General features: G+C 43.6%; 4 protein-coding genes and 1 long non-coding RNA gene across 6 annotated transcripts; 1 reads left to right on the plus strand and 4 right to left on the minus strand.

The window, feature by feature from the left end:
• Nucleotides 1–22,845: 22,845 nt before the first annotated feature.
• On the minus strand, nucleotides 22,846–36,391 carry KLF15 (Kruppel like factor 15). Of its 2 annotated transcripts, none has more exons than XM_027719498.2 (3): nucleotides 36,270–36,391; nucleotides 30,868–31,975; nucleotides 22,846–24,893 (listed from the first exon to the last, which is right to left on the minus strand). In XM_027719498.2, exons 2-3 carry the CDS (start codon nucleotides 31,908–31,910, stop codon nucleotides 24,725–24,727), a joined length of 1,212 nt encoding a protein of 403 aa, XP_027575299.1. In that variant the 5' UTR covers nucleotides 31,911–31,975; nucleotides 36,270–36,391; the 3' UTR covers nucleotides 22,846–24,724. The 2 variants fall into 2 exon arrangements, with proteins under 2 accessions (XP_027575299.1, XP_027576873.1); XM_027721072.2 differs by lacking the exon at nucleotides 36,270–36,391 and adding an exon at nucleotides 33,125–33,249.
• Nucleotides 36,392–50,432: 14,041 nt separating this feature from the next.
• Nucleotides 50,433–55,705, minus strand: LOC120324568. Its single transcript, XR_005565981.1, has 3 exons — nucleotides 55,514–55,705; nucleotides 54,979–55,182; nucleotides 50,433–50,515 (listed from the first exon to the last, which is right to left on the minus strand). It is a non-coding gene; the product is annotated as an uncharacterized LOC120324568 (long non-coding RNA).
• Nucleotides 55,706–58,169: 2,464 nt separating this feature from the next.
• CFAP100 (cilia and flagella associated protein 100) lies at nucleotides 58,170–71,790 on the plus strand. The gene is made up of 16 exons (XM_027720698.2): nucleotides 58,170–58,253; nucleotides 59,910–60,077; nucleotides 60,482–60,568; nucleotides 60,934–61,040; nucleotides 62,317–62,506; nucleotides 63,110–63,177; nucleotides 63,856–64,019; nucleotides 64,616–64,696; nucleotides 65,297–65,478; nucleotides 65,564–65,711; nucleotides 66,665–66,713; nucleotides 67,283–67,434; nucleotides 68,149–68,284; nucleotides 68,759–68,961; nucleotides 70,463–70,553; nucleotides 71,465–71,790. The coding sequence occupies exons 2-16, from the start codon at nucleotides 60,011–60,013 to the stop codon at nucleotides 71,573–71,575; spliced, it is 1,836 nt and encodes a 611-aa protein (XP_027576499.1). The 5' UTR covers nucleotides 58,170–58,253; nucleotides 59,910–60,010; the 3' UTR covers nucleotides 71,576–71,790.
• A 346-nt stretch (nucleotides 71,791–72,136) lies between these two features.
• On the minus strand, nucleotides 72,137–83,958 carry ZXDC (ZXD family zinc finger C). Its single transcript, XM_027723839.2, has 10 exons — nucleotides 82,908–83,958; nucleotides 82,302–82,454; nucleotides 81,294–81,372; nucleotides 81,040–81,170; nucleotides 80,250–80,420; nucleotides 78,987–79,669; nucleotides 78,223–78,307; nucleotides 76,237–76,409; nucleotides 75,190–75,291; nucleotides 72,137–74,358 (listed from the first exon to the last, which is right to left on the minus strand). The coding sequence occupies exons 1-10, from the start codon at nucleotides 83,956–83,958 to the stop codon at nucleotides 74,272–74,274; spliced, it is 2,715 nt and encodes a 904-aa protein (XP_027579640.1). The 3' UTR covers nucleotides 72,137–74,271.
• Nucleotides 83,959–88,354: 4,396 nt separating this feature from the next.
• On the minus strand, nucleotides 88,355–121,328 carry UROC1 (urocanate hydratase 1; the record flags this gene model as incomplete). Its single annotated transcript, XM_039387858.1, has 19 exons — nucleotides 88,355–88,595; nucleotides 89,827–89,926; nucleotides 94,909–94,990; nucleotides 97,880–97,979; nucleotides 99,773–99,871; nucleotides 100,822–100,892; nucleotides 105,475–105,596; nucleotides 106,668–106,740; nucleotides 106,989–107,086; nucleotides 107,945–108,124; nucleotides 109,170–109,232; nucleotides 109,690–109,778; nucleotides 112,455–112,598; nucleotides 113,178–113,244; nucleotides 114,197–114,258; nucleotides 114,958–115,086; nucleotides 118,137–118,196; nucleotides 118,564–118,657; nucleotides 121,198–121,328. Coding segments are annotated over 19 exons (1,905 nt in total), but the record flags the coding sequence as incomplete, so codon positions are not given.
• Nucleotides 121,329–122,488: the final 1,160 nt, after the last annotated feature.

The following is a 122,488-nucleotide window of genomic DNA, read 5'->3' on the forward strand; positions in this document are numbered from 1 at the left end:
CACCATGTACTTGCTCCCTGCTTAGAACAGTAGGTCAAACGCAATTTGTGAAGACACCAGGAGAGGAAGAACCTGTGATAAGGGGAAGGTTTTAAACAGCAATAAGAACTAAAATGAGACTGCTATGTTTTCATCATGGCAGAAGTAGAGAGAGCAGCCTAAGGTAAGTGTGGAGCTGGGGGTGCAGAACGAGACAAGACTAGAATTAGCAGGGCTGTTGAAACAGCATCAGCCATCTCTGGAAGGGAGGCCTGGGAAATCCCCACATCCCCTGCTTTATCACACAGGGAGGGATTTGGGGAGCTGAACTAAAGGGAATAGGAGAAGGAGGAGGAAAGAGAGACACTTGCAAGCCAGCTGTGGGCAGTATTGCCCCCTGGAGTGAGGTCCAACTGGGGGAAGGAGGGAACCTGGCCAACCTGGGGCACAGCTGTAATTTTAACAACCAGATGGGAGGCTCAATGCCCCGCCTGAGGAGCAGGAGCCTGTATATTTTCCTCCAGCAGCGAGGTCACCTTTTCATTTCTCACCCTGCACCGACAAGCTCCACTTCAGCATGATTTGCTCTCATGGAGGCACAGGGAAACCAAGCCAGACACTGCTGGATCAGAGAGCTTTGGGATGGGCACACTCAAGCTGGTGGAGCAGTAGTTTGAGTCAGTCTTTTATAAAGTGGCTTTAGAAGCCACAGGACAGTGGTTTATACTGTCTCTTCTCTCTAATAAAGGCTCACAGAGGGTCTTAGTTGGCTGTCGTGGCTGTCCCAAGGGAGGGAGGGGGAAGGACCTGACACGGTTTGTTTTGCACATGTTTTAATCAGTGGAGCAGTGCTTCATGAGTGCTCTTACATATGCCAGAAACAATCCTCCTACACGGAGTTGTCAGTGATATTAAACAGAGTGAGAAGGCAAGAAGGTCCAACCTCATATGGGCCAGAGCTGCTATTTTCAGGGTCAGATAGAGAGCCTGAAGTCTGGACTCTGACTTAGGAGAAGACTTTCCTCTCAATTCTGTTGGACAAAATGAACAGGCTCTGCCCTGGGGCAGAGGACATGGGGGTGGGGAGTGGTGACAGGAAACCCCTGCAGAAGCCATGGCTTTTTATGATAAGCAGTTAAAGGCTGGGGTTTCCCCACAATTCCTTGAGTGAACAAGTGCATGTCTTTCCTCTGCTGAGTTTGTGTTTGTCCTTCTCAGCAGTGCTGGATCATTGTTCCACTACAATTGTTCCAGTGACTGATACTAAGAAGATAAGGCTGAGTTTAGACTGCTGGGAGCTTATAATTACTTCTTTTGAAAGTCTGTACTATATATACATGTGTGTGTCCACACTCATATATATATGCACACACATATACATATATACGCACTCATATATGTGTGCATGTATATATGCAGGTGAAGTTGTTCCTCACCTATTGATACCCTGTACATCTTCTTTTACAAACAGGAAGAGGAAAATAATACTTCAAGACACTGAATAAAGAGTCACAGATCAAAGGGACAACTCTACTCATGTTGCTACTAACAACTGGAGTATTTTTGCTTTCAGTGTGGTGACAAGCCTGGGTTGTGCTTTTGGTACTGTGATGATCTGCACATAAACCAGTCACAGATTGATAGATCCTTATTCAAGTTTGGATTTTTTTATTTCTTTTGGGCAAGAAATTGTAGTTTCATTCTGCCTGTAGTAACACAACCCCCCTTTTGAGCATTGTAATAATTACTGCTGGTAATAATTACTGATCAGTAGCAAACTCCTCTGGCAACCCACAAGAAATACCTGCACTCTCCACTAAAATGGTGGCAGGGAATTTCCCAGAGATACACCTAGTAGTGTTCTCCCATCCTTTTCCCTATTGGAAGCAGGAAGAAATGACAGCAAAGCCAATGAATTGGTTGTTCCCCAGGGCCAGTACCCATCACCAAATCAGAAGGAGGTATGCTGTTGCACAAATGGAGTCTGCCACAGGAAAAAGTCTTACTCCCAGCAGCTTCCAAGGGCTGCTGTGTTGACTGCAAGATTTCTCATCTGCAGGTCTAATCCTGCCCAACACAAGCAGTTTAAGCACAGACTGCTAAAGATCCCCTCGCCTTGCATGGGCTCATGATCAAGTTGTAATTGCTCAGCTATTGCATCTGTTTGCCTAATTAAAACCAGCTGTCTCTGTGTGAGCTCCCATCCAAGAAATAGCTGTGCAAATGCATTTTTTACTGCTAATGTAAAGAACAATTTTGTGGCCCCTGCCCCAACTGGCCCTTCAAAAGCAGCACTGGTGTTTTAATTCCTTCCAAGTTCACACAAAAATGTTACCCCTCAAAACAATCAGTTCCTATCCTTTCCTACTATCCAGCACAAGACTTGAGATGTTTCCCATTTGCATGGATTTATTGCCTAGTAATTATAGTTCATGAAATCCATTCACAGTAAAGTGAGTCCTGGATACTTCAACTCATCCTGGCAAACCAAATGTTTAACATCATGAAGGGTATAAAAATATAAGCAATCGTGTTTGAGTCACTTTTAGTACAACAGATTAGTTTGCAGGGTCTGGCAGTGTTTATAGTATAAATCACATTTTAGAGATGGGAAAATACTCTGAGATTATCTAGTTCAACTGGTTTTTTTGTAAGTGTATATTTTTTGCTGCCTTCATCAAAACCTAATTTGAGAAATATCTCCATGTACGAGATTTCCACCACTTCCCTTTGGGATTAGCCAACAACTCGACAGAAATCACTGTTAAGAAATATACCCTGACATTTAAATCTACAGTTTCCATTGCTCAGTTTAAGCTTTTTACTCCATTTAGCATCCTATTCCCTTCCCTTTCTCACTTCCTTCAGCATTCTTAGCCTCCAAAAACTTGCAGCTGGTTCAGCTGTGTCCTGTCGTTTTTTGCTGTTTCTCCCAGCTAACCTGTGTACGAGCAGAAACAAGGACACTTCTCCAGCTCTGCTTCCCTCCAGGCCAGGAATCACCCTACAGTTCTTGAACATGGTTTTGCCAGCAGCAGAAAAAAGAAAGGATTGCTAAGGACAGGTCAGTGGCCAAGACAAACAGTCACTCTAACACGAGAGAGCCATTTGCAGTATTTTGAATTATTTCTCTTTTAATAGGTGTTTTCCCCCCCTCTGGTAATGGTTCAATCACCTTTCCCTTAGCTGAATCACTCCTCTGACAAGAAAACAGGAGCAACCAACCGAGACCAGTTTGGAGCTAAAGGCAGCTGCTGTTTACTTGCGTGTTTTGCTTTCTCACAAAACCGCTCAGTACGTTGTGGCCTTGACGCTGAGCAAGGAGAGACTGTGTGCATGGGGCATGTAAAGTACATATTCCTCTCCTTGGCAGGAGTCCCTTGGCAGCAGCAGCTTAATGCACAGTTCAGAGCCCTGACTTCCTCCTCCTGACCCCCCTGCTTTATTCTGCACTTGATACACGCGAGCGCTCGCCCCTCCGCTCGCTCAGTGCCCTTGTGGGGACGTGAGAGATGGAGCCATGGCCCCTGCCGAAGTCACTTCAGAATTCCCACCAACTCCTCTGAGGCCAGGATTTCACTTTAAATGACCCTTCTCCAGAAGCAATGAAGGATTAAAACTGTGCCACATGAGTGCACTGGTTAAAATGGAAGACTTGCTAAGCAGTTACAGGGTCCAAAATAAGTTACAGAGGGTCAAGTTTCCAGTTCAGTGAACCCCGTCAGCTGTCCCAGGGCACTGCCTCACTTGGGACCACAGACTTGCCATCCACACACACCAATGAGATTAGAGGCTGAGATTTCCAAAGTTCAGGGCATTGAAGGCACAAAATACGTTTGCTTTTATGCTGACTGGGAACCGGATTCCTACCAGATCCAAGCCCAGGAAAGCACATACTCTCCAAGTTCAGAGAAGTGAGGTTTTCTGGATTTGCCAATGCCCGGCATTGCCACAGCACCTGCAACAATTCCACTCAACACCACGACTCACATGGGTCCTGGAAGAGGTGCAAGGTCTGCTGGGAGCCACATGCTGCTCCCAGCAGAGAGCCATGTGTAGGTGCAGTCACTGCTTTGGTGGCCATCAGGCTGCTTTGTTCTCTCTGTATCACTGCTTTTTGGCACAAAGGAAGCTGGCAGCAAGGATAGCAGGAAGGGACTAAAATTACCGGAAAGGGAAGTGATGAAGGAAAGAATCCAAGGCAAAGAGAAAATCTTTCCCTTTCATACTCTGTGACCTTTTAGGAGAGTTGGGTACCTACATGCTCATATCACTTGAATATAAAAACTTAGGGTGCACAGAAAGTATCACGTTTAGCTACTTCTGTGTCCACTTTCCTGTGTGGAAATGTCACAGACTGGACGAGGTTTGTGCATAACCAAAGAAGCACCTCAGTCCTTCCTACAAACCCCTGCTCCTGAGGAAGTTCCCTTCTTAGTCCCCAAAACACATATCTCCAAGGAAGCAAAATGCTGCTTTCCCCACCCTAGCACCTTCAAAAGGGCCCAGGTGAGGCAGCATGTAAGAAGTAGCACAATCCAGAATTCCACAGAGCCAGTGTTCAGCTGAATTCCTGCATACGCCTCTCCCACTGAGGGCCTGCAGCAGAGCTGGTCCTACCAGCACAACACAAGCATGGGCAGTGCCAACATCCCCCTTCTGAGAAAAGGAGACCTATCTGTACAGAGCTCTACAGGGGCAAGAGATCTTCCATGGTGCCAGCAAACCAAATGCTCTGACATTACTTTCAATTCTATCATAGCTTTGACACACTGATCATTACTCTGATCATATACCACAAAATGCCTCTGGTGTCCTGGAATCCCAATTGTATTGGATAGAAAGCACCTAAAACAAAAAATTCTAGGGCTCAAATGAACAACTATTCTGGATGCAAACCAGAATTCAGTGCAAGGTCAGAGTTTTTCCTGTTCAAAACATCAGATCATGACATAATTTGTAGCATGAATGTGTCAGTCAAAAATTATGCAGCTTTCTGACAAACCCTGGCCCATTGCTACGTGCAGCTCTCCCCTGTGAGAACGTAGTGTGAAGATCTACACTGTGTGCTGTCATCTCTGCAAGGTATTTCATCAGTCACCAGGCTGTTCTGCAATGTGCTTAACAGCAGAATTGTGTAAGCTCAAGGAAAGTGAAGGCAAAGAGCAACTTTGGCAATCCCTGCCCAGGCCAGGGAAGGTGATGAAGGCTGAGAATGGTTCTGCCGTTCAGTTACGTTACAGGTGGTGATAGATATTTGCCAAAGGTTTTGCAGGTGCTTGCAGTGCTGAAGCAAGGAAGCAAAGGCTCTGAAAAGAGATATATGTAAGCTCTTTTATTGCATCAAGCTAGTTGACTAAATGCAGCAAACAATGTAAATTTTTGTGTCTGTGGTTCCTCTCTTTGCTGAAGCTGATGCCCCAAGATAAAATTGTGGTTTATAATACCTTTATCAATAAAACGGTAATCAGCACTAATTGTAATCAAAGCTCCTCTGCAAAAGAACAGCCAAGGAAGGGAGCTGAGTCTGAGAGAATGGATTTAATCAGCTTCATTGACATTTGGCCTGATTAATATAACTGGAACTGGTCTTCTATCTTGTTAAATGAAAGGAAGGCTTGTCAACGCACCACAAGTAAACCCCCAGACTGATCACAAGAACCAGTCTTTACATTAGATTAGGGACGGGGAAAAAAACCCCAACAACAAACAGCTGACACCAAATCACATTTGTCTTGCACTTCCATAAAGCTTTCTCCTGTCCTGAATGACACTGCAAGAGCTGACAATGGCTTCCTCCTGTCCACAGGAATTCAGTTAACAAACACCTCACTTTGCTCCCTGGAAATGGATACATTAAGTTAGTTCACACTAGACTGTGTGATGGGGTCTTTGCAACCTTGATCTTTCTTTCATTCCCCCATGCATGGTGGGGTGTTTTTTCATGCTGCTCTTCTAATTTGAGGGATATACACCAAAAGCCACAGTTTCCAGTAGCAGAGGCAGCGCATCCAGGCAGTTATCACTACATGCAAGCAACCTGGCAAAACATACCTGCTCCCCTGACTGGGAACCTGGGATGCACCTGGATTTTTTTCATGTGTTAAATGCATGTGAGGATTATTCCAATGAAAGGTGCTGAAGTGGCGGAGACTGAAGTCCCATATTGATCTCCCTAATGGGCAACAGCAACACAACGTGCCCTGGCCCTGACCCAGCTGCAGCGGCAGCCACTCTGGCGAGAGCACTGGGCCCCTCCATAAAGAAAACCAGCACAGGGAGCAGGTAAAGTCACCAGTCTGATGACCAGGCAGAGGGTGTTTATCTCCTGGCTATGAGAAATTATTCCCATCAGGAGATAGCTTTGTTTAACGTTGCTAAACATCTCCAAAGTACTTCTTATGGCTCATAACCTGGCATTGTAAACTGCGGAGGAAATCTGCATGGTGGGTGCTTTTTATGGAAAACATAAAAAGACATTTTATAGGGCCTGCCTCTGGCAATTCATGCAGCAGCATCTTGCCTGCTCCAGGGATGCTGGGGAGAGCAATACCTGTCTTCTGATCATAGACAAGGATGCAACTAGTCCACGAACAAACCTTATCTATAATGAAGGTTAAAGCAATTAAAAGCTGACTCAAAGGTTCAGTGATGAGATATAAAGTCTTTTTGCCTCTAGACAACTGGTGCTAATTATATCGATTTTATTTTATTATGGTATTGCAAAGTCATGATAGCTCAGGTAGTTAATGGGTGGAATAAGCCCAGTTCTCCTTAGACGGAGCTTCAGGCAAAGCAAGCCCAAAAGCAGTTGCCTTTAGGCAGGCCCCTGGCTTGTTATCTCAGTTTCAGGGCCAAGGCTTGGCAATCCTAGGACAAAGACTGCTTTCAAAGATGGCTCTTCCCTTTTCCAGAAACAGACCATGTTTCTGCTATCCTCTCAACAGCGCAGTGGTAAAAAGGTGTTTTACAGACAATCTTGGAGACAAGATTCCCGGCAATGAAGGATTGCAGTCAAAATAAAAAGCCAAAGAAATTAGAGACCAGAAACAGAGAGAAAGGAAAAAAATTATAAAGCAACTGGAGCACACTGATTGGGGTCCTTTGGGATACTCTGCTGGAGCTGTCCTGGGGGCTGGCAGATAATCTCAGGACTTTGACTCTGAAAACTTTTGCCAGCAGCATCCTTTGGCCCTAGTAACATAATAGTCAAACACCTCAAAAGGGGCTGCCGAAGGCATTTGGATTCACTTGTGGCTAATTATAGATTTAAAGTTGTGGATGGAGCGGGTGTTTCCTCCATTAAAAAAGAGCATAATTGTCTAACTCCACACCCCCTTCCTTTCTAGTGCAGCACATACAGGGAACCTCGTACATCAACTACAAAGTGCACATTGTTCTATGTCAGCAGATAAATAATTCGCCATCTGAAGACTTGGAAGCTGTTCTCTTAGTTCAGGATTATTGTTCCACTTGAAGCATGAAGTTGGCAGCTTTACTTTCTTCTTCTTCCCGAGAGAATTGGATTGCTCTAAGACTTGAGTAACTTCCAGGCTAATAGCTCACCAAGATATTTGTGTGTGTGCGCGCACACGTGCATTCCTATGGAAGAATTTAGGCAGAGAGGTGATTTCATTTGTCTTTTACTGTCATGCATTCTTAACTAGATACTCTTAATACCCGCTCCCCCCACCCCCCATGATGTTGCAACTGTTGCTTCTTGAATTTCTTTCAGTTATATTTAAAATCCCTGAAGCTATATCAGCCAAAAGTTTCAAGGGAGGAGGAAAGGACTGTGTTGCTGTTTGAGGGCTCGATTTTGGTTTGGTTTGTTTTTTTAAAAAAAGTATGGGAGTGAATTATTGTTAATGCACATCTGACCAGGGTATTGCAATGTGGTCATGGCTGCCCATTGTGACAGCCTGTCACTTGCTAGACTACTGCAGCAATCAAGAAACATGTTTTCTGGCAGGCATGGACCAGTCTCATACTTCATTTTTCAAACCAAGGGGAAGTCCAGATGGTTATTCATTAGCCCCATTCCTAATTTTCAGTAGTCCAGAAAAACAAAGACCAATAAAAACTTCCATCAAGAGAGCAAATTCCTAATGTGGTTAAGCTTTTATTCTGGTATTCTTAATAATAATTAAAATTCTCTTGAAGAAGAATGTTTTTCATTGACTTCAGCAGCCTTTGGATGAGAAACAGTCTGGAGGTTTTTGACAAAATGTTATTTTGACAGAAAATGCAAACTCACTGAAATTGAAACAGTTCCTGGGAATAGCTTTCACAGTGACAGCTCAGTAAAAATGCTGTTGTTATCTCAGGTCCACAACGTACTTTTCAGAATGAGAACAGGAAGAGAAAACATGAAGTAGTAAAGTGCTCTTGGGCAGGCCATTCACCCTGATACAGCAGACTCAGAGTTGAGTTCAGACTATGAATTCAAACACATCTCAGCTTCTCCAAGAGAATCCAAATTACTGGGGCTTTAACTAGTTTCAATGGGCTGCTCCTGCTCTCCAGTTTGGGAGCTGTCAGTCCATCTCAGCATGGAGCAGGACTATTTTTTGAAGGTTTCAAGTGCTCTTCAGGATAGGAAAAAACATTTCCTGCCAGCTGTACTTTAAATTGGGCCATAAAACTTTACATTTAAAAACAACTGTGAAACATGACTCAAACAAGACACCCTCGGGGCTGCACACTAAAGACAACAGCAGCTCTGCCATCAGCTTTGATGAGCACTCAGCTGTATATTTGTAGCCCCACATTTCATTAAAATATTTATACCTTTGTAAGAGACAGAGGAAGCATTCTACCTAGAAAGAAAAACGTGTGTAGTGCACACAATCTCATTCTGGACCTCTGCTCATATCAGAGATGCAATTGCCTAGACATAGAAAAAATTCTTGACCTTGAAAATTAGAGAGAACTCAAACAACAGTGCTAAGATTAACATTCAGAGAAGTAAACAGAACTAAGGAGGTTTCTACTGCTGCAAAAACAAGTGGCCAAAATCTCTTCTGACATTAAGTGGCACACTTGCTGTGAATTCAAGAAGATGATGTTGATTTACACCTCCTGAGAAGTCATCACAAAAAGAGTTTGTAAAATAGAACCAGCATTCAGGGGAAATTTTGAATGCTTTGAGTCTGGGGGAAGTCCAAGAAGAAAGAACCGTCTAGCCAGAAGTTGTGTTTGAAAGGGACAGAAAAGAAGCAGCTTAGATCTGGCACAGTGCTGTGTACAAACTCGTGCTGAAAGGGGGGCACAGATGAACATTGTCCTTCCAAAAGCCAGCTTATATCACACCTCAGACACTCTGCCGGTACACGGCACATTGAGGGCATGCACACTCATGGGCCAGAATTACGTCGTGTACAGTGATAACTCTGCAAGAAGAACAGACCAGTCTGCTTTCTTAAAACAACATCACTGAATGGCTTAGTGCATGTCAGAGGAGGGCACAGAATTTAGGGTTGGTTGGGCTTTTTATTTTATTAGCAGTGCGCAAGAGCAGATGGTTTGGAATGGGGTTGTGCAAGGATTGCATTAAACTCTACAGTACATTTCCAAGCCTTGTTTGTCTCAACAACTGACTCTGAGCACAGACACTTATCAATAGAAGCCTAAGCAAATTTCAGGACAAGCTTTATTTTATTTCCCCCTACCCCCCCAACTTGAACATCAAGGTCTTCCAGGGCTGCAGTTGCTGTAGCAACGGAAAGGAGCTCATTAAATGATCAACCTGAAGGCCAAAGCTATCAGAGCTGGAATGACCAAAAGTTAATATTTAACCTAAATCCTCTTATTTGTTTAAAAACATGTAGCTCGCTTGTATTAGCAGTTGCCTCATGGGACCTACTACAGAAATAGCTGTAGAACCGTGAGACAACCAAAATTTTCATACATGTCCCAAAAAAATGTCCAGTTCCTCAGTGGAGCTGGCTCTGACAGCTGCTTCCCACCAGAAATCATGCAACAACATGCTTAGGTAGAGACCTGTTTCCTCTCATCTTTTGTGTCTGACAATCACGATATGCAAGTGTCTAAGCATGGGTTTTAATTATTTCCACAGTCTAATGGCATTATACATTGTTTTATTTTAAGAGCTAAGGAGAATGAACACAATCCATTTTTAGCTTCATTAGATTCTGTCCTTTGGACAATCGTTCCATGGGCAAGTTACACTTTGCCTTGGGCCCCAAAAGGCAGAACCAAATGGAAATAGATTGCTGCAGCAAAATTATATGACCCGTCCCCTACTATTGCTTAAACTTGTCTAGCCACCCTCACTGCTGTTTCAAGTGTCTGGCAGGCCACTTTTTCCACTGCTTGCTGGTTTTCATCAATGAAATAGCATCTGTGGACAGCCAGGAGGGACTTATTAACTGGGATTGCTTCAGGCTTGTCCACCAGCAGAACAAGGACACACTAAGGATGGCCCTCACTTGGTCAGCTCCGACTTTAGTAACATAAAGCAACACATCTTCAGTACATGGATGCCAAAGGACCTTAGCAGATCATTGCTTTCAGTAATTTCTTGTGGCTATATGGCCAGACTAGGTCCCACAAATCTCTGACAACACCCATCCCAATTGAACATAGCTTTTAATGAAAACACCGGGAGGAAAAAATGCCTCTCTGATTCCTACTAGCAGTCCTGGCTCAAAGGAGGGTTCTGTCAGCCCTGGGAGTATTATTCTGCCTGCAGTTTCTTTTTTTGGGAGATCTCATTGCAGGTAGTAGCTGCTGACACAAAACATTTACATGCAATCAGAAACTAGTAGGACAGTAATGTTCAAGTTTGCCCTGTCCTAATGCACAGGCAGAGTTTCTCCAGGAGGGATAGGGCATGGTAAGTCTACTTAATAGGATTTCTCCAAGCTGTTTATTCAAGGCTTTTCATACACAGAAGAAATGACAGTTCATTGCCATTTGTGACTTAACTAAACATAATTTTGTGATTCTAATTAAACAAGAGCAGATCCCAGGCAAAAAAATGCAGGTCATGCAACCAAGTGCAGTGATATATGTGTTACTGAATCATAGCACTTTCTAATACTTCTGATCTTCTTTCCCCTAGATATCAAACCCAGAGTGAAGACCACACCAGTAATTCCAATATTCGGGTTTTGCACATTTATGGTCAGCAAAATCACCATGTAAAACAAAGCTGTGAAGCTGATTATGTTATTCAATAGCTTCACAGAAACAGTATTGCCAAGGCTGATGGAGTGGGAGGACCCAAAACTTTATAAATACATTAAAGGAGCCCAACCCAGATGCAACTGCCTGTCTTGGGCTCACATCATTTTTAGGATGAACCTGACATCTCCTTTGCACCACTACAGCTGGAGGCAGTTAGGTGGGAGGCTTTGTATTAATCCGGTGCAAGACTATTTGTTTAATTCTAAAGAGACATCATCCTTCACTAAACTGATGGGTCTCTTGCAGAGCTAGAAGGCAGTGTGGAAAGACCTGAGACACCCACCCACACATCTTGACGTGTCCCAGTTAGGCAGGACCGTGCTTCAGGATTTTTTGTTATCCTTTTGCCCCTTGCTCAGCATATTTCAGCTGACCCTGTGAGGGAGCAGAAATAGCAATGTGGCTGAGAGGGCGGTACATCACAGCTTGCAAACAGGAATAGGAAGGCAAGAAAAGGAGCCATTGTGATAGATGCATCCACTTGGGGTTTTTTTAGCTACCCTCACCTCACGGCACATGAGAGACACTCATCATAGTGAGACCCGATCTTCCCTTCCCAGAGATCCTATGCCAGGGCATGGATCTTTCATCCTTTACCCCCATATTCAGCTTTGCTTTAAATGACCATGAATTCAACCAGGAGAGGCTTGCTTGAATCACCTCTACACTGATGCTGTGAAAGGAGTGCTCTGCAAGTCAGCAGAGCTATTCTGCAAGGGTAAGGGTTAGAGCAGGATCTGAGCTATCCCAAGGAACAGCCCTCCAAGCAGGAAAACCCAGGAAAAAATGAAATAATAATAAAAAACCCTCCACAAAACAAACCACCACCAAAGCTCAGCTCTACTGTTGTGCTATCTCCTGGCTGTTTTCTCCAAGCTGCAAGCTCCAAGGAGGAAGTGCATTTGGACTTTACACATGTACGGTCAGCATGGAGAGAGGCTGGGAAGGATTCTTGTATATCCCTTCTCTCAAATACTCTCTTGTATGATCCAACTGCAACATGCACATCTGCAGCTGTCAGAGTCATCTCTCTGTGCTTGGTAATCTGAGGCTCTGCAAGCCAGCAGTAGCTGCTTGCCTCGCCTGCCTTCCTAAGGCAACACTTGCTCAGCAAACACAAATATGTTTACTGTGGAAACTTTGTACTTGCCTTACTGCCCTCGCTCTTTGCCAGGTGTTTTTCTTTTTATACCCACAGGAGATACAGAGCCATGTTCTAATATAGCAATATAGGTTCATGCGCATGTGTTTATTAATAAACGGGGGGGGGGGGGCAAATCTATTTACTTACTGCCTCATTTGAGTGATTTATTTAGTTATTTTTAGACTTGTTAGACATACAGACTCAAAGCAGCAACATCAAGGGCTGCTATTGTAATATACTGAAGCTACTTTCAGGGACTGATTTTTTCAGAGAGAGAAAAGAAAAAAATTTTAAAATTATATGTAACTATAAGGGCACCCAGCACCAGTCGACCTTTTTTTCCTTTCACCGATTCTGAGCTGGTGTCATTATTGTCTTTCCTGATGGTGTCCTGGGAGTAAGGTGGCAATAAATTCAGTGCCCAGGTAGACCAGGACCCCCTCTAAGGGTTGCAGAAAGGAATCATACCTAAGCATCCTGATAGCATTGCTTGGAGCTGCATCTTTTTGTACTATCTATGGGAATATATACACACACGTATAAAAAAAGGAGCTTGAGATACTGCGTTCATACCCCCAGTGTCAGGGGAGATCAGAAGCAGACTGTGTAGCTCATGAGTAAGGCACACTGTGCAGAGGGGAATGAGAAGTTGATGCCAATGTAAAACAGGAGGCTACAGCCTCTGGTATCTGGTGTCCACCCTTCTTACCCCACAAGAAATCTGAGAGATGCTGAGCATTCAACCCAAAGCAAGCTTAACCCACTGTGATCCAGCTGCTTAGGGATTCTCCCAGTCAAAAATCACCTTAAAAAACCACCAGTGTCATTTGCAAGCCGAAAAACATAAAATGCAAAAACCTCCTTCCCTGGGGGACTGCTTTTACTTCCTGAGGATGGAGTCCTACCCAGATCCACAAGGACCCACTGCAGGGAGGGGGCCTAACACAGCACGGTCAGACAAGGGGTGGCTGACAAGATGCACCACAAAGCAAGAGCTCCTAAATGGTTATGGGTCAGCCAAAACCCCAAAGGGGTTTGCTCTGGCAAGACCATTCTTGCTTGTCTCTGGGCCCTGCCTCCATCTGATATTTGCACAGCCCCCCCCCCCCCAAGGTGTCTGCCACGGGTTTGTATCCCTCTGGGGATGCACACACAGCTGAACAGGCACTTTCACTGTTCTAGCATCCTCCCGCTACCCTGTTGCAATAAGCAGAGTTGATTGTCAACTTCAGCCAAATAAGCAAGCATAAATGCCAGTAAAAGAAAACATTGCATACATCCCTCATCTGGAAATTAACTTTGTTTTTATTTATGTTCCCACATGTTGTCAGGGTGATGTCTGGGCTCAAGCCCACACGTGGAAAAATCTGGACTGTGCCCTGTACTAGCAAACTCACTAGCTCAGAGGCAAAACTGTTTGCTCCTCCTTGCCTCACACAAAACAGACTTGTGTGCTTGCCTTTATGGTTCAGAGCACAGTTTCTTTTATCCAGAGAAGAGGAAAATAAAGAATCAAAAATAGGTTTATTTTTACACTGGGACACTGGAGCAGGAGGAAGCCCTCTCTTCTGTGCCAAGAGAAAAAAAAGAACAGGTCCAGAAAGGAGCATGATCCCCTGAGTCGTGATTTGTGGCCAAATCTAGGCTCAGCCGCCTAGACTGAACCAGGAACCTATTCTACAACCCTCTGAGCAAAACCAAACAAAAACAGAACACTAAGCTCAAACACCTCAGCTGGGGAACACCCCGACTTCCTGCCAGCCTAGCACGATTCAACATTACCTGGGCTTAAACACCAGCAAATAGGTTTTAGCCTCAAGCCTCTTTCACCCCTGAATGGACCCCATTTCCCCCAAAAAACCCAAAAGGTTCAACTGTGTCAACCACAGCCTCCCCAGTACAGTACCTGCTGAAGGCTCATTCCTCAAAGCATCTCACTACACAGGCCAGCTGCTCCTTGCTGTAGTCTCCCTCCTTGATCACTCCCTAAAATCTCTGCATCCAAACTACCTTCCTGGCCTGCCATAAGCACCCCATCACCATCCCACCCACCCACCTGAATGCCTGGGAGCACTGGGAGCCTGGAGATGCCCTCAGCTGAGACCTGTGATTAGACCCAGACCTAGGTGAGACTCCCCAGTCCCCTCCCAGATCAGCCCAGCAAGCAAAGTCATTAGCCCTGAGAGGGAAGGCTGCAAAGTCTGGTAGAGAATCACTGAGAATATGACCTTGCAGATCTAAACATCTTCTGTCTGCCAGAGTTTTTTTCTTTTCCCTCATGATGGTCACTATCACATTGCACCAGAAATGTGATTCTGTTGTTGCTCCCTCCACTTGAAGGCCCTACAGACTTCTCTTCAGTGTTGCACTGAAGTATGAAAATGGCCTTGAGATGGCCTTCAGGGAGGGTATGTGCTGATGCCAGGCAAGGGGAACAGCAAAAGACTTTTATCAATGATTGTATTTAGAGGTGGCAGCCATGGGACTCTGAGATGGATATTTTCCTAAGACAAGCAGAAAACAGTGGACATTATCCCATGAAAATGTCTATGAACATGAAAGAAGTCTGTTCCAGTGAGTTGTTCATGCTTTGGTCATAAAAATCACATTTCTAGGGTTGCTGAAAAGGGAAGAAAAAGTTAACTTCAAAGAGGATTGCTGAGGTTTGAACAAAATCATGTAATTCTTGACATTCACATTTGACCAAAAAAAAAAACAGAATAAAAATATTTTATCAAAACTGAGAAAATCTGAAATCGATCTTACCGAAAAGTTTTGACTGGTGGATTACCTTGAACTAAAAGGAAAGAGGAGTTCCCAACAGCAGAGACAACTGGGGTATTAAGAGTCTTTCACTGGATTCGCATCCTGTTGTCCTAGGTCTCCTCTATTGACATAGTCTTAGATATGGCCTTATAAGGGGCCTTCAAAGACAGACTTAGAGAAGATTCCACTCCTTATTTTCTCTGCATAGCTGTGTGACCACAAGAAGTCCCCAAACAGCACTTCTTCACATAAATAAATCCCCCAGCTGGCTGCCATGGTTTGCACTAGAAACTTTCTTTGTCTTTAACATTAGCTCATCCACAGAGTCTTTCTGGTAAAATCATGACATCCTCAGTTCACAAGAGGAGCCTCAGAGGAAAGGAAATGAGGAAAAATGATCATCACTTCAAAATACCCACCACTGGCAGGTGCAGGTGTTGCACAGCCACAATGAGGGACCAATGAACCAGCACAGGCAGCATCCCCAGTGACTGACTGCCTGCCACCACAGCAGCAATTCTGCTGTCTCTCTTGCTCCTTTGCTCTCTCACATCTTCTGGTGAATGCTTTCAATTTTTTTTTTAATGAAAAGGATTCTTTATTTTTTCTCAGCAGCCCCAAATGTGCTTTACTAGTCCGATGCATCTTGTTAGATTGCCAGCTGACTCAGACTGTTAGCTCTGCAAATATACTGCAAAGAAACTCTACTTGCAAGGCTTCTCTGTGGCTTACACATACCTACTTAGTCATTATAAGGTAGGTTGAAACCTCTCTCTACACAGAACATCACTCTATCTAGTGACTAGTTATTTGTTGATCCAATAAACTCCCTTGAAAGTAATAATTAGAACTTATCACAACAAAGAGTAGAGTTTATTAATTACCACACAAATTATCTAGTTCCAGAAGGTTGAATAAAAGATCAGGATAAACAGCAGAGATTACATTGGACTAGTTCTTCTGTACTAACTTTCAAAACTGACAGTCTTACACAATCTAAAATGTTTGTGTTAATAGGTAACAGCTAATGCATCCGTAGCAGGTCATTTTCTTTAAAACAAATGTGTTTGAGAAGAGTAAGCAGAAAGTGTCAAAGTTAAAGAGGAAGGACTGTAGGTAGATGTGTAGGAAGGTACTGCAAGATGCAAGTTGGATTTTAGTGCAAAAAAACCTCTGAGGGTGCTCATCAGCCTCCTTTCTGTCACGCCAAGAAGGTGACATATTCAACAGCATGGAAGTGTTTTATGGGGTGAAAAAGGCAAGAGAAAACATTGATCTGAACTTCTTGCTGTGAGAGTCAACATGTCTCCCCAGATGATGATGAACACGAACCCATCTTGCAGAGGTAACCAAGGGCCAGTCACAAGCAGATGCAGCCAAGTTGTTCCCCTACTGCTTCCCAGGTCCTGCAGCAGCCTCAAGGGCCACAAAGCACCTGCACCAACATTAATCCTGCTACATCAACAAAATGAACACATTTGTCATTCCTTCCACTTGACCTCATGTAAGTCTTAAGCCTATCCAGAAGCTGAAAAGCACCCCCACTTCTTCCCCAGTGTGCATCTATACATCAGTGTGTACACATCTCAAAATCACACCAAACGATTAAGCTGTGATTATCGCCTGAGTCTGAGGAGGAACTGGCTTGCTCTACATCTTTGCCACAAGCTCCCTAAGTACTATTGGTCAAATAAATCCTTTTTCTGACTTTGCACAGTGAAGGTGACAACTACTTTTCAGGGGACTGGAAAGGCTTAACTCCCCACTGGGAATTATGTTCTGCTCCTCAGCTGGAAGATGCTAGAGAGCTGCCAAAAACTATTATTAATTTAGAACAGCTAATTTGTTTCAGTGAGATTACCATGAAAATGCAGGAGCAAAGCTAGGAAGGTGGCTCCAGCTCTCCCTGGATTCATGGTCCTCCACCCACCCACCAGGGATCAGTCACAGGGTATCAGGTAACTTGCACGAAGTCATCAGGACCAATTCTAATTTGCTAATTACTCCTTTAGGCATGACAGAGATTGATTCACATTAAACTTTCATGGGTGCCACTGATCTCATGCACAAGCCTGGATTATCTACCAGGCAGTGCCAGTGGTATTGAGTGAAGGTTGGGTGCTCAGGCAGCCAGGCAGTGCTTGAGAAGGGCTGTTGAGAGTTTTGGTGCCAAAGAAAATCCACACTCTCTTGAAGAAAAATGTCTTACTAATGTGTGTTTATTTATCAGTTGCTGGAATACCAATATCCTGTGAGGAGACTAAAGGTCCCAAGTGGCAGGTAAATGAACACCCTCCAGTTGTGCCATTAATTCCTAGGGAACAAGTGGGAGAGTTTTTCAAGCAAACTTGTCAGCTGTAACTAACTTGATTTTCTGAGTGAGGACAGATTGCTCATCACCCTGTGCTCCCCTCTCAGCCAAAGTGGACCTTCCTCAGCAGCATCTGCCACTTCCAGAAGTGGAGAGCCCATACCAGAGGTCATTGCCTCATCAGCCAAGGCAGAGAGGTCTCATTAGAACAAGAGTCTTCCCACATCAGCCCTGTCCCTGGACACCCACATAAGTTTCTCAGTTCCATGGTGTCACAGTGTCCCAGTCAGACCCAAGAACCAGCACAGGGGAGCCGAGGACCAGCACAGGCAGGGGTCCATGAGACCACTTGCTCCAGCACTGCCACTGTCAGCACAGCCCGGGTGTTTTTCCAGCTGTACTGGCAGCAGGATCACTGCTCTGACATGCCAGAATTTCCAAGCCCTTTGCCCTCCCTGAGGCATTATCTGCCACTAGAGACAGACGATCTGAATGAATCTAGCTCCAGCCAACTCTCTGAGGTCCAGAACATGTTGTCCATGGAAAAACAACACACACTAGAGAAACAAAAACTGAGAGACTACCTGGCTGCCGTTTATAGACTTCTCAGAAAAAGTCAGCAGTCAAGAGCCAAACTCGAACGTTCACGTCACTCCTTCGCTTATGGAAGGTGAGTTTGCTAAATGCCTGGATGCTTTTCAGCCTAACAGCCCAATTCCTGTATTTGCAACCATAATGTTGGAACAAGTAGCAGGGCTTAAACTGGTGCCCACTGGACTCAATAGGAAAGGCAGATGCCAGAAGCTTTTTTAGATACATAACAGTGATTCTTCATACCTCTCTTTCTGTGGGCTACTGGACTCCACCCTCAGTCACATGCAAAACAATTCATGGATAGATTTTTCCATTAAATACCTCAGACTGCCTATTGAAGTTCCTGGTACCTGGTTTATGAATAAATAAAATTTCTGCTTTGGGAAGTGCTAAGCATCCCCTGAGTCCAATCCAAGAATCAGCAACAGATTCAGGAGAAAAGCAGAATCATACAAGGAAGGGACCTGAGGGACTGACAGCAAACCCTCCCAAACCATTCTCTTTGTGACTGCCAGCTGTCCAAGACACAACTCTCTGACTATTATTCACTGAATCCCCTGATGTAAAGCTGCTGTTGCCCCAGAGCAGCACACACGAGCTGCTCTGATGCCGGATGCTGGCTCAGACCTTCCTCCTGCGCAACAAGCAGAGCCCTTCCTGCAAAAAGAGCCCATCACTCTCTTTTTACTGGAAAAGACAGAACAGTGCTTACCATGCCATAATTTGCTCCCGTTTCTGTTTTCCTTCCTCTGCTCCCTTACAGAAAACCACAGACCACATTCACTCCAATTTTCTCTCCTTTTCAGGTTGGTTATGAATCCAACACAAGCAGGGGATGGGTTACCAGGTGCACACCAGTGTGAGCAACAGGAGAGCTGGCTTTCCCAGGAATAAGTTGCCATTCATGTATTTCACTTCCATTTTACCTAACACCTTGGCATGCTGCACTGAGCAGATATGCAAACACTGTCCTCTTCTCATGATGGCTAGACCCTTGTCAGACCCTGCTCTAAACTATAGAATGTTTGAATAGAGATTTGGGGCTCAGTGAGATGCTGGCCAAGGCATACACACTTCCTAGGGCAGAATGGCTGAGCTGATGAAAGCTCTCTGCAATGGACGTCTCCAAGAGCTAAGAGATTCCTCTAGTCTTATCTCTTTAGGGGATCAAATACTTACATGGGCTTTGAGTCAGCCTAACCACAAAACCGTCATAAAAGTGATATTTGGGTAGAGAACATGGCAAGAGATGAAGGATGTGCTCCAGCTCCAGCTGGAGGAAGACCTGCACTAAGCTGGCAGAGCAAATCAAAGCTTAGACCTGTGAAACACTGAGCACTGCAGAGCTACAAACTTAGTGATATGGATCATTTCACCAGAAGAGTCATTATGTCCCATCCCTCAAGTTGTATGCAAGCAAACACGAGATGTTAAGGCTGGAACATTCTTCACAATATCTATTTTTCACGTACCACACACCTTTAAACATCTCCCTCCCTCACCCCTTTCCCCCCCGCCCCCAAAAGAAAGCAAGAACAAAACACAAATGTCCCAGAAGGAATGAGCAAGGAAAGCCAAGGACCTGTTGGGATTTGCAGTCCCTGCCTTAGCTGGGAATTTTTTCCCCCGGATAAGCCATGGCAGTCACTGCCTCTGGCTTGTGAGGAAGCCAGTGGGAGCTTAGCACAACTCATTCTTTAAGAGCAATGTCTCTGCATAACAAGCAAGCAAAGAGCGGCAGTCGCTGAACCGAGTGAATAACGGGTTTCATAGGTGCTGTCAAAAGGGGAGAAGGAAAATCCCAGCTGGCTCCAAACAGCTTTCTATGTGTGTTGGCAGGTCCTTGGTATTTCTCCCAGACTGGGAGGGCAAGTCCAAGCCAAGAGCCCAAGTACAGCACATCCAGACTTACATAACCCAAGGGGCCCAGGGTAATCATTAACACTGGATTATTGCCACTGGCTTTTGTGCTGGAGTCACCTGGTTGTTTGGATTAAATGTATAGTGGCCGTTTAGACAAGGAGAAGGCTCATGGCACAAGCAATTAAGTGAAAACAACCCCCAGGGAGGGTGGGAAGCAGGAGACTGTTGGAAACATTGCAGGGTCTAAACTCAAGCACTCCTCTGGGGAGCCAGATTTGCTACCTTTCATCACAGCACCCTGCTCAGTGGGCTAGTTTGCTTTCCATAGGGGTGCAGCTCCCTGCCCTCCCCAAAAAACTGCCAGGGAAAAAAGCCCCCACATAACACAGGTCAGGGGAGCAGGACTCTTCTTAGGGAGTTGTACCTTGATGACTGCCGTGTGCTGCACACCAGCAAGTGAGCTCTCATTCCTCTCTCCTTGGCATGCTTTCCAAAAGCAGACATTATCAGTGTCTGCTGATAATGCTGATAAAGCCTGACTTTATCTCTGCCCCATCTTTGCCTTTCTTTGCTTATCTGATGTCTCACGTGTCCTATTACTCTTTGCCCTCTGTAACCCCTCGTGTGTTATTGACATGTGGTTTGCGCCACTGTCTGGGGCAAAGGAGGTTTGGGACTTCTTGGTTCTGCTCCCATTTCCCCTCTGTGTTGGCCTGTGGTCTTGGACGCATCACTCCACTGCACTGTGTTTAGCCACGGGTCACAGAAGTCAGGTTACCTCACAGAACATCCCTTTACTTGTATTTCTGATGCTTAGTCCTTACCTCAAGTACAACCATCCCAACTGACAGCTCCTTACCTCTCATAACTACCACCTCACCACTAGCTCTGATGAAGGGACTATAAGCCTTTTAAAAACAGAGAGTTCTTGCAAGTGTTAGGAACCAGATCACAATCATTTTGCAAAGGCTGTAACACTGCACGTGTCCATTCACACCTCAGAAACGAAACTATAACAGCTTGAAGTCAATGAGACATAGGCTTATGTATAAATATGCCATGCTGTGCTTTGTCATGCAGAGTTGCTGAAGCAGGGACATAATAAACTTTTCTATAGTTGTGGTATCAAAGCACTTAAATATATATTTATCTTCAGGTGGATAAAGTCAGGCTTAAGGCAAGGCCACATTTTTCTCATGAATCGGCAAAGCCCAGGCAGGCCAGTAATTTCACATAAAACAAACACTGAAATCTCTTCCAGAAATTTCTACTTTTTCTGTGACAAATCTCTAAAAATGTTATTAATTTCATGCAGAATTAAGTCTCCTTTCACAGCAAACACAGCCCTACTCTTTTCAGCAAAACACTGACTTATACATAAGCTTACATTTCCTTACAGGTATTAACTAGAAAAATCCACACAATCTACACTCAAAAACCATACTTAGAAAAGAGAAAAAAAAACTAAAGAAAGAATAAGGATTTCATGGAAAATATTCCAGGCTAAAACATAACTTAGATCTTAGATTTCTGCCCTGCTGTGCTCCAACGGCAGGGATTTTGCATTACTCCACTTCAGCTTTGAGTATTGCCTCTTGCAGAAAAATAACAGCTTCTGCCCCGAGTGTCTTGCAGGGTGAATTGCCCAACTTTACAGCAATATCAGAACTCCAGGTGAGATGGGGAGGAGACTGAGACGCTGGTTAAAATAAAGCAGCTGGTTTACTGCATGAAGTGGGTAGGGTGAGAACAGAAGGGAATAGCAGATCCTCTTGGTGCAGGCTTGCTAATTAAAATGAGTACATGACTAGCCCTTAAAACAGCTGTGCTTAGCACTCTGGTCTTCAGGCTACACCTCAGAAGGTAACAACAACCTGGAGTGCACAGAACTTAGTCTACCTCATCCCTCAGTCCTCTTTGCCAGACTGATAGGGATTCTCTGGGAAAAATAATCAGGAGTCTGGAGAGCCCTGGCTCATCAGCTGGCATTTTTTGGTGTCTGTTCTTCAGGGAGACACTTAAATCCCTCAATGCCTGTTAGTCTCAGAGTGATTCATGCTGGGAGAAGATCTGGACCCACTGCACCATTGCTCCCATGGAGACTCAGAAGTGACTTTAACACCAGTAATGTGGCTGGTTTCTTCTTCCAGTGGAGGCCAAGCAACCAAAAGCACAGTGCAAGAGATGTCCCAGCTTGCAGATCACCAGAGCATCATGTTCATGCCCCTGTTGTTACAAATGGGAAGCAATGGCTGTTGCAGAACAGGGCGTCTTCTCCTCAGGCCTGAGGCAAGCTTCATACCACAGATCCTTCACATCACTCTTTTAGGCGTGGGTTTACAGAAGAGCCAACTGAAGCGCCTTGGCACCAAGACCTCCGTCATGCCAAGCCTTTCTTTACCAATCTAATCCTGTGACTACTGGTCTTATTCCTGCTTCTTCCATCCAAGGATCATACAAATGTAAATTAAGTCCCACAGTATCACCGTGATGCATTATTATCCCCATTTTACAAGAAAGGGAACTGCAGCACACGGCAATCGAGTCCTTTGTCTTGGTTCACACAGTGAATCACGGTCACAGTCTGAAGCAGGCTTTGAAGCCCTTCCTCCTTCACACTAACCACTAAAGCTTGAATTCCTTCAAAACCTGTTTGCTCTAATCCATTAACCACAGTTTTAGTGCATCTGCAGACCTGTTCCACAGCAGTCAGGAGCCAAGGAAGGCATTTGGGTTCCAGCGTGGCTGCCAGGCGAGGCGTGAGGGCTCCGGCGAAGAGAGAGCTGAAACATCTCGCGCCTCCCAAGAACTTTCTGAGATGAGAAAAACTGAAGAAAACTTCAGAGCTCTTCCATCATCTCCCTGTTAAAAAGCACCTGAAAAGTTACATCCAGGTGAATCGAAATTTGAGGTGCTATTGTCTTGATTACAGAGCTGGCTACAAAGGAAATTAACGAATAATAATTTCAAGGAGGGATTTAAAATTTCCATTTTCATTTTATTGTCAAAGTAAATATATTTTTATGAAGAACAAAAGAAAATATACAGAATTGTAACTTATGTACACTGGCTTTATAGGTATTTTTGTTTCCAATTTACACAAATTTGATACGTTATTAAAAGATATTTTATATAGATATGCATCTATGTACAGTTTTATTTACATACATTCATAGGATGTGATATAAACCAGTCAATAGATGATAGTTCATTTATATTAATTTCTAGAGGACAAAAGGAATGCATTCACTTCAGCTAGACCTGCTGTTCTCGCACAGGGCGGGCTCCTGCTCTGCCTAGCACTAGGATCGCACTTTCCTATTTCCCATTTTGCCAACAAAAAGGACAAACAGATGCTGTCTGCGAATGGAAAGGAAATGCAACATCCATTATAAAATCATTTCTAATTACTGAATTCTATTTTCTTCTAAAGCTTCTTACAATTGCCAGAGTTGAAAAGAAAAAAACAAAACAAGAAGAAACAAAAACAAAATCATTTGCCTGCTACCATCTGATTATTTGTTTAAATTCCCTTCTTAGCCAGCTATCACACAAATTTGTTTCTTTTGGCTACTGTTCTCACCCATTCGCCCACCCCAGCTGCATGGAGCTCTGACATGGCTGTCAGGAAGGAGAGGATTAGCACTGAAGATCACCCTTAGACCCTGATCTCGCAGTGCTGTCCCACCAGGCCATGATGCCTCCCATCCTCCCTGGGCACAGGCACATCCTACAGACCCTGCCTGCCAGCAGGCAAATGGAGACTTAGCTCCAGCCAGCGAGGCCTTGATTCATGGTGGTTGCGGGGATGCCTGGTGCCCATCAGGACCACCAGGCACCTCCGAGGCTGGGGCCCTGGTTTCTCCCCCACGATCACACAAGAGGACGGGAGCAGAGATAGGACCAGGGCTCAGATGCTCTCAGAAATGTCTTCCTGCTGCCTTACATGCAGACAACAGCTCTTCTGCTAAAGACAATGGATGCTGCAAACCAGACTCAAAGGAAAGCAGTGTGTCCTTCCACACCTGGGCATCCTTTCACCCCATGGCAGCACAGGACAGAAGCAAGCACAAAGTACTGAAAGGCTCCACTCCAAGCCATTTCATCCAGCCTGAGCTTCCCAGTTTGCCTGGGATGTGCTTTTGCTTAAATATATATATATATATGTATGTATGAATATATATACATAAATATTTATATATAGCCCTAGCCAAGGGAAAGGTAAATGTGAGCTGGGGAAATTAGAGCTGCATAGAGATGTGTATGAAGGCACATTCCAGTGCTCTCAAGCCTTCTCTCCCCCTGTCCCCAACTCCCACTATTCCTCCTCCTATGGCCAGCCCCTACAAATCCTTGGCTCAGGCGACCCAAAAACAAAGGAGTTGTTTTCATTTCAAAAGGAATTTGCTGTTTCCAAACTGGACAAATAGAGCAGCTTAATAAAAACTCACAATGAATGGCCTGTACATGAGCAAAGCCCTCAGGAATGCCAGGGCTATAATTAACTAGCAGCAAGCAACTTTTACATTTTCCTGTGCAGCAGAAAACAGCTAAAAATAAAACACTGTAATTTCCAAAAGAAGCAGCAGCAAAGGAGGGACAGATAGAAGGAAAGAAAAATAATATCCTTAAAAGAAAAAAAAAAAAAAGGAAGAAGCACCCCACTCCCCTGACCCAAAAGGAACTTCATTCTCAAATCATATTTGAGGAACATGAGGCACTCAAACATGGTGGTATAAAGTAACAGCATTGACTGTTCTGTGGAGACAAATAAATTATCACTAGAAATACAGTGAGAAAAGTGCTGTCATCGGCTGTTGTGAGATGGCTGGGTGGGAAGGGGAAAGCGGGAACAATCAGTTCACGGAACGGACGGAGCGGTTGCTTCGTGGGAATCGATGCACCTTGACATGCTTGGACAAGTGGTCACTTCTAGCAAACTTCTTCTCACAGACGGGACACTGATAGGGTTTCACCCCTGAGTGGGAGCGCCTGTGCCGGGACAGCTCATCTGACCTGGAGAACCTGCAAGAGAAGAGAAGCCTTTTCAGATAAATGGGGTTTTATTTTGCTAAGTCTCTCACAGCAGGTAAAAAAAGTCCTGTCGGGCCACTGGGAGACTCCACAGACTGAAAGGGACACAAAGCAGGGCTGATTTGGTCTCAACCATCAGTCAGCAGCAGAGATGGAAACACACAACTATCAACCTCATGCCATGTCAGCTCTGGACTCAGCAATACATGGAGGCAACGTTTGTATCAGCCTCGCCCTATACCCAATAACATGGGTACAGCTCCACAAAAACAGTGCTGCTCTTGATCCCTCTGCCAGTCTCCCTCAAAGCTTCTCCCACAACCTCTCTCCTGCAAATCCAAGCAAGGACTCCTCTTAAGCAGAGACAACAACCACCGTCTTTTAGGAGAAATCTGCTTTCAAGCTCCCACTGACACAAGCACAATGGATACCCACTAACTGCACCTAGTTTGAGAGGGACTCCAGATAACAGCCAGCCATAGCTACCCAAAGCAATATGACGACTTAGATTCAGCTGAAAAATTGGCTTCTGTACATGCTCCTGCAAACTAAATAAAGAGTCATTAACATCCCAGTAACAAAAACACTCAACATTGTAACAGCTGAAGTTCAGGTGGGCCCCAATGGCCATTAGCATAGTTACTATATGGGTAAATTGAAATCAAGGTTGAACCTTTAATTACCAAAACCGTCTTTCACAGTCTTTTGAATTTTAGATATTTCCCACCTTCCATCTCCATAGAAAAATCCCCAAATAGCCACTGTGAATCCACAGGCTTTACTGAACTCAAATCAACTAATCCTTTGGTCTTAACAGCAGGGCTGGCTATATTCTTAGCTTGGACATGACTGGGAGACAGAGGGTTAATTAACAATGTCACACTAAAACAACCCTGTCCAGATGGGTACAAAAAATTTTCTGCCTGACAAAGGGCAATTAAGTGTTTTGTTGCCAGAACAGTAACAAAGAGAGGCACAGAAAGAGAGCTTGCAAGAAATGGTATCAGCTGTTTATTTACAATAAATAAATGAAGTCATGGGCACTAGCTGAACAAATGGGGGAAAGAACATGTAAAAAAATGTGCCCTTCTGGCGCAAAATATCATATCACCAGCAGAGCGAATACACTACTTTTATAAAAGGGGAAAAACAGGACCATTGGGCTCCTATGAATAAGTCCTTCATGCAAGAAAAATAAGTTTCCACATAAAGGTTTTAATTAGCTCTGATCTCCTGCCACCAGTTGAGGAACAGGGCATAGGCAGTGGGAAAGCTGGTAATGGTTTCCTCAGTTCCTGCAGCTCTTTGGTCTGGTCATGCTCCTCAGAGAGCACTCACCCAGTACAAAGCAGATGCAGATACTCGCCATGGGTCAGATATGGTGTGGACACATCTCTCCCAGGGGCATTTCTACGGGAGAGTCTTTCATCCGTTCACTTGCATTTCTTCCTTTCCTTGCTTTGGTATCCCCAAGGTGAAAGATTCAAATTCTCCATTAAGGACAACGAGCAGATGCCCTTACGGAGCTGTCAACCTGCTCCTTGTCTGGGATGAATTTTCTTTGTAAAGGTTACGAGAGAGGTTTCTCTTCATCCCTTGTACTTGTACATTTCCTTTCTCTAGCTCCTCTGCTCCTTTCAGCCATAGCTTCCCAAAACCACAGTCTGGACCTGTGAGAAGCGGGGTCAGGGATTTCTCCCAAGTCCTTAGCAGGGAACTAGTCCAGTGCCACATCCTCTCAGGGGTGCTCCTGTAGAGCTACAGGTGAGTGGGTCTGGAGAGGGCAGGATGTTACCTGTGCAGACTGCCTCAGCAGGACTCAGTGCTGGACAAGGAACACTACTGTTGCCAGTGGTGGTTACCAAATCCAGGGAAAAGAGGGAGCAGAGAGGAAAAAGTGCCTCTGCAAAGAGCTGTCCTCTTAAACACAGACTCCAAAGGAGTAAAACCAAATGTGGCCAAGTTGCCTTGTCGCATGTCCTTGGCCATTAAGGTCACCACCTGCAACAGAAGTGCAGTAGCACCTGGCTCATCCTGCACAAGAGCTTCACAAGTGCGTTTTGAGGGGAATTGTATGGATGGTGTCAGAGAAAGAGGCGCATGTCAGGAACAAGCTTGGATGAGTTCATCTGATAAAAATACACTCTGCCTCATAACGATGTCCTTAGCTGAAGAGGCAGGAATGTTGCAACACTGTTCCCCAGCAGTGACGAAAAGATCAGCTTACAGAGCCCACAGAAATAAACCTCGAGCTGTCTGTGTGTTTACAAAAAAACAACGCAAAGGTTAGGACAAGGAAGCCGGGAGGATCTGGTGGCCGGGGTCTGCAGTGAAATATTTGCAGCACCTCCTGGCACTGAGATCAACCCAGGAAAAGCGCAAATAATCCCCCGTGGAATGCCAAATTCAACCAAAAAAGAGGAAGCTCCAAGGAACACCTCACCATTCTGTCACTTCAATTTCCAGACAGATTCCTCCTTCACAAGAAAGGTGGAGGGATCTGCACAATCCCACAGCAACTAAGAAGAGTCGTCTTCATCCTTCTATCTGGTGGGATCCCAAAGGACCTGTAACTACATCTCCCTTGAAGACAAATCCTAGAGCTCCCTGATGTGTAGGACATGTCCTGTGTCTCCTGACCATATGAGGACATTGCTATGTGGCTCACAGGGCAAGAAAATTCAACAGCTTCAGCCAGGTACTCCATGGTCCCTACCATGGCCACCAGCTGTTGAGGCCAACTGACACTGTGCCTCTCCCCTGTAGTGGAGGGGAAGCTCTGAATTTGTCCTGCCCATCCTGAAAGCTCTGCTAAAATAAGCACACCTCCTGCACACCTGGAAACCCCTTGCACAGCACCACCAGCAAGAAAAGCCAATGCATGACACATGCCCTACCCTACATGTTGTACTTCCCACGCTGGCCCAGTCCCATGCACACTCCTGACCACACGCATTACCAGCCTTTAAACCCTCCCTGCCAAACCAGGCAGAGCTTATATCCCACTCTGTCACCTGTGGAGCCTCCAGACAGAAGGTGCAGTGGGGCAATTGCCTAATCCTCCCGCCTTGCAACAACTGCAGCTTTGCACGTGCTGCGCCAGGGAGGAAAAGCTGTGCCATGACACAGCTGCTGGGCCTGGCCCACACTACAGCTCAGGTCTTTGGCTGGGCCTTTCTGAGGAGCAAGGCTAACCAGAGGTTGGTGTGCCAAAGGTATAAGCTGGCACGACACGGATCAGTGCATCGACCGGGACAGCGGGGCATTGAACGCCGCGGGTCACTGGACACTTACACACGAACGCCTCTCTGCAGCCTGCTGAAAACAGCTCTTGCCCTGTGCCAAGGAAGGGCATAAGCAAGCAGAGTTCAGCCTCCTCCAAGGAGGTGCTCTGGTTCTCCAGCTGTCCTAGGAGTGAGCAAAAGGGTTTGCTGTGTGCACACTCCTACCCTGGTGCATTTAAAGCATGCAACCCATCATAGCAGGGCTGCCCAGAGAGCTGGAGAACCTTTAACACCCCAGAGCTCAAGCACTTTGTGCTAGGCAACACTTTGTTTTGGTTTTGAAATTACTATCTCCAGTGAGGTCAGATCTTAAGTGTTTTCAGTGAAAAAATAAATACACAAGCACAAGAATGTAGGGAAAGGAGGGGGAAAGCAGAGCCCAGCAGTGTTTTAGTGCTTAAATTCATTTGAGATTACATAAAACTGTGAGCAAACAGAGAGTCCAGATACATTTGACTTAAGTCATGTGAGATCACAGCTCTCACTGAACTTCTGGAAAGGTAAACATGGTTTATTGATGAAAGGGGACTGAGTAATTCAATGCTCAATTGGGTCTGGCCTTTGATGTGGGAGCAGCGTGCAGGAGATGTGCAGCAATCTGAGGCTTGTGCTAGGTGAGCACAGGAGGCAGCTCCCTAAGCACAGCCTCTCCTGTTGGCTATAAACCTCCTCTTGGAGCAGAGCCCTTCCAAAATTTGGGGGTTTGTGGGTTTGTGGTCACATCCTGGGCTGTGAAATTCAACAAGACAAACAGCAACAGAGTTTGAAAAGCCTTTCCAGAAGCTGTTCCTTGTAACATGTTCCTCATAATGAAAGTAATTCCTTTCTCATTCCTGTTGGGGTCATCTTTAAAACGTTGTGGTGATTGGAAGTTCAGGGTGCTCCTGGTTGCAGGACCTGCACTTCTCTTGGCCCACCAGTATCCTACTTTTGATCCACATCATTCACTGTAACATTGGGAGAAGGGAGGCACCCGTTGTAAGTTCAATCATCCTTCACCGCTTAATATTTTTCCTAAATGTTCCCCTTGGTTTTGCAGCCTGGGGAACACCAGCTCTCTAATAACATGGAGCTGGAGAAGGTCATCCACAGACAACACTTCAGGCTCTGTATCCTGAGCCACAAAGTCACTGAGAGCGTTGGTACAAATTTCAGCATTCATCAGGCAAACCCTCACGTGCCACATGCAATTGTCACAAAAAGCAGAGTTTTGGTTACATCCCAGCACAAGGAAAGCAAACATGATCTGCTGCCTGTGCGCTTGTACTCTGGCACTCAAACCAAAAGGAGCGAGTGCCTCTCCCGCAGGTGAGGAGGAACCAGCCTGCAGCTTCTGGGACCAACCTGCTGAACATCACGACTTTGATGTCAGGGCATCCTGAGCAGCAAGGCACTGAGCTGGCTCACGAGAAGTGCCACCAGGACAAAAGGAAAGAAAATCACCCCCAGTGTGTAGAACCATCATAAACTGATCTCCTCAGTCCTTCCAAGAGGCAAACTTCAGACTGGCCCAGTCAGGGATCAGCAGGTTCAGCTCCATTCTGACCTTTTCCCTCAAACCAACCCAGCCATCTCTAACTGCTACATCTCACGTACTTGCATTTTTACAAAATGCTCTCCTGTTACTTTTTACCTGATCTGTTGCCCATGATCACAACCATTTCCTCGTTAGACATTGTTCACTGTAGCTCTGCAGCATATTCTTTGAAAGAAAATCAGTTTAATTTAATACAAGGTAGCTAAGACTATATTTTCTCCCATTGTCATTTGTGGTGCTGTATATTAATTAGACTTGCCTGCTGGCAAGTAATACAGCTAATTAGAAAGAGGGAGGAAGGCTCCCATCAAAGTTTCCTTAAAATAAAAAGTTGATATTTTTAACAAAGATTCAATTTTTCAGCTACTATTAAAAATAAAATAAAATGAAATGAAATGAAATAAATAAATAAAGAGATGCCCTCTTGCTCAATCAAACCTGTAATCTTTCATTCAAGCAATGCTTAACTCCAACTCAGCCTTCTGGTTATGTTGTTACATCTGACAGCTTTTTGCAACTTTGAGTGGCACCCACGCATTCTTCTGAATCAAGGCAGAGAATAAAACCCCGAGTATGCCAGAGTGTCACTGCCAGCATTTCCAGAAGGAGTGGGATGGAGTGCATTTTCTATGAAAGTGCACAGAATACTGCTTTTAACCACACTTGCTTATCACAGCCCTTCACTGACCATGTTTAGTCCCACACAGTTGGAGCCACACACGGCCACGCACAGCGATTCTGCCCTAAACCACCCAGTTCACTCACAGCCTCAGCTGGTACAGCACACACAGCAGACCTGTGGCTGGTGTGCTGCAACCAGGCTGATACAAACACAAGGTATTACCTGTGGTAACAAGCTTAATTTGACCCTCTAGAATGAAGTACAAATTACAATGCTACTCCTTCTATTTTTTTAAGACACTTAAACAGCTGCTGCCAGCAGGTGATGCTCTGCTATTTAATTTATCAAAGCCCTTGGATCACCTAACAGAAAGAAAAAGGTTTTCGTTCTCAAACCAACCAAACAAGTTTTGGGAACAGAAACAGTTTGTAAATCAGAGTACAAACCTACTTGCTCAGCAAGTTAGGTCAAGTGAGCAGAAAGGGGAAGGGGAATTGGACAGAGCTGCACCCCAATACTGACCTCCATCCACAGCCCGGCCACGTGCACGCAAAGGGCTTTTCTCCTGTATGTCTCCTCAGGTGGGCTTTCAAATGGCTGCTTTTCGTGTACATCTTGGTACAACCAGGAAAAGAACATTTGTGCATTTTAATGAGTTCAGCTGCAGGGTTCTTTTGAAATTTCTGACCCATGATGATTCCCGTCTGACCCTGGATCATGCCTCCTGGCCCAATTGGCTTGGCAGCAATGGGGACGGGAGCAATGCGGACAAATTTAGAGGACAAGTTCAAATTGGACGACTGAACTATCTGAGGCACAAGGGCAAATGTCTGTCCTTGGATGTTGACTAGGAGCTGTGCAATTTTAATATTTTCCTGTGCTGGTCCTTGGGAACTGGGGCTCGTGTTGGACTCCTGTTTGATCTGTACAGGCTGAATTTGGAGCATAACCGGTATCCCATTCTCGAGGGTCATTCCTCCATTTGAAGCTTGGCCACCTTCTGTTGTGCTGTTCAACTGTTCATTTTTACTCTCTTTTAAACTAGTGCTGGGTAACATATGGTCTTTTTGCTGTAGCGAAGCAACAGAAACTTGGCTGCAGGCTCTCAAGTCCTTGGTCTCACTTTTAGGTCTTTCTTTGAGCTCCAAGTCCATGTTCTCCTCCAAAAATTCCTCAATTTCCTCAAGTGTGGGCTGAAATGGTCCTGAGTCTTCCATATCCACAGCAAATTCAGGCAACCTAAAGTACTCCTCTTTCACTATTGGCTGAAGTCTCCTTTTGTCCCACCATGATGTATTGGTGTTCCCCAAAGATGCTTGGGACAATAAGTAGTCTAAGATACTGTCTTGACTTTCTGCACTGGATGTGCTTCCATAGCTGGAGCTGAGGACCTGGGAATCAGGGCTGGAACAAGAACAAAAGCTGGACGAGTCACTGTCATCTTCTGACAGGGGAGAGGGCAGCATTTGGTAGGACCTCACCCCTGCTGTCATGTCCCCAAAGTATCCAAGAGAAGATCTTGTAGATGAAAAGGATTCATCAGTAGGCAGCAAGTGATCCACCATTCCTGGGCGATCTCTCAAGGGTATCCCAACAGCATATACCAGGCAGCCAAAGTTCAGGTGAGAGCCTGAGTGTACAAAAACAAAACAGCAACAGTCAGAAGTTGGTTTAATTATTTATCTCCATGAACTAAAGCTTGGAAAGCCCTCTAGCCCACAGGAAAGTCCAGAGCATGCAGCCTCACTGAGTACACATGCTGCTACATGCTTTGATATGTCTGTACCACTCCAAGGACTGTCAGGGCCAAAGCGTTTTGCAGAATTGCACCACATATTTGCAAAAGAATTCTTTCAGAAATCATTTCCCCACTGTGTGTGCTCTAGATTTACATCTCCGTTCCAGAATAATACTGGCAAAAAAAAATAAATTATGAGCTTTTGCCTAACAGTGAACTCTAGAGCCAAAGAAAGGAATGGGGAGGAAAAAAATAAAGTGCTGAAATTTTTACCACCTAAAAAAAAACAAATAAAAAAGAAGTTTATTGCTGGTGACCATAAAATGCAAATCCTTTTCTTATCTTGTAGCTTTCCACCACCTTATTTTTAACTTCCTCAGTTCTACAAATATAGGCTGTTCAGCATAATGCAAGGATCAATCTGGCAGGAGCCAAAAATATTTACTGTGCTTCAGCATTTACTAGGCGGATTTTCCCCTCCAGATGTAATGAATCAGTGCGCCAACGTCATGATCACCTGCACTGTCCTTAATAAGGCTGGCACTGCGCTGAGCTAATTACCATGTCCTGCAAGGCAGCTGGTGGCCGGTTTCACCTCGCTGCTCCATGCTCCTTTCTCTCTGGGTACGGAGGTTCATGCGAGCTGAACCTCGTTCCAGTTGCTAAACTGGGAGGGCGGTACGGATTGTACGTACCCTCGGCATCTCAGCCTGCTGTGAGCCACGGTGGGCAGCTGCGATGCCAGTTTCCCCTTCCTCCGTGTCGAGGCGGCGAGCGGAGCATCCCGCAATCCCGACTCACGTGAGCCGTAATCCCGCTACAACCCCACGGAGCCACAACAGCAAACTCCCCCTCCCCAGAGCAGCCCACCACAATGCTTGCTTACGGCGGCGATTGTCCTGCGCTTTCCCGCTTAAGGCAAGCAAACTTCCTAGAAAGGTTTCTGGGGAGGGAGAGGCAGGAGGGACATCTGCGTATTTTTTTCTTTCCCCCCCTCCTCCTCCCCGAGGGAAAAAAAAAAAAAAAAAAAGAACTGCTTACGGATGGAGATTATGCCTCCTAGAAAGCAAAAGCAGAGACCTCCCGATGGAGCGAACAGTGGCCCTCAGTCATTCGCTCAAGGTGACTGATTGAAAACAGAGCTGTACATGTGCATAATAAAACAACTCTTTCTGTGGAAGGTATGTGGACTGCAGAGATAGAAGTCATTTGATCAGCCTATGAGGTTTTGCGTGTGTGTGAATTAGGAGGCATGTGACCCAGTGCGAAGGAAATGCCAGTCAATCTTGTTACACGCTGTCATTTTCCACAGGCTCTGCTGCTGCACTTTGGACGCTTTGCCATGAATAGTCAATAGCTCCCAGTTTTGTGCAGGGAAGGGGATGTTTGTTACTGCTGTTGCAGAGCATCCTTGCTGCCTCATCTCCAAAACTTGCCCTATCTTTCCTTCTCTGGAGAAAAAAAATCAAAAGGTGTCTGTGTGCTCGGGGCTGCAGCAAACGCAAGGTGAGGTATTTTACACAACACCCCTAAAGAGCTCTGTCCCATTGGCAGCATCTATTAATGTTTCACAGGAAACGGGGGGGGGGGGGGGGGGGGGGTGGAAAGCACCCATATTTCTTAAAGATACGGCTTCCTCATTCAAACACACATGGAGGAAACAGTGAAGAGTTGAAAGAAAGGCTTAAAAGTAAGATTGCACATTTTCCTGGTATGCGCGTCCTGTCACTCAGCTATGCCTGGAACAGATAATGAAATACCCACATGTGCCTGACACGAGGAAGTTCAAACAGAGGTTAGTGGCTCTGTTTTGTGACCTTAGCCTATAATCATTGCTTATAGTAAAAGTGAAGAGTCAGAAGAGCTGAACTATTTCTAACACACTTTTTTTTTTTTAAATCCCTGCATTGATGGAAAGTTTCCCCAGCAGAAGTCCCAGAGCTGAGCTATTCCAGTTTTGAAACAGAAAACACAATATGCTTCTGACAAGTTTGTATTGGCATCCAGTAAGAATTCACCCAAGCAGATTGTTTCTATCTTGCACCAAAAACTGGTGACTGTCTTGTGAAATTTGGGGCAGAAAGAAGGACTTGCCCTCAGATAGTTTCTGATTCTTCCTTCTATGTCTGCATTGTTTCAGCCTAAACTTCTGAAGAATGGGGCTGTGAGAGAAAACTGGACTGCAATGTGTGTTTTTCTAAGAAAAGCTGGTGTGCTCTGCGTGCACCAAAAGCAGCTGGTAAAGTTCTTTTTTAAAAACAGATAATAAAATGCCTGCAAAACTAGAAAGCAGCATATCAAAAGATCCATGTATTTCACTGGGAATAGAACTAAACTGTAACTTGAATAAGGGCTTAAACGAGGGGAAAATTAAAACCAACAAACCCCTAGCAACTGCTGTGGACCAGTTATCACAGCAGAAAACAGCCAGCACGCTTGTTTCTCATCTCCTTTGACAAGGAACATTGTTACTCAGTGTAACCGGAGTCTTTTTAAGAGGGGACTGTCAGAGGCAAATAGATTCAGGCGCATTAAGGGCCAGTTCTGCTTTCTGTGCACTCTCAAAGCTTGCAGAACAGCCAAGAAGATTTTGGGGAATGCCTGGAATGCAGAATCAGGCCCTGGCTATATTTTTCCCCTAAAGGCCAGGCTAACAACCAAAAGGCTTTCATCCCTACTTTGCCTGAAGACTCAGCCAAACCTAGAAGATTAGAAAACAAAACCAAAAAAAGCCAGGGCTGTGAAAGCTATGAAAACTAATGATGCTGTTTCCATAAAGCACTTTCATCTCTAGGAGCCCTGAAAACATGTTAGAAATGTAAGCACCTATAGTGAGACCGCAGTGCCTGAGCCACTGAAAACAGCCACTTCTAGAGTGAAATACAGCAGCTGTTCAGCAGCACAACCGTCTCCAATTTTTAAGAGTTCCTTGGGTTGTTATGATGTCCTTTCTGCCAGAAACATGTTGTTCTGTTTAAAACCTGTCCATCTAATCGCCGGCTAAAAAAAAATATTGACAAAACGAAACAAACCAGAAAAGGCATATTTTGATGCAGAGCAACAATAAAATGCTAAGTCCTAGGAACTTGTTGAAACATGGGGACATATATCCCAGTCTGTCATTTTTGGACAGTCAGACCAGCACAACTCATCACACAGCATATATGAGATGCTGACAGTCATTTCCTATGTATACTGCCACAGCTTTTTCTGGTTTAGGACTAATCTCTTTAGTGTTTTCTCTTGTTCCCTAGAAGGTTTTAAATCTGTTCAGGCTGACTCCTGCTCCACAGAGCATGCCATAAACCAGGCAGTAAACCGGGCCCAGCATTTCTAAGAAATTAAAATAGAAATGCATGGGGGGGGGGGGGGGGGGGGAAACTAATAAAAAGAAGCCACGAGCCAGGAGTAAACCCATTTGCTCTCCTCTCTTCTGCGAAGTGGCTGTGTTGCTCCATGGACACAGGGGGGTGTTTAGAGTCTCCCTGTTTGTTTTTTCCAAACCCACCACTTATGGAAAGCTGCAGAAACGTTCCCAAAGCTTTCTCTTCTGAAAACTGTCCCACTCCAGCCGCAAACTTTGGTTTCTGCAACAGGAAGCACTTCATCTGCAATGTCCTCCCCACGGAGTGCACCCTGCTGCCTCCTGCACCCCGGCAGGGAAGGGTGCCCCAAATACTGCGTGGCACAAGCTGCCTGGGCAGGGAAAGGGGGGCCGGGAGACACACACATTCCCATCCCAGCACAAGCACAGCCAGGTTTCCACGCCTGCAAAGCATCTGCTTATTTGGTTTTTTGATTGTGGTTTTCTGTTTTGTTTGGGGGGGGGTGTTAATTATTATTTATTTTATTGGTTTTCCCTCCATCCCTTTTCAGGAAGCTTTGGGGACCCGAGCTCCCCCTTTCTCCCCCACCCCCGGCGCGGTCCCCTGGTCGCGGTTACCGGGAGTAAACCCCCCTCTCCCCACCTGTCACTCCACCGGTGCAGCCCCGAAAGAGCCCCCCAGCCCTGGCCGCAGCCCGGCACCCTCCCGCTGCACCGCCGGGGGTGGAATTTAATCTCCCACCTGCCCCGTGAGCGGGCAGCAGCGGCACAAACACCCCGGCCGCCGGTGCGGTGCTGCGGCAGCGGGTGCGGGGGCACCGCCGGAGGGGTCGCGGCCCCGCGCCCCCCACTCGCCCTTACCTGAACTCCTCTGCGGGCCGGGACGGGGGGGAGAGGCCAGGAACGACCAGAAGACTATAAAAACAACAGCGAAAACGGGGGAAAGAAAAACAGAAACCAAACAACAAAGCCAAGCCACAAAAAAATAAAATAATTAAAAAAAAAAGCAAAGATAATTGTAGAAATAATAATGATTTAAAAAAAATTTTAAAAAATAAACATGGGGGGGAAATCCCACGCACGACGAAAACGCAGAATTAAAAAAAAAAAGCCAACGACAAAACAAAACAACAAAACAACACCAGAACAGGATCCCGCACAGGCAGGAGCGGCCCCGGCGGACGCGGAGCGGCGGGAGGCGGGCGCAGCTCCCCCGGGAGGCGGGTGCGCGGCTGCGGAGCGCGGCCCCGCTCCCGTAGTACTATATCCCCCTCACATGACGGGCGCCCGGCGGCGGCGGGGGAGGCCGGGGAGAGGCTCGACCGCGTCCGCCGCCACCATTGGCCCCGCGGCGGCGGGGGCCGGCCCGGCTCCGGCCTCAATGGGAGCCGCGGCACCGCCCGGCCCGGCCCCCGGGGCGGTGCTGGGCCGCCCAGAGGGACCCCGGGGACGTGCGAATCCCGCAGGGGATGCGCGGTCCTGGGAGCGTTTAGCGGGACCTGTAGCGATAGGACAAGGGGTAATGGTTTTTGAAGTAAAAGAGGGTCGATTTAGATTGGATATAATGAAGGATGCTTCACAATGAGGGCTATGGAATACTGGAACAGAGTGCTCGGAAATGTGGCAGATGCCCCATCCCTGGGAACATTACAGGTCAGGTTGAACAGGGCTCTGAGCAACTTGATCTGGTTGAAGATGTCACTACGTGCTGCACTAGCTGGACTTTAAAGATCCCTTCCAACCCAAACCATTCTATGATTCTGTAAGTGTACAAGTTTCTGGACATCTCCAGGAGATAAGCAAGCCCCTGGGGAGGTGCAAGTCCCTGGAGGAGTCTGAGGGATCCCAGACTCTTTCCCTGCTGCATGCCCTCACTCCTGCCCCACACCCTCACACCTGCCCCTTTCTGCCTGCCGGAGCTTGACAGGGGGACTTCCAGCATGATAGAAAGTATCGGGGTTTGGGATGTGTTCCCCTCCACACACCCCCACCATTGTTATTACAGTCATTACTAGTTTTTAATATAAATACATATATTAATTTAGAGATATATATATACACACACAGTATAGTTATGCAATACTTGGCATGGATCATGTTCAACCCCTGCAGAGGTGAAGCCCACCTGAGGAACTCAGAGTGGTGCCAGCTTGCTGCAGAAGTCAGTGGTTTTTCAAATTCAGTTTTTTCTTTTTTCAGATCCTTGGGAAGATAAAGTCCAGGATACCATAATGCAGTCTTGTGACAACAGGTCTGTGCACCCTTTTCTGAGGACACATGGGACAGCACGCCATTCCTACTCTCTCACTGTCCCACAAGGAAAATGTAGTATATTATTTTCATTTTATGGCAAAACTGAGGCACAGAGGGTCAAACCAAATGCCTGTGGCAAACCAAGGTACAGTCTCATCTCTCTTCAACTCCAGCTCAATTTAAACTGGCAAAAATATCCTCCATCTGCATTTCTTCCTAATTGCCAGTAACACATTCCACATCCTGGCAAATGTAAACCACTCACTTTCCACGAGGGCATTCAGCCTTAAGAAGTCACTGCAAGAGGGCCTGGCAACAACACAGGGGTGACCCCACAGGTGTGGCCTCACTCCAGGGGAACAGCCAAAGGACCCGGGAATGCTGAGGTCTCTGCTTTCATGCACATACCTCTCTCTTCCTCTCCACATTGTCTCAATGAATAATGCATGAATACACACTCATCACAATCCTAGATACTATATTTATACAAGTACATCAGGGCCAAATTCTGCATTAGTGTAACTCCACTGACGTAAAATGCATTACATTGGTAAAAATGTTGGCCTTAAACATTTTTACCCAAAATAGATGTTTGGCAAACCTTGCTTTACTGCTTTCTGTCAGTTAAAAACCCCTTGTTTCCTGAGTAGGTGAAGTTTAGCTTTGCAATGCCTAGAACATAAGATTTAGATACAGCTAAAATCCAAGCTCTCAAGATTGGGCTTAAATGGAATTTGAATTGTTGGCTGTACAGATATGAAATTCCCTAACCATGAAAATAACCAAAAGTTGCAATCTTGATTTTATCATTATTATAACCTACCTAGGCATTGGGACACATTATAGAGGCTTCTCTAACTTATGTTTTTCCACTTGCAAAAGACAATGTATTTTAGTTACAGTAGTTCCCAACTTCCTCTGAATTGCTGGAGAGGTACTGAAGTTCCATATTTACTTTATGTGGAAATAAAAGGGTATGTGTCCCAGTTCTGCTTTTTCAATTTCATCCATTTTACTGGGCCCACAACCCTTTTGCTTCTCTAAAAGCACCGCTCAGATCTGCGTCCATTGCCCACTGTGCAGCTGTAAGGCTGCACTGCTGGCTGTTGTTGAAGCTAGAGATACAAGGTGAGATGTTTTCTGTGGGATCAAGCAGATCCAAACACATGCTGCTGCTGGAGAACATTCTCAGCCAACTTCCCTTGTGCCAGCACCTGCCCTTGTGTGGCTGTGCGCTGAGATGGAGGAGGGATCTCACGCTTTTTCACGTCTGAAGAACCCTACAGAGTATCTTATCCTTTCAATATAAGGCAACAGTGACCACTGCGAGGTGAAACGCAATGGAAAATATCAGGAAAGTGTAACTAAGCAGTCTGTGTTTCTCCCTGAGATTTCCTTGGGGGAAAAATAAACAAAAAGTATTAACAATGCAGGCAGGCAGCACACAGCACCTGGGAAGTCAGTCCAGAGCATCCAGGATGAACCCCTGACCTGAGCTCACTCACATACTGTGTGACAAGTTCTGGATGTACTGAATTTTTTACGTGTGTCCAGGTCCCCTTTGCCATGCACACAAAATCCACGGGAAACTTCAGCACAGCCCTTGAGTGTAGTAGGTTCAGTGACTATGCCTTAGGCATTCCTGGGTGTCCAGCACTTCAAGAAAACTGCTGCCCTGACCAGGATATTGGGCATCAGTACACCCTGGACAAACATCCAAAGTCCTCTTTTTCTGCCCAGGCAAAATTTCTAGGCAGAGAAAAAGCACACATTAAAACCAAACAAACAGGATATACGACAGCACAAGTTCTGATGCCTCACTTCAGCACAAACCTGTCGCTGTACAACAGAGGATACACAAAAGTCACTGTCACCTTGTGCCCCAGTCTGGGGTTGTCCTTGGTGAAACCTGCCCACAGTTTCATCCTCTACAGCATCTTTCCTGAGCAGATTTCATCAGAGAAATTTCCTTTCCACATTGTTTTACCCATGAGTCTGCTGGGACGGTCCTGAACTGCAGCCCTGTTTTCGGGGTCTGCTGGTACAATTTGGGGCTTAAGCCTAAGAGAGAATTAGAGAGTACAGTGGTAGGTGCCAGCCTCTGGGCTGACTCAGCCACTTCTCCATCCCTCCATGATCTCTGAATGCACTTCTCAAGCTGTGGACTGATTTACTGGTTAATCCTTCGGAGCCCCATGACAGTGAAAGCAAATTGACACACATCTAAGTTTTGCTCAAAGTTTTGGAAACACTACAAGCCTTTATTAGCAGCAGGAGAAATGCACACATCTAGACAAATATAATTATTTCTGATCCCTTTTTTCTGCCAACTTTTCATGAGAACCAGGAATGACTGCTGGGCTGAGACAGGCTTTTGGAAACGAGTTTTTGTGCAGCTGTGACTGATGTCTCACATCAGCATCTTTCATTTTGTAATGCAGCACAACTGAGCCCCCACTACCTGCTACAAAATACATCTGTCTTTTCCCTTGTCCAATCCTTTTTGTGCATCACTAAGATTTCCTTCCCTCTGTTCATCTCTTCAACAAGTCCTTTGAAAATCTATTACTACTTCTGTCCCTTGATATTAGTTGGGGATTTTCCATTCTTTTTTTTTTGCCACCTTTCAGGAGAGAACTTCAGTCAAACTGGTTGCCCTGCTCAGACAAGCTTTCTAGCATTCCCATAGCCTAGTCAAACACTGGGGATAACATAAAGTTAAGGTCCTTTTAACTGGCTGTTGTCTGAGGCTAAAGATCTAGTCAGGAAAGGCAAATAAATCTCAGTATTCAAGCTTTTAAAAATTTCCCTGGAGATAATAATTACATTGCTTTATAAAGTTAAAAAGAAACCATAGGCTGAAGCTGTTCCCAGGTTGTTTTGTACCACATAGCAGAGACCCATTAAAGGTGGGAAAGGCAGCAAAGGGCTCATCCTTTCAAAGTTCAGCAGCTTGCACCTAAGAATTGGCTGGCTCTGCCCACGTGTTGCCTTTCCATACGTGCTGTACAGAGACTAGTTTTTCCTGCCTCAAGTTTTCCCATCTTTTGTACATTGCCTGCACAGTTCTGCGTTACAAATTACTTCTCATTTTTGACAACAGTGTTTGGGCTTCATGGATGGGCAAAAAGAGGGATTGTGTTGCATCGGGTGAGTGCTTTGCTGTCTTTAGAGGTCACCCGTGGTATTTCTGCCCCAGCCCTTGCTATTTCCCATTTACTGCAGCAGCAAACTATTAGTAATCCGATGAGCCAACCAGACACCTGGCAAAACAAGGGTTAGTCAGGCTGAATTGATTACTCACAAATTTCCATGTGATTTACAAATCAAGGTTGCTCTTTTCCAATGAAAGAAGCAAAAATAATCAAGCAGAGAAAAAATATTAAAAGGAAGTTCAAATTCTATTTGGGGATTTTTTTATTTTTTTTTTAAATTAGTCTCCTGCAGATGGATCCCTTCCATGTGCCACAAAGCTGACAGTCACATCCAGCTGAGCTCTACTGGGCTTCAGCTGTCAGCACCGGAACAGTTACGTAGGCACAGAGGAAATAAAAAGGCCTGTCAGACTCTCCAGTAATGTTATGATCACTTTAACTTAGCAGTCCTTGACACTCATAGATAAGGACTGTAAGTTCTCTCGGTACTACAGAAATATTGACACAAAGAATATGTTTATGCCTGGCTGTGGCTCTGCAGGACAAGATGGAAACAACAACAGCAGTCTCAGGACTTAATTTCTTTGGCTTTGCAAGGGCATCTCTGCTGCAGGGCCAACTGTTTATTGATTTTTCTTTTTTTTTTTTTCTTTCACAGGTTTGGAAATTATGTTGTCTTTTCAAGTCAGAATCATAGGCCTAGGGGGAGATAAGTTGGAAGAAACTCATTTTAGGACTTAAATGTTAATGCTCCTTTGACTATTAAAGACAGTGGGGATCTGGGGAGAATTTCTGATTTTCTCCCGAGCTTTCTCTTCATTAATATAGTGAGAGAGAAAATGTCAGCTGACTTTCTGGCTGCATTTCTCTAGGCCATCTTTAACCAGGTCCAGCTCCAACCTCGGGTTTCCATGCTCTGCATTTTAATCTACTGGCAAAGCACCCACAAGCAGAGCTGTCTGTGCCTGCTGACATCATGAACATCCAAGGGAATCAGACCACCTTCTGCAGGGATAGGGGTGTGCTGAGTGTGTGATAGACAAGTTGTCCCGTCACTGCCTCCTCTGGAGAGATGAAGCACAAGAGCTGGGGCTCAGCTGTTTAAACCCCTGTCCTGAAGATGCACAGAAGCCAATGCCTTCGATGAGGCACACAAGGCTCACTGCAAGAGATTCAAGAGCACAGGGAAGAGCCTAGTCCAAGCTATCTCTCATGAAGATGACTCAGGGACAGGAGGTCTGTAAATGTAACAAAACCCACTGGCTCGCCTTGAGGAGATTCAGCTCCTATTTCTGCTAACCCAAGTTTAGGAAAGCAAGATAGACTGGAAGATGTACAGGAAGAACTGGGCCAGGATGAATGTTGGCTCCAGTTCAGGAGTGGATCTGTAATAAACTGTATTCCCCTGCCCTCTCCTGGAAGGAATACGCCAGAGCTGGGTGCTTTTGTGCAGGATATTTGTGTTGAGCACTCCGGGGAAGTGACTCAAGGTGGTGAGAGGAGATGGTAATTTTGAAGACAGTGTTTACAGGAATAAACAACTATGACCATATTGTGTCCATCGTGCACTGCCAACACCACATCTGCCAGAGAAACTGGCACACCTCGAGCGAATTTCCATGTTTTCAAGGAAGAGCTGCCTGCCTGTCTGGCCATTTGCATTGAATTGGGAAACAGAGAGGGTGACCCAACCGATGGAATTCAGAGCCTCTCTCTCACCTTAAATAGGAAACACAAAGCCTACATGAAAACCCCAGTAACCTTTGCTCAGGGAGCAGCAGAGCATTGCCAGGTCAGAAATGCAGCACCAGGGCACCGACAGACAGTGCTCCTGTGGGCACCAGGGCGGAACAGGCAAGTGGGACCCCATTGCTTGGACAGTGAATTGGTGAGAGCCCAGCAAGGAGGTTGACTCAACCTCTTTGGAGGTTCTAGAGTAGAGACAACACCAAAGTCCTCAAAATCAGGAAGATCCAGGTCTGGTGTCAGGTCCTGAACCTTCTGCTGTGATGTTACTGTTAACCCTCCAGACAGAGTTCAGTGACTATGATCCATTTACCTAGATTCACACACAGATATGTTAGGAGCTTTTGCAAAGCTTCTTGCTTTTCCAGAGTCAGAGGAACTACATTTTTTTTTCTGAACACTGAACAGCCAAAGCAATACTAGTTCTGTCCTACAAAGGACTGATTAGCAAATCGCTGCTGTTGAGATAATAATGGGAGCAATGAACCACAAGACCCAAATGTAGAAACTATAAATAAGTCTCTGGTTCAACAGTTACCGCACAAAACTATGGATCAGGACCTCTGGAAGTGCAGGATCAACCACATGTCCACTATATAACCTCGCAAGTGTCTCACATACTTCCAGGTTATTTTGCAGTTGTGTTCCACCAAGTCTTTCTAAACCCAGCAAAGAGTTATGCAAAGAGGTATCCCTCAACATGTCTGGTAGGTAGATCACTTCTGTCCAGCTGGGGTGCTCCCAGCCCAGAGGAGAATGAGACCATGCATTGCAGACAGGCTGTGAGCAAATGCTGGTGGGGACATTATCTTTTAAACCTTGACTAACTGCTCTGCCTTCATGATGGGGGAGTCTCTGAGAGCAAAACAAGCACTACACAATATCTTAAGCAGTTCCATAACTGGTTTCTTTCCCTACTCCACCCAAACTTAAGTCCCATTTTCTGGGTTTGAGGTACTTTCAGCACATTTCTTTACCCTCTCCTTCACCCTCTTATCAAAGAGATGAACTTCAATAAAGTTCAGTTCCAGCTGCCTTAAAAAGCGAGAAGGTTTGTATTTCCTACTTCAGTACAGGGGTTAAGAACAATGTGTCTGTTCAACACAGAAAGAGATGTTAAATGAAAGTTGAGTTATATCCCTCCTGTGACTAATGTTCTAGCTTGTTTTCTAAAGTTAATTTTTCATACGCTTTTTTTCCCCTTCTTGTTCTTTCTTACATTTGTCCAGACTCCCGTGTTCCTGAGGGACTAATTACCCACTCAGCAGTTACTCTGAAGTCCAATTGTAATAGCTGGCAAAACTCTGTTCTTCTATGCAAGCTTTTAAAATAATTCCTCAATTTATTTCAAACAGCACCACTCTCCAGAGCTTCTTCCTAATTTGGGTTGCCCTGAACTGAGATTCATTTCACTGCTGTTGAGAGCTGACTGCTTTGCTTGTCACAGGGTAAATACTTTCAGCAGAATAATTAATAATAAATAAACACTCAAGGTCCCCTCCAAACAACTGGATTGCTCATATAAAAAATTATCCATTGTGATGCAAGCCTCTGTTTTCTCATCTAATGCATCCTTAGTAACAAACTAAAACCACTGATTCAGACCTGGATTTTTCTTCTTCAAAATACAGATGTGATCATAGTGTTTTCATTCACACTTGTCAAAAAATTGGGGGGAAAATTACTCATACATCCTGTGATCTAAAGATGCCCATTTTCTATTTCTGTAGGTGTCTGGCAGTAAAATATTCACCCTTGCTGATTTCACAAGCAATAACAGAGAGTTAAATTCAGATTACTGGCTTATATTTTTTTCTCCACAAACACTGCTTGAGAGGAAACCATGTCCTTTCCCAATCCTGCTACTATTTAAATGTCTATATGGCCAGAAGAGACTCACCTCATCTCCTTGCTCTGCAGTTTCTCCACCTGTTCCCTAAGGATAATAATCTTGACAATATATAATCCTGAACAAACTGATGTTCATAGAACAGACTTCAACTGTCTGGTGAAGAATATATAGAAAAAAGATTATGAGAAAACTTTTTTTTCAGGACAACAGAGTTGTGCAAGCAGCACAGGGAATATAGCAGCTCTTATGGGAAGAACCTGTAATCTCTGAATGGAAGAGAACATCACATCTTATTTAGAGATTTAATTCTCCCATAACCTCTTCTTAATGACATGCTAATGCATTTTTTCCTAGAGAAAAGATATCTCTAAACATCTGCACATCACCCAGTCTTTGTCCAAGTGGACCTGGGATCCGTCTGCTGCAGAGGCTGATGCAGCAACAGCCCTCAGCTCTAAAGCCAATTTACCCCAATGATTGGGCAACATTTAGATATTTTTGCTTAGGCTTGCATTTAACAGTGACCATCCTGTGCATCATCTCTCTTATTATAGTGAAGCACTGATCATGCAAACGTGTCAGAGTTAGCTGAAGTTCATTCTGGTGATTTCCTTTGGATTTCTTGTCTAAATATCACAGTCCCTGAGGTAAATACTGGCCAATTTCTGCCCTGCAAAGTGTGAAGCATTGCCATGCCAGCCCTTCTCCTCACAGCCTTCTTAAGACAACCAGTCAAGAAAACTACTTTTGCTTTTACACCTAGAAATAAACTACCAAAAGAAGACAGAAAGGATGTTGTTTCTGAGATGTCAAATTTTTCACTTCTAGCATGCAAAATCTAGTATAATCACAAGTATAAGTTATTTGCTGATGGGACCCACAGCAAACCAACACAGCAGCACCACTACTAACCTGAAGTTTCACTGGTGGGCTCAGCAGAGGCTAAAGAAATCAATTGCAAACTCTGAATCTTTTTGTCAAAATTGATCTGGTAATTAAATATTTACTTTCAAGACTTGTCTCAGTCCTATTTCCAGCTCAAAATTAGAGATTTTTGAGAAATACCTTACCTCTTCACCTACATGCTAAAAACCAATCTCTTCCATTTTTGTAAGGCTAGCAATTTTTTTAATACAATTTTCTACATCTTATATTTTTTCACTTCATGAGCCATCAAAAATGTTCCTATTAATGTAGCAGTCTCACTTTCACTTTCCCCAGGGCAAGTCTCTGGGAGCAGCTACCACCAGCAGCCCTGAACTGCCTAAAGGAGAGGATGCTGTGCACAGCCCCAGGCATGCTGGAACTCCTCCTGCTGGATTGACAACTTGGAAAATCCCAGTATTTCCAAAATCCAAACTTGGGAGCTGTTCTTAATCTGTCATCAGCTTTTTAAGAAGAACCTAAGAACTGTCTGGGCATTCATAGAAAAATTGAAAACGTCAGATGCTCCTTCCTTCCCCCTGACCTATGTGCAGAGCTGTCAAAATGGACCGTGGCTTGGGCCAGCACACTGTTGAGAGGATCAGAAACAGCATTTCACCAATCTTGGGCTGGATTCAGCCCACTTCAGACTGGGTCTGGCAGATGTGAAATGTCAGCAGCCACTTCACCAACGGGTAGGTCCAGCGGGGCACAGGCAATGCTTGCAGTGGTGCCGGGAGGTCACAATGAATCACATCCTGCTGAGCAGCACAGGGTGCTTCCCAACCTGCCTGCCCTGCCACAGCCCCTAGGGAGTGCAGAGGCTGATGTGCCTCAGGGAAGTCCTGCCCCAAGGATGTGCCAGTCTCTTCCTTCCCTGCAGCACTGGGAAACCTCCCCTGAGGCAAACAATCAGGTGTAGCAGTGTGTGTCACCCTATTTCACCACGGCTTGTTGGGTACAAGCGGAAGCCGCTGTTGCTCTTGCCTTCTCACAAGCATCCAAAATAGCTGCTTATAGGTAACTACTCCTATCCTCCTAACCAGTGCCACAGAGATGAAAGACAAGCCACATCAGGGATTTACTGGCACCCCCTACTGTGCTGCCTGCTGCAGCTCCATGATAAATGGCATTTGCTTGTGCCAGCCAGTATCCCAAGAACAGGAAAAAGGCTGCGAGTTTGACAGTATTTTATCTGCTTATGGGTCGACAATGGAGGATCCTCCTTTTAAAAATCAACTCCCACTTGCTTTCAGCCAGAGGCTTCTGGAGCAGCAGGAATTTGCAAGGAAGAAGGGCCAGGTGTGTAAGCAGATCTCCACCACGCAAAGTGGCAGAGGGGCCGCCTGTGCTGCCAGTCGGTGACCCATTAACCACCCTGCGCGGGGACAAACTCACGCGCAGCTGCGGCAGTGGCACATGGCCAGCCCGGGCCCTGCCAGCCCAGAGAAGAGGGACAGTATTGCAGCCTTTGACGTCATTCCAGAGGGATCAAGCTCAGACATCTGTCCCAGTCAGAGATTGCGCATGGCCCCCCCAGAGAACAGACACATTGTGCAATGCCAAAACAGACTTTACCAAGGAATCGGGCACATCCATGCCTGACAGCAACGCAGCTCAGCGCCGTCAGGATCAGCCTTGAGTGGGTAGGAACGGCAAGAGTTTGGCAAAAAAAATGATGAAAGTCTGCTCAAAAAGCTGTTTAATAATTTGCCTTCAGACAAAAACATTTTAAAATAGAGGAGAGTCACTGTGCAGCAGCAAAATGATGGCAAAAAACCCCTGTTTACCTTCACAAGCAGAGCTGTTTGCATAGGGTATAGGAGAGGGTTTCTTGGATTTTTTCTTTTTTTGGGGGCATTACCTAGTACAAATGGGCTTTGAAAAGAGAAATAAAGGATACAAATATTCCAATATCAAATATCAGTTAGCATGAGTGTGTGGAGATGTTTAGGTCTTCTCTGGGTAAAAGAATCAATGAAAATTCATGGGAAAGCCAGAAGATAGTGATGCTTTTGGAGATGGTGGGAGGGAGAGAAATCAGAGCACACAAAAAGGCTCCAAGGCAGCCAAAGGAACTGGACACGGGCAGGAACACAGAAAGCCCCAGGCCACTTGACTGGATGCTTGGGGCAAATGTTTCAACGCTGAACTCACACGTGGGATGTCACCTCCAAGGAGAACACGAAGGGCCAACATTTCTGTCCAGGCAATAGAAGATGAGCAATGGAGGGACCACTGGGCTCAAAGGTGGGCCAAAGAATCAAGAGTTGGAGGTTTTTCAGAAAAGGAATGAGTTCTGTTTTTCCCATAAAGGGCTGAACAGAGCTGCTGGTGGATCTGCAGCCTGTCAGGGCAGAGCCGGACCAAGTCCAGGCATCCCGGCTGAGGCTCAGCTGTGCCATGGCTTTGCTGCAAACCAGCGATGGGAAGGTGTCCCAGTCATCAGAGCCCAGTGGGTGCAATGAATCCTCGTAAAAATACAAGGCAGAAGAAAAGCTTCAGCAACCCAGAACAAGAAGTGCAGAAAGCAATAAAAATGCTGAAAGAAATTGTCTTGAGCAGAGGCTCCTGAGCCACACTGGAAGGTAGCCTCTGTGTGGGACAGGGCCAGCCTGAGGAGTTGGCAGTTCTCGACCCTCTTTTGGAGCCCACTGAGACCCAGACAGGAGACAAAAAAATTTTGTCAGCTCAACTACTGCCGCCTCCTCCTCCCTCACACCCACTTTCGAGAGGAAAATGTGCCAGGAACCTTCTTTGGCTGCCTTCAAGCCCACAGACCCGCAGAAGAGCCACGTGGGCTGCTTTGAGGGGCCGTCTTGAACAGCCACACTTTAATGGAGCTGCAGGATTTACCTCCTGAAACGAGATCAAACTGTGACCCAGGATGAGCGTAGCCCTAAGTCGCAGGTCTAACATAGTGTATGGGGAGTGGGAGGTAAATCAGGCAAACTGCTGGAGGTTCACTGGGCTTGGCTCATTGCAATGCTATATATTCAGAGAAACTTAAAACAGCTTAGATGTATTGTAGCAGTAGAACTCCTTGCTTCACCATTTAACAGTGTCAAAGGCAGAAAGTTTTTTACAAGATGCCAGAAAAAGTATCAAGAAAATAAAAAGAGCCTTTTAACTAGTCCCTTGAGAATGTTTTAGCCATAGGCCAGGCTAAGAAAGCACCGAAAGGTCTACGGGAAACTAAATACGTGGATAACAAATCTAAACACCCTTACTTTACAAGACCCTTTCCCACAGCCACTGCTGAGCTGAATAGCCTGAACAAGCTCCATTAGATTTTATCTGGGAACTGGCAAAAGGGGTTCAATCTGAAAGACAGGAACCAGATGTTTTCCCTTCAGTGTACAGTCTAGGGAAATTTGGGTCGATAAATTTTAGCTCATGTAATACACACACGTGGCAGACCATTGGAGAGGGTACAGCATGGCAAGTGTTTTCAGCCTGTTTTCCATACCTGGATGGTGTCCTGCTGCTGTATCTAAAAGGTTCATAGTAAGACAGAGTCTGCCAATGTCAGCTGGAACCAAAGCTGTCTCAAACCCAGGTAATTTGCCTTGGATACACTGCTGCTGACAGGGGGAAAAGCCATGAGCAGGCAGGGAGCAGGGTCCCTGCTGAGTCAGCCAGTGCCCAGGGCCCCCCTGAGCTGCTCCTAGGATACTGGGCTGACCAGGTTTGCCAATATTGCACAACCCCTGGGGAGATGGGGTGACGAGGGAAAACCGTTGCACTGGGCACCTGAATGCATCTGAGCCTTTCAGCAGCCTCCCAGTATTGCAAAATCCACACTCATATAATATGCAAGTGGTAGGGTTTCTAATTTAGAATCTGCATTGGAACAAGAACAGAGAAGGCATTAAAGGGTACTGGCTTAACCTGGCACAAGTCTGCATTCAGCCAGGTAAGACTGTTGCCATACCCGAAAGAAACTCCCTTCAGAGGCTCTGAGCACCATTTTCCCCATTTTCCACAGGGAAAAGTCTGAGGTCAGGACACACCTTACATCTCTGGGGCATAGTTAGCAGCCACAAAGAACAACTCAAGGAGCAATCATAAACCTGCCCCCAGCCCAAATGCAGCAACGCTGATGCTCTCTCCAGACAGCTCAGCTGCAAACACGGCTCTGGGGGACCACAAGGGAATGGCTGCTCCAGTGGGAGCTGTACCCAACACAGAGGAGAGCCCTGCAGAAGTGGGGATGAGCTGCAGGGATACAGGCTGTGGAGTCTGTAGTGGGAGTTTGTGTCCTGTTGGAAGAAAATGGGCAGAATCTGAACCAGAACCTGCCTGAGAGCGAAAACGGGATGGGCAGCAGAGCACAGCAGAGGCTTGGAGGGCAGCAAAATTGGAGTGGGGGCTGAGAGAGGGAGATGCTGGCAGAACGTGGGAGGGAAGCACTAGGAAACAAGTTTCCATTAACTTCACCTCCTAACCTCTAAATGTCTAAAAATCAGCCATCATTCAGTGTGTGAGCCATTCAATTGTGGCTGTCAGTAGTCAGCAAGACACATCTAGAAGGAAGACAGGCACTGAGAGCTCAGCACAACAAGAACCGAGTCAGAGGAGCTACTTACCTGAGCCATCAGTCCTGGGAGATGCCTACCTGCAGCTGAGCTACAGGAAAAAAACGATTTTCCTACAGGCTAAAGAGACCCATGGGAATCAGGTGTCGTTTAGTTATGACAGCATTCCTACCTAGGAAGAGAAAGCAGCCAAAAAAAGCAGTTATATTAGATCAGTATTGGCAGCACTGCTGAGAGAAACAGCCCAGGGGAGGAAGAGCATTTTTTGGGCAGGGTCCTGGCTACTCAAAAAGGGGCTGGGGACTGTGAATATTTCAAGTGCGATGAACTCAGTATCACAGGAAAAGGACCTTTACCCTGCCTTGGGAAAGGGGGTCACCTGTCAGAAATACCCACCTCCTCCACCAAAGGCGGCACCCTCGGGAGCTATTTCCACCTGCAAGTGGTGATGGGGTAAGTGATCTGCAGGTTTTTTTCAGGTGAGAGGCCTTTGAGTTAACAGCAAATACAAGCCCACTGTGTTAAATGAACTTTATTCCATTTACAAAACAATATGAGCTCCTCACACTGCCACTGAGTCGCTGCATCTGTCAGGTCAAACTGTGTCAAAAGGTCTCTGACTCACTTCTTGCATCAGACCTGTAAGAAAACGAATCAGGGATGATCTTTAATATCTCAATCAGCCCATAATCCTCCATAGATCTCCAGCCTAAATTCATCTCTCTCTGGTAATCTCTTTGGGAGCCAAATTTGAGGCTAATTCTGTGCCTCATTCAGTGCAAGTAGGGTGTGGGGAATGACAATAGTTATCACTCAAGGAGGTCAGCGAAGGAAAAAGGGGTTAAGGGATACGCTCTGGGATTTAAGGGATACTGGAAGCCAGAGCATGTTGTATTTAGATGGGAGTGCTGGTGCTCAGGAAAGCGTCACAGGACACATCTCAACAAGGATTGCCAGACCTGTGATGGACTTGGTGAGCCCATTGAGGAAACAGAATCCAGCCCTGATGGAGAGGGAGGAAATTGGGGGTGTGGGAGTGAAGGAAGTAACAGGACCCTGGGGGTGGAGTGTGAGCAAAGCAGTAGGAAACGTCCAGGGCTTGTAGTTGTGCAGAGGGAGCCTCTGCCCACGGCAGGGGACTGGAGAAGGGAGGACAGGGAACAGTGGAAGAGCCGCATTGCTTGAGCAATGCCTTTGCCTGATCTCTCAAGAACTGGAGACTAGGATGAGACCAAGGAACTGCCAATCTGGAACAGAGCAGAGGTGCCTGCAGTCAAGTACCTGGCTTCCAGCAGAGCTCAGAATTGGATGCTTTAGGGGAAAATCTTTGGTATCATCCCAGTTCCAGGAGGAGTGCAATACACCGAGTGTTTGCTCCCTTTGAGATAGCTACAGAATCGTGGCAGGGCAGACAGGCTATTCATAAGCATATCAGGTGTCAGCTGAGCTCTTTGCACTTGCTACAGATCATACATCAAGTCTAATGAGAAGGAATACAGGCTGAGGGGAACAAATGAGCACAGGTTAACAAAGAGGTATCCTCTTAATACAATACGTATGGGGAAGAACAGCAGCTGGCCCTGTGCACAGCACTGCTACATGGCCTTTGAAAGCTGAGCAAGATCACTTTACTGGCAACATGGTGAGAAGGAAGGGCTGAGAATGCTGTTTGTGACGATGGTTCTGCATTATTAGGCAGAATTGTTTTTACCAGAAAAAAACCTGTATCCAAACCTATTCATAGAAGTTTCATTATGCTATCTTATAAGGACATGTTGTGCCTAACAAAATAATAAGCCACCAGAAGGGTTAACTCTTTCTCTTTCCAAATCCTCTATGAGAGAGCTAGAACACAGATTTAAGAACAGACAAGAGATCATAGTTGTTTCAATTAATGTTTCAGCTAGCATCTGCTCTTTTTAATTAGTTGAAGTCTGGTGTCGTCTGGAGACAGAACTGCTGAGTAGAACTCTGCAGGCTTCCTTTCTGCTTAGCCAGCTATTCTGGTCCCTCTTGGTCCCTCTTGGTCTTTAGAAGCTTCTTCTCCATTTCAAAAAGGCCAGAGCTTGTTGTGCACTGACACTCTGTGCCCACAGACCTTGTATACATTTCACTGCAATAGGTTTCAAATCTGTGTTTCCCCCTAGAGGGAAAACTGACAGAGGAAGATGCCTTACAGATGTCCCCTCCCAGACATGTGTCTGTGCATTACTTCACTTATCAAAACACAGTTTTCTTCCACAAACAGGCATTGTCATAGAGTAGATGCAGGTGGATGGAGAAGGGTTCCCCAGGACCTGTTAACCTTCCTGTTTTGCTGGAAGCTCGCTGATCCTTCACCTCACTCTTTGTAACATGACCTTTGAGGATCTGAGTGTTTCAATTACACACAGATGAATAATTTACAAGTCACAGTTGTTGTAATAAACAAGTTCTTCTGCTCTGTCCAAACACTCAACATCTAACATTAAATTTCCCTCAATTTGCAAAAACCTCCAGGACTTAAACAGCACTCAAAAATGTTTGGAGGAGAAGCTGATGAGGGAAGAGCAGGGTGGCATTTCACAGCAGCAAACAGCACTGGCAGCAAGTACCCCTCTTATCTCCAAGCAGGGCATTGACCTGTTGTACAAACTCCAGGTAGGAAAGCCACTGGTAAAGCAACTCCAGATGTAATATTTACCCAAGAGGAGACATTTCAATGGAAAACAAGCCACAGGATCTGCTGACATCCTGGTAGGGAGAACAGCGGTCATTCACACAGGTGCTATTCCCTCACAGACGAGGGAATAGGAATGGGATGTGGAATTGCCAAGCGTTTCTAAGTAATAAAGCTGTTGTTTCATGAGGAACATGTTTGTGCTGTCCATGATTCCAGCTAAACAGATGTAAAATGTGGATTTGGTTATTGTCCCACCAGAGATCCACCAGCAGAATCACTTTGTTTCCTTGTGCCCTGGTATTCCATACTTCAAATAAAGATGCAAACAGGCAAATCCTGCAAGAAAACAGCCAGGCTGGCACTAAGCATTCCTGAACCACTGCACCTGGTACCCAGTGATGCCTCATTCTCTGGCAAAGGGAAGTGGATCCCATGAGCTACCTGGGGAACAAGAGCCACAGTTTTGAATTACAGATAATAGTTCCTATACAAGATTCTCTGAAGAATAAGATAGACAGGATCGAAACAGCTCAGGAGCAAAGCACATAACAGGGCTGGTTTTATCTTTAATCCATTCCACATGAGCAGAAAGAGTTTGGAGCCATGAAGCATGTGCTTCCTTTGCAGCTCAACCCATAACTTTACTAATCCTTTTTGCTCTGCTCCATAAGCCTTTGTTGAAGGAAATTTGTGTGCAGGACTTGCAGGATCAGCCTGTCTTACCGGCTGTGGCTTCATTATCTTCCTAAGGTGACCAAAACATAGGCTGTCATTGAAAGGGGCAATTCCAACAGCCCCAAGCCCACATGTCCCTCTTCCTCAAGCCATCACAATGACCATAATAAAAAGGGATCTTTTCCTCAGGCAGGGTATTTTTCAGCTGGATCAGTTCCCATGCAGTCACAGCAGTTGACGTTTTGCCACAAGGCAAGGGCCAGGAAAAAGGCTGGAACTGTGCCTCAAGAGCTTAATGCAAAATCATGAAGTTAAAGCCTCAGGTTCCTGGGTCATTTGTCCCTGCAAACAGCCTGGATTTATAGTCCAGCTTAGGAAAGTCTCCTTGGCTGCAGCTTTGTGGCTCTCTTTACAATGGGCCAAATGCAAACCCCTAGGTCCCCAAAGTACGGAGCTCTGAGCGAAGTCTGGAACTAGTTACAGTTCCTAGTTGGGGGTCAGGCCCAAGTGGTTATTCAGTACTGGCCTTGAAATTGCAGCCATATAATTCATTTGTATTCTCATCAGAGCAAATCAGTGGGGTCACCCCACTGAGCCCAGGCTCAGCCTCCCAGATCTCACTCTCCATTGTCTGGATCCATCCTTAGAAGTTTTCAAATGAGCTGGACAAGGCCTTGAGCAGCCTGACATGGCTTCGAAGTTACCCCTGCTTCGACCAGGAGGCTGGACTAGAGACCTCCAGAGATCCCTCCCCAATGCCATTATTCTGAGATTCTTTCATCTTCCACTGCACCTGCATCAGGCTCTGCCACACCACCACCACCAAGCAGTCCCCACACTGACTGAGCCACATGTCAGGGAGCCCAAGTCAGCTGGCTCTTCATGGCCTTGGCTGCATTAGCCCGGGAGCTGGAGCAAAGCACAGACCTTATCTGTGTGCAATTGTCTCAGCACACATTAGAATAAGCTTTACATTGCAAAAGAAACTGTCCCAGACCTGGCTGGGATCCCAAGGTGAACACTGCAGAACGTTTTCTCTTCTTCCCAGCAGGAAGAAGTCTGCATCCTCAGCAAGAACAAGTGTGAAATACAAATCACTGAGCACTTGCTGCTTGTTGTCCAAGTCATTACACAGCGCAGGAGTACCCACAGTGAAAGGATAGATGACAGGGGCTGTCTTGTCACTTCTGTGTGACCCTTCAGAGATTTTAGCAGTTTTCATCCACTAGATTGAAATCTAAGCAGTTGAAAGAATACCACACATTCATTTCAGATGAGACATCCCAGGAATACACTGGGGCTGGGCATGAGTGGTAGCAAACAAAAACCTGAGTGGGTTCTACTCCATCAGCTTGTTTGCAAAGGTGGGAGCTGAGCTCACAGGTCTTCTTTCAGAGCCCCGCTCTGGAGTCACTTCTCCTTCAACCCAGAGGATGGACCAGGGTTTCTTGGTGCTCGTCAAGCCTGGAGACCTCATCTATAAGGTGAAAGGGGCGAGAGTGGGACAGAGCCAAATCCCCAGTCCCGGCAGTACAGGGCTGCTGCCATCTCGTGGCTGCCTCTGGACATGCAAGGATTACCGGGGACAACTTCCCAGCTGGAAAATTTTCCATTGAGATAAAATCCTTCCCGGAAATAAGCTTCACCTGGAGAGCAGGGGGTAAACAACAGTCCCAGTTGTTAGAGCCTGTGGGGCCATAGCACTTGGGTACCACAGCTTTGCTGTTCCTGGGAGGTCTAATGCTCACCTTCAATAGCTGCTCACCTGGTTTGGGATGGCTCCACCCCAAGCTGTAGTGATGCTTTTTACATCCGGCCAGCACTTCCCTGTACCCTATGACCTAAGGAGACAGGAGACATCCCTGTTGCTGTTGAGAGGCCCTGGATTTGCTGTGCTGATGCAGCAGTCAATTTGTGCAGCCGTTCAGCCTGGCCTTCACGATGGTTTGGTGCTGGGAAGGGAGATGATCTGCAGGGAGACATGCTGGGGTCAGATGGGATGGATATGGTATCAAGTACTGTTTCTTTTGGCATCTTTTCATTGACCTGTGGTGCTGATGGAGGGATTTATAGTCTGAATAAGGTAAAAATGGAGGAGAACCACACGGTCACTCTTTCTTCCCCTTTCAGCCTCCCTGCAGAGCTCAGCAGCCTGCACAGAACTCAACATAAGTGTGAGAGCAGCCACATATTCTCCATGGGATCTCCAAAACTATCTACTTCCCCCCAGGCAGGAGACAGGCAGGAGAAGAGTGTCCCAGAGAGACCCAGCAGCAGAAAAACTTCTACTGATAGCTCACCAGAGACCATACTGAAGCAGAGAGCTGGCTGCACTGCCTTCAGCAGAGCTCTTGCAGGTGTTGTCTTGTGGACACTCACTTGAGGATACCTTCTTCTGCATTGTCTTTAATCATGGGAATAGGCTCCAACTTCCTCTTCTCCCTCCTGGGGTTCTCCAGGTTCTGCAGTTGCACAATTCACAGGGAAAGAGCAGAACAAGAGCTCCAGGGAAAGAAAAATCTGCCAATCCCTTTGGTGTTTCTGTGGTGTTTGCTGGTGGCTGCCAGGCTTTTCTCTCTGGCACATATTGTGGCTCACATCACAGAAACTAAAGTGAAATACTGAAATAAATGAGTCCCCTTGAGAACACTCTGGGCAATGGGGAGATGACTGCTCAGTGACCTGTGCAGCATCCTGGGTACACGGGGAATTTCCTGTAATGATAAGACTACAAAGGAATATTTATTTATCTAGATACTTATTCGGCTTTCATCTCTGTCAGTATTTCTCAATCAGCCATTTCAAAATGTTTTGCCATCACTAATTAACCCTCACAGCACCTCTGTAGTAGAATCAGCATCCCCGCATGCCCATGGGGTGACCGAATGGAGAAGTAATCCCTTCATGAAAAAACTGAGCAAAGAAATTATGATATCTTGAAATCCTAATCCTGTGCCCTAACAAAATCACCCCCTACAAGTCCCAAAGTCTCAGACATCCTGTTGGAAACATAAGCAGCCACCTGCCTTTCTTACCATGCCAACTGCCTGACTTTCTCAGCTGGGCACCGAGGAAGCACTGTCCAAACATTTAACAATCCCAAAAACTGGGGTGCCCTGAAGTGCCACTACAGAACCCAGAAACCCTTAAGGACCTGCAGGACTGGTCAGCTGCACAGCCTGTGCCAGCAGGCAGATTTTTCCCATGATGTTGCACATGCTATTTATTCCATTCATTAACCAAGTTAATGGTGGCTAAGAATAGACCCCAGATGTCCTTCTGGCCTTAAAAACTTCTTTGCCCTCAAGGAAACACAAAGCCTAAGTGGGTCATGGCATGTGTAGGACACAAATAGTGAACCCAAGCTATGAAGAGCTTGCACATTTCCAAGAATTCACAAAATGCATCTCAGCTTTTCAATAACCTCTGTTCCACTTCTGGGAAATAAGTGGTTAGCAAGGATAGTTCAGAACAGAGCAATGGATATATAAATGTATAATTCATTGATATAGAGATTATGCCAGACAGAGACAGAGCTGTTCAAATGTCTTCAGTTTCTGTTGTCTATTTCTGTGATGTTACCACTGCAGCAAACTCTCAATTCTGTAATAAACTGGTATTTCTGAACAAAAGCCATTTCATATTATGCCTTTAGAAAAACGCATCTTTAGTACAATTTAGTCCTGATTTTTATTTTGGTTTTGGTAATAGAAATTATTCTATAGTGTCATTTTTTATACATATTCCCTGATACATTTGGGAAATTTCCCAAAACATACTAAAGATAGCACTGTGGTTTTCTGCATCACTGCTCAAAATCAAAGCATTCATGGGCAGAATAAAGAAAAATTTCTTCCTATATAAGCATTTTTCTTCTGTTGCCTGAATCCAGTCTCTTGATAATCAGCAATTAGAGAAAAGAACTATAACAATCAAATGGGAGTTTGCACTTACAGTAATTCAAGCTATTTATTGCACAAGTTATTCAGATACAGAAAGCTGTTTGAAAACCTGTCAGTAAATGAAAGAAGCTGCTATTTCTGAAAGCTGAAATTGTATTAATAGAGATTCTAAAGAGTCTAAAGAAGAACACAGTCCATTTGGAATTGATTTGGTCTTCTGAGAAACCAGAAAGAGTAAATAGGGGCATTTAAGGATCTTCCCCTCTGTGAAAATGTATCACTCTTTTTCAACTGATATCCAGTCTCCAAACTGTGACTGTTCACACTTTACAAGCAGAAAGACCAAGGCAGAGGCTAGGAAATGATAAACTATGATCGTTTCCACAACCAGGGGCTCCAGCTCTCATTTCCTTAACCCTTTGCTTGCAGACATGGAGCTAAATACTCAATTCCTGGGCCTCAGGGACAGAAATAGTCATAGAATAGAATCACAAGATCATTACGGTTGGAAAAGACCTTCAAGATTATCGAGTCCAAACATTGACCAAACACCACCACACCAACTGAACCACAGCACTAAGTGCCATGTTGAACACTTTCAGGGATGGTGATTCCACCACTTCCCTGGGCAGCCCGTTCCAATGCCTGACCACCCTTTCAGTGAAGAAATTCTTTCTGAGATGAATAATGGATAGAAAACCCAGCAAGCCCAGGGGGACCTCTCACAACACAGCATTTTCCTTCATTTTCCAAGGGAGTTCAAACCAACATCTGATTTGAACTCCAGCAAGCTGCCTGCTCAGAACACCTGCTCATGTGTCTGCATTGCAGCCAGACATCCTGGGAGTGTCCAGGGACAGGTTGGACGGGGCTTGGAGCAACCTGGTCTAGTGGAAGATGTGCCTGCTCATGGCAGGGGGTTGGAACCAGAGGATCTTTAATGTCCGTTCCAACCCAAACCGTTCAATGATTCCACGACCCCTCCCGTGCCTGTGTGCTGTCGGCTGCCGCCTGGCAACGGGAGCGCGGGTTTCCATGGAACCGCAAACAGAGCCGGCGGCGCCTCTGCCCGTCCCGCTCCCGCCCCGCTCCGACCGCGGCTTCCCGGGGAGAGGAGCCCGCAGGACCCCTCCTTTGGGTGAGAAACCAAAAAATACAGGGGAGGGGCAATCGCAGCAACTTCTTTGCAGTTTGTGACATGAGATACAGTGTCTCAGTCGGACTAGCGCAGGTGCTGGCCCGTGTCCTCGAGAAACCACACGCACTCACCGCCTGCTTCTCCATGGATGGTGGGGGGGTGTGCCAGGGACAGATGTGTCCCATCCACACACCCACCTGTGTGACACGACCTGCTCTGCAGCGATGGTGTCATCTAAATCATCTGAGTGTATAAAACACACTCACCCAATGCTTTGGGAACATGGTGGATGGATTTACTGCATTATTTTTTAGAACTATCTGCATGTTTACTTTGGCATTTTAGATTTTTTTTTCTTGGTTTTTTTTTTTTTTTTTTTTTTTTTTTGCACAGCAGCTTGATGCAAGGGAAAAACACTGAATAAAGGTTTTGGTATATTAAAACCATGAATGCCTTATCTATTGATTCCCATGCTACTGGCCACTGGTATGTAGCTACTGGAACATAAAAATGTCAGAGGAACTAATATATGCCAAATGATTCTAGCAATAAAGCATTTTTATTTGCATTATTGAGCTTAATAATTATAGTTAGCACAGCTAGTGCTTCTGTAGCTTTTGGCATTATTTCCAAAGTGATGTGCAAAAAAACCTATTAAAAACCAAAACAACCTCAGACTAAAAGTACCTTAATAAAATTAATATTTATAAGTTAATCTTAAAAACGGTTTCCTACATTTAGCTAAAATTATATTATAAAGCACTTTTTATCTCTGAGGATTGCACTGATAATTATTTGCCATATGCCAGTATCCTCTGTCTAATCCTGCTTTTCAGTCTTATTCCCTGTAGCAGGAATTTAAATCAACCACAGGAACAAGAAAAGTTTTATGAGAAGGGTTTCAGATCAGAGAAATCAAGGTGTGCACTGAGGGTGGAGCCTCCAGGTCTTTGCTGCAACTGCTCTGCAGGTTTCACAAACTCTATTGGACCGAATGCCTCAGGTGTTTGACTGCCTTCCCACCCCTGCCCTGGTGGGGCTTTCTCCAAAACTCACATCATCAGCAGGGGTGATGTTGTTCCAGGATGTAGATGGGAGACCCCTAGAGAAAAATATCCCCTTACATTAAGCAAAGTTCAGAGAGACTTGAAATCTGAGTAACCAGTCAAGGAGGCTTTTGGAAAAAGTACTTCAAGAACTGAAAAGGAGAGAGAAAACATTTGGGATATATTCAAACAGCCTAAATTCTATCTCAGCCTCTGTGTCTCACCAGCAGTGAAAGTTTGACACCTCCAAAGAATTGGATACTAATTGGGCAGCTGCAGAAACACAGCCAATAGGAAACACAAAGCACCAAGGACGTACACAGAAAATAGGCCAGATGAGTTTAGCTCAATATACATAAAAACTGGAGGCTGTTCAGAGCAAAAACTGATGCTTTAAAATAGCCTTAAAACTAGTGCAAGAGGAAGAAGATATTTTCTACAGTTCTTATATCAGTGCAGATCAGGAATGGTGCCAGCAGCAGAATTGCATCAATTGAACTAATACCTCACTGGGCCCAGCTCGCTGCCTTTGGTGATTAAAGGATAACTTTAACAATGGTCTATCTGTGCTTTGCAAATGAGATCATTTCAATTATGCCTTTTCCCTTAGGACCCATAGCAAAACTACAAAAGAGACTGGAGTCAGAGAACAAAAAACTAACCTTCACCAATTTGCCAACCTAAAAGGAAACACAACGGAGTTCATACAACATGTCTGTGCTGTCCAACAATCATTCTGCCTCATCGCAAGAAATCCACAATGCTGAAACAATTACTGGTAAGAGCTTTAAGGAGTAAAAAATGTAGCTTGTGAACTAGTGACAGGAGAATGAAAAAGCATGGGTGTGGGTCTGAACTGGTGACTGGGTGGAAAAAGAGATGAGGTACTTGGGTTGCTTGTTACCTCCAAAGTGTTTTGTCATTCATTTCCCTTCAGTGTGTGTGTAAGGAAGACTGTGTTTTACCCGACTTTCACATAAGCCAGGGATGAGCATCTCCTTTGGGGGTCAGAGCACAAATGTTTTGCAGTTTAATGAAGCTTTTTGTTAATTCCTACAGACATTAAAGGCTCAGTGGTTAAGATCCAGAAAGCCCCTAGGCCTACCACTGCTGTAAAACTTACCACATCAGTTACTGGCAGGTCCCAACTGATTGACTTGTTTATGGTTTTCTTTGGGCCAGGGTCAAGGACACCATCTCAACACACAGCATCAACATCTAAAAGTCTCTCTTCCAGCCCTGCAATGGAAACCCGCCTTGTGCTGTCAGGTAAGGACACAATGCTCCGGCAGCCTTCCCTTGTTCAGTCAAAGGAGAGGCCTGTAGTCAAATTCTTCTGCCCACAAACAGATGAGGTGGGTAAAACAGCTGCAGACCTACAAAAATCCCTGTCTGAAATCCTCAGCTGATCATTAGATATGGTCAAGTGACATAAACCATACAGAGGTCTCAGTTATATCGGTGGATTCTCATAAGCCCTATCCGGCTCCCTGCTCCAGCACCATTAGACACCTGCAGCTGGGAGCACAGCTGCCCACCCTCCAGGCGTGATGCAGCAGATCACACTCCCTTTGCACTGAGTCCTGATATTCTGCTTCACGTCTTCTACATCCTCATCCATTTGTTTTTTGCAGAAAGCTCTGACGAGGATGAAGAAAACCCAACGAAAAATCCGTTTACAATCCCATCAGATGCTGATATTTTTGCACTAAGGGACAAGGAAATCAAAAAGGCAAAGGCGGTGTGTATACATGCTCTAGGCCAATGTATTTAACAAGCACCTACTAGGGCAGGCAACCAACCAATGAGTACCAAATTTTAGTGCATGAGAGATCAAAAGATCACTTCATGAGAAACCTGGGGATGTTCAGCCCAGAGAGGAAAAGGCTCTGGGAGACCTGACTGCAGTCTTTCAGTACTCAGAGGGTGCTTATCAAAAAAAGAACAGCAACTTTTTACAGAAACAGATAGTGAAAGAACCAGGGGGAATTATTTTAAACCTAAAGAGAAGAGATATAGATTAGATGTGAGGAAGAAATTCTTTACTCAGAGGGTAGTGAGGCACTGGAACAGGTTGCTCAAAGCTGTGGCTGCGCCATCCCTGGAAGTGTCCAAGGCCAGGTTGGATGGGGCTTTGAGCAAGCTGGTCTAGTGGAAGGTGTCCCTGCCCATGGCAGAGGTGTTGGAACTAGTTTATCTTTAAGGTCCCTTCCAAGCCAAGTCATTCTGTGATTCTCTGGTCTGACTGTTGCACATGGTCACACAGCCTGGCAGCAGTGTGGAAAGAAGCAAGAGGTCTTTGTTTCTAAAGCACAGTGGGAGGGATCCAAACAAGCTTTAGCAAGGCCTCCTCACCTCACACTGATGACTGATACAGTCTGGTTCTTGCTTGGGTTGAAGGTCACTATATAAGTACAGGGAGGAACTTGGGAAGAAGTGCACTAAGGGTGTCTGCTGAGGGATGTCCTCAGCATAACCCATGGCCAAACTGTGCAGACAGCAATGAATTACACTTCAGTCCATAAGAAAACACTGAGCAGGAACAACCTTTTGTCCTCCAGAAAGGTCTAGAGTGGGTTTGAAAAGATCCTCTCAATCTGAACTTGGTGGTTTATGTGCCATTGGGAAAATTGGACTGACTGGTTAAGTGTGGGCTGTCCTGTTGTTCCCTTTAACTAGGGGACTTATAGGATGAATCTCAGAAAATTTCCATTCACTCAGAGGAATAATCCAGGAAGGAAAAATGAGGACACTGAGTAGGTACAAATTAGCACAGCTGGTGGACGGATGCAGAATACAAATCAACATACTAATGAGAACAAGAGCTAAGGAATTTAGCTTTTCAGTTGCCTCAAGAGAGAATATCACTAGGATTAGTCAGAAAAAACGGGCAAACATGCATCATCAGAATATCAGCAGTCTGCAAATTTCTAGACTGTGAATAGCTACTCATGACTTTAAAAACCACAGCAAACAAAGCACACAATCAAACTGTCCACGTATCTGACTTCCCACAGGAACATGAAAGGAAGAAGACCTTGAAAGTCCATGAGAAAACTACTTACTCCACTAAAATAAAAGAAAAAAGTGGGTTGATGAAAGCTCTGAAAAAGGAGGAAGAAGAGGAGAGCAGAAAACAGGCAACAAGTGAAGAGAGACTGAAAGTTCTTCAGGAGATTCTCTCACGGAAGTTAGGCATGCAAAAAGGTGCAGAACAGTCACTGTCTTTGCAGTGGTGCTGCTCAGCTGGGAAACAGCCTAAGGCAAAGAGGGGATGGGAGGAGCAGTTGGCTCTGGCTGACTTTGGTGAGGTCTTGCAGACACAATAGTTGGCTGTATCTTGCCAACCTCTGTGTGACTGAACCATCTCCATCTCATGCATTTACATACAGAGCACATGGCAGCCCCTCCACAGTAGCCTGGGTTCCACTGTCCTTCACAGTATCTGGGAGCTCTCAGAATCTGCTGGGAGCCACCTGAGTTTGCAGGACCTTCTGTAATAGAAACATTTCTACTAAGCTGACCTAAAGTTGGATTTTAGTGGATACAGGCCTAAATTTTCTACCTCTGACATGAGCAGTAGCTTTCCCATTAATGTCTAGAGGACAAGGACCGGATTCTCGGCTCCATTCCATCTGAATTTACTCCATGAAACTGATCCTAAACAAGGTAAAAACTGTAATACAATAACCAGTATTGCTGACTCCAATGCCAACCAGATCCATGCTCATGGTAGCCCACATATTCACTGTGTTTTGCCTTAGCCATATTTTCCCCTTTAGTCTAAGCAACTTTACATTCTAATTTCAGACTACGCATTAGAAAGGGAGACCTTCCATGGCTACCTAAATGACAGAAGAGAGATCTTTTTTCTTGAGGTACTTTGCTTTTAGAATGTTACTTTCTCTTCATTTAATTACTCTTCTCTGTGTTGCTTTGTTTTGGTGTTTTTTCCCCTGAGATGCACTGCCTATAGATCTTTCCAAGGAGGCACACATCAGACCTCATGGATTGACTGTCCAGGTCCTGTGTTACAGACACTAATAGTCTGTAGCCCAGCAATTCCCAATCAAGAAATAAAGGAGCATATGTCATTTGCATCATTCCATAGCCACCCTGCAACTATTTCAGTTGTTAGATGCACAGATACCCTGGCCTTTTGACTCCTGCTGTTCTATACATAAATTGTAGCTGGGAGCCATTCTGAACTCAAAATAAGGGGATGGAGTAACTGTGCTGGAATATCCCCATTATTCATCTCTATTTTTGTGCTGTAACAAAACTGAATGAATCAATCTTTGTCAGCCAGGAGTTAACACAGTGCTGGGACTTTTGGATTCTGTCTTTAGTTTCACTGCTTCTTTGTTATGTTCCTTCTGAAATAACCACTGGCCTCCATATACCTCTATGCATTAAGACACACACCTTGGTTTTAAGTCCTTACCGTCTCTGCCAACAACTATCAGGTAATACAGTAACCAAGAACAAAGCTTAACCAATGTACCTTTAAAATCAACCAACCAATGTGACTGTGTTGCCTTTGGGGTTCATTTCAGTATGCCATGGCAGTGAAGCGAGATGAAATTAAAAAGATGGAGGACATAGCAAAGAATGAGGAAAAAAAACTGGAAAAGGCTGAGAAAAGGATGGAGAAGGATGCTGCCATGTTTGAGGAGTTCCTGCAGGAGAACCAAAATAGCTCTGTCAAAGCCCTGAAAATGTAAGGAACACTGAACCGTGTGCTCTTTCGTGCTGGACACAGGAGATTTTCTGCTTGACCCTCCTGCAGGGTTTTTGGCTATGAAACACTCTTGATTTTCCCAGAGTTACAGTCCTGGTGGCACTTTCTCCCCACACATTCAATAAAAGAGAAGAAGGAGAACAACAGCCAGGGAATACTCTCATTGCAAAAGCCCTTGATCTGGTGGCAGCAAGAAACCTACTGCTGGCCCCACCACTTCCATTCTTCTCACAGCACCCTTACTAGGGAGAGATGCCTCTGCCCAACTCCTCAAAGCAGGAACAGTCCCCTCAGTGAAGGAGGCTGAGCACTTTGGCCCGTTACAGGTATCACAAGGGCAGAGCAGCAACTGATGCTCAGCAGCAGCCAAGTTAGGGAGATCTAAACACTGGCATGACATATTCCTTGCCAAGAGAAGTAGGGCCTTGAGGCAGGAAACAAACATCACCTGGGATACACCCGTAACACAGACTTCTAGTGCTTGTATCACATCTTTTTTGCTGTTTCATATGCACCTCAATTCACTACTCACTACTAAATTGTTTAATGTCTTATATTTATGCATTCTTTCCTAGGGCAAAAGAAGAAACCTCAGCAAAGAGAAAGAAAATAATGGAGCTCCGGGCAATCAATTCCCAAATAACGAAGGTCCAAGGGTAATAGTTGCTCATTATTCCTGCTTGGCCTTTAACAGCCCTTGCACTGGTGTACTTTCACAGTCCTTGGGGGTGAAAGATTTCCAAAAATGTTCCATTTTAAGAGTCAAAATGTTTTGGCTTTTGTTTTCCAGATGCTGGCTTTGTTTCTAAAACAACTTGACTAGTTTTTATTAATATTGTTAAGAAGTGTAAACATTCCAAAACCAAAATCAAATGCTTAGTATCAGATTAAAAACCAAACAAAACTAAGCGATGCATTTTAATGGGCACCCGTGGAAAGACAAAAGAAATAACTGTAATAACCATTATGAGTTGAGCTGGCAAAATTTCTCATTCCTTTTCAAGTAAAAATTCCAAAATTAGCAAGCCCAGTGACATATCAAGGCTCTGGCCACAGAGATATGACCAGGCAGCTTCCACATGAGGAACCACAAAGAACATGTGGGGCAGGTTCCCATTTGTTTTTGCATGTCCATGAAAATATGTGCCCTCTTGTCCCTTCTCTGGGTTAAGCTGAATATCAAGAGCAAGAAAGAAGGTGTTCAAGCAGAGGCTTTCCTCCCTGCTAAAAAACTTTGTCCACTTCTCTTAATCCAGTGATATATCCAGAATTCAGGATACTCTGCAGGAGTACAAGATGTACAGGGACATCCTCTATCAGCTGTCTCCAAAAGAGTGGCAGAAGGAACACGGAAAAAAGCACAAAAAGGACAAGGATTTGAAAACAGAATCCAGAGCTAATGAAGGGAGTGCCTCATCTGCCCCTGGGGCAGAGCAGGGTGAGTGCCATGAGTGCCAGGGAAGTGCTGCCTGCTCCTCTTTGGGACAGCCCCAGGCTTTGAGTACCTCTCTTCTTGTCTCCAGACCAGGGTGTGACAGCCAGGACTGCCCATACCATCAGTTTTACAGATATGCCAAGTTCCCTGCTGTATTCAGAGAGTTTGGATTCCAGGTCACGTGATATCAGGCCACAGCTCAAACAGTTTCTGAAGCCTCTCTTAACAAGAGAACTGTAAGTACAAGACAATGCAAACAACACACTTAAATACTGCAGAGAGCACTCAGTTGACTGGGAGTCAGCAGAGGGGAATCCTACTCCTCACCTTTGCTGAGAGCACTCAGTTGACTGGGAGTCAGCAGAGGGGAATCCTACTCCTCACCTTTGCTGCAGGCATGCTGAGAGCTGGGGCTTATTGGAACAAATCCAAATACCAGTAGAAAGCCATCAGGTGTGCAAGTCAGTACCTATGTGCCTACTCCAACAGAGCTCTGTCCTTAAATCCTCTGCTGAGAGCCCTGCCCCAAGTGGGGCTGGCACTAAGATGATGCAAACAAAGGGTTTTTAACCCCTCCATGGCACAGGGTGACAGGTGCAAGTGAAGGTGGTGAACAGACTGTGCTGCAAAGAGCAGCCAGGCACCTCTTGCCCCCTCTTTTATCTCTTGTACAGAGGAAGAAGCACTCAACAAGCTTCTCCCAGGGCAAGTAAAAACTGCAGTCTCCCCATGGTGGCTACACCGTGTCGTTTAGGAGCAGTACTATGTCTCACAAAGAGCACAAGGCTTCTTCTACATTTGTGCTGCTGCTGCTGCTGCCTGAGCCTTTCTAGTAAGGCTCTTGCCTTTGCCTTCTCTTTGCCCAAGAGTCAAAACCTCCCAGTGAGTTTAAAGGCATTTGGATCAACACCATCAGTTCACGCTCACATGTCATGTCCCAGTCCCACTGGGACAGCACAGCCTGGAGCAGCACAAAAGGCAGCTTGCTCAGGGCCTGTTTGTGTGACCTCTAGATCCTACTGACACCCAAACAGGCCACAGCCATGGGGAGGCAAATGTGGGAATGTGCAAAGGACTGTGGAGGAGCAAACAGCAATAGCAAAAAAACCCCAGTGTTCATAAGTCACTAACAAGGTCTCCTGTGAGCTCTCATTTCTCTAAGGGCCTAATACACAAAATGCTTTTTCAGAAGTTCCTTGGAGGAAGGAGAAAATGAAATCAGCTCGGATGAAGATGAGGTCAGAAGTCCTATGTTGAAATATTTACATTTTCGGTTTGTCCTGTGCCATTTATTGATATTACTAATTTCCCTCGCCTTATAACCATTAGTTATGGTACTGAGGAGTTACTGTAGCCACAAATTATAAACGTATGTTTATACATTCATAAAAGTTCATGTTTTGGCAATATGTATTATAAATAGTTTAGTTTAACTTTCCTCCTCCAGTTTCCAAAAACCTGCCATCATCTCTAAGCTTGTCATCCCCCAACCTGATATGACATCATGTAATGGAAGATTTTTAAATTAGTGAAGTTACTGGTTTATGTCTGAAATTGAAGCTTTCCTCTCACAGATGTTTGAATCACTTTTTACCCCCCAAAACGCTACTTGTTTTGGGGGTGAGCTGGTGAGGCAGAGTAAAGCTACACACATGGCAGGAAGGTGGGAGACATTTGTAAATGGACAGCCACAGACCTCTCTTGATGGAAGAGTGTTTGAACAGCCAGGGCTGGTGCAGACCAACCCCCATGTAGTTCAAGAGGCTGGAGGAGGAAAAACACTCATCACATCTGTTTTCCACCCTAGGAGCCTGAGCTGTATTTTACTCATCCCGAACAACTGCTGATTACTTTCATGAAGATGCAGGATGAGAACATATCCTTCATCCGGAATTCCCAGGATATTGAGGAAAAATGGAACAAGGTCCAGCACACTTTCATCACCACACACGAAAGCATGTAAGTGTGATCCTGCAAGAGATGGGAAGGGACCCCTCTGCCCACCACTAGCACCTCACTACCTGCAGACCACATGTAATGCTGGTCACACAGCATGCAACAGAGACTCTGTTGTGAGCTCCCAGGAAAGTGTCCCATCTATGTTTAATTTAGAAGATAAGGCTTGAGCTTGGGACTAATTCCTTAGTCCTCAAGGTGCAGACTAGGGAACTGATGCATTTAGCATCCTGGAGTGGATATGAGACAGAAGCATTGTGTAATTCTCATAAAGGAAGATCAAAGGAAGAAACAAGGCAATTTCTGGAGTGATCCAGATCAGCACCTACAATGACTCAATGTAAAACCTTCTAAGAGGAAGACAGAAGGGAACCCAAGTGTCATTGTAATATACTATTTCAATGGCAGCTAGACACACATATTCCCATTTAAAGTGTAATTTATCCCCTTGTGAAAGTTTTTAAATCTGGATCCCCCACTGACTATTAAAAAATCTTAGTTTAGCTAGGCTACTTTTTCCTTCCTCACACTAGCACAGAAACTGTTTTTCCAGAAAAAACAGAAGCTCTCAAGGCTGTGGGTAAAATTTCCAGGAAAAGCTGAAGTGTTACCTCCATCTGCTGGCAGTAGAAGGGATGGGCCCAGGCTGGGGGGAGCAGAAGAGCCCTGTGTTTCAGAGATGCCCTTTCCAAATACCTCCTCTCTCTTCTGGCCTAGGGAGAAGGAGCTAGCAGAGCTGAAACAGGAGGTAAACACCCTGCAGTCCGCTGTCGCCCAGGAAGAAGAGAGAATAGCAGATCTGAAGCTCAGAGTCCACCTCTTTTCCTGTGGAGAACATGAAGCTAATGACCAGGTACACGCTGAGATCAAGGCAAGGGGGGTTCACATGGGCGTAAGTGGTTCCTCTCCACCAGCCATATCCATATCCCAGGAACAGAGCAGGCAGTGGGTTCACTGGGCAGGGATCAGCACTATTTCCCAGCAATGGAGCTATAGCAAAGGCAGGTTTAGGGCACTGCTGAGACAGCAAATGTGTCTGCTCCATGCAGCTGCTATGAGGTGAGAGCAGGGGCCATAAAGACACCTGGGCAGCCAAAACCTGCCCCAAGTCACAGCAAAGCTGGGAAGATGAGACCAACAGGAGAAAGGCTCAATAAAGCCATCTGTCCCAGCCACTGCTGCTAAGCCAACCGCGAATCAAGCAACTGAGTCTTGTTGGGGAAATTACAGTGTTTCCTTTACTGACTTCCTTTGGTTTTGGAGAGATATTATGGTTCTACTGGGCAGGACCCAGATGTGCCTCTTACATACCTCCTCTTACCTCTAGGACCAAATGCTCGCAAGCCTGAAGAAGAAGGTGCTGGAAGTCTATTCCCAATGCACTGGAGACAATGAGACAAACCTGAAGACAATAGAGATGCTAAAAGTAATAGAAAAACAGCTCAATGATTTACTGGATAACCTGGAGGGAATTCCATCATCACAGATAGAAAAGGCTCAGAAAGCCATAAAAAAGGAAAAGAGGGCAAGGTAAGGCAAGACCACCTTCTGGAATATACCTCTATTTTTAAATGTTGACAGCCAAAAGAGTCAAATCAACCCAAGAAACTGTGGCAGCAATCTGAAATCCCATGTGACCAATCCATACCATTTTTCTTCTGTAAGGGTTCCACATTCATAGAACTTGAGTCTCCTGAGCAGCGAGCAGCAGCTCATAGCTACATTAGAAAAGACCTGCAAGCTACATTGGAGAAGGGAAAAATTCAGAAGAATAAAAAACACCAAACTCACAAACAAACCAAACTCAATTATGAGAATCATTATTTTAAGAAGACTATTTACAGTAACAATATTTAATCTGATTAAATAGAAAATTACTCCTTTTAAACTGATTAAATAGAAAATTACTCCTCTAGTTAACACACTCAAAGTCTGCCATGCCCTGATATTTTGTCAGGTATTCAATAGGTACATAAGGGTATTTCACAGCAATGACAGCTTTCAAATGTTTCTTCTACAAAACTCTTAAATTTGACTTGTTTTATTAAATAGTAGCCAATTAACACAATCAATTCAGGTTCCAAGATAAGACACATTCCTTTTGGCCCAGTCACTTACATGAAATTTCCCCTCAAAAATTGCAAAGATAGATGAACTGCTGACCGTTATCAGGCCATCTTCAGGTGAATGAGAATAGTCTGAGGATTTAAAGCCAGAGCAGTGATATTTCCCTCCTGCTTACTCTTTCTCTGTATCTTTATTCAGCTTTGGAGTAGAAAGGGTGTGGTGTTTCTTCCTGATGTTCTGTGAATGGGTTTGCACTCTTAAATTACAAAATAAGACACACATTTATTCTATGCTGGGGATGGAGGAGAATAATTCAGGGAAGACCCTGACACCACATACCCCACACCCCAAATAAAAACAAAACCAATCAAACTAAAAAAAAAAACTTCAAAAAGCATTTAAAGTTTTCCTCAGGATCACAAGGTTTAGAATTCAGTTCCTCTGGGCCTCAGCATTCCACAGCTTGATCCCATTTCTGTTCCAGCGCTTCATTTCCATAGGGAATTGGAACCACTTGCCAGTATTGGCCTCCACTGTGCCCATCTGAGCAATGTGTAGCTCCGTGGGTGTAAAACCCTCCTATAAACATCACTCACCCACAAAGCTGGTGGGCATCCTGGTCAACTGCAGAGTGTAAGTCACCTGCTGAAGGTGGCACAGAGCATGTCTGCAACAGAAAACAACTGTCCAATATCTCCATTTCAAAGCCTGACATGCTTTTTTCCACTCATCACTCCAGAAAGAGTAGGACCAACTGTGGTGAGTGCTTCTCTGCTACCACCTTCCCAGTAACAAACTCCAGCAAAGGCTGCACCCAAACCCCCATGCTCTGGTGGGTCCTACATGGTTACATGTAAGGTGTGATGTAAAATGTAATGTTAGATGTTCATGCTGTGGGTCAAAAGCACATCTGGTGTAGCTGCATGCTGGATTTAACTCATCCTTTATTTCCTCCCTTCAAAAGGCTCAGAGAGGAAAAGCTGAAACAGAAGCAGCAGCAGGAGGAAGGATTGAAAAGGGACATGGAAAGATTCCAGGCAACTGTAGAAAAAAAGGTAAGTGCAGTGATTCTCACCTCAATAGCCCACTTCAGGGAAGCTAGAGGTACCTGAATAGCAAGTGTCTAAGGGAATAGTGTTACTAGGGGCCTCCACAGCTGTGTGGGGATGGCACCAATAGCCAGGCATAGCACAACTTACAATTTACAGGAGTGATGTAACTTAAGCCGCTGCTGGGAAGTCAGTCACAGTGCACACTCTTCCAGCTCAGTATCCTTCCATTGTCTTTCTCCTATCCTTCTCTCGACCACATGGCTCCCTCCATTACTTGCCAATTCTCAGTAAGCTCATTTCAACTCATTAACTTGGCTGTATTAAACAAAGCAAGAAAACTGGCAAATGAAGAACTGGGCATGAGCAAGACACACCTGTCAACAGCAGCAAGACCCTCAGTCAGCTTCGCCATCCCATCAAACCACACCTTTTCTGACATGTGCCATATTATGCCAAACTAAGCTTCAGCCACAGCTCCTGCTGCACCTTCCACAGGCCAACACGGCAGCGAGGACACCCCAGCTCTGTCACACACCAAAGCACTGACAGCATGGGTGACAGAACAGGTGCCACGAGTCCCTGCCCTTTAGCCAAGAGAAAACAGAGGGTTCTGCAGGCTCCCGCTGATATTTCTTTGGACTTCCAACTTCCCCTGCTCTTCCTGAGACAGTACAAATGAGTCAGAAACCAGTTGTAGGTACAACAGTACGTTGTAGCAGCTGAAGCACGAGCACACACACAGCCTTCAGGTGCTTCACGTACACTTTCTAATACAAAAAACACACTTAAGACACACTGCAGCCTGCCCAGAAAATAGAGAGCAAGGGGCCATGGTCCTTCATGAAACAGCTTTAGCCACGTGGCTCAGACACACCGACACAGCACTGATTAACATACCTCTTCTTTCTCTGCAGAATGGCAGGAAGCTGTTGTTTCATTCCAATCCACCTGCCAGGAAGGAGAAGACGACCACCCAAGAACAAATAGATAAGGAGAAGGAAGAACAAATGTATTATTTCTCTTGACAGCACAGCCTCAATCACAGCACGTAGGGCTGAAGCTGCTCTAGAACTAGTCTTGTAGATCTACATTCTGTCTTTGCGCAGTTGAACAACTTCAGTCCCATGAAACTTCCTTCTTCCCCTATTCTAAGACTCCAGGGAAAATTTGCAGCCTCTTTTCCCGCCCATTGATATTTTGCCTAAGAAAAGAAATAAAAATTATCTTATTTTGCTTCTCAGGCTCCTGCTAAGCACCAATGCTTTTCTCATTCAGTGTTTAATGCCAGTAGCTCTATGCCTACAAACCCGAGCAGAGAGATCTATCACAGTCCCGGGTGACAACTTTTGTTAAGGCACAACTAAGTCAGGCACCTGCCAGACACTTAAGATAATCACAAGTTTGTTGAAGGGCTATAAAAAACAATGGCTATGCTTTAATCCAAAGGATGGGTTTCATTACAGACTCCACCCCACTACTGTGGAAAAGACGCAACCAAAGGAAAAACACAGGCTCTGCAGAAATCAAGCTGCTAGTAATTAGCTTTATGTCAGATGCATCCAAGCAAAGAACAACACCCAGTGACAAACTGACCATAAAAAAAAAGCTTTATTAACCCTTTTGCACCAGCAGTTCTTCAGGTATCCATTGCCAGCAATGGACTCCAAGCCAAGTAATCCAATTTTCTGCCCCAAGAGGTTAGCACTTTACATTCACTTACAAAGCTGAGTGAGGTACATTTTCAGAAGTAGAAAGATTTGGTTGCAAGTCCCATAAAAAGATGGAGTGTTCCTTGGCCATTTTAATAGAGTAAGAACTGGTATGGTCCTTGAGAACAGAATAATGCAGGCATTGGGAGCTCAAGGTGTCTCAGCTTCCAGGGAGAGCATGGTGACCACTAGAGCAAGACCAAGGAGTCCCTGGAGCACAACTCCTTCTCAATCTCTCTCTCTCTCAGGAGTGGACTCCATGCTGCAGTCACAGCCACTGGGTAGATCTCATCTATCAACAGTTTGGTTTGGAAACCCAGCCTGAGAAGGTTAAGACTTTCCCTGGACATAAGCTGTAAACTCAGAGTGAGAGGAACAGAGAGACCTCAATGCTCAGTTAGGCTAAAGATAGAAAAATAAAACTGGTTCAACCAGAGGATATAATACTGCCTACAAATCAGGAGCTGAAGTTCAGTGTAACCTGTATGCTTTTTTCCTCCCCAGGTCTTCAATCAAAAAAAGCATTTATATGGACACATACATAGTTCAAAAGGCACAGGAAGTAAAAGCATTTCTGAACAACCTCATGTGAATTTAACATCAGTATAACTGTAAAATAAATAAATATGTGCAAGATTAGAAAGATCACAACGTTCCCCTCTGTGACATATCTTATTTTGTAAAAAAAAAAAATACACATACGTGCATACACACACCTCACTGAGAATAAAAAAAAAACAGTACATACAGCCTTTTATCAAACTCCTATACATACTTTTATAGGCATTCAGAACATCACCATAAGAAACATTTAAATTACTACCTTAAAACGTAACCAAAGGTGGTTTTTTTCCCCTATACAACCCTATACTTATTTAGGTGTCTGCAATCCAGATAAGTAGAGTACATACAACCTCTCCCCCCAGCCCCAAGAGAAACTGCAGTTTTTCAGTGGGGCAAATCTCTCTGGGTAACAATTCTTTTCCCCTCACAAAATACTCTGACAACTGCATATTCTGTAAACCAGCCGTAAGCTGCACGTGCATGTGGCACTCTGGGATAGCAATAAAGAACATGTGTTAACAGTGTTCCATTAAAAAAAACAAAAACATCAAACAACTCAAAATAAAATAGTAGTGGCCAGTTTACAGGTAACTTGGCAGCGGTTTATAGATGAGACAAAAATCAAGGTGCTTAAATTTACAGGACAGTCAACATTCCTCCCAAAAAAGGGAACACAAAGATAATAACAAACCTCTCTCAGATGCTGTTGGACTCTTAGCTAATCACTTACAGTGAGTACAGTTCTATTGCAGTTTTCTTTTTCAAGTTTTGCTGGAAGAATTCAGCAAAGTATTTGGGACGTGGGAGTAAGGAAAGGGAGAAACTCAACATGAGCTACAAACTGATTCACAGCTAAGTTAACATTTAGAATCTAGCTTTCTAAAACAAAGATTTTAGAGCATCTCATTTTCATGGCATAGAACGTTAATTTTGTTACATGTGACACTTTATTCCAGTTTTCTGCCAAAACACAGGCCAAAACAATTATGGGTTTTGTGTGTGGAAAACACTTGCAAATTTTAGCTCTTAATTCCTCGATGCCACTGGCTCCAGCAGGAAACCAATGGAAAGAAACTTTTAACTGTCATAGGCAGGATTATAAATTTGCACTTGTTAGCTGTAGAATACTTGGTTTCCTGTGAAAACAGTAAATATTACCTCAGTTTGAAGTGTAATACAGTACTTCTCCCTGAAACAACACTGTACAGCAGTCTGCCTCAGCCTCCCCGACCACCAGGCAGACAGGGTATCTTACACAGGCACATCAAGTGGGATTTACATTTTTTAAGAAAATCTTTCAGCTGCAACTGTCTTTAGCAAATCACAAAGAGTGCAACCATACTTCAGTTCTCCTACTTTTCATATTTTCCTCAGAAAAAGACCCATATAGTTATCTCACTCTGTCATGATTGCCCAATTTGTTTTCAAGTAACTGTTCTTAATAATGGTCATTCCAGATCCTGTAAGTTTATTGTGCTTCCAGTGAACTGAGAGTTATCAGAACCTGCATCATCTTCAGTGGAATTGTGTGGTTCCTGTTAAAGCAAACAGACAGCATGAAGAGTTCAGTACTTTCACCTCTAGATGCTTTTACTGCTTATCAGCAAGATTATCTTGACATTTATTCAACAGCACAGCAATGTTTTGAATGGTTCAGGGGAATCCCAAAGTTTTCCTACTTTGGGGATCCACCCAAACAATGCTGCCACAGTTTTTCTGTGGAACACTTCAGATGAGCATTTAAATTTAAAATTGCTATTTGGTTTTCCTCCATTAACTCTCTACCACGGCCAACAACCCTACTCTTCTTGTATTTCTAGGTTTAGCACAGTAAGGTGCCCCTCCTCAATAAAAAAAGCTTTATTTTCTACCTAGGAGAAGCCCACTTGGCAAGAATAGGTGCATTGCAGAGTTTATCAAAACTGAGGGCCCCTGAGTAAGCTTTGTAACCTGCCATTCCCATATGGACACCATTCTGAAATCTAGGCTGAAGATTCTACTTCCCACTTCCTATCCTTCCTGTAGCCTGTTACATTCCAATTCTGATTCTTTATTGACCCACCTACTATCTGCAGGCTGGGATCAGGAAAATAAGGATGGGGGCACTTCAGAATAAATGAGTAACATTTAGTTATTCATTACTCAGTAACAGAGGAAGAGAAACAACCACCTATGATGTGTCAAAGGTTAGTAACAGACACAAGATAAATTGTGTAATGCAGCTCTCTGCTTACTACTTCGTGTGAGTGAAATTAAACTCCCAATGGAAAAAAAGGTACTTTCATTAAGCAGAATGTGAGTGTTTACAGTAAACTGTCTTCACTTTCAAGCAAGGCAATAAAACCCAATGGCTTGACGTGCTGTACCTGAAGTATGTGAACAGGTAAATCCACTGTAAGCTGAGAATGTGATGAGGAGGACTGGGAGCTCAGCTGAAAGGGCAAATCTCCCTCTCCTGGGGAATCATCCTGTGAACACAGAAATATGATAAAATTATACGACCCCCAGGCATCTCAGCACAATATGGCAAATTTCACTCAGCCTCATGATGTTAAAAAATCTGCTAAAGCCACTGCACAGTACTAGTAAGGCCTAGATGTACAAACATGTAGAAAGCTAACTACCACTTAAATCTGAACCCAACCCAGAGTACAACCTATTATCCTGTCTTCATCAGGACCACTGGCAAGATCTGAAAAGGAAGGAATTGTTCATCTTCCAACAAATGTAACACTCAGAAATGTGAAACAAGTTTCACCATGTTTGCATAAAGCTGATACTTAACATAAAAGTTACAAACTTTCATGTTTGTTATGTTACAAACATCCCTCAGAAAACTAGATGGATGGAGAACTCTGCCCACAGCTTCCTCCATACCATAGTTGTTTAGGAGTAAAGCAGAAGGAACTTACCCCTCTCTCTGAATACAACACAGATACACACCTGGCCAAAAACTATTACCTTTCATGCTCCTCTAATCAGTCCACACCAATTACTAGGTTGTTTTGGGTTTTTTAAAGCTTCATTTCAACAGTTTAGAAAAATAACAGTTAAGGCTGAAACTTCCTTTTGCAGGAATGTTTTCAAGTCAGTTTCATTTACTTACTTTAATATTTATTTATATTTTGTCTAATTACTATTTATACTTAAGTATTTACTTGTTTTAATATTTACTTGTTTTAATATTTACTTGTTTTAATATTTACTTGTTTTAATATTTACTTGTTTTAATATTTACTTGTTTTAATATTTACTTTGTAATTGAGATGTGGAATAATGTAAGAATACTGCAGAGCTCATGATCTCATCCAGGGGCAGTAGTACCTGAGTTCACAAACAGTCAAATTCTTCCACAAATGTGCCAATTTGGGTAACAGAGAAGATGAGCATGTTTTTTTCTCCTTAGCTCTTACCTGAAGAAGCTGAATTTGCACATACTGAGCTCCAGTGGCAGGGTCCCTTATTGTCAGCCCTCCATTTGGCAGAACTATGTTGCCACCCAGTCGACTGCCAGGAGTCGATGATGAAAAGTTGGTGGGGCTTACTTTACCACCTTTGTTTTTCCTCTGACCAGAGCCAGATGCCCCTAAAAGAGAGCAGTTTTAATAGTTAGATGGTCAGAAACAATTAACCAAAGCATCCTGCTAGTACTTTTCAATTTTATGCAGCTATTTACACTACACAGCAAATGCCTGCAACAGTGCAATATAATTAAGCACCATCTGACAATGCTAAAAGCTGGTGATCTCCAGCTGCTGAGTGAGCATCTTTTTACATGAACACCATTAAAACCACATCACAAACTGCTAAGCTTAGGGCTCACCCCTGTGGTAGCACAGAAATACTGGTATATTTGTGGAGATATAGAAAGGAATTAGGAAGCAGAATTGCATTTTCTATTTTTAATTTTGCAATTCATTTCCTGAGAAGTCATGCACATCATTTTTCTAAACTGTAAAAAGAGCATAGTGAAGCTCATCTACTTTCAGAAATATTTCAAGGACTGTTGGGTAGAATGGGCTACACAAATATAATTATCACAACTTAAGCTTTTTTCAGTTTAAAGCAAGATAAATCAGCTGCTGTATTACAAGCTGAAAACCAAAAACCTAATCAAAACAATTGCAAGGATACAGTCCTGTCAACTCTGCGGGTTTTTGGGGTCTTTTTTCATCTATAATAAATGAAGGGCTTGGATAAGTTCTTTTTAAACACTGAACTTCCCTCCATAGTATTCGCTCAACCTAGTTAAACCAGTCAGAGATATAAGATGCTCTAGACCACTTAGAGAAGCAGTGGGTAGCATTAAGGCAATAGCTGGTGAAAGGTGGACTTGAAAGACTTGAGTAGGAACAGAAACAGGAGCTTTCTGAGGTCATTTCAGAAGACATTTGTAAAATGTAATTGCCTTTTTCAAATTAACAACCAAAAGACACAGTTGATGACACATGCACATGTCTAATACAAGGACACTCAGGACTGGCTTCATAATGCACTTATCCTTCCATGTGACAACTCCGGAACCAGACAGAATTTATACAGGTATGCATTTTACAAATACACAAACACAACGGTTCTCAAATCAGAACTAGTCTCTTAACTCACCTCAAAAATTATTGCCTTGATTTTCAGAGGAGGAAGGTCTAAGAGACAGCAAAGTGGAACTAAACTCTCTCTCCATATATGGTATTCATATCAAAAATATATGATATTCCACCCCAGCCCCAAAGGTAGACACAACTCAAACATCTGAGCTCGTGCAAGTCTGGTGAGCCATGGACCATGTCTGACCTGACAAAGGAGTAGTGTATAATTCACATCAGATGGCTTTGAGTCAAACTACAGTTTAAGAGGAAGAGGACACATCTGGAATCATGACCTAAACCACAGCCTGCACAAGAACTCCCTACAAGGCAAAAATCTGAGAGAGAGGTTTGAGTATTTCCAGATAATTAAAAAATAAATTCCTTAACACTGTATACACACTATTACTAAGAGAAACATACAAGCAAAATTCCAGCTGTTTTTATTGTCTGTACTGACTGAAAGAATGCCTTAAGTAAGACCAAAAGCATAAACAACAGAAAGCAAAGTGACCTTAATTTTTTTTTGTTTTAATAAGAAAATAAAAAGCAGATGAAGAGATGGAGAGCTAGTGTCTTGTTAACAACCATGAAACATATGGCGCATCTTTCTTTGTAAACTTACTGTGAATTTGATATTCCACAGAATGTGATTATCCAGAGTAACAGATGGTACACCACATGCATAATCATTTTAACTAGCAATATACTGGATGGGACATTTAAGAATGCCACTCAGAAACCTGCTCCCATTGCAGTGCCAAAAATCCTAAATAATTGTATTTAGTAAATTTGACAAAATTAATGGCTTCTCACCTGTGCTGCTGCCATTCCCTTTTTGTTTCTTTTTCTTGGCTAGCTGAATGGCTCTGTAGTCTGTTCTTGCAGACCCACTGCTCTCCTAGTAAAAAAAAAAAAAAAGCCCAGAGATGTAAAGTTTTTGGAATCAAGAACAAAGCAAGACAATGAACACAGACTAATGAGTTCTCAAATGCAGTTACCTTCTATGCTGCAAACACTGAATTCTAGTTTCTCTAATCTTTTGATTAGTGTTTCAACAAACTCCCTATGTGTGTTCAATATTTGGAGTTCAACACACTAAGAAGTTAGGTCCACGTTTATAAACGTTCAGATTTTAACAAATATTTACTTTATAATGTAAACAGTCTGCAGCAACATAGTGAAGGAGAAAGGGAAGAATACTTAAAACAAGAACGAGGACTGAGAGTAAAATGTTGCAGTTACTCTTACAGCCCAAATCTTTCCCTGGAATGAAATGCACAAGATATATCACATATTCTTGGGTATTCCTGCAAATTCCATTTCAGATGGATAGCTGCTTATTTTGAAAGGTTCTTCCTTAATTGTCCCCACCAGAATTCCAGTATTTCTTAAGAGAACTTATCACCACACTGAATCCTCTTGTGACAACACACTACTACAACATAACATTCCATACCCTTTGTCAAAAAAGAGCCAAAATGCATGATCTGCAAAATCTGAGAGAAAGGTCTCCCTGTAAGTAGCAAGGGAGACTTCCAAAGTCAGGCTGGGGTAAAGTGAATATAGTTACTCCATACCAAAAACGAGCTGCCAGTCACTGCCCCAAGATCCATTTCCTTCTGTGCACTGTAGCTCCCCGGAGGGTTGGAGAAGACAAACTGTGTCACTACTTTGCTGCCCTCTTGTTGACCAACAACATCTGAGCACGGAACCAGATTCCGCTCAGCTTTAACTGGCGTGAGTAACTCAGGCACATTGGTACCGCCGAGGCTGCTGGAAGGAGTCAAAGTGGCCGTGTCGATGGTTAAATTATTGCTGGACGTCAAGCTGTGCACATCTTGACTGGAGTTCCTCACCGACAGGGACGCCAGCGAACCCAAGGCTTCGGCATTGACAGTCTGTACATCATCCAAGTTTAAAGTGCTTTGCTGTAGAACTGCACCGCTTCCCAGCAGGAGAGAACTGTCCAGGCTCTGCGGCATGTCGCTGCTCGCCACCAGGATCAAGGGATCGACTGCCTGGCTTAAGGAATTGGTACTGGTGGGCAGGTTTCCTCCCAGTGTCGAGCCCACCGAAGCAACATCGATGGTGACAATCCCAGAGTTCACCAGCGCCATGTCTGATGCAATTCCAGAATTGTTACCAGACACGTTGGAGAACAGGGATACAAGGTCTATGTTGCCGAGATCACTCTGCCCTGGACTAGTGAGTTCACTGCTGGGTGTGAGGGAGTTGGTTGCTTCCAGCTGAGTTAGGAGATCTGGAAGAGAAGAGTTTGGTTATAAGAGAGACCTTTCAATCAGACAATGGAGAGGAAAAATATGAATGATCAAAGGAGGAAGCTTAAAATTCTGTATCCTCAGCCTACTAAAATACTTCCCAACTTCCCTTAAAGCAGATCTAAGAAAAAGCAGCTTACTGAAATAAGTTCACTCCTTTACTGAGAAGTTTCAGTTACAAAAGCACTTGCCAAAAAATAACACTGAGACAGTCCAAGTTAAGTCAGGCTGTAGAGGAGTGGAAAAAGGGGTGAAAAGAGAAGTTCTTTTAGACCTTGCTACTATTCTAGAGATGGCACGGACAAGGACAAGTTCTACTTCATTAAAAAACAATGAAATTTCTCACAATTTCACACAGGTCAAGTGCAGGTATCACTTTCTAATACTCAGAGGTCCCACTGAAAATTTTAGGGAAGGGAGAAATCAACTCCAGTTTCAGTAAAGATTCTGTCATTCATATCAATGAGACTAAGATTTCTACATTAGTAAATACATATCTTCCCTAATCAAACATTTAATTTTCCCACTGCACCCCCTAACAGCCTGAAACAAACACTTTACCTGGGCTGAAGTTATGCTGTTTGACCATGTGCGTCTTCATACTGTGTTTGGAAGTGAGCAGTTTATTACAGCTGGAAACAGGGCACCGGGTCTTTAATGAGTCCACATCCTGAAGATGTTTTTTGGAGTGAATATACAAACTACTTCTTGCTGAAAATTTTGCACAACAGCCTGTAAGAAGATATACAAGGCTTTGAAATTTCATCTAATTTCAATTCAGTGTTCATATTTAATGTCTTAAATCACAGTATCTCTGCAGAACTCTACTTGCTATTTTGCAGTGCCTGTGCATACACTCAGAGGACCCAGAAGAAATCAACGTCTGAGTGGGCAGGACAGTTCAACAACCTGTTTCTGACAAAAAGAAACCCTGAATTCATCCAATATAAAGCACAACCTTTCCACACTACGGCATTTTAAACTCTTCATGATGACTTCTGGCAAGACCATAAAAAGGAGACACAATCACTAAGTAGAGCTTCTTGACTTTATAAAACAGAATATTTCAGATCAGACTCAAAAATCTCTGTTCCTGGAGTCCTGCTGAAGTGATGGAGGTAGTGAAGCTAGAGCACAAACTACAGTTTTCTCTGTAATCCATAACTTTGGGAATGATCACTTGTTCAGTTGCAATGTCTTCTGTTTAGTTTTACCTCTTCAAACTCTGTTAGAAAGACTCACTCTAAATTATTCCAGTCCTCTACCAAGCTCACATTTGGGGAAAACACACACACTCTTTAGGCAAAAATACACACTGGTTACCAGTAAACGCACAAGAGTGGAGCAATACCTTCTACTGGACACTCAAATGGTTTTGTACCAAGGTGAGTTATACTGTGGCCTTTCAAGTGTTCTGCTCTTGTGAAGGACTTCCCACAGCCTTCTACTGGGCACATGAATCTCCTGTCATCTTCATGTTTCCTACAAGGGAAGGAAATTGCCATGATTAAATCCACTGCTGCTTAGGTACTGGAAAAAAAAAACCCACAGATAAACAAACAGCCAGCAGCTTAGGACAGTATAATCAGAAAAAGCTTCCTTTACCTTTTATGTCTCAGAAGCTTGGACATACTGGTGAAAGACCAGCCACAGCCTTCAAAGTCGCAGATAAAAGGTCTTTCACCTTAAGCAAAAAAAGATTACCTTAACCATTGAATATGAAAATACACACTGCTGTTAGAAAACATCAAAACCTGCTTAAAATAATTTAAGACAGAACAACTCAGCCACTCTGTCCTGCAATGCACTGCAGAGTATTGTCATGCCCCTACACCCTTGTACGGTCTGGGCCTCCAGGCTACTGCATCTTTTCCTGTGCATCAAAGATCACAGATCAGATTTATCAATCCACCTCATATTAATCTGAGTTATCTTGAAGGTACTTTAATAACCAGTAAATAAGAGCATTACTGAAAACAGAAATGTTCTTTCCTGTTTTCATGACCTGTGACTGCATCTTGATTACCATACAGTGAAGTATGTGAAGTTGATTTTCATCATGTCTATGAACTTTAACTTAACAAAAGTGACACTTAAGAAAACAAAAAAACCCCAAAACTCAACACTAAAGCCACAAAACCAGAGGACAGTAGAGAGTACACACAAGTGTCTTTAAAACATGAGGAGGCTGTATTTCAGCTTAGCAGTGGTCCTTGCAAGTCAGGAGTGCTTGCCTGAGTTGAAATTTACCTTCTTGCTGTTCCCAACCTTGGCACAAACACTCCACATGGTCTGAGAGTTTTTCAGCTGTTTGTTTTGACCAACATTTTGAAGGTCTATGAATTTGGGACTAGAGTTGGGATAGTTTTGCTGGACAGAGTGCACAATGACAGAAACTACAGCTTTGCATGTCCCTAACTACTTTGCATTTGGCCAGTTGATTCAGCGGACTCCTACCCCTTCCTCGCAGAAGGCCAAGAATCACTGACTCCAAATAATTCCTGTCACCCTTCCTCCCTTCATGACTTTCAGTTTTTCCAGCAAACTGAAGTCCACTCTTCACATAGCTATCTTCCGTGTACTTCCCCAGGTACAAGTCATGCCTGTGAATACCTGTGTGACTCCTCATGTGGATTTTCAGTCGGCAGGCTTTGTCATACTGCTTGTTACAGCCAGGGAATGAGCAGGTGAACTGCTCTTGCTCTCTGAAGTGGGCTCGGTTATGGGAGAATAATGCACTCATTGTGATAAACGTTCTCTCACAGCCTGGGGAGAGAAGGGAAACAGCAATAAAAATCAGGAAAATTGCACTCTTTTCTCCCTTCCAGCTTTTAGCGAGGCATCTTCATGATCCTTTTTCCAGGATGTTACATCCGGGAACATAAAAAAAACTAAACAAACAGTGCAATCCTAAACTACGTTACTCCGAGGAAATACAACTGTTTACCCAAGGTGGGCAATGAAAACCCGCACAGCCCGGGTTAAGGTGCACCACTGGACAGTGGTGCTGTGTCATGCCGTGCTTCACAAAGTCACGGGAGCAAAGGCGCAGCGTCCTCCAGCTGCCAAATTAGATGGAAGTCTTTGATAACTGAGGTGAAGTCTCAGGGGAGACCCCTCAGGGAGACGAAGAAGGGGCAGCGGGGAGGACAAGCGAGTTGGGATCCCGGTTTTTCTGGGCGGGGGAGGGAAGGCAGCCCATCCCCAGAGGCGGCTTACCGGGGAAGTCGCAGCGGTAGGGCCGCTCGGGCTCCAGGTGGCTGCGGCGGCGGTGGGCGGCCAGGCGGGCGGCGCTGGGGAAGCGCTGCCCGCACGCCTCGCACTTCTGCGCCGCCTCCTGCTCGTGGGCGCGGCTGTGCGCCCGCAGGTTGTACACGGTGGTGAAGCGCTTGGCGCAGCCCGGCGCGGCGCAGGCGAACGGCCGCAGCTTGTCGTGCGAGTGCAGGTGCCGCCGCAGCTTGTAGGCCGTGGCGAAGGACCAGGCGCAGCCCGGCACGGGGCAGCCGAAGGGCCTCGCCGCCGCGCCCCGCCCGTCCTCCCCGCCGCCACCGCCGCCGTGCGCCGACAGCCGGTGCAGCCGCAGCTGCTGCTTGCGGGGAAAGGCCTCCCCGCAGCGCGGCTCCGGGCACGGGAAGGTGGGCGGCGAGCGCGGCCGCGGCCCGCCCGGCGGCTCGGCGGGGCTGGAGGCGGCGCTGGGCGGCGCGGCCCCCGCGGGCTGCTCGGCGCCGGGCCCCAGAGTCAGCACGCCGTTCTCGATGCGCACCAGCAGGCTCTGGTTGTTGATGGTGATGGTCCCCGAGAAGGCGCCGTCCTCCGCCGCGCCGCCATCGCCGCCCGCGGGGGGCAGCGGTGCTGGCGGCGGGGGAGGAGGAGGAGGAGGAGGAGGAGGCGGCGGCGGCGGCGCCGAGCCGGGGGCCTCCTCCGGCGGCTCAGCGGGCGGCGGGCCGGGCTGAGCGCGCCCCGCTTCGCCGCCGCCCGCGCCGCGCACCACGTTGAAGACGAGCAGCAGCCCGTCGCTGTCGGGCGCGGGCCCCGCCGGCGGCGCGCTGGGCGCGGGGCTGGCGCCGGGCTCCGGCTTCTCCTCCACCAGCAGCACCGGGAAGCTCACGTAGAGGCCCGGCGCGATGGTGCTGCCGGCGGGGGAGGGCGGGGCGGTGGCGGGCGGCGGGTCCCAGCCGGGCGGCGGCGGCGGCGGCGCGGCGGGGCCGCCATGTTGCGCGGCGGGCCGGGCCCGGGCCGCCTCCGCGGCCGGCAGCCCCTGCGTTTCCATCTTGGGGGTCCCTGTAGCAGCGCCTGAAACCGGAGCCGCGGGGCGGGGCCGGCGCGGGCCGGCGCGGAAACACGGACAGCGGAGTCACGGACGGGGTGGAGCGGGAGGCGCCGGGGAAACCCGGAGAGTGGAATTACGGACGGAGCGGAGCGGGGCTGCCCCGCGGGGCAAGGCCGCCCCAGGCTGGTGTCGCGAACCGCGATATCCGCAGGGGGCACCGCTGGAATCATCTCGGGTCCTTGGGGGTGTTTATTCTGGTGTTTATTCCCACTGATAGCCAGGAAGAGGCACAGAATTGTTAGGTCAGAGGGGACCTCGGGAGATCATCCAGTCCCACCCCTGTGCCAAGGCAGGGGCACCTGGAGCAGGTGACACAGGAACGCATCCAGGTGGGTTTTGAATGTCTCCAGAGAAGACTCCATTACTTCCCTGGGCAGCCTGTTCCAGTGCTCTGCCACCTTCAATGTAAAGAATTTCTTCCTCATGTTCAGGTGAAACTTCTTGTGTTGTAGTTTACAGCCATTGCTCCTCATCCTGTTTCTGGGCACCACTGAAAAGAGTCCAGCATCATTCTCTTGATGCCCACCTTTGAGATATTTATATGCGTTAATAAGATCCCCTCTCAATCCTCTCTTCTCTAGACCAAACAAGCCCAGCTCATGCAAGCTCCCCTCGTAAGAGAGATGCCCCAGCCCCCTATCATCTTTGTGGCTTCCACTGGACCCTGTCCAGTGGCTCCTCGACTTTCTTGTACTGAGGAGCCCAGCCCAGAACTGGACACAGCACTTGGAATGTGGCCTCACTAGGGCTGAGTAAAGGAGGAGGATCACCTCCCTCAACTGCCGTGTAGGAGCAATACTGAGGTTGCAGCCACACTCAGAGAGCTGTGATAGGTTTAGCAAAACACCCCGTGCACCATCAGTGGAAATACAAAAATAGTGCTACGGACCAGCCCTGAGTGATGCAAAGTCCCTGTTCAAGCACAGCCATGTCACAGCATCACCCAAGATAGACCAGCAGAAAGCAGGGACTGGACAGAGGAGAGTAACGAAGCAAGTGCTGACCAGAGGGGAGAAGGCTGCCAAGGAGGGAGGGAAAGAGGACACAGAGAAAAACAGGCTGAGGATAGGAAAGAGGCTCTAAAATGACACCCTGTTGCTGAAATCAGTTGAAGCTATGCAAAAAACCTCAATCCTACAAATTCAGCTGATGCATAAAACTTTTTTTTAATTCTCATTCTTGGGCAAAGCTTTCTTTAGGAGAGTGTTCAGCTGCCTTCTGGCTCTCCATCACCTAGGGAAAAGGCAAAATTATCCTGTATTTGCCATAGAAATTCAGTAGTTCTCTCCTGCCGTGGGACCGACGAGCAGTCCCAGCAGATGGTGCTGTGATCCTTCCGATGCTCAGATTATTCCCCCTTTCTGCTGAGCAATTTAGCATCGAGTCTCCTACAGCAAGCGTGGGAAATGGCTGGCCAGGCACACAGCACCAGGGAAGCTGGAGCTGTAGGTGTACCCAGAGCTCCACTGTGCACCTTCAGAGCCACCTGTGAGAGTGTGAAGTCCCTTGGTGCTTGAGCTCGGCCTTCTCTGAAATCTTCCTCACCCCACTGCTGACTGCCACTGGGTGTGGGTCAGCCCTGGTTTTGGCTGCCCCCAGCCCTCCCAATCTTCCTGTGGAGATCTTAGCGCTACCTTCCTTTGTGTTCCTAGGAAAAGGCAGGTCTTCCCCCAAGTTTATTGCTTAACACAATGGTGAATCCCTGGTTGAAGGATGCTAAACCTGAACGAGATAACAAAACATCACAAATCCCTTATGTCTGCCAGAGCCTGGAGAGATTCAGCAAGACCTTAACTAGGAGCTCCAACAGCTCTCTCATGTCATAAGCTTTATACTTTCAAAAAAACACTGTATCTACAGCCATGAGTGCTCTCATCTCTATCTGCAACCAGGCACGAGGGTTTTGGGATAAGTGTCTGCATTTTAGGAAAGCATTAAGGTGCTAAGATTTATAGGAAGGATGCTTCAGCCTGTGGCAAACTTGAGACTTCACTGCACTGCAGAACTGCATGCTACCTGTATTAATAGACTTTATAATCTGAATTTCAACTAGTAGCTCTTCTATAGCACTCATACAGTCAGGTTCTGTGTCTCTCTACAGGGAGGCCACAGTTACAAACTCCCAGGGACTCAATAGGCATTAAACAAGATTATGTCCTCCAGTCAATAAAGCTAGAAGGAAAAATATTAAGATTCCTTTTTCACCTGGGATATAAAGGTGAGCATGCTGACAGATACCCCAGTACCTAACAGTACAAGGGTGACAAATTCATAATAAATATTTCTTCAATATTTCATCTTTGCTGGATTTTCAACTCAGAATTAGGATGAATCTAGGGAGCAGCTCTAAGTTCCTTAGTACAGAAAAAGGCAGTGTATTTTCTGGTTGTTCCTCTTGACAAAGCAGTGCCGAGTGCTTTTGGGCTATGAAGATTGGAGTGGTTTTGAACAATACCAACACACTAACTTTGCACCCAGTCCACTGTGATTATTAATAACAGGTAATGCATAACACATGTCAAAGCAAAGGCTGTCAAATCTGGCTGACAACTACTCACATCTCAATCGTATAACTTGGCAATGTGGGCAGGTTTTTCCATAATATAAAGCAATTCCTATCAGCTGCAGATTGCACTTCACAGAAGGTTCAGTTTCAAGCAGATGCCAGACTCTCACTATTCATCTGGAGACATATACGGTACGTGAACAGAGTAAAGAACATATCTGTGATTCAAAATAAATAAATAATACTTAGGACAAGAGGCAAGAGCTGCAGAGTGAGCTCCCCTGCGTGTCCCATGGGATATAGTAATTGTATAGTTTCTCAAGACCCCTCAGTCCTGAGGACTGCAGCTCATCACATCCCATCTACAGCAGCCCACGCAGGTTTACATGTGTAACACCCCTTTTTGTTCCAAGAGGTAATGGATACAGTGCCAAGCAGATTGAGTGACAGGCCAGATCAAGTCCAATACCACATGTGCACTGAGGGAAGGGACTGGTGACACTGCATTCATGTTGGAGCAAAGACCATGTGCAAAAGCCACGCTTAGCATGAGACAGGATAGCTAAGAATTATTTTTGAACACACAAATGTGTAGATGTGTATGTAAAACCTGTCTGTAAATATGAGTATGTATCTGTCACTGTGTGTGTGTATAGGGGCTTCAAAACCAACCTCAATTCTTTGCTCAGCATCACAGCTGATTAGAACAAGATACTTCAGCGAGTTACTGTTAACACAAATGTAGGTTCAGGTGCAAAACATGCAATCCTTCAGTTGCACATGGGCACACAGGGTTCTGTGCCTTCCTAACCCTTCCAGGGAAGGAGGGAGGCTGAAAACCCCTTTCTATCTCTATGTTACATTATAATCAGCTTCTGTCTAGAGGAAGCCTATACCATCTTGTCTTTGGTGCTTTAGTTTGTTTCACATCAGTCATGTTTGTCTGGCTTTTTTTCCAGAAGGAAAATCTACATGACAATTTTGTTACAGTGCTTTATTAATTGCACTACTCACAAAGGGAGGAGTAGCCCACGTTTTTTCATTAAACAGCAGCAGCTGGCACAAAGGATCTAGGTTTTCTGGGGGATTCCATTCATTTAGAAGACTCTCAAATGCAATAGCCTTCTACAGGAGAACAAACTCATGACTGTGAGAGAGCAAAGGGCACACAACATCATATGCAGCAAAATGGCACTATCTCAGACCAATGGAGATTTTATGAGTTGTTCCATATTTTCCTGGCCTTGCTGTACAAGGTTTGGACACAGTCTAGTTCTTACTGCCCTCAGGGTTTTCCACCCACTTTCTTGTCACTGCACTCTGTCCCTGCTTGTGAATATGTTGGGTGAAACTTTCAGGGAAAAAATCATGCAGGTTTAGCTGCACTTGACTAGCTAGAGTTTCTCTGCTACTTTCTGCTGCAATCATGTGATATCAGTACATCCTCCATCAGCCAAAGAATAAGTTTGTTTGCACACCCTTGTGTTTGGCTACCGGATTTTACATCTCTCTGCTGGTAGCAGCAGAATCAGAGTTCAGATTTCCAGTCCACATTTGATTTCCCAGACCTAAAAATCTCATTAATCTATGAATTATCATGAATAAGTGGTTGTTTTGTTGTTTAGGGGTTGTTGGGTTTTTTGGGGTTTTTTTTCCATTTTCGAGGACAAAGTTCCATGTTCCTCTCCTTATAATGAAGTTTCTTATGGCAAACACTGTCCCAAATATGTTAATGAAAAGATTGTTCCTGGCATCAGCAGACCTGTCACAGATATAGATTTGCCCCCTTAACAAGCAAAAGAGGAAAAAAAGGAACTCACATGGAAGAGATATTTGCAAGGCTTTTATCATTTGGCCAGAGAGCAGAATAGGATATCAAGGAAGCAATTTCAAATATATCTGCAAGAACAACTTTGCTCTTGGAATACCACTACTGTTTCACAGCTTGCTCCAAGATGTTCTCATCCACCACCTTGTGAGGGAGGGTCACCCTCAATGTGTCATTCTCTTTCATTGCTTGGCAGATGGTTTCATAAGCAAAGGCATTACCCGACCAGCAGCGCCTGGCGACCTGTCAGAGCAGAAAATCAACGGGTGTAAAAATCCTACATTTCTCTTACCACATCCGTCTTGCACAATATTTGCGCAAACACTGGCACTGAATTTCACGATAATAAATCTCTCAGCCCTCTGCCAGTTTCTAGTTTCCTTATTGATTTTGCAGGTAATTTTTGTAATACCTACTTCATTTTTATGAGTAGTATTTGGGCAGACGTGGTACTTTTCCATGCATAACATTGGACAGATAACATTGGTAGAGCCAGGTACCTTATAAACTTAAATTCTCTCACTAAAAATAATCGTGCACTCCACCCGAGGTCTGCAAAGCTAGCACTTGCTTTAGATAACAGTATAATTTAAGCAATCAATGTTTTTGTAGTGGGATAAATATTTAAAAAGGAAAATGTCACTCAATGTATTTTCAACTATGAAATCAAGGAGGCAAATTCTCTGCCCCCATGTAAGGATGAAAGTCTATGGACAGACAGAACTCATAAACCCCTCTTCCATGAGCAAAACCCTGATCTATGTACAAGCAAAATTCCTCAGATGAAAAAAAAAATCAAGATTTGGCACTAAGGAAATAAGTCCTTCCCTCTATTCAATGACTTGCAAATCTCTATTATGGATTACAAATCAGTGTCTGAAATATTCAGAATGCTCAGAAGCATTCAAGAAAGAAAAAACTTAAGTTCCAATTTAGCAAAATATTTAAGCATATGATTAATATAAGGTTAATAAATTCCCAGGATCACAGCAACAGCAGCTAGAAATGACCTTTCAAGTCAAAAACTCCATTTTCCTGTCACTCACCTATGATTATTCCTGGCAACGTATTTTTAAGGGTACACTCCACCTTTTCAGTCTTATATATAATAACATGGGTAGCACTCTCAGCTTGTTCTTTTTCAACATGTGCATGGAAGACTGGGGTTTTTGCTCATAATAAATCAGAGTAGCAATAGGCTGTCTCTGATACACAGTTCTTGTTAAGGATCTGTCTCTGTTAACCTACAAATTAATATAATTATCATTCTCTTTTTTCCTTAATGGTTTACTAGTGTGTTATTTCAGATCTGGGACAGGGAATACGTGCAAATTGTTCCTACTCTTCTATCCCAAGTCATGCCAGGTCTCATGGGGATTAAAATATGTTTAGCACTGGAAAAAAAGTGCCTAAATAAACACAGTCATGAGGCAGAAAAATATTAAAGTGAACACATATAATGAGCTTTGCTTACCCCATTGGAAACATCCCAGCTGAGCATCATCTTAGCTCGTTCTTCAGCCTCCTTGGACCCATCCAACACCAGGCCAAATCCCCCATTGATCACTTCACCCCTAAAAAATATAAATGTAAGAGCATGAAATGAAAGTAACCCAATCAAATCAATCCCACAAAATTCACAGGAGTTAATTTATTCAGTTGCACTGCAAGAAGAAGCATGAGAACATAGAAATGGTGTTGAATAAGAGACTATCAGTGACCTTTTATACTTAAAAAAAAAAAAAGAGGCCTACACACTGTACTAGCTCTAAAAAAAAGTGAAGAAAGGTTAACACCTCTGATGAGCCAGGGTATTTTTAAAGGTTAAGATCTTCATGTTTGCTACACTACATCCTGCCATATAGACAGGATCATGAGGAGGACAGTGTACTTATTGAAGCAGACAGATGGATCTATTTATATTCTCTTGGGACAAATGGGAGAGCATAAGTATTTTATTAAAAAAGTGTTAACCGCCGCTTAATGCACATCTGCCTCAATCATTTCCAAAACAGTAATTCATTTTGTATGAGATACATAGATGTTTAAAGACACCAGTGCCAACTTTTCAGGAAGCAGACTTATTGGCAGAAGAAGAACAGAAATATGTTAAAACTAACAGATTATTCTTGGGAGAAATAACAGTCTGGTTTTAAAGGACAGGGAAAACACGTAGAGCAAAACATCTTGTCTGACTTCAGCATCTGGCCTGCTCAAGTTTCGCTTCCATGGCATATGGTGAATAGTGGTGGATACAGCTGGTTGCTGTAAATCTGTGTGAGTTCTGGCATTATAGCTCAGCATCAGCAATACCTGAGGGACAAGGCATATCATACAACAATACGTGGTATGAGAGACTAATGGAAATCCCTGGAGGCAGGCTTTTGTCCTCTGAGTTTTATAGTTAATATAAGTTTACAAAATTTACATAGAACAACATCAGACACATCCATTAATCAGATAGGAGCTGCATGTCTTCCAGTCCAGGAAGGAATTGCTTCTTACTGTATATTTTCCAGCAGTAACTTGATCTTCTGAGAAAATGGTGAAATGAGGCTAAACTAGAGCATCACAGACCTGAGATCTACTTCCTGAAACTAGAACTCACATTTTCAATATAATGTTGTTACTCATATGATGTTAATTCCCTTTCTCTACTTATATACACTACCCTATCACATAGCTCAGGAACTTGGAGCTCCAGATCTCACCATCATGGTACTTTTCTGTCAATTCCCTCCACTTTTGCATTATTGGACATGTTATTACTAAAAAAACATTTTCTCTTTAAAGGCACAATTTTCTTGAAAGTGACAGTTCTCATAGCAGAACATCAGCGAGTGAATCAGGTTTTTTAACAGGAAAATTTGAATCAAAGTCATGTTTCCAATTGAGATGTTTTAATACTGTAAGATCTGACTCTTCAAAATAAAACTATTCTTTTTGATTGACAGTGTCAGTGCTTTTCAGCCCGGAATTTAATTCCCAGGATGTTTTTACTGTGTGAAATTTTTCACTACTTCTGCTCTTAGTCTCATTTGGGGATGAATACAAACATTCTACTTTTTGAATAGCTCATTTTGTTACTGTCTTCTCCAAAAGAGGGGACCAGACTGGATGACAGTGTTACAAATGTAATTATACCAGGGTCAATTACCTCATCATACTCTGCTTCTCCTGTGTACATAGACCAAATTATCATTCTTTACTGTCAAAGTACCAAGCCAGAGTACACTTGGGAACATCAGTGATGCCACTGCAATGTATTTGGGTCACAGAATGAGCACCCCTCAAGACAGCCTATGGGAATTATCAGACAATAAGAAAATCACACCTCTGGATGAGTGCTGTACAAAGATATTCCATATGGGAAGATGATGATGCTCTTTCAGTGGCAAAGATTCCCTCTGTCCACAGCATCCCAAAGAACATCCTTTGAAGCTTAGGTATGAACAGAGAGCATTTGATCTAACTTGTACTCCATAAATTTAGAGCCTCTCCATCGATTCTCAGGGAGTTACTCTAGTGTAAATCAGAATCACTCATCAGAATCTGTTCTACTGTCTAAAAATCTCTCCTGCATTAAAGGCCAATGTTTGTTATGATGGATTTTCTATCAAAACTTCTCACTCTTAAAGGGGAGCATTCTGCCTTCATTAGCATTGGGTCACATTTTCAAGTAATTAAAGAAACATGTGGCATCGTGACCTGAGCTACCTCCTATAATTTCCAGATGTCTCCTTCTAAGGTGATCAAAGAAAACAAGGCCTCTCTCACAATCAAGATGTCACACTGTCAACAGAGCAGTTCGATTCTTAAATTGCTTCTGCCTTTTTGTTACTGCAGGTTATTCAGGCTCTGTGCTAATATACATTCTCCAGCAAAGAAACGGGCTGCCAAAAATCAATAACAATAATTTGCTGTAATTATAGTCAAGGTTAATCTTAAGTCTCTCCAACAGCACATGTGATCCAGATTCCAGCTAAATAAATATTAATCCTGCTTTTTCTGTTTGTCCCACAAGGCTGTAACACAGAAAAATCAAAGCAGGTAAAAAGGCACTTCTGTAGTCTCATAGGAAAGACACAGCAGATCTCAGTAGTTCCAGGCAAGCCTCTGCAGGGAGGACTCTGCAGCTGAGCACAGTGCAATTGCCATTTTTTAACTCCCTGGGCAGAAACTTTCCAAGAGCTTGATTTCTCTCTAATCACATATCTTTGTTTATAAATATATATAAGCTTCCACTTGCACTTTTACATTTCAAAATCAGCTGATGACAAGAAGAATTTAACAAGCGTGTGGAGATTTTTTTTTATGGCAAGGTCAGCTGCATTTTACAGCTTCAGAGAAAAACAAAAACAGGGTCCAAAACCCTGAAGGCATCTATCTCTTCCAAGCAAAGAAAACAATTTGACTAGGGGTTGTTTCACTTCTTTTACCACCTTTAAATTATCCCCCTCTCTCCTTAGAAGGCCAAGGGGTGCAGCTCTTTAACTAGCCAGGGTGGTGCCACGATTAGTTAAGCCAAGCAGAACCACCTGTCGTGCCCCGGCTTTCAGGGCCTCTCCAGACCACAGCAGCTAATGACACAACATTGTTACCACGTCTGAGTCTCAGCATGGTGGCTTATTAAGGCTTGTGCAGAGTCAGGCCTAATTTTCAGGCCCTGCATTCTTCACTGAAGCACAGTAATTTAATCACAGAGGGCTGTGACTGCTCCCAAGAGGTGAGTAGAAGGTGAGCAGATACTGGTCTGCAATGACCAAGGTGAGCAGATACTGGTCTGCAATGACAAGCCCCCAAGCAGCCAGAGGAAATGACAAAAAGGATAAGCAAACCGTGTTTTTCCAGATATTTTGATTTCAGTAAATAACCACACACTAATTTTCTGATTCATTACATAAATTATAGCACCTCTGCTCTGCCTTGGGGTAAAGCTTCTTTTATGATGCAATTCCACTTAACAACTAAAACACTATAATTAAAATTGCAGTGTGGTCAGTGCCAGTTTTCCAGAAGTAAGGGCAGTCTCACTATTCAGCCAAGCTCTCTGAATTGCCCAAAGGGCTGGAAATGTGCAGGAGGGATTGGCTTTAGAGAAGCCAGAAGTAGGATCATTTGTATCCTTCGAATTAAGCATCATCAGTGCAAAAACATTAATGGTATAAGTAATTATTTTAGTAATACTAATAATGATAATTAGCATAAAAATATCCTGAATACTTTGAACAATGTGTTGTGGTTTTCTTTACTTGTATTTCAGATGTTTTAAAAGGTTGAACTCAGTTAAGGCAATTCAGACAGAATTAGTCTGCTGCTATCTCTGGAGTCTGAGATTGAGGTGACCAGAGTCGGAAGACATTCTGGCATATATTTTCCATTCAGAGTTATGGAAATTGTCAAGGAAAGCCTGGCTATGGCTTCTTATCACTGAAATCAGTAAAGGTAAACTTTCATTTCATGTACCCAAGCTCTTAGAGAGCTTTCTCATCCCCTTGTTCAATTTTGCTCTCATGTACCTTCTATGCAGTAGTTACTTCATTGAAATCAAAGGAATTAAGAGTACAGAGGGAATTCTTCAGCTGACCTCAAGGGATATTTTCTAGTTTCAGCTCATCTGGATGAATAACAATTAAATATCATCAAATGTCTCTGAGGATAACATCTTCCACAGGTTCTTTGGATTGCTGTTGTTGGCGTATTCCAGCACTGGTTAAAACAGGGAAGTGGGAGGGTTCACTACAGTATTTCAACTCGTGACACTACCAAAAGAAAACATGACTGTAAATAGGAGAGGCTTTGCTGGAATATGCTGGAAACAACAAACCATAACTAAAGACTCTGCAATGTGGCCAGGCTATTCTTTTCCCTACACTACTGCCAATCCAGAGTAACCTTTTAGTGTCACATGGAGGAGATTAGTTTCCCTCTCCATATATAATACTTCTTTCATTCTGCTTCTCACTTCAAGCATTTCACTAGTTCTGCATCTCAGGGAAGGAGATGTTTAATTCAGTCCTTAGCGGTGTCAGGCACGAGCAGGGAAAGAAAGACTCTGGGGTTTGCTGGCACCTGAGCAGTTTTATATCAATAACCCCTAATTGCACTTCAGCACATGAGCATTTATATTGGGGTCCTAAGGTCACAGATTTAAATACAGCTTAAGGGGAAACCTAAACATAATCCATCCACTAACACTCTGACTACACATCTGTGAAGACAACTCTGAAAGTAGGATCTGTTCAAAAAGACCACAGCAGACTGTCCTTGTTTGGCAAATTAAGTTGTTCAAACTGTGCTGTGGCCAGTCTTTAAAACAGTTTTTCTGGACATATGGGCATTAATTAGAAAAGCCTCTACAACACCACACTGCCTCATAATTTGTCCTCCCAGTCCTTGTTTCCAAACCCATCCTTCCCATCATCATGACATCGTACTACTCCAGTACTACACACATCTTTTCAGCAGTTCCCTCCTGTCTCTCCTCCTCACACACATGCACAGCAGTGGGAATGGGATTCAGAGTCCAGCTTTAGAAACATAAACAAGCTCTTACCAGCCAACTCCACCACCATTGTGCAGTGCGACCCAGGTCGCTCCTCTGAACGAATCTCCCACAAAGTTCTGCACTGCCATGTCTAGGAGGAGAGGAGAGGTGTTACGGATCTCACATGCTGCACTCGTTTCTCTGTTGTGCTGCTCACTCCTTCCATTGACACCTCCATTGTGGCTGTGGGAAGGCAGGGCTTACTCACAGCTTCTCTCACAAATTTACACTCAACATCTCATTCTTGGGAAGAATAGGCAGGAGAGATTGTCCTCCCACTCGCTGCCCCTACACTGGAGGAAAGAAATGCCGGTTTCACCCTGTGGTTTGTGAGGACTGTGGTGCTTTCTGCATTTGTGCTCCAATTCAAGCAGATGAGGGACCTACCACTCCTCAGCTGGGAGATACCTCCTCAGGGTGGACAGAGATGCAACCCCCTCTTTTGGGTGACTCAGTCGTGGAAGAGCAGGCTGGAAACATCTGTGTGGATGGATTCAAAATGGGGAGGACACCTGAAACACTACACACCTTGCAGTTCTCTGAAGTCTGAAGTATTTTCAGATCTGAGTGAAGAGTTATTTCAGCCCTATGCAGAAAACCAGCCTAAAGCTAAGGAGTTGCATTTTGGGAACAAAGTTGGGATGAAAGTTCACCCCAATTCTCTGAATATGAGGGAATTTTACCCTGAACAGGAACTGCTGAAACCACAAAGAAGGTTTCTTTTGTTTTAAAAAAAACCCACACTAAACTAACAAACAAAAAAACCCACCCTCAAAAAAACAAACCAAAAATCCCTCAAAGAATGTAATTTAGCAAACAAATGTAATTTGACTAATATAAAATGCATGACTTCCACCAAATTATTCACTAGAATTTTGGATATTTACTACAATATGTGCTAAAGCATATACCCAGAGAGGTGGAAAGAGGTACATACGGAAAATAAAAGAGTAAAAATTACTGAAAACATTTGTCTAGATTTAATTCAGAGGAGATTCAATACACAATTTGCCATGTTTTTAACAGGAAAAATAAAATAAAAACAACAATATCCCTACCAGCCATATTTGCAGACCCAATTATGTGTCTGATGGAAAAATGAGTTTATTTGAGCACTAATCTATGTGGAACCCTGTCAAAAGCCCCATTATGGTATCTTTTATCTGACATTATGTCACTTTAATAATGCAATTATCATAATTACAGTGCTGTCAAGATGGAATGGGAGAGATCTAAATCACCATGTTCTAAAATGTACAGATTTCCTCCTCAGCCACTAGCATGATAAGAGTGGAGGTTGGACAAGGAGCATGGCAAGTGAGCTAACAATAACCTGCTGCTCTTGGCTTTGATAAGAGTCATCGACTGCAAATGTCTGTGCTGAAATACACTATGCAAAGCAGTGATAACCCATCAGTCTGAGGTACTTTAAAACAAAATGAGACAGACATACATTCGGGAAAAGTCCTGTGTGCCAAAGAGGAGCCAGTTTCACCCCAACCAGTTCAAATGTGGTGTTAAAACAATAGGAAAGAAGGGCGAGGAAGACTTAAGGTGTTCTTTTATTACCTCCAGAAGCTCATCTGGTAAAATAGAGTTGGGCTGGTTTCAAAGATCAGTGATATCAGTGGTCAACCAGCTTTAGAGAAGCCCTTGGAGAAGGCAAATGGTTCGTGTAAATCGCAAAATGCAAAGAAACCCATAAAGGATGATGAGCAATGGGGTTTATCAAGCCTTGTTTCTATTGTCCTCTTCTGAGGGCACTGCCTGACATTTACTTATGTTGCTAAGCCCTTTGATGGAGACATTACTTTGGATTGCTGTTCTCAATTGCAGCTGCACCATTTTCTCACAGCTTGGCAGAAACCAACACAATTCAAGACCTCTATTCATTTGACCCATTAGAACTAGGCAACACACTCAAAGTGTGCTGAAGAGGGACTGAAAGATACAGCTAAAAGCCTAATTTCACCAGGAAATCCAGTTAAGATAGCAGGGAACTTTTATCCTTAAAATTGAGCCATAATTTGGTTCTATTATGAATTCCCATAATGGAAGTAATTCAATATGCTCAGCTACCTCTATCACAATTTCTCTTTCTACAGCAGCAGATCCTCCAATTTCACACCTCTTTGTGATTGTCAGCTCATGACATATGGAAACACTACTGGGCTAAAGCTATTATCATAATTTCCACTTTATAGATGGAAAAATGAGGAAGATTTTGGTTAGAAATTGCTTAGTGCTTCATTCATTTTTTTGCAGGTTTCCAATCTGGTGTTTCTTGTGTTTATTTCTCTAAAGCATCATTTCAAAAACTTAAAAGTAGTCTGGTTAGCTCAGGTTGGGTGCGTAGCATTAAAGGCTGCTTTTGTATAAAAATCTACACAATTTGCCCCCAGTCACACCATAAGTGAATAACAAGGCTTGTAATCTAATCCAGAATACCTGACTTCCATTCTTATGCCTTTACTATGAGAGTATGTTCCCTTATGAGCAGAAAAGTTCCTTTCAGAAACTCTAGATTGTTTTCTTGAGTCCTCAGGCAATGGAATGAAAGCAGCTGTGAACCTTTTTTGCTTTAAGCAAAATACTATTATAGCCCTGATTTTGATCCTGTGGATTCCAAGGAAATATGGCTGTAACTGCTTGGATCACCTGTTTGAAACAGTGAGGTGCAAAATTAAAGTCAAACAGAAAATACAGTCCTCTGAGACTGCTCTCCATTTGCATTCAGGTACATCTGGTGCATCTTCATTGAATTTCCAGCATTGTTCAGGACTTGTCCTATATAAAGAGCTCCACATTCATGTCTGTATCACTACTAAATCCCACAGAGCTTCCCAGGAAAATCTGATTAATTGGGATTAAAGGGTTAAACAAAAACATTTTTAAAACATCGCATAAAAAACTATTTATTTCTCTTTTAAAGCCATTTCCTTGCTTGCCCACACAGACAAGTCTCAGCTGCTCCACTGACCTGCACAAAAGGCGGATCCATCGTAAATGTTTGACGTTTCTCTGAAAGGACTGTCAGTCCCACTCACATCGTGGTGATCTCGGCTGAGGACTACTGGAGCCTGCAAAAAGCCAAGGACAAGAAAGTGGAATCCTTCATGGGTTGGCATTGCTGCTGAGGATCATTATCTGCTGAATTCACTTCTGTCTTAAGTAATTTCAAATCTCAGCTTTGCCCCCCCTCTCCTAAACCCCCAAAACACCTTCTCTGCCTGTTATTATTTATTCTAAAGCAGTTGTTCACATACTGTTCATGAAAGCCACCATGCCTTCATAACAAAGAACAACAGCCTGTTTTCATGCCAATGGCATCCTCAAAGGTGGGCAGGGAGAAGAGGGGAAACAGTGAGGTTATTTGATCCAAGCATTCCTTTGATGAAATTTCTAAGACATTTTAGTATGCAAAAACCTTCATTCAGAAAGAGTTCTGTTTGCTGTTGAAAATCAAAATTAACAGTAAAACGTTTTACAATTTTTTTATGACCTTGGACTAAAAACTTAACAATAAAAATCAGTGATTTCATACATCTCAAACAAGTCCGTTCTTGATTTTGAATTTAATTGACAGTATGAATTAATATCAGCTTGCAGGTATTCATTACCATTTGCCATGCACTAGGTTTGTATAAGAATAATTCACTCTTGGCATGGTGTGGTCTGGAATTAGCTGACTCTGTTTTATGCTGGCAGTGAATTAGAAAAATCACTGAAAAGATACATGAGCACCCAGCTTGCAAGAGCAGGAATGGAGATTTCCAGAAACAAAAGAAGGGCAACAAAATCCAAAGGGCCTGGGAGTCTGACCTTGTCAGTCATAGCTCCAAGGGAGTGCTCTGGCTGGTCAGGTTTATTTTATGAGACTGGCTTGCAGTGACCTTCATTTGGAATCCTGAGTAGGTCAACAGCATTTGAATTATTTAACTAACATTTTCTAAGTAACAAAAACCAGACCTTTCCAGATAGAATCCATTTTAAGTTTTACTTGAGTTTGCTCCTTTAATAAGGGTAATTGTGATCCAACTATAAAAAGAGATGGAGATGAACAAGTGACATTGTCTTGGTCTGATGCTGCTGTACACACAAGTAATCAAAGAATATCCTGAGTAGGAGGGGACCCACAAGGACCTAAGTCCAACCCCTGGCCCTGCACAGGACCACCCCAAGTACAAGGTATAATTGCTGAGTGGTGCCTTCAGGAATTTGGTCTCCCCGGGATGTCACATTGTACATCTACCTACAATATTCACAAAGAACTTAGAAAATCTCTACACAATCTTCCCCACAGTATGTACTTTTACTACCACTACACAGGGTCAGTGGGATTTTACCCAGATGGGTAAGATATTAGAATTATGCTCTACAGGGGCAGTGTCAAGCCTAAGGATTTTTTCTATTCACACATGCAATGCAAATTGACTGCAGAGCTTGCTGTAGCTATAATATGGCTGCAAGTGAGGGATAGAGGGGAAGAAGCCCTGGGGAGTGGCACAGTCTCTTGTTACCTCTAACATTTGGGGCACCACTGAGGAGTTAGAGTCCCTGCCTCATGTTCTCAGCAAATCACAGAATGATGTGTTGTGCTTGTAGATGCCCAAACAGAAAATAAGGCAGATTCCCGTTATGAAAAAAAGGTAGCCTATTTCAGAGAGTTTCTAAACCCATCTCTCTCCTATTACATAGTGCAATATAGGTGGCAGGCAGAGAAAAGGACTGAGCTCTAACATACTAACAGAAACTGCTTCCCTGTGAATGGCACTTTTGCTCTCACTGGTTGCAGTCCTCCTTTACCACCTGCCACTCCAGTCTCAGATATTAAGCATAATTACCAGACCATATCAAGACAAAAAAGACAAACCTTAATCTTTCCTTCAGAAATCGCTCTGTTAATAGCCACAGCTATAGACACACGACCCCTCTGATCAGAATATAAGATTCTAGCCTGAGAGCCAACAACCTGGAAAAGAAAAATGACAGAATTATAAGGTTCTCTGCAGCTGGTTTATCTTCAGGCCCCAGATGAATGGAGTCACAGGAGTGACCCCTTCCCTTCTATAGGAAAAAGTGCAGATTATTTCTTCAGAAGCATCCAGCTTCCAGAAAAAAAGAAATTAAACCCCCTCTTTGAACTTAGTTTTATCTCCACTCACACAATCCATGAGATACACTTCTGTATTCAGCTGCTGGTCCCATAAATTCCACTTTTTAAATCAACCTGATTGCTAGGCTATAATCCCCCTATTAACAAATCCCTTACCAGCAGCTGAGATGCAGAGATTTGGAACTGATGATGGTGGGCTGGAAGGGAAGAGAAATGTGGAGACAAAGAATAGCACAGCTATGTCCTGCACAGCTCTGCTGCTCTCCACCCCATAGACCAACCTGGCTTCCAGATTAGGAGAGCACATATGAGCCCTACAGCATTAGTGGTTAGCTTCACATGAGAGCCTGTCTAAAAGAAAAACAAAGGATGCTCCACTGGCATCCTGCTTCCCACAACGCAAAAGGACGGCAGCTCTCGCCTTATCACCTGTTTGGAAAGGGTTCTGGGAACTGCAGGTGTGAAGAGGCTGGCCCAAAGCAGTGCCAAGAGGGACATTTGAATAGTGCTCTGAAAGAAGTGTGGTTACAACTGAGGTGGAGCATGAAAGACTGATACGTTTCATTCCAGATACAAGAGTAGATATTGCTGGATTATTTTAACATTTCCAGATGAGGAAATTAAGGCAAATAACTGTTTCAGCTTACCCTAAGACACTGCTATGGAGAGAGAAATTTAAATTGTCAGCCCTGGGAGCTACAGCCAGTGTTCTTATTCATGCCCACTCCTGCTTTTCACCCCAGTGTTCAAGAACTGCATTTGGGACCAGGAGCAGTCACATCTGCTGAAGGAGGTTGTGAACTTACCAAGCTGTGCCTGCCAGCTTCCCGAATCCAGCGGATGTTGTCATGGTACTGCTGCTTCACAGATGTGCTCACTTGCAAGAGAAAGCAAAAAAAAAAAAAAAAGGGTTTGAAAATTAATGCAATGTGCTCTAAATTTACATTAATTCATCTGGCAGCTCTAGAAAGTCACATTCTACTCTCAAATATAAGCACGCATATAGGAAATGCTGTATAGAATCCTCTGTGCAGCTGATGCAGTAACTGCACCATAGATTTAGAGAAAGGTACAATATGTCACTCAGGAGACAGCTGGAACAATAACTCCCATTTAAATCTTTAGCAAACTAAATTTAATCTTGAAATACGGGTTACATGTACATTTTATGGTCACCTGGCTTGCTGCCTACTAAATGCCCATTTATTTCCAGTCCTTCACTACATTAGAAGCTTTATCAAACTCCATGACATTGGGTACTACAGCTCAGTCTTGCACCAGGTAGTAAAGCACTCCTTTGAGACAGCTAGCAGAAATTCTCAGAAGCAGCTGGCAACACCTACTTGAGGATAAGTTACACCAGTGCTGGGATATAAATTTATAGCACAGCAGTTGTTCTGTACTAAATGGCCCTTGTGAATGTTTTCATCCAAAGATAAAGCTGAGGTGTCTTATCCTACAAACTGAGGTGTGTTGCCTTACATTACTATGGGAAAAAAACTGCACAGAAAAACATACTATGGAGTAGCTACTCTATGTGTAAATCCACCCTACACCTTGTTTAGATATATGTATCTTATTAATTGAGAAGAGAAATATATATAATGGGTTTATATTCTCCAGCTTCTTCTCTCATTTACATCTGTGCCATTCCACCTCAATAAGTCAAACCAAGGGGGAGTAATAATAAAGATATTTGAATTAAAAAAACGTGAAATATGGCACATATCTATCATATACCTGGTGACCTCAGTACAATCAACTGCCTCCAAAGGCATGGCACCATCTGCAGTAAGTAACAAAAGGGAGAGGGGGTATGAAATGGGACAGAAGCATTGCCTTACTGTCTAATTTATGGGGCTTTTACAGCACAGATGAGGTTGCAGTGGCTGAAGAAGTTACTGCCTGTGAGCTCTTCCCCTGTGGGCTAAGCTATGTCACATTACCTTACCCTGAGGGGCATGGCCAGCTCCCAGGGCTTGGCTGGTGTGACAACATGCTGAGCCACAGTGACTTGCTCATCCATTGGAGCTTCAAGTCAATCCTCCCTGCAGATGCCAAGATGGAACGTTCTCCATTACCTTCCAACACTTACCTGTTCTCAAGTCAATTTATAATGTACACATAACTTATGTTTGAAAGTCAAACTGCAGAAACTGCACTCTGCGAACTTGAAACTGTCCACTGAACAGCATGTTTAGACTACTGCCTTTCCACGAGGCCACATGTTGGCAGTTATGCAGAGCAAAAGCCAAAAAAGGAGAGAGGAAGATGCAAGATACTCATATTTAACCTGTGTTAAACACGTTGTTAAATGGAAATGAAAAATATGCTCATTCCTGCAGAGACAGGCCTTCCATACAGAGAGCTTTAATGATCCTAAGAAGACCTGTCAGTGCTCTAGGGGTTGGCTCCAAGTGATAGCTTCTAAACTCTGCTGTGAGGATTAACATGTCAGCACTTCACTTCTCAGGGAGCAAAAGATGAAACATCTGCTAGTGCTGTCCTAATAGGATTGTGTTGCCACTCATAAGCTTTAAGGAAGCAGCCTCTAGAAGGCAATGGGCAGTGTTCACTTAGGTTACTATAGATATTTAATGAGTTTACAGGAGTTACTGTTACAAAAAAAAAAAAAAAAAAAAAAAGAAGGGATCCTTTCTATCACTTTTATAAACTATCTCAGAGAGCATGTACCACATTTTATACTTCACAGTGCAAAGACTTATAGAAAAGATCTTACTGTCTGTAAATTCTTCAGAACATATCCAGAAGAGAAGCCAGATGAGAATGCTGGCTACAAGGACCTATCTCAACTCAGCACATCTGTCCCTCCCAGCCAGCAACAATAAACAGTCATATTCTCTCTCCTAAATAGTGGTATATCCAAAGTTTGATTTCATCAGTTATCCCAGGGGAAGTGAGGAATCCTACCTTTTATTTAGTCTTACTTCCTGTAATTGAAAAAATCTTACAGTTTCTTATAGAATAACCTTAACTTTAGAGTAATTCCATGTGTCTCATTTGCTATAATGCTGCCTTACCTCCCTATCCCAACAGGAATGTGTTTTGAAGTCAGGCAAATTGCTGTGTTGCTTATGGTATTTCATAGGCCCTTGTACATATTTAGAGTTTTAAAGACATTAGAAAGCACTAGGCATTCAGAGAAATAGTCCCGAGGAACACAGAGACTGGCTCCCTTTGCTCTTGGGAGATTTATATTGTTATACATCAGCTCAACCTTCAAATTACCACAGAGATTGTAAATCCAAGTTACACACCAATAATCAGTGCTGCTTCTCTCATGCAAAAGTGATCTTAAAAGCTCAAGGTACATTAGAAGTGGAAGCAGATAATGAAACTACATAAACCTTACAAACTGTGAAAATGTTCTAAGTGAAAAACTTCATCACCACGAAACAAGAAGAATAGTTAACATTGGACCCAAGGCCAGGTCCAAAGTTTAGACTTAGAATGCAATGAAGTTAAGCTCTGTGGAGTTTTCATTCTGTTTTTATAATGGATTCTTTCCTAAATTTCAAAGGTACATTCAGATTTAGATATGTGTGAGGATGTGAGGATATCCAGACCCTGAACTTTGGTCCAAACCCAGGCCTCATAGAAACTGGACAGCACATGGAATATTCAAGAACAAGTATGAATGAATAGCTGTTTATTTTCTGCCCAAATTCAGTTTTCCTTTCTCTTTGAATCAAATTCTCATTGTCCTGCCAAATTCAACAGCAAATCAAATAATAACCTTGCCCTTAAGCCTGTTTTCACTTGTTGGGATTTTTTTAAATGTAATTTTTCACTTAAATAAAAAATATACAAGCAATAGTTCAATGCTTTTTGTCTGTGCAAGAGACTTCTCTCTACAGCTTTACATTACATCTATATAAACACCCCCATACTGTTATGTACACAGTAACTGATTCGTTTCCCAGTCTTGCAATGCAAACCATCCAAAGGTCATGCATTGCTTCAGTCCTGGGAGAAGATCTCTGGAGGCTGCAGTACATGGCAGAAAAATTACTGCAAATTTCTGAAGACAAATCCAGCACTATAGTATTGGGTTTCACCCTCCCTTCAATAAAGCCAAGGGACCAGTTTTAAAAACATGGAAGTTTCCATATCCATAGACCAGAGTAAGCACTTCTGGGTTTTTGCATTTTTTGAAGATGACTCCTAAAGAAAGATTAGGAGAATAGACAGAACTAAGGACCTTGCAGACCCACTCTATCAATAACTCACCTCCTGGGAGGAAAAGGAGGCTGAACACCAGCCTTACATTATAGGAAGACAACAGTAGTTTTGTTCCAAATGAGACACATCTGAACATGGTATACATCCTTTTTTAGAAACACCATTCATGAGCCTCACAGTGATAATTGTTTCAGAACTAACAGGAGAGCATTCAAAATTTTCACAATTCTATTCATATTTCAATGAAGACTTTCACTAAAGAAGTAACAAATATTTCAAATATTACCAGGGGAAAAAAATATTATGCTCTCCTTCTCATAAAATACGCTTTGGATTTGTGATCCTTTTCCTTTTGATCCCAAGGAATTCCTCAGAATTCAAGGATACTTTTGTTGATTCTGAAAAGCATAAAGCTCTGCTCTCTGGAGATAAAAAAGCTGAGGACTTCAGTGCTGGGAGACAGTGACAAGTCTTTGAGTCTGCTATCTGACTGTAAAGGTGGACCAAGAAAAGGAAAGAAGCAGGACCCTTCCACTGCAACCTGGGAGATCAGGAATAATGTTTGTTGACACAAAATTAGCTTTGTCTCAATTTCCATTCATAAGAAGGGGATAACAGTAATAATTCCACTTTCAGGGATGTGGAAGAGTGAAAGACAGTGTAATTCCTAGATCCTAGAGTAGCACACAAAGCCGGGCAGGTATTCTAAGTTGATTCCACCAGTGAATGGAAATAGTTGACAATTTACTAACAAATGACAAAAGAACCCTCAAAATTGTAATCACAAAAAAATGACACTGGATGGAGCACCACACCCATGAAACCTGGGTTTCCTGCCACTGATCTCCTTGTTAACCTGCTGAAAACCTCCCTGGATTCCCATGCCTCATTCACCTGTGACACAGGGGGCAAAGCAATTTGACTCCTTAAATTACTTTTGGAGACCTGTTGATGAAAGACACTGTTTGCCTTAAAGTTTCAAGGTGACAAAGTTCAGGAAAACCTGTAACAAAATTAAAATAAAGGTTCTTAGCCAAAATTGCACAATAGCTTTGGGATCAACATCTGTGGTGTTTTTATGTTTTACCTACTGGTTACGCTCCTTACAGGAGTTTGGAGAACAGTGGGATTTTCTGCCCACATGGAAAATGAAAGAGCCTGCTTTCTGTGTTTTAAGCCAAAAGCTAACACACATTTCCCAACTCTTAGTTTCCTTTTCTGTCCAGAAGTGACAGAGGCATGGGATGATGTCTTACCTCCCTTACGTATAGAGTCCTCCAGCACTGACATGGCAATGGAGTCAGTCGTAGCAAGGTCCTTTGGGTCACCTGAGGTACAAACCCAGCGGAATGGCCCAAATCCCAGGGAAAAAATGTCCCTGGGAATAGAACATGTTTCATTAAGAGATAGTTGAAATTCTTTCCTTATTTATCCTGGCTGCTAGCAGTGCTTTTCTTTCATTAGCTGGAGACAGAAGAATTTGAAACATTTTCAATGAACTAATCCAAACAGAAGCATCAAGGACCATTAACTGAGAAATTAAACAGTGGTGTTTCATGCAGCCATTGACTGGTGTATAAAAATACAGCCAGGCCAGAATTTTGATAGTCATGTTGGGCAGTTCAATCAAACAAGTGCATCACCAGATGACTTGCAGTTTTTCTTCTCTTTCATCAAATATACTCTGCCTGCTGCCTGGTCTTTGTGTCCTTAACCCAGGCTAACCCTGGGTGCATCTACACTACCAGACAAGTGTAGGTTCTGAACAAGTGCCTGAGTCCAGACTCATTTGCTGCCCACATTGTTTACATACAATAGTGAGACACGCTTCAGCTGAGGTCCGGAAGAAAAGATCTAGTCTGGTTGGTGCCTTACTCCACGTTCAAACTCTTATTCACATGGCACAGGCAAGTTAAAGCATGAGTCAGAGGAAAAATGAGTTATAAATCCAGTCCCTCAACATATCTCCTGGGCTCAGCTGTTTCCACAAGCAGCATGTACATCTTGGGAAAGAGGCTGGTGACATGGGCCGACAAATGTCCTCTTTCAGACGTGCTTTTAACTTCAGTGGCTTTGATGATTTGGAATTGGGTTCTACTGCTCTGAAGAGAAAAGCTCTCAATTTTTAGCACCCATAAGTGAAGTTGCTTATAGTTACAGTTTGAAGCTGTGACCTGGCTCTTCTTTTGAGTAGAACTGCTTAAAGGAAAATTCATAGAAAAAAAAAATGCAGCTAATTCATGTGAAGGAGTAAAGAGTTTTGATTTGGCAACATTTCAGCCCAGACTAACTCTGGCATAACGCCTGCAAGATCAATTTTCCAACTGCTGTTGCCTCCTTTTGATCCTTCATAGTGCACTGCAAATTTGCATTAATCTCTGTAGTACTCTCCCCTAAACAGAGGGAGTCACAAGGCACTTAAGAGCATATTCCAAACTGCCCAACATACCCCATGATGTGTTGAACGTAGGAAGGATATCGAAATTCTATTTTATTTGCTCCTTTTTTCTCAACATCAGCACCTATAAAAGAATTTTAATAGTGATTCAGTGAAAAAAGATCCATAAAAGGTAAACCTCTACTGCACCTAGGTTCCCATGAAGGTTGTATCTCATTCAGAGAGGGTCAGGGGTCTCAGAGAACAAGAGAAAACGAGAGGCTAAAGAGTTAAAATAACACAGTGGCCAACCCCATCCTACCAACATATACAGCTGGGAAGATGCATGCAGGATTGTCCTTGTTTCCACCTACAAATCCAGGATCTACTCACCAGCCCTTTGAGCTTCCAAGAGAAAAGCGTTGCCATAATCCCAAAAAAACATGCCCTTATCAGCAAGTTTGTTAATAGCAGCCACATGCCTCCTCAGACTGAAACAGAGAAGGAAACAGTTATTCTTGAGTTTGATGAAATATCAAAAAGAATAATATTGTGAACTCACTAAAGGTATGGGAGTAGGGGGAGACAGATGGAAAGGAAAGACCCCAGATAAATTCAGACATAAACCCATAAGTCATCAGTTGAGATGCTTTCAGTCTCTATAGCACCTCCAAATCTTGAAGTAATTTACACTCATTAAGGAAACTTCATTCACTGGCAATGAGGGGTCACATCTTTCAGCAAAGTGATGCAGCCAGATCTGGGGATGGAGGGTAATAACAAAAAACTGTCTACATAAAACTGCTCAACGGTTTCAGAAGTTCACAGAGCAGAGACAGAAAAGCTGAAAGTGGCTAAACATCATTGTTCTGGCCTCACCCTCGGCCAAAACAGCCCAAATGGCCCTTTCTTTCCAATAGTGGGCCGGCCTCAGGGCTGGTCCCTGTGATACCATTTCCACCTAATATTAACTAGTTCTAATATCAATGCATATTTGCATATGGACTTGTACATGCGTAGGTGTAACCTCTTGGAGTTCTGGAGGTAAATCAATGACTATCAAATGAGAATGGATTTTTTTTAGGCCATATCTAGCTTGTTAGAAATTCTGATCTTATACAATACAGAATATTCCTAAAGTGGTGAGTAGGTGATGTCTCCCATATTGTGACTGATAGATGTACAAGCACTAAATAGTGCAACTTTACCCCAGATTTCTACTGAAACAAACAAACAAACAAACAAAAAAAATCTAAGAAGAGAGCGTTCTTGAAAGAAAGACAGAGATCTGATTACTTGCAGAGCAACTAAACTTAAAGGTTAAAAAGATGTATTGCCAAAACATTTACCTCTCTTGCACCAGGGTCCGGAACTTCCCTGGATCGGTGGAAAGGAGCTGCTTTGCTTCCTCAAAGCCAAGCTGTACTGGATAGTACCCCCCATTAAATGGGTTGTGACAAGAAGTTTGGTCAGACCCCAGATCAACCAGCAGCTCTCCTGTTTTGTCCAGCTCATAGACCAACCTCTCCCTGGGGAAGACAGTAAATGGAATGTTTGAACATAAGCTGTCATTTCACAGTCTGGCTCCTCTTTTAGGAGAATTTCTTCCAACCCAAAAGGTTGTTTGTGACAGTAGGCCCTTGGCTAAGGCTTTGCAGGAGGCTAAGCCAGGAGGTAGGAAGTGATGGTACTGAAGATTTGGGTGCAACTTTTATATTTCACATTTACCTGTGCAGGAATGCTGATAGATGAGTTGGATACCAGTATGACCTACCAGTCTTACTGGTCAGCCTCAGCCCTTGGTATATGGTGTGACAAGAGTTAACATTGAATAAAGCCTCAAGAGCACCAGGACTTCTACCCATTACTTTATTATTTTTATTTAATCAATACCTCAGTACTTCTATTCTTCACTTATAGTAGCCTTCCAGTACCCAAAGAGGCTTACAAGAAGGCTGGAGAGGAACTTTTCGTGAGGGCAGGTAGCGACAGGAAAAGGAAGAATGGCCTTAAGCTGAGAGAGGGATGGTTTAGATTAGATATGAACAAGAAATTCTTTATTATAAGGGTGGTAAGAACTGGAACAAGTTGTCCAGATAGGTTGTGGACTTTCCATTTCTGGAGGTATTCAGGACCAGGCTGGTTGGGACCCTGGTAAACCTGGTCTCATGGTAGGTTCCCTGCCTGTGGCAGGGGGGTTGGAACTAGATGATCTTTAAGGCCCCTTTGAACCTGAACATGTCTATGATTCACTGAAGTCAAAGACATTTTCTTGCAATCCAGTTAGTGAAAGATTAGAAGGAAGTAGATAAATTCTTTCTTCATCCAAGGAAGAATCTTAGAATTTCTTTCCCTGAGCCATTTATTGTTCCATAAGGAAAGGAGAAGCATGAGAAACAACTGGGAACTGGAACACGAGGATGAACATCTCTCTTTTGACAATACTTTTTCATTAACATCTAGAGTAATGTACTCAGCCCTAGATTTAATGTCTCTTCCAAGTCTGGGAATTAATTCCAGATTGACTAACAAGCCAGAGCATTAATGTATCCATTATCCATACATACTACTTACCATAGATCTACCACATTCCCATGGTAACCCAAACTAAGGGCAATCTTATTCTTTCTTGCTTCTCTAGAACAGAATAAAAAGATGGGTTGAAGAAAATGCACCTCATTCCATCTTGCAAAGTATAAGTGCCACACAGAATCAAACCCAGCAAAAGTCTGTATGTAGTTTTCAACACTTATCTAGAAAACAGATCTTTCAACCTTTGCATAATTGTTAATCACTGATTCCATAAAACTTGAGTGATGCTTCAAGTGTAACATCAGTTGTAATTGCTCTATGCATATTCATGAAACAGAATGAAGACACATTTAACATATCCAAATGATATGAAGCATTAATAGTCACTAATAATGACTGCTGCAGTTTGGGAAACCAGAATCACATTCCAAAGCAGACTTGGAATAAGAAGAGCTTCCCTCAACCCCTCTGACATGTACATTAAAATGGCACAAGGCAGAAAGATGTGAAGTGAGGGTTAGGAAGCAAAGATAAACTCACTGAATTATCTTGCAAGTCATACCTAAGGCGAGCAATGCAATGGTCCAGGTTGTCAGAGATTTCCATCAGCCATCCCTGCTTGTGGCGTTTCAGAAGTGCTGCTTCATCGACCTGGGAGTAACAGCAGAAATCTGAAAACTACCATTTCCCCTATGTAGTCACTTTTACCTTTAGTTTTTCAATTACCCTACAAGAAAGAGTAGCAAAAAGGTAAAGGTAATAGCCCTGCTCTTACCTTGAGATATACCTCTGCCTATATATAATAAAGATATAATATATATAATTATTGTTCAAATACTTATTTTTCACCTCCAATGTTCTTTTTTACACTTTTTGTTCTCTTTTACTCCAGGTTCAAAGCAAGAAATATTCTTGATACATCACTTCCCAAAATATTCTACAAACAAAAATTTATCATTAAAATTGTACAAGAGGTAATATTTTTCTGCCAACTTTAGTTATTGTTTTTCTTCATGAGTATGTTAAAAAGCAAAAATGTTTCCAATTTATTTTTCAGATCTGGCTATTTCTTGTGAAAATTGTGGTTTTAATTGATTAAGAAAATATTTTCTTTGATCAGCTAAGAGAGATGTTTCTGCTGGGTTTCCCAAGATAAAGGTATGGTTTGCTGAATAAAATTAACCCTCACTTTTGTTCTTGGACTGCTGGTTGAAAATCTCAACCAAATATGGAAAAGAAGAAAGCACTTTCTTCTCCCCGCTGGCTAATGCCACCAAAAAATAGCCCAGATCAAAATAAAACCGTCTTTAATTCCCTCGCTTGAAATTTGAAGCTCCAAACAAGCTCAGTCCCAAATCTGTACTCTCTTCTGGGCTCAGCTTCTGTGTATGCCAGTGTGTATGTGCCTAAGAGACAGCTGGATAAAAATATAAGTGGATGGACAAACTGTGGAGGCTTTGAACCATTAATATGGAATCTGTGCCAACATATGAACTTGCACATCCATTAATACTTTTATAATGAGCTATCATTGGCATAAAGCAAGTGGCAAAATTAATTTAAGCCAATATTCTGTGGTAGCAACAGATTTAAAACCCCCACAGTGATGTGCGTGCATGAGAACACACAACCTGACTAACTTCCACTATTTCATGAAAGCATTTTTTACTTCTCTGTATTCCATTCCCATCATTTTCATTCTTTCTCATTAAGAAGGTATTTACATGTTAATTAATTAGGTTCTGTATTCAGGAGTTGCTTAAACACCAGGAAACCTTTTCTTTCCCAATTATTCTTAGCATGAGAAACCTCCCATAATTTTCCACATCAGTAATAAAAAGCTATCCTTCCAAAACCCCAGATTATGATAATAACAGTGTCACTGCCAATGGAATTATTCAATAAAGTCAGGTGCCGTGGGGGACAGCTTCTTTTGAGTTATTTAAATCAGCGCAGGAGGAAAGATATTAAGTGGTCTGTATGAATTACAGGAATTGGGTTCATTTAAATCCCCACATAACACAGATCAAATCTATTTAAATTTTACCACATCCTACATATTTTACTTTAGCCCCCTCTGACATTCTTAGCCCTTCACAGACTTGCCAGCATACTCAAGAAAACTAGCTTCCTTTGAAACACACTTGCAAAAATATGCTCATTTTTCATCAGCATCTCGGTAGTTTTAAAAAAATTGCATAAAGCTGATGACCAAATGTTGCCTCCAGTGTAACCCCAGAGAGCCCAGTGCAGCTCCGAGGAGACAGTCTGGCCCTCCACACAATTATTTCATAAAATTACAATCTGCTTCCTGTCAAACAGAAGAGGTAAAAGACTTGCACCATTAATCCCTTCTGTCAGAGCTTCGTAAGCCCTGGCTGACAAAGCGATATCTCTTGCACAATTCAATGCCATTTGCATAAATAGTTTCTTAAACAAATAATATGTACATATATATAGTTATCCACATGTGCTCCTGAGACTCATTTCCGACAAGGATCATCTCACAGGAGATAAAAACCAGGCGATATTCAGTCTCCTGAACAAAATCATCTGCAGCCGTAGAGATGAAAAGGACAAAGGAGTGCCGTGAACAGCACTCACAGGAGTCTTGCCTTTGTATTCCAGCATTTGAGAGATCATGATGACGGAAGTCTGAATAAATATAATTTATGCATTAATAATTTATTCAATAGTAAATTGAATACATTTATTTAATCTGCAGAGCATACTTGAGGAAATCTCAAATACATGCAAAACTCACGTGCCAATAAAACCACTTTTGCACCACTGTTATAAAGCAGGTGAAGCCTCAGCCTTCCATGAACAAGACCTGAGCTGAGCAGAGCAGTCAGGTTTACTGCACACCATGTGGGCAGTCTGACCCATTATGATTTGAAGTTTAATTGTGCCAGAGGCTTTAAAGATTAATCAAAGTTAAATATTATAATTAATACCTTTATAACATAAATGATTTTTGACATAAGAGAATGCAGGAATTCTCACAGGAATTGCCTGTAGAAGTTACACCTTTTCACACATGAAATGAGGGTAGTTCAAGCACTGAGAGCTCATCTAACAGCATCATTCTGCATTATTTGTGAAGCAGTCATAATATCCTTGCAGTCTGATCCAGTGAGCGTATGAATAGAGAGAGGAATAGCATTGAAAAATGCTCAGCAATGAAAAGGACAGACAGATCTTAGAAAACAGTATCTTTCTTGAGTTTTTGTCAGGGTTACTTGAGGAACATGTCAGATCAGAAGAATGTGGGCTGATTCAGCACATGAAGGAGAGAAGACAGAACAAAAGCAGTATTGCTCTCACCTCTGCAATGATCCCCACACACCCAGCAATGACTGCAGCCTTTGCTTGAGCCCCACTCATCCCTCCGAGACCAGAAGTCACAAACACCTTCCCAGACAGGTCTTCTGCCTTCAAGTAGCGACGGCCTGCATTGAGCACTGTGAGCTGCACACAGCAAATAGAGCAATCACCAGGAGATGTTTTCTCTGCAGTCCCTTAAATTTAAAGATCTTCTGTCCCCTTTGCAAACAGACAAACTCTGCAGTCACTGAACATGTGAACAGTTTTAATCTTTTAAGAAGGACACATGTTACAAAATGATGGTATGAAACCACCTGTCCTGATTATGTTTATTTCTCTCACCATGAAATAGAATAATCGGTGCTTCCCAATATGCTGCTCTTGAGGTATAGGGACTTGTTAAGGATGGCTGCAAAGGATGGATAAGGAAAACAGCCAAGAAAAGGTTTTTGTAGAACTCGTTTGGTCAATTGGTACTTCATGTATTGTAGCTAAATATGAGCTCAAATTAAGACCTTGACTGCAAATCCCTTCAGGTCTGTGCCCTAGATAAAATGTATCTAAGCGAAAAAACACTAATTGTTTAAGGAGCAGGCAATGAGAATTTCTTTAGTAGCCAGAACATCCTCTCACCACAGCCCAACTCACTCCAGTCACCAGACACTATGGGAGAAATCCTCCTCCAAAACATACTGACAAATAGACCTTTCCCCAGTTTCTTACCACTGTCCCGTGTACTATTCCCTGAGGCCCAATGTAGCAGTAGCTCCCTGCAGTCATCTGACCATACCTAGAGACAGCAATGAACACTGTGAGACCACATTTTACTCAGGCTGGAATGAGTTCTGTACTCCACCTGTTTTCAGTATAACAAAAAAAAAAAAAAACCCTCTGTGTTTTAATTTGTTGTTAAAGGTCTGCTATTCTCAAATTCACATATTAACGAAGTTTTGTCATTAGCAATGCACCAACATGTTTTCAGAAGAGTGCTTAGCTGATTTAATTGAGTTCAAAACTGCATCGATCAAAAGCTGAGGGTAAAGTTGTCTTGGAATTTAACATAGTGACTAGGACACAAGAACACTCCTTTTCACCTCGTTGGCACATTTATGCTATTGGTTTCCAGTGCCACTTGTGCTTCTAAGACACATAGTTGCATTTGAAGTTGTTGGCTCAAAATGTTTGTTCACATTTCTATTAAATTCCCAGAGGAGGGAGACAGCTCTCCAGCTGTTTTAATTTATTCTCTCCATGGTACCCAAATGTATAATAATCTTGTGCTCATCAACTAGATTAACAGTAGTTTGTACAAATGCAAAAAAGTATGTAAAAATAATTTCAAAAAAGATAATTTTCTACTTCAAAGTTCCTCTTAGCCTGAAAGAATGTTTCATGACTTATATTTTCCATAAATTGCAAAACAACCTCTGCAAAGTGGAACTAGCCAGTGCTATAAGTGGTTTATGATTAAGGCTTCAGGCTACCATTCAGCCAAGTCTCTCACATAAACCTAATATTAATTCCTGGCAGACCTCAATTACATCCTTATATATGTGGCTGAACATAACTCAAACTCCAAAGTAATTCCACTTAAGTATGTATTAATGCTTTGCAGCATCAGGAATTTATGCAGCACAGTTGAAATCCATCTGCATTAGAAATTTTAACCAGCTACTGCTTGATGTCTGAATTACATTTTAGTCAAGTATTTGATATATTTTAATAGGGAGCTATCTTCTTACATTGTTACTCCCAAAGCAAACATCTTCTCATATTCATCTCTGGAGGAATAGTTGGGAATAACCTAAGAAAACAATCAAAATAGAATCCAGATAAGCAAGTTAGAGATTTAAGCAGGTCTTTTTGACAGCCCACATTTCTCTAACTATGGTCACACACATAGAAAAACAGGAGAAGTAATTCAGGTGCTTTATTTCATGCATTCCAGTATCAAAAAAAAAAAACAAAAACAAACCAAAAAAAAAAAAAAAAAAAAAAAAAAAAAAAAAAAAAAAAAAAAAAAAAAACGCAAAAAAAACACACATACAAAACTCCAGTCTTTCTGGCACTGTGACTGCCATGCAAAAACTAGCCTGCAGGGAGAGAGATATTGAATGGCTCAAAAGACTGGCAATAAACCAGTACTTTCACTTGTCCAGTTTGCCTTCCAAGCAAAGCAGTCCAGATATCGGAGCCTCTGATTAATAATCATCTTTTTGCTTATTGAGAGCTTTTAAATCTTCCAAACTGAGTCTAGCTGAACTGTTTTGGTCAAGAACATGTAGAGCTCAGACTCAGTAAGAACAGAAGTTGTCTGATAAAGACAGGATTGTTTCCTCCATCACTGCAGATGAGCACATATGAGATGAGTGCAACTGAACTGGAATAAATGCTGCAGAATTTGGACCCCAAATTCTCCCATGTGTTGTTGTAAATTAATTCAGCCAATACTTGAAAATTAAACTGAAGAGGAGGTAAAAGAAAACAAGATGCTAATACCTACCATGCCATTAGTAATGATTAAACGAGGAGCACGGGGATGGCTGGGGAAGAGTCCCAGAGGATGCCCACTGTACATTACTAGTGTTTGCTCTTCTGTCATCTCTGACAAGTAGTGCATTACCAACCAGAACTGAAAGGAAAAGCAAGGAAAAGGAGTCTGCTTCCATCTTACATTTATGGGCTTTTTGTGAAGCTGCTAAACTTTGAGAATGAAGGCAGCTATAGACATAACGAGGTGTACTCACATACGGAATAACAGCCAGAGCTCTCAACACATTCTGGCTTTTAATAAAGTCCTTTAAGAGACATCACTCAGCAGGAAACATAAATCATCGACTAGCAAAAGCCTGATTAATTCCAGAATAATTTGTCCAGTAGAAACTCCAGAAATCCTTCACTTTTAAAGCCATTCTCATTTTACCTTGAGGTTAAACATTTGGATCTGGCATTTTTCTGGCAGTGTTTCTGAAGTCACACTACAAAATTTTCTCTATCAAATTTATTAAATACTCATTCTTTTTGTTGATCCTCACCTGAATTTCAGCATCTTCTAATGCTTGTTTTCTGTTCAATAAATGGCTATTACAATGTGCACTTAAAAATGAAGTGGTTTTTCTTCTCAAATAAAAATTTGTGCTTTCATTGTGGACACTGAAGAAACACCTCGATACACTCAGGAGCATACAAATAAATACATCTCAACTCTGTCTGCATAATTCAAAAGTTACTCTTGATGAATGCCAAAAAGTACACTTTGATCACCTAAGCTGACTATAAATTTAACTCTCATACATCATTGTCTACAACAAAGCCCATTATATTCCACAGGACTTTTAGTATGTGACAACTAGGCCTGAGAGAAGCTTTCCCATGCAATATTGGAATTCAATAGTTACTTGAAACTGGAGTTTCTGTAGGGACACAGAAACAAAGTATCAGTGACAAATAAACAAACCCAGTTGTCATGGGCACTTAAGCTCCGTAGCTGTGGCTTTGATCTGAATTAAAAATGGTACAGATTTGAGGCCAGTCCTTTCTAATTCAGTCAATTTCCCAAGCTGCAAGTTAAAGTGAACAGGAAAAAATTAGTAGAGTTACTGTTGCTTTTTACATTTTGGTTTTGTTTCATGAAAAATGCTGAACAATCAAGTTCTGGTTGTAGGATAGAACAGGTTGAACTCTCAACTCTTTAGCAATCCGGGAAAAATATTCTAATAAAACTAGAAGCTGTGAGATAAATACATCTTTTTCCATTGAAGGGCATAACTAGTAGCAAGGAAGCAAAAGCCTGAAAGCCTTTCAGAGCTTAAAGAGAAGGTCTGTTGTCTGCAGGTTTGTAAAGTTAGCCCTGGACGTAGTTCTCTCATTTGAAATTATCCAGAAGAAAAGCACAAGTCTGCATGGATTATATAAACCAAACTGAACTTTTTCCCTAGGAATTCTGCAATGATAATTTTTTTTTTAAACATGCTGTTTTCAAGCTACAAAGAGAATAAAATGTTCTGTGGCAACTGAATCATTCATGCGATTGTTACTCTAAGCAGGCAAAACAAAAAAATGTTTTGTTTCTTCTGTTGTGAAACAACTGCAGGTCATAGGTCTGGCTTGGATGAGAACAAGAGAAAAGAGAACATTTCTGACTTTGGCAGCACTTCTACCTCACCTTGCAGCCCAGCATCTGCCTAAGGAATGTCAGGCCAATAAGGGCCACTATATAAACTGCTGGCACTGCTCACCTCAGAAATGCTGTAACACTCATGTAGTCAACAGGCAATAGTTAAATGGCATTTACTAGTTGATACACAGAATAAAGAAGTGGTGTGGATTGCCATAGCACCTTTGTTTCAAAAAAAGTCAGAACAGTTTTGCCTCAAAAATCTGCCTAAATCTTCCATTTAACTTCCATTTACCAGATCGGGAAACTGAAGTATGAATTTTAACCACAAATGAAAAACACCCCACTGGGAAGAAGCCCTGGGTCACTCAGTCCCATGCTATGGTGAGGAATCCGTTCCTCTCCCCTAACTAGGAACTTCATTTGCACATCAGTTTTGCTGGGATTCTTCAATAAGCAAGAGACCAGAATCAGATAGAGCCACAACAAGGTGCATGTGTGATCCTTCACGACAGAAGCTGGCTCCTTAAGTCAGCTTTTGCTTATGTAAGCTACAGAAACAGAAATTAAGACCTTCCCAGTGCTCAGGAGTGACCCTGCCCTCCACAGCATGATGCAGCTTTTTACAGGCCCATTGTAAAATTCAGAAGTAGATTTCCATCTGCCCCCACTCTGTGGCCTTGGGGCATCCGGAGGCTGGAGGCACCATGTGGATTTGGCATTCACAGTAACCACATCTGTGCCTACCCACAGACACTCAGGATGGTGGTTCATTCGATGTTCCTCCTGCCACCACACACCTGCAGAGCATTCAGACAGAGAGCCTTCTTTTTTCCTTAAGACAATAAATTTGGCCTACAGAATCATAATTCTAAATATGCTACTGATTCCAAAGATCTCCTGTAAATACTTCCTACATGCATTTTGCAGATTAAAGTGAGTGTATTTATGGACCTTTTTTATACAGGAGAACAGAGATTATACAACCATAACTTAAAACACCATAGCTTTGATTTTAGAGAGACTTTTACCCACCTGTAATTACTCTTAGAAGATCGGGGTTCATAGTAAAGTGCACCATGAACTGGCCAGCTAGCACAAATATTTACAGCTAACCTGATTTGCTAGGAAAAAAGACTGAAAAATTGCACTTTCTTAAATCAAAGCCTTATTTTTATTCCACTGCTTGTGAAAAATGTTGCAAAAGTAACACAAACATAAGATACACTTTCTAGTTTCTTAGACTCTATCTGTGGAAAATACAGAGGCACATACACATGCATCAGAGAAAGACAAGGCTGGTCTTTATATCATCATACACAGTTTGGTAGGTTCATGGTATCATGTTTAGTATTTCTGTTGGGCTGTCTGTGCTCTCCTCACTAAATAAAGCTCTCTCCATCTATGCAGTTCCTAACCGAGCATTCCTCTATCCAAACAGGATGTTTTGGAGTGTTTGGAGGCAATGACTGCCAAGAACTATCCCGAACTGCTTAAGCAGAATGTGCGTGGGGGAGGGTGAAACTGGTTTTATTAAGCAAGCTGCAAAACCAGCACTGTCCTACCTGTGCCCAGTTGCTGAAGACCTGCCCGTTTCCTCCATAAGTGACAAGCTCCTGAGGAAACTGAAAAAGACAATTTTACAATCAGGCAAGCACTCTTCTGAAACCTCTTACTGTATCTCTGAGCTATTTTTGTAATCTCAGTAATAAATCTTTTCTAGAGCTTATTACATCAAAACCCTCTAGGTTCTTGAAAGCAGAAAGTAACATCATGAAAGTGACAAATTAAGAAAAAAAAAAAAAGAGTATTATCTTTCAAAATTAGGAAGCATCAGCACTAATTTTTCAGGGTAAGTTGTAGAAGCACTGTACCATGAGCTGAGCTCCTGTACATCTAGATTTTTCAGTATTTATGTGCCAGCACATACAGGAAGTATCTCGCAGATTTGCTGCTGCCCTATGAATCCAGCTCCCTTTCACTGCCCCTTACCTGAGCCACTGAGGGATCCAGATTGTTCATGATCATCAACATAATGGCAGCAGCTGATTTGGTCTTGCAAGGATATTCTCCTATGGGGTATGCTCTGAAAGGGTAGTCACAGAAATTTAGAAGAAACACTCCAACTCACAACAAACACCACAGATATATAAGATATTCAAACTTGTTTAAGTTGCAGGCTTTTATTCAGGAGGGAAGGGGGGGGGAAGAAAAAAAACAAAGTGCAGATCTGGAATTACATGTGTACCTTAACAGGTAAATCAGGTTTTAACTATTATCAGAACTAAACAAAACCAATAAATTTTAATCAGCTTATCATTCGCTAATCACAATTGATAAATATGGTGGCCAAGAACTCATGGCTTTTTAACTATTTTTTTTTTTTTTTGGGGGGAGGGGGGATTTGATGGAATTGGCCTCTAATACAGAGGCCAAGGCCAAGCAGCTAAATCCTGCAATGCCAAGGGAAACAGCAGCAAATGAAATTGCCTTTAGGCTCATCAACCCTTTTTATTTAAGATACTATCTAAGGCTTGAGTTTCAGGCTCAAAGAAGCTCTCAAAACCTGAACTAGTTAGGAGAAATATGGGCCTTTTTACTAGGATACACTTCATCTAGAAAGTTGAGAGATGAGGCATGGGAAATACAAATATATTCCAAGTCAGCTTTCCTGGCACTAATGTGCTGCAATCATCTCACTGTTATCCTCCACCATCTGTTTGTCATATGAAATTGCCCTAAAACTTCTACTCTGGGAGATTTGTACTGTAGCTGTTCAGGGCAGGGACTGTTCCTTTGCTGTGTTTGCAAAGGTCTTAGTACAATTGTGCTGAGGTCTCTAAGGTGTGACACCAAAAGAAAGTATAACCACACATGAAGAGTTTTACTCCTTCCTTTTCCCTAAGCAACACCACCATTACAGATGCTGGAAATTCCTAAAGGCGGATTAGGATCATTTGCCATGGAGATCTTCCTTTTATTGGACCACAGATCTTCAGTTGCTGGGCCCTTGTTTTGTGCAGGGAAGACAGTTACACTGAAAAAGTTCAACTAAGGAGTGCCAACTACAAACAAAAATCGGACATCCGCTGTTCAGCTCACGAGCCAGGATCTGGAATGTATATTCTACAGATTTAGCAAATGGGCTTTTCCCATGATCACATTCATTGTAACCTAGCTTTTTACATCAGGATGCTGAAACAAATGCCTTGTACTCGTTGCCAAACCAGAGAGAAAGCCTTTGAGTTTTGCCGCAATGCTTTTTTTATTAGTGATTTCTGCTTTTCTAAACTTGATGTGATAAAACAGGATTTCTGGGGAATGATACCAATTCATCAAAAGGACATATTTACACATAATATTGTTCAGACCATAAGAAACCCAACTTCCAGTTATCAGCTGAGTGTGCTGGCATGGAAATATGGCTGTTAAATGCAGCTGTACTCCCTGGACATACACAACAAAAATCAAATATTACCAGAATACAGAGAACAAAAGGCATTTTCTTATCCCTAGACTGCAATAACCTTGCTCAGTGAAATGGTCACAAATAAGAAATACTTGAAGCTATCAAAGAATCACTGATAGCATTATTGGAAACAAGCTGGTGGACTGTCTCTTCCAAGCCTACTTGGAAGGTGTCATCATCTGTAGTTTAGTACTAGGGTCCTCTGAAGTCCAGCTCTGCAATATCTTTCAGACAGTCTTCCAGTTGTCCTGCTCTTAGCAGAATTCTGCAGGATCTGGCCCCAAGCTAAAACTGACTGCATAGAAACATGGATGTGTGTGGAAATCAGAGTTGCTTTATTCAGGTTTCTGTACAGACATTAACCAGGCCCCTGTTGATTCAAAAACGAATCAAACAGTCTAAAAAAAGCAGCTATCCCCTGGCAGCCCTCACTAAAACTGTTCTGCTTCACAAACATTAGCCCCAGCAGACCTAGAATGAAGTGATGGTCCAAGACCAACAGGCACAGCATATTACAAACCAGGGTCACATACAGGTTCCAGTGGAAAAAAAATTTACTATCTTTCTTTTATGCCCAGAAAGCCTTCTCTGCTCTGAGAGCACAGATAACCCAACCAGGCACTCACAGCAGGTCTCTATTCACTCATCTGGTTTTGCCTCCTGGTTCAGTTGAGATGTGACTTGCAGCAGCTCAGGACGATTGCAAGTTTTCTGTCAGGGTTCTAATTGGAGGTCTCTGCCCCTAGAAACTAAGGCTTACCATGGGGTAGAGTCTTTGAGATCCCTGTGTGTGGTAAATCTGGCATTACCAAGCACCTAACCTCTCTCAGTCCCTTCCCTGTGTTGAGTGGTGCTGAGCTTTCCAGCAGTGAGGCTGCCCTGGCCCTGCCACAGCCTATCCAGAAGGATGCACACTGCTTCTCTATCAGTCCCATGGAGCATCCCAAAGCATCTAGTAGCCTTCCCCTGGAAATGAAACCACTGCAATACACAGAACACCTGAATTATCAGATGATGAGCTTCATTATTATGTTATGACATAAATTCTACAAGAGGTAAATTAGGACACAGCAATTCCACTATGTAAAGGTCAGTTCCACAGGTGAAAAGTGGTAAACAATGGCAGCCAAATACAATGTGAACCATCCAGGCCTTACCTCATCTCAATATCTGGGAAGAATCTGTACATATAAATATGGCCATAGAGCCTGAGTTCTTCAGCAAATTCCGGTGCCAGCTTCTTTTGCACTTCAGGTGGGAAATAACGCAAGGCATTGCGCAAAGCCAGCTGCCAAAGGAAAAAGAAAAAAGAGAAAAACCAAGGTAAAAGAGAAATGGAGGTAAGTGGGTGGCCCTGAACTTTAATCAGACTCAGCTGGAAGCCTGACAGCCATCACAAGGACAATGCAACTCAAAAGGCCAAGATCACACCAGGGGAGCTGCATTCCCAATTTCCTATTGAAGCATTTCTACCTGCATTTTTTCTTGTAGATTAATTGCAGTAAGCATGTAACCATCCTCTTCCCACCTGTCCCCCTAAATCTGCATGGAGACACCTTGAAGATTTGGAAAGTGCTCAATCCTATTCATATCAGACACAGATGAATTCCTTCTCACAGTGCTAGGGGGCACTGAACTATCAAGGAAATCATCATTCAGAAATCCTTAAAAGTGAGATCCTAAACTCCTTAGAGACACTGAAGACCCTACTGTACTTTCCATTCAAAAGGGATCTTAGCCCAGATTTCTGTGACATGCTCCCAGATGAAGACATTCTTGGGCTAAGTTTTATTGAAGATTCACTCCATTTAGCATCCTAATGTATTGCAGAGGGTGGTGGTTTACATTATTTTATTGATGCTACATATATCACTTCCAAATTAGCTAAAATGATTACTAGGCACTCAAATTCTGCAGATGATACTACGTGGCTTTTACTCCTTATTGCCTTCAAAGACATTAGCCTTGGTTTGTAAAGTACAGTATGTCCTTTTGGATGAAAGAAACCATAAATAAATCATTATCTTTACAACAGTCTGTTAAGTCATGTCTCTATATTATGTATTTCATTTGATTAAAACCATAAAGAGAACAACGATTTTGTCATCTTTAAATAGCCTGTTTCATGCAAAGATCTTTTAAGTTCCCTGACAAATGGCAACACCATCCAAATGACTTTTAGTTGAAAAGATTCACAAATCATATGGAATTTCACATCTTCGTTAAGCTAATTTTTAATGTCTGTAGAAAGGACAGAAATGGATGAGGTTTCCTTCCAAGTCTGCTAACAGCTCAGTTTTTGAGAGGACTGAGTAGAGCACAGATAACCCCTGTCTGTGACACCTGCTGTTTGCTCTTCAGTTATGGAATCAAGGATCTTCTGGAGGCAGTGAAGGGATGGGCTGCAGTACAGACATCTAGAACAACTACCCAGTCCAGGTATCATCA

This window comes from Pipra filicauda, unplaced genomic scaffold (genome assembly GCF_003945595.2).
Source record: "Pipra filicauda isolate LSUMZ 115617 unplaced genomic scaffold, ASM394559v2 scaffold593_size253620_pilon, whole genome shotgun sequence".
In the NCBI taxonomy this organism is placed as follows: domain Eukaryota; kingdom Metazoa; phylum Chordata; class Aves; order Passeriformes; family Pipridae; genus Pipra; species Pipra filicauda.

Bases quoted from the DNA above. Each gene is read 5' to 3' on its own strand.
- KLF15 (XM_027719498.2), bottom strand. From the start codon at position 31,910: ATGGTGGATCACTTGCTGCCTACTGATGAATCCTTTTCATCTACAAGA. The intron at 24,894-30,867 runs GTCAGTATTGGG...CTTCTCTTGCAG, and splicing joins TGGCCGGGCTGTGGATGGAG to GTTCTCCAGGTCAGATGAGC.
- ZXDC (XM_027723839.2), bottom strand. From the start codon at position 83,958: ATGGAAACGCAGGGGCTGCCGGCCGCGGAGGCGGCCCGGGCCCGGCCC. The intron at 78,308-78,986 runs GTATGGAGTAAC...TTTTTTTACTAG, and splicing joins TGACTGGCAGCTCGTTTTTG to GAGAGCAGTGGGTCTGCAAG. The intron at 76,410-78,222 runs GTGAGAAGCCAT...GCTCTCTTTTAG, and splicing joins AGGGAATGGCAGCAGCACAG to GGGCATCTGGCTCTGGTCAG.
- CFAP100 (XM_027720698.2), top strand. From the start codon at position 60,011: ATGTCTGTGCTGTCCAACAATCATTCTGCCTCATCGCAAGAAATCCAC. The intron at 63,178-63,855 runs GTACTTTGCTTT...GGTTCATTTCAG, and splicing joins GAGAGATCTTTTTTCTTGAG to TATGCCATGGCAGTGAAGCG. The intron at 67,435-68,148 runs GTAAGTGTGATC...CTTCTGGCCTAG, and splicing joins ATCACCACACACGAAAGCAT to GGAGAAGGAGCTAGCAGAGC.